The sequence below is a fragment of the Dreissena polymorpha genome, chromosome 12 (assembly GCF_020536995.1).
Source record: "Dreissena polymorpha isolate Duluth1 chromosome 12, UMN_Dpol_1.0, whole genome shotgun sequence".
Lineage (NCBI taxonomy): Eukaryota > Metazoa > Mollusca > Bivalvia > Myida > Dreissenidae > Dreissena > Dreissena polymorpha.
Window position 1 is genome coordinate 34,043,627 of NC_068366.1, and position 129,279 is coordinate 34,172,905.

General features: G+C 34.8%; 4 protein-coding genes across 5 annotated transcripts; 2 read left to right on the plus strand and 2 right to left on the minus strand.

The window, feature by feature from the left end:
• The first annotated feature begins 13,327 nt into the window (after nucleotides 1-13,327).
• LOC127853703 (small acidic protein-like) lies at nucleotides 13,328-20,003 on the plus strand. Its single transcript, XM_052388432.1, has 4 exons — nucleotides 13,328-13,426; nucleotides 16,723-16,809; nucleotides 18,470-18,533; nucleotides 19,169-20,003. The coding sequence occupies exons 1-4, from the start codon at nucleotides 13,349-13,351 to the stop codon at nucleotides 19,483-19,485; spliced, it is 546 nt and encodes a 181-aa protein (XP_052244392.1). The 5' UTR covers nucleotides 13,328-13,348; the 3' UTR covers nucleotides 19,486-20,003.
• A 6,894-nt stretch (nucleotides 20,004-26,897) lies between these two features.
• Nucleotides 26,898-91,103, minus strand: LOC127853690 (serine/threonine-protein kinase 33-like). Of its 2 annotated transcripts, XM_052388406.1 has the most exons (12): nucleotides 90,721-91,103; nucleotides 83,890-83,943; nucleotides 62,635-62,861; nucleotides 60,376-60,480; nucleotides 51,314-51,452; nucleotides 42,024-42,112; nucleotides 38,772-38,859; nucleotides 37,703-37,778; nucleotides 33,465-33,580; nucleotides 29,437-29,522; nucleotides 28,152-28,376; nucleotides 26,898-27,605 (listed from the first exon to the last, which is right to left on the minus strand). In XM_052388406.1, the coding sequence occupies exons 3-12, from the start codon at nucleotides 62,836-62,838 to the stop codon at nucleotides 27,321-27,323; spliced, it is 1,413 nt and encodes a 470-aa protein (XP_052244366.1). In that variant the 5' UTR covers nucleotides 62,839-62,861; nucleotides 83,890-83,943; nucleotides 90,721-91,103; the 3' UTR covers nucleotides 26,898-27,320. The 2 variants fall into 2 exon arrangements, with proteins under 2 accessions (XP_052244366.1, XP_052244368.1); XM_052388408.1 differs by lacking the exon at nucleotides 83,890-83,943.
• Nucleotides 91,104-96,035: 4,932 nt separating this feature from the next.
• LOC127854178 (serine-threonine kinase receptor-associated protein-like) lies at nucleotides 96,036-101,508 on the plus strand. Its single transcript, XM_052389174.1, has 7 exons — nucleotides 96,036-96,196; nucleotides 96,978-97,113; nucleotides 98,189-98,343; nucleotides 99,370-99,469; nucleotides 99,929-100,066; nucleotides 100,807-100,943; nucleotides 101,224-101,508. The coding sequence occupies exons 1-7, from the start codon at nucleotides 96,082-96,084 to the stop codon at nucleotides 101,424-101,426; spliced, it is 984 nt and encodes a 327-aa protein (XP_052245134.1). The 5' UTR covers nucleotides 96,036-96,081; the 3' UTR covers nucleotides 101,427-101,508.
• Nucleotides 101,509-105,728: 4,220 nt separating this feature from the next.
• Nucleotides 105,729-114,630, minus strand: LOC127853311 (NADH dehydrogenase [ubiquinone] 1 beta subcomplex subunit 8, mitochondrial-like). The gene is made up of 5 exons (XM_052387727.1): nucleotides 114,490-114,630; nucleotides 109,455-109,675; nucleotides 108,339-108,406; nucleotides 107,775-107,865; nucleotides 105,729-106,087 (listed from the first exon to the last, which is right to left on the minus strand). Exons 1-5 carry the CDS (start codon nucleotides 114,590-114,592, stop codon nucleotides 105,968-105,970), a joined length of 603 nt encoding a protein of 200 aa, XP_052243687.1. The 5' UTR covers nucleotides 114,593-114,630; the 3' UTR covers nucleotides 105,729-105,967.
• Between the last annotated feature and the right edge of the window lie 14,649 nt (nucleotides 114,631-129,279).

Consider the following 129,279-nt stretch of genomic DNA (forward strand, 5'->3'; position numbering starts at 1 on the left):
CCACAACACCAAATTATTTTATCTAGTCCTGTCATGTTCTAGTCAATTTTTACTTTGTTAACCTTGGTACAGATACCACTGTTTTCAATATTTTAATGTTTGCACTGTTTATTATGCTGGTTGGACGGCGGTCGTCCAACTTCATGCCACATGTTTAATACGTTATAAATCTGTATATCTTGGTTACTTATTTTAACCAATAAAACGTCTGGCAAAAGTTTGTTGCCAGACAGTATCAACCACTTACTGTGTTGTATATTCTTTAATGTGACATGAATGAACTTCAGAGGCAAATGGGCGCAAATATAAATCATTATAGTCAGACAAATATGCGATCCACTTTGATTGCAGTAGATAATGTAACTTCCAAATTTGCGCTTTTGTCAATGTGCTCAAACCTGTTATACAGTTTTACATAATAGCTCAGTTCAAAACGGTTTATTACCTCGTATACACATGTTTCGACTTAAACTAACAGATTTATACAGATATTTATTACATACCTTACACAAAATAGTAAAACAGAAGTACATTGATATTGTTCTCATATACACAAAAGATGTAAAAATTACCAGTTGGTATCTATAGCATGATCAAATCACGGGCCGTCTTAAACTAAAAATGAAGTCATTTAAAACATGTCCAGTTGATCATAACATTTGTAAATGTGATATTTGTTGCATTTTTACTATAATATGTAAGAGTCGCGATGAAGTGGACTATAATTTGTTTCATGTGTCGCTGCATAAATATTGTATAAGCCGCTGTATTGGTAAAAAAACACGTTGCAATCAAAGATTGAATAGATTATTAATAACATCACTCGGAAGCATTCGATTTGCTTCTTACACTTGGGTAAACAATTTTAAACATTATTATGGTTGATTTTTTTAACACTGGTTAATTGTTAAATAACCATGTCTATTTTAGACCTCACTCTTTTATGAACATTCAACAATAACACCATATATAGACTATTCCATGATCTTTTAAATATCTGATTACGTTTCATGTGCGCGTTCCCTAATCAATAGGTATTCCAATTATTCAATAGTGGTCAATTTAAACTGTTCAGTTGAAGTAAAACAAATATACATTTATAAATATCTTTTACTCATCATTGATTTAATTTCAGGTTCCCTTATGGAGGTTGTTTTGGTTTCAACTCGATCATAACTGTGTGAGGAACGCTCTAGCGAAAAAGGCTAATACATTTATTTAAGAAACAAATATATCTCAAAATAAAAAATATCCGTTTTATATCTACAAGAAAGCATACTGCTTCCATGCAATACATATTTTAAAACGGATTTTGTTTAAACAATAAAATAAATCGTTCCTACAGTTTTTATCCTTATTTTGGAAAGCGCATATATCAACCAATTACTTATTACAGTGTTAATATACAATGTGTTACGTGTAAAACAGCAAGGGGTAAATTGTGCAAATCTGTTTAGATCACGACGGTTCACTTTTAAGAAACAATAAAGACATAGCATGATTTAGTGTTGTATAGCTAAAGACATTAAATGCAGTAACCACCATGGATAAGTTCTTCTGCCTTTTACACTTATTTTGATTGTACGACAATACAGTGGAAACATGTTTGCATATAGTGAGCGGACGGATGCATGGACTTGACGAGAAACTTGTTTTGAGTGTAAATAAATAAATTTATTTGAGAGATCTAAATGTATCATTGTGTGTTGCAGATCTAGCTTTCAGATGGATTCCTTAGTGCTAACTTTATTTATTTCATTACAGTATAAAATTGCGACGGCCGACCGGACAAGACATGGAGTTAAATGGTTGAATCACTGTTAATTTGATATAAATCTTCATCATAGTATATATTGTCTTAATAGCCAGGTATAATTCTCTCTCTATATATAGGGAATTCAAACGTGTTACATATATTTAGTTCAAATAATAATTATCATTATAAGATCAATACTATTAAACGTATTATTCATGAATAGTTTAATATAAATGAGCATGTAATTGAAACATATTCAATTATGTCGCTTGTGTAGTATTTATGGCGCATCAGATATTTCTTCTGTTGAACATTATTTTAAGTGACAATAAGATAGCGCAGCATAATGACATTCTTAAACTCGCATACCTTCGGCATATGAAATGAATATCAATGTAAATTGAAACTACTAACAACCAATAATGTCGTCGAAACATATATCTGGTTGTATACACCATGACAATGGCGTTTAGAACCACTGAAAAGCAACGTTTCATATAAAAATAGAGGATATTTGTAAATGTCAGCGTAAGATCGATTGTTATTTCACGAGTTATCATAGAAATATGATCACGAGTGAAATAACAAACGATCTTACACTGACATGAACAAATTTTCGGTTTATTTTATGCCCCTTTTTTCAAGAAAATAATTAACAGGTGTTTTCCTTTCGCTGAAAAGTTACCCTTTCTCCCGTGGCGTGCCTCAATGCATTTCAATACACAAAATGATGTCATTATAGTAGCGGTTTTACTCTTTTACAATGTAAATAAACGATGAAAAAGCATAAAAAATGTGTTGGATTCGATGGAATATCGTTTTAATTCACTCGTAATCATAAAATATTTATACAAATATTGAAGTGAATCTTGATATGATAATCTAAAAATAGAAAAAGTAGTTCCCCAAATTTGTTATTTTCACCGATGAAAATAACAATTTGTTTTTATTTTCACTGCTGTTATTTCACTGCAGAAATGTCATATTTTAAGATTAGGTATAAAAGATACAGTGTTTTTTTGTGCAATTATTCACATTAAAGGGGCCTTTTCACAGATTTTGGCATTTTTTTAACTTATTCATTAAATGCTTTATATTGATAAATGTAAACATTGGATCGTAAAAGCTCCAGTAAAAAATCAAGAAAAAAAAATAAAAAAAAAGGAAAAGAACATTGCCCGGAGCAGGTTTCGAACCAGTGACCCCTGGAGTCCTGCCAGAGTCCTGAAGTAAAAACGCTCTAACCTACTGAGCTATTCCGCCGAGTATACATTATCGACGTATTTTATACCTTATATAAGCAATCTTCGTAGTTTCACAAAATTTAACGACAAAAACAGAACTCTCCAAATTATTCAATCGTTTCGCGTTGCAACGCTTTATAATTTTTAGGTTTTAAAATCGTAAAAAGATGCATATAATGGCTATATTAGAGCATGGTTAATGTTCAGTATTACTGTTTCCTCACAAATATCATAACTAAAACGAAAACTTACGAATCTGAAACAACTTTTTTCAATTTTGTCAATTTACCAAAGCGTGAAAAGATCCCTTTAAATGTTGTGTTCGTTCAACGACGAATAAAATATTAATATTCATAAAAGCTTGTATTTTCCTTCTGTTCATGAACAATTCTTGTTCAACATTGCAGACGTCACCTGAAAAAATTATTTTGCGGAAAAGAGTAGTTTGGTTAACGTTGATACTCTTTAAGATTTAATGGAGCATCATACATCACGGTTTGGATATGTTCAGCGATTAGTTTTAATAACATTTCACGTGATACAAAACGCAATGGTTTCTTTCAGCGAATCTGTCGAGAGATGGTTTTTTCATTGTTAACAATGACAACATATCAAGGTTTTACACCCATCTTCCGAACGATGGAGAATGCTGTTTTTTAGAGTAATGTTTAATATCCAGTCAAACTTAAAAACTTGATTTCATGAACACCTGTACGAGTATATTAATGCAGTAGATGTCGTAGCCTTTGAACTTTAAAGGGATCTTTTCACGTTTTGGTAAATTGACAAAACTGAAAAAAGTTGTTTCAGATTCGCAAATTTTCGTTTTAGTTAGGATATTAGTGAGGAAACAGTAATACTGAACATTTACCATGCTTTAAAATAGCCATTATATGCATCTTTTGACGATTTAAAAACCTGAAAATTACAACGCGAAACGATTGAATAATTTGGAGAGCTCGGTTGTTGTCGTTTAATTTTAAGAAACTACGCAGATTGCTTATATAAAGTATAAAATTCGTCTGTCTATTATACTTGGCAGGATGTACTAGATGTCACTCCAGGACTCCGGGGGGTCATTGCTTCGAGCCCTGCTGCGTGCTACTTTGTTTTCCTTTTTTAAATTTTATTCTTGATTTTTTACTGGAGTTTATTTTAGATCCAACGTTTACATTTATAAATATAAAGCATTTAATGGCAAACTTCAAAACATGCCAAAATCTGCGAAAAGGCCCCTTTAAGATGAATTTAAAGTGGATATCGATTTTGGGATCTGGATCAACGTGGTAATCGGCGTTTCTCTTTTGAATTGGCGTTTTTCTAGCAGGACTTGATCTCTCACATACCTAACGGCCCTGCATTCTGCCAATCGCATGTACAAAAAACTTCATATAATTTATGTGCATGTGAAAAACGTACTGATAAATGTGGTCAGTAGGACCATTTACGCATTCCCGGTTATGAGATTTGCGAATCAATACACACATGTACGACCTTTGAAGTTACTAAACATCACGAGAAGAAAATCAAAATTGCAAATACCAATTGGCAAAATATGTTACAATGTTCGCATTGACATTTCGGCATTCGATGACATTAATGTTAAAAGTGAGTTCGATAAAATAAAACGTACTGGGGGCACTTAGTAATGCATGAATTTTAGTACCAACATGCGCTGGTTTGTGCAAAAGAATGTTTGCTACAAGTAGACCCAATTACAGGCAAAACGTTTCGTAATCATTAAACTCTCTTATACTATTCGGTTGGCTGCCTTTGGTTCCTTGCTTCTATTATGTACCACATGTGTGATATGCAGGTGGCTTATATATTGAAATAATTAGCTGTAGAATGTAACGGTTATTGCTTTCGTTGTTACATATAAGTGTGTGAACAATTAAACACATGAATAAGTTACAGCGGAGACATTCTCTACTAGGTAAGACCCGACACCTCATATTTTCTTGTTTATCGAGCAAAACTAGACAAAATTCAAAGCAAGCCATTTCAACGACGGTTAATAATTCATCGATTTTAAGTATTATTTTTAAAAATTATAATTACTTTGGACTGAATGCAATTGTCACATTTTAATCGAAGGCCGTTCTCGACGTGCTTTGTCGATTTAGAATATACACATTAAATAATCAGTTATTACATACATCTTAAATGCTCGCTGTGAAAATTGAGTAGCTCACTAGAGTATGTCAATTATTGGATTGTCTGAAACCAGATAAAAAGTGAGAATCGAGCGCTTGGTGGCGAATATTTTATAGAAGATAAACTGCAATGTTAAACACTTCCCAGCTAGCACAAAAACGTTCTTATAACGTTATCCTAACGTTAGTCCAAACGTTCCAGAAACGTTGCACTGCAACGCTCTCCTAACGTTAAAATGTATGGTTCGCTTATTAGTGGGGTCATATGGTGAAATGATTGTTCACTTTTTGATAAAAGCAACAAACTTGGCACATTTGTAGATTTAAGTTTTTTATTCAATTTTAGCTATGGACCCATCTCCAATTTTCAAGATGGCTGCCATGTTCAAGATGGCCGCCAAGATGGCCGCCAAAATTTAGGAAATTACATTTTGCTGTCATATTTGATTAAAATATTCTGTTTTTGGCATTCAAATTACCTTTTTTATGTTATTAATTAATTAAAACATATTACTACATGAAAAAAATGAATTAAATATTGCATATAAGTCAAAATGGCTTCCAAAATGGCTTCCAAAATGGCCTCTAAAGTACAAAAAATAGGATTTTCCTACTCTTATCTATAATTTCAATACTCATTGAACGTATGTTATGTAAGCAAGTGTTTTTCTTTTTTTTTTGTATTTACAGATACCTTCATTTGTATAATATTCTCAACATATTGTGTCATTCCTAAAATAATGAAAAAACTGCATTCAACGAGTTCACACTTCCAACCTTAAAGCTGCCTTAAAATCTAACCGCGATCACATCCTCCACTAATAAGAAAAATACTAGGGATTTTTGGCAAAAAAATCACAGAATTAAAGGAAATTCATTCACCCCTTTACCGCTTCTTTAATACAAAGGCGAAATTGCCACTACCCCAAGGGACAAGGCTCAATTTTTGGTACGACATTTCCAATCTGTCTCCAGTGACTCAAACCTTCCCGTTGAAACTCTGAATTATCAAAAGCGGTTTGAGACTGAGCACCGAAATATTTTAAATGAGCCTGGGGATAACAGCACGCCTCTCAATTTACCATTCACTATTACAGAATTATTAAGTGCCATTAACAGCAGGAGCAACACCGCCACGGGGCCTGACAAAATAGCATATTTAATGTTTAAAAATATGCCAGCCATAACTCTAAAAATCTGGCTTAACCTATTCAATCAGGTGTATAGGACAGGCAGGATACCACCCGAGTGGAAGCAGGCCACAGTGATTCCAATTCCTAAACCCGGTAAAGACAAAAATGATCCAAACTCATATCGTCCAATAAGTCTAACATCACATGCAGGTAAATTACTAGAAATAATGGTCAAAAATAGATTAGAACACTTATTGGAATCAAATAATATACTAAACCCCTTCCAGTCTGGCTTTAGGAAGGGGCGATCTACTCTTGATCAGCTAGCTAGATTACAACATGATATTCTTTCTGCCTTTGATTTAACATGGACCTTCGGCATACTAAAAAAGCTAGCTGACTATGGAATCACTGGATACTGTTTCCACTACCTCAGAGCATTCCTAGAGGGCCGTAAAATCCAGGTCAGGGTCGATGGGGAGTTATCAGAGGTAGCCATAACTGACCGCGGAACCCCTCAGGGGTCCGTAATATCCCCAACTCTGTTCTCCCTCATCGTAAACGGTCTACCTGATGCCGTAAAAGACTCAGGAATGGTTATCTCCCAGTTTGCCGATGACTCAGGCACTTGGTTAAAGGGGTCTAACATGTTACGCCTGCAAAAGAGGGCTCAAGCAGGCTTAGACTCCATATGGAAATGGGCAATTGAATGGGGATTCAAAATTTCTCCAACCAAAACAGTAGGATTACTATTTGGCGAACAATTTCAGCACTCTTTGGACTTAAATTTAGGCGGCACCAAAATTATCTTTGAAAAAGTGGTGAAATTTCTAGGTATGTACCTAGATAAACAGTTAACTTTTACTCACAACTTCAAATATTTGGCAGAAAGGTGCGAAAGGGACCTAAATTTAATGAGAATGTTAAGAGGCACAGGTTTCGGATCAGATAAAAATAGCCTCTTAACACTCTACAAGTCCCTTATACGTCCAAAGCTAGATTATGGAGCCCAAATCTATGCATGTGCTAAGCCAAACGCCCTAAAAATGGTTGATGCCATTCAACACAAGGCCCTAAGGATAGCTCTGAGAGCCCTAAACTGTACACCGGGTGCACTGCTAGAGGAGGAGGCCGGTGTGTTACCTCTTGACTTGCGTAGAAAACAACAGTCCCTCAATTTCTGGGCCAGGGTTAAGTCTCGGCATGGTTCAAACCCCGTTAACAAACTTGTCGGGACTGGCACCTTCATCAAGGGCAAAATACTTAAGCGTAAGCATGTCGCCCTACCTTTTGGTGCGAGCATTAGGACCCTGGTTGAGGATGCCGGTCTCGACAAGGTACATGTAGCAGACCTGAGGCCTTCCAAGCCCCCCCCCCCCCCCCCCCCCCCCCCCCCCCCTGGACGCTTGGACCCATTGATGGTGACCTATCACTCTCTAATAAAATAACGAAAACTGACTTGCCACAACTCATCAAGTCAGAAGCTCTCTCTCTTATAGATAATATGTATGCTGAGCATCTAAAAATCTACACTGACGGCTCCAAATGCCCTAACTCTGGTTTGGTAGCCAACTCTTTTGTAATCCCTTCAAAAAATATTAGTAAAACGCACAGGCTCAGCAACAATCTCTCTATTTTTACAGCAGAACTTTTGGCAATTAAATTCTCTCTGTGCTGGATATTGGTCAATAAACCCACTAAAACTGCTATTTTATCAGACTCAATGTCATCTCTTGAGTCCATAAAAAACAGAAATAGCAGATCTAGGCCTGATATTTTAGCTAGCATTTTGGAACTTCATTAACAGTGCCTAGATAAATCTTTAAAGGTCACATTAGTATGGGCCTCTTGAGGGGGCCGTAGATGTTGGGGACCCCTGGCACCTTCTGAGATCTACTACTTGACAAAGAAATTTGTTTTAGGCGAATGGAATCTCCGGACCGACAATTTGTCTTCCCGTCGACATACTTTTACTAGACCTGCGAAAACCCTCAGGCCGCCTGACAGATACTCAGCAAGCATTGTGCTTGACAGAGCCATCACGCGCCTGAGGATGGGAACCACCCTATTACCCGTTGGCGCAGGAAAGTATGTCCTCGGTATAGACCCTGCATGTCCTAGGTGCCAGGAACCTCTCACTGCGCCCCACATGCTGCTACACTGTCCTAACCATAAGGCGCAGAGGGACCACCTCGAAGCTGCATTGCACTCCCATGGACTAGTTTTTAACCTTACCAACGTGCTAGACCCCAAGGGAGCAGCTAGGGGCCCGGTCTTCTCTGCCCTCGCCAAATACTTACTAGATTGTCAAATAACTGACAAAATCTAGGTCATTGGGGGAGGGAGAGCAGCCAACACCCACCTAATTATACAGTCTTGTGACTGTTTTCTTTTAAAATGTGTAATCTCTGCACAAACCTGGTGTAATCAAATAATTGTGTTGGATTTGTGTCGCTTTTACACAACCTTTATTTTAGCTTTTAATGGGTTTATTGTTCTACCCCGCCCTTTCTAAATCAGGCCAATGGCATTGACCTGGTCTTCTTTATTTTAATACATTTTCTATGAGAGTATGACGTTAGTCCACCATTTACCTTTTTCAGTTTTTTAATATAATCATATTTTATGGCATTTCTTACTACAAGAAAGGACGAGGCTGTCCAGTAACCTGGGATTGTTGGCTGCATTGCACCCCTCCCTTCCTTCAAAAAAGAAAAACACTTGCTTATATAACATACGTTCAATGAATATTGAAATTATAGATTAGAGTAGGAAAATCCTTTTTTTGGTACTTTAGCGGCCATTTTGGAAGCCATTTTGACTTATATGCAATATTTAATTCATGTTTTCTCATGTAGAAACATATTTTAATTAATTTATAATATAAAACAGCTATTTTCAATGCCAAAAACAGAATATTTTAATCAAATATGGCAGTAACATGTAATTTCCTAAATTTTGGCGGCCATCATGGCGGCCATCTTGAAAATGGCGGCCATCTTGAAAATTGGAGATGGGTCCATAGCTAAAATTGAATAAAATACTTTTATCTACAAACGTGCCAAGTTTGTTGCTTTTATCAAAAAGTGAACAATTCAAATGAATACAAGCACCATATGATCCCGCTATATCGTTCCCAAAACGTTGCGGAATAACGTTATCATTTAACCTAAAACGAACCTAAATCTAATTTTCATATTGAGGTTGAAAACCAACACATCTGTATTCTACACAAGTTTATTGCATGAATGTAATTTATACAAATATATATCGTCGCATTGTTGTTGGTTTTTGTCTTGAATCTGTTCGAGTGTCTTCCCAGTTGTCCTGGAAGTACAAAACATATCAGAATAACCAACTCTTCTTTTTTAAATAAAACGGAGAAACAAAAGACAAGGCGTACATGTACCACATGAATAACACCAAGAAAACACACATATCATATGCGTCATATTGAACATACACATATATGAAACCGAATTTTCTCTCATACATGGTAAAATAATCAAGCGTTACAACATCTTTAAATTAAATAATGTTTATATATATATTATATATATATATATATTATGACTGTATCAATTCATAACTAAATTTGAAATTAACCTACAAGATCAATATTTTAATCATGTCATGACCAACAAACACTTTTTATAAACTACATTTTAAAAATTATATATTTCAATTTTCGAATTCAATAAAATTTATTATTGAGGTTAAGATAAAGTTTTGATTTGAATTTCTTTTTCGATTAACGGTGTATTCGGATTATCGGTGTTCGAAATAACGGCCTTGAAGTGTACCTGTTTATTTTTCACGTAATTACATGTGTTTTCAAGAATGCTTTCAACAACAAATTGCTACCAAAAATGACTTAAAGTGAACGTTAGTATATTCAAAAGTGGTACGAAGTCTCCATGGTACGAGTTTCCCGATAATTCCGAATTTGAATTTAAAGCAAGTGCATAATGATATCAATTTAAATATTATAAATTGAAATAACAATAAAAACCTACCTCGCAAACTGTTGTTTATCGTCGATTGTAGGTTCCAACTTCTCTTATTATTGAACAAAAAGGTTTACGTTCAATAACAGCAAAGTTTGAAAATCCCATTAGCCAGTAGGTCAGTGAACAAAGGAATCGAGTGGCGCGCACGAGATCTGCTGGTTTAGATAACAAGAGAATCGCGCATGCAAACATTCGAAGATACACAAACGGGTCGTGTGTGAATGTCAGAGTTTATTCACAGGTCATCGCTGTGTCTTCACGACTACCTTATGTGCTGACCTGGAACTCACACAAACGGGTCAAAATGCAAATATACTTATAAGCGTATTTTGTAAAAAAAACAAAAACGAAAAAAAACGTCAAATTCTTTATGAAACATATTTAATGTACATGTTTATATTGTGTGATTTTTATACGTTCTTATAACGTTCTGCGAACGTTAGGAATGTAACGTTGAAATTTGGTTTCCCGATAACGTTCCGAAAAAAACGTTGTAAGAACGTTACAGGAACGTTACACTTTTAAAGTCCACCAATATATCCTAGGATCGTAAAAAAATACTGTTCAAATGTGACTTTCATAACATCTATTTCACACAACTAAAATAAGTTACAAATACTGATAGTTTTATTTTTGTTACAACGTTCTGGGAACGTTCTGTGTGATCATAACCTAAATAGAACTTAAGCGTAACGTTATTTGAACGTTACGTGCTAGCTGGGTTGTTTGTGTATAATTTAGAATCTGAGTTTTAAATAATACAAAACTGAACGGAGTATTGCATGCTCGTTTAATGAATATTGCATTGTATCAATAGTAAGCCTATATACTGGTCATCGCATTAACACATTTTTAAATAGTTTTTATGATAAGAAAGTATTTGTGTCTTTATATAAAATAGTGAACTCCCATATAGAAATTTAACTTACTGAGTCTCATACTGGATAACATTTCTTCATAATGGCCATTGTATAGGCATTAGGTATTTGCTATATCTATTCAGATAAACCAACGCATATGCGTGTTCCTATAGTGAACAGTCTACAAAAAAAGTTAAGATAAACGATAACCCTTCATTTTTTTTAAATATATGGAAATATAAAATAAAACAATGAGTGACACAAATATCTAAGTAAAAACATAAAACACACAAATATGTTTAAATTTAACACTCACTATCTTTATAAAAACATAGCTATTTATATGCTTGGGTCTTAAAAACTTTTATCCAAAGCAAGGGTCAAACATTCCTTTTATTGTTGTTTTAGGTGTTCTTGTAAGATTCATTTATAAGAGACTTGAAATAACATTAGGTTTTATTCTCAGAGTGAATAAGTTCAAACCAGGGCTTCAAATAAACCTAATAGTGTTTCGATTCTTTAGAATGCCACCCGACAGAAAAAGTCCTGACAGCATCCAGACTTTCTTTTATTAATTGTATTGATCCGATAAACAATATTCAATTTAGGCTTAAAAAAACAGCAGATTATAATAAATATGTGATTGTGTATAATCAGAATAAAATGCTATAATTATTAATTTTAAGAATGATAAACTTACTGATATTCAACAGGCATAATGAGTGTTTATAGTTGCCATAGTTGTATAAAATTGCGCTTAAATTGACATTTACATTGGTGAACAACACTTAACAACAAAAGAGCAGACAACTAGGGTATTATGTGCATTGCATAATCTTGTAAATGGAGGATATATATTTGGGTTGTTTTGTTACAAAGCTTATTGTGAATAAGTTTATATCAATCATATTACTCCGGATGTGGCCAGTTTTGTCCGTCAATAGGGTCAATAGTTGAATAATCATGCTGAAGAAAAGAATACGGGGATATACACCAACTATTTAACATTTGGGTCATGTATTTTTATCATTATTATAATTATAATGTTATCATGTATTAATAATTTTGTTCACTTAATGCGTAACTCCACCTATTTGTGTAGTTGTAGCATTTGGTAAGAATTTCGTGCTTACCGGCGACAGCAGAACAATATCATCACCAGTTAAAGGCCGCATATTGTCAGATCCCATTTCACTATTAGAGTTCATTCATTACGTCATTCACAAAACGGTATAGTACACCAGAGCTCCATTTACTTGTGAAAATTGAATGGCAGTGACAGATCACCAATTGCGAATACTCTACTTGAGCAGCCACAAAATATATTGTTATTATTCTGAGAAGCTGACTTAGGATACCACGTTTGTGCAGCTTTTATATGACTTTTAAACCCGCACCTTATGGAAGGAAGATCATCCATTTAGATAACAGCCATATAAGTCGCTGCTACGCTGCCAGCGTATGAATATCAATGTACAATGATAAAATGAAACTTAAAACAACCAAAACAGATAACTTGTTTTTTTACACCATGAAAATGGCGTTTTGATAACTATCGAAACAATGTTACATATAGAAGACAGTAATATATGCAAGCATTCACATTGAGCGTTTCATGTGCTCAAAGATAAATAAAACATCAATGTTCATTTAAGCAACTTGTATTCCACTTCTCTGTTTAAACAATGTTTTTTTTTAATTTTGAAGACGGTATAGTTGAAATGAAAATTATTTGGAGGCGGCATCAACATACTTAAACAATTTCATGGACAGAGAAAAATATTGCATTGGAATATCAACCGTGCTTTCGTTTTGACAACTGACGACAGAAATGATTCGATTTACGATGTGAATCTAAATTAAGTTTTAGTGCAGATTCGTTCATACGACACAAATACACTATTTTGTTTTACGGATCATTTCGGCTAAGAGGACTGGGTGAGTCATGTAAAATATGGAATATACATAATATGTATTTTTTTATAAACAACTGGTAGCAAGATGAGTTGCAGATACTTGGCCTGTAACCAAATTTTAACTAACTCGTTTGACCTGTTAATTCTTTTCAGCTCAATACAACAGTGTAAAATGCCCATAATCTCACTTTAATACCCGGAAATACACGCGCAAATTATTATGATCCGCACAATATACAGTGATATAAAACAACAACAACAACAACAACAGCGATGAGTGTTTCAAAAGGATCAGATTCAGAATCGAAAGACAAAGATTCTGAGACAGTTGACGACCTAAATCCCGAGAAGGTATTTATTGGATTTTAAAATTGAAGGGTATGATAGACAATTTTGTTATAATGATCAGAATATCATTGCAACTTGAAACGACATTCGTACCCTGTGCAATTCGACCTAAAAATGAATTTCCAACCACTATGTACGCGTTCGTGGTATGATAAACCACAGCAAAAATAAACAAATCATTTTTATGAACTGTGTAAACTTGGTATGCTCAGGATTACTCTATTAAAATTTAGATATGTCATCAATAGTCATCTCTTAAATAGCATTTTTGCGGGTTGTGTTGAATTGAAACAATGAAAAATTGCCAAATGATTTAGTCACAAGTTATTTATTACAGCGTCCAACAAATCCATTGCCCGGAGCCCGGGGGCTACCCAAATTTTTCATCGGGCGACTGAAATTTTCCAGATGATGCCCGCCGGGCTACTATAAATCTATAAGAGTAGTAGCCTGGTTTATTGACAGACATACGTAGAATAAACACGCTGTCCATGTGTTTGTACACTGTGTATTGTTTATAATTCAATAACAAAGTGCAATCAATTATCTAATCAGTCACCGATCACTTGTGGTAATGTCGATTGTAAACAGTAACAGTGTATTTTAATCATCCAATCAGAATCAACATTTGTTGTCTGCTAATAATATAATGAGAGCCGGTTGGATAGTTGGCGCACATGATGCAACCTCATTTCGCAATTTGGAATTCTTTGTTAACCGCAACAATGAGTAATAGCGACAACGTTTTTGATGTCGTTAAATATCCAAGGACGCCGCACATTAAAATATCAAAACAATAGCGGATTCTTCAAAAGTTCAAAACGGTAACGAAACCGAAAATGAATATTAATTCCAACGGTGTGAACGCGGTTAATACCTGCTAATAAGTTTGCATTGTCAATTAATAATTGGATTAATCGACTGTTAATCGATAATCCCATATATGCCCGATTTATATTTTTTAAACCAAATTATGGGTGGGTAATATAGACAATAAGAGTCAGAAACACAGACGTTTGAAATTTTCGAAAGTGAAAGATATGAATTATGATAAGATAAGCTCCCAATCAGGACCGTTGTATTGCAACATGCGTAAATCACCTGACACGGTTTGCACGCATCGTGTACAGCTATTTTATGTTACAAATTATACATTAAATAAATGAATTTCTTTGTCCAGATAAAAAGCGCGCGAAAATTGGCGTGGGTGTATTTATTTGTAAATAAAAATTTCGTAGCGGGTACAACATTGAGATCATTTAATTTCCATTAAAAGTTTCGTTGTGAATTTTAACTAAAGTACCGGGGTATCTCGCGAGTTATTTGGCATTGACATTTCCTCTTAAAAAAATATAATGTAAACAAGCTGTATCATTACCGTTACGCTGTATCAATTCCTTCATTATTGGAACAATTATTGTATTGTATACTGACTGCACACAAGTGTCGTAACATACGGATGCAATACGTAAATTCGGACAGTACTTAAAGTCGGACACAAGTAAATAAATGATTTAATACTCTCTTGATTTCTTTGAAACTCGGTATTTGTTGTTAAAAAGGGCAATGGCATTGATTAACACCATAAGAGTCAATAGTATTGATCATCTAAACGCTTTATTTACGTTTCCGACTTTAGGTACTGTCCGAATTTAAGTACGCATACATGTGCACATACATGTAATATCTGCATGTAGTATATGATTTTCTTTGTACATTTACATTTAAGTACGGTGCCTGTACTGTAACATTAATTTATGATATTGACTGTGTACATCAGACTACTTGCTGTATTATATATATATGCAGGGATCATAATTTTGTCGGTCCTAGACCGATTGAGGTCATGAAAGACCGATTGAAAATCTCAAACAGTCGGTCTGATTCTGTTTGCTAAAATTCCCAAATCATGAAATCGATTACACAGTGCACACCCTAATAACCTTCTTATTTCGATTAGGTGTGAAAAACCATTCGCTGCAGTCTCTAAACCGGTCAGGACCAGATTATTGCACGTCAGCCAACTAGTATCAGAGTATGGCCCCAAGCAGCGAAGATTCGCACGGCTGTGTATTAGTCACACGTGTCAATATCAAATTATCATTCGATAATTTCACTGGCTTATACCTAGCACAATCGGTCCATAAGGTGTTCTCGTCCTGGATAAAATCGTTTACAGTTACTTCGGAGATACAAAGCTCGATGTTATCCTCGTGGAAATTGTGCATTTCATGCATGATAAAGTAAACTGTCATATAAACAAAGAAGAAAATCGGATAGTCTGCAATAATTGTGAGCGGACCTTATACACTGAAAGCACGCGCTGTAATTAAACAAAATATGCCGATACATTTTCCACCAGCGTAATAATTTGGCAATAAAAAAATAAAAGTCGCGGATCTGATCGACAGAACAGCCGAAAGTTATTTTTATGGGCGGAACTTCACATAAAATAGTACACAAGAAAAATAATATACATTGTATAAATCTTCAGTAAAAATCGTGTTAGAATCGAAATAATTTGTGTTCTTTATTGTTTGTTGTTGAATAACCCACGACCGAAAGTTTAGATGCGTGGTTTCAAATCAATTAATCCCTACGCATCTTTACTATCGGCCGTGGGTTATTCGACTACAAACTATACCTTACATGAATTATTTCTTAACTATTTGGTTTTGTTATTGTCAGTAACAAACCTACGCACAGACATTTGTATGGTTCAATGCATGTTTGTAAGCTATTATCGAGCTGACAAGGATTTAAAACATCGGTATAGATTTACACAGACTTATTATATTGACAACGATGAAAAACAGTCAGATAAAACAGCACACGAAACAACCAATGTCAATGAAATAGCAAATGATAAAACAAAATGAGAAAACTCGTATGTTCCGTTTTAAAATAAGGCCTAACGGAATTTAACTTGTACATTTATTATACCATCTTCATGAATAGCAAAATCAATGGTATATATTTTAACGTAATTTGTCATGATTTCGAATATAAATTTTCGGACACTTTTTCCCCATTTAAATCCGGACCGATTGATGTTGCGGGAAAATATGATCCCTGTATATATGTATGTATACAACTATACATATTATGTATATGTAAATGAAGAAATAAAATAAAGATGAAAACTTGCCTCTAATTATTTTGTAGGTAAATTTTATAGGCTACCAAATATTTGTATTGGTAGCCCAGTGGGCTACCTGGAAAATAAGAAATTTTTCGTACACTGTTTATTATATTCATAATGAATGATGTTGTATGTTATTTAATTTATTAATTGTTAGGTTCATTCGGCAAACAAGTGGGAGGCTGTAGACCTTGGGGATGATGATCGCAAAAAGAAGTTCTTAAAGCTTATGGGAGCTGCAAAGGTGAGTCATGGAATTAGCCACAGTTATACAAACATATAAACCCTGTATAACAGTTCTTTTTTAATAATTAGTTCATTTATGCTGAAATATCAATTATCCATACACCAGTACATTTGTAATAAATTATAAATATATTTCAGCTGTGAATGTTGCAATATTTGGATGCTTTCCCTGCGTTTATTTTTGTAGAAAAATATTTTCCTGTTCAATTATTCTAATGTAGCTGCAATCATGAAAGCCCAAAGCACTGTCATATTTCAATTGATTCTTAAAATAAGATCCATGCACCCTTAACCTATTATAACAACATTTTCTGGGTAGAAGTAGTAGTGCTTGTTTCTAGTGGAGATCACTGGAAGAACTTTTGCAAATCCTTGTACGTAATTATATAATCTTAACATGCCCTCATAAGAACATGATATGATAAGAAAATTGTAAAATTACAAAATTGGTCATTTGCTTTCAAGGACATCAACTCAGAATGATTTTCATATCATTGTCATATTAATTTAAAATGTTTGTTGTCTGTAAATTTTTAACCAGGTTTTCCGAAGGAAAAAACTGGTTATTAGATTGGCGAATGCGGGCGGGCTGGCTGGCTGGCGGGCGGGCTGGCGGAATAAGCTTGTCCGGGCCATAACTATGTCGTTCATTGTCAGATTTTAAAATCATTTGGCACATTTGTTCACCATCATTGGACGGTGTGTCGCGCGAAATAATTACGTCGATATCTCCAAGGTCAAGGTCACACTTTGAGTTCAAAGGTCAAAAATGGCCATAAATGAGCTTGTCCGAGCCATAACTATGTCGTTCATCGTCAGATTTTAAAATCATTTGGCACATTTGTTCACCATCATTGGACGGTGTGTCGCGCGAAATAATTACGTCGATATCTCCAAGGTCAAGGTCACACTTTGAGTTCAAAGGTCAAAAATGGCCATAAATGAGCTTGTCCTGGCCATACATGTAACTATGTCATTCATTGTGAGATTTTAAAATCATTTGGCACATTTGTTCACCATCATGGGACGGTGTGTCCCACGAAAGAATCACGTCAATATCTCCAATGTCAAGGTCGCCACGACTAAAAATAGATTTAAAAAAAAAAAAAAAATTACAAAGGGGGTTAATTTTTTTTGTTCATTTCAAAAGTTCAGTTTGAGTTTTCTCCCTTTATCAGATTTTTTTTTCACAATGAAAACCTGGTTTTGTGACAATTTTGTCCCTTGTTCTTCATGTTGTACTGTATTAAAAGATCAAAATACCTGAACATGAAACTGCAGGCGATGATTTGGACAAATTAAGAAATTCGCAATATTCGTTAGCTTTACGATTGACTAGAACACATATTTGCATACATATTATTGTTTGAAAATGAAAAAAAAAGGGCAATGTCAAAATGACATTTTTTTACCGTCTTAAATGGCATTTTTTTACCGTCTTAAATGGCATTTCAATAATTTACTCTTAACAAATGCACTCCCATTTGCAGACTAGCAATACATGAATCAAGCTCCCTCTTCGAAATTTTTAACTGGCCATAGCAATCTGATGTGTAGAATTGTACATCCCTGGAACTGATTTACTTGGACAAGAACGGTGTTAGAAAAGTCTTCAAGTGTACACTTACACTGTCACTTTGAATTGTATTTTCTTGCAGCAAGAGCACAGAGGCAGGTTTGTGATTGGTGACAAGGAACCTGTGCATGCACATACCAGGGACAGTAAGTTTGTGTTTTTGAGGAATATATGCCACAGTCATACGAATTGGTAACATGCTGATCTAAGTATTTCATCAGCCCTTTTAACATATACCTGTATATAAAAGATTAAGTATAAGTTATACATATTTCTGTAGCAATTCAAAACCAATTAAAGTTTTTTTTAATAGGAAAATTTCATGGTATTCATTATGTTGAACACTGCTTTTTTTAACTTGTAGGGACCTGATAAGACACTTTAAACCTATACAGAGGAAGTTTAAAATAGTTATTATCTCTTTTGTGTACTAAAATTGAAAATTCTGCATGCCAGTACAACACAAGTTTTTAAGAACATACCCCGGTATATCTGTATATGAAGGGTGGAAAATGTTGAGATGTCTGTTTGCAGATAGTTTGAGGTTTTTAGGATGAATAAGTAGGCACAATTGTAGTCCTGAATAAAGATTACAGCTTGATTGCGCCTTTTGTCAAAATTTACCTTTCTTGATTAGAATTCTTCGCATTTTGAATATCTTATCTTGTTGGTTTTGAATATATTATCTGGTTTTATAGAGAAAAAAATAGCCAATTGAACGTTTATTCAACTGTATTTGCTTAGTGGCAGCCAATGACTTATTTTATACTTCTGTTGACAGATAAAGAGACTGAAGAAATCAACAAGCATCTGGAAGAACAGTTCAAGCAAACGTTTGAGCATCGGGTCACCAGGCATTCACACAAAGGGCTTGGGTTTGCTGATGGAGAGTCAAACTTGTCTTCAAGTGGCCTCGACAGTAAAACTAATAAAGATAATGATAGCTTGGAAGAAAAACAATCAGAAAAATGTGAAAAGAACACAAGTGAGGATGTTAATAAAAAGCGTCAACATGATGAGGCTGCTGAAAAGACTGAAACTCCTCCCAAAAAGCCCAAGATGATCATGAATTTTGTAAAATCTAGCGATTCAAACTAGTGTAGAATGCAGGGAAAAAAAGCAGTACTAGTATATGAATTTTATGAATTGTGCATCATATTTCATCCCATCATTTAGGATTGGATATACCATTGTTTGACTTGCATTTTATTATTAAAATGACAAAATGTAGTCTGTCTTGATATTAATTTTTCTTCTTAAATATTCTTTAAAAAAGGGATTTCTGATTTTCACAACATTGGATAGGTTAATCTAGATTAAGGAAATGATGTGTTAATTTCACTTCTGATTTGGTCAATGGAAGGTTGAATGTTATGCTTTTGAACTATTACCACTTCCTTGAGTAAGACTGTTTTAATACGTTTATACAAATGTCATTTAGCACAAAGTGGATGATGATCTTTACGGGATTTGTTGTCAGATTGTAAAAATTACATTTTAAAAGCGTCTTGTCAAACATTAAACAAATAAAACAACACTTTTATTATATAAGGGAGCGAAATGGCAATAATCACCTAGACTCGTAATGAAAATACAGTTTCGGTTATGAAAAATGATGATTTGTTGTTGATAAATCAATAAATTATACATGTGGGTTTCTGATGTAAAGAATATAACGCAAGCATCTTATGACAGTTTTGGCAGCTTTTTAATCCAAAAGACACCGTTTCAAGCCCAGATAGGGAACAACATTTCTCTTTTATTTTTGTTCTTGTTAATTTATTGGAGCTCAAGAATTGTTCAAATCTGAAAAGTCCTTTTAACTAACTTCACTTTTTGTACGACTAGAATTACTATTTTAAATTGATTTTCTACATCATAATACAAGGTATATATCACGATAGGATTGAAACATCCTAAAGCAACTTGAGAAGGGAATGTTTATGAGTAATGATTTTTGAATAATTATTTTTGCTCTTGTTTGAAGGACAGCTGCGACAGATGCAGAAAAAGTAAAGTGGTGCTTTATGAACAGTTCTAATTTTTTTCCCAAGTTGTACCTGTGTCAGGATTATCATGGATTTTACTGGAACTGTTGCAAGAAGATTAACAAAAATATCATAACTTAAAGTGAGAGATAAGCATATAGATAAGAATTTTTTTTTTGGGGGGGGGGATGTGTGGAATTTATTGACCTTGATTATTGATGACTTGTTTAGTATTTTTTGTTACTGCTTGATACCTCAGGAACTAATGATGCACCTGGACATATTTTTAAGTAATAGTGTTTTGAATTTTCCGATTTTTGTCCGATATTACATTAGAAGTAGGAAATTTACAATTGTGTACATCTCTGGAACTAATAAAGCAACTTCAATGACATTTTTAGGCAGTTACCCTACCATGGTTTGATGCACACATTACGTAATTTTGTTTCTTCCTGTCCAGACAATCAGCCGGTACATTGACAAAAGGCATTATCAAGAAGCATTGATCACATCAGTTATATGAGCGGCACTCTGGCAAAATAGAGTTAATGGAAAAGTGCAGTGTTGTCTCAGATAAGCCTGTGCAATCCGCACAGGGACAAACTTGGCTTTTATGGTACTTTCGTTTCAAGGACCTGTCTTCTAAAAAAAATTCCAGTCTAATCAGAAAGTGTCGTCCCTGATTAGCCTGTGTGGACTGCGTGGGCTAATCTGGGATGACTTAAGGTAGTGCACCTCTAATGGGCACATATCCAAATATAATCTAATTAATTATTTTCTTAATCAGCATCATTTCACTGAACTACATGCAAATTTGTAGGTAGGCTTTCCATGCTTTTTAAAAAAATATACCGATTTTTTCAAAACCACCCCCACGCTCGGCTTTTGTCCAGTTTATTTTCACCCCTGGGGTATATAAAAGTTCCATAATTCATTCAAATTTCCAAATATGGGCATGCAGTTGGTGTGTACAGATGCTGTAAAGGTGTTTAAAGTTTAAACAAGATGAAATAAGTATTCTTTTACAGACATTTATTTTTTACAAATTTTTATCTATGGAAGAGCACCATGAAATGTAAGTGATTTCAGCCAAGTAAAAATTGGGTCGGTTAAAAACAAAGTGTCATAAAATTCAAAATAGTATCATTTAAGTCATATTTTAAACTTAGTTTTTATAGAAACACTATATACAGCAAAAATACCAAGAACTAGACAGATTTACCGTTTATTTTTTGAAATAAAAATAAAAATGCAACATGCATGGTTCGTATTTTCAACAGTAAATCACCCAATTTCGCCATAATGTTGTTTTAATTTTAATAATTGAAAAATGTGCATAAAAATTGCAACATATTTAACAATAAATATAGCTTATATGCCATATTAAATCAAATTACGTTAGAAAATAAATAAAACGCGTCGCAAAAAAGTATACGTCGTCGGCCGGATTCGAACCTGCGCGGGAATATCCCAAAAGATTTCTAGTCTATCGCCTTAACCACTAGGCTACGGCACCTAATAGTAGGCTCTTCAACCTTCGAAGAAATCGCGGGAAATCATTAGAGGTGCACTACCTTAAGACTACAAACCTGCATTAAGCACTGTTTTTCCAGGGCAATACTTATATTCTTGTTACGATGTACATGTACAGCAGCATCAACAAGAAGTCACAGAAATACTGTTAGACTAGAATTGGTGAAAATTGTTCTGCATGAAAGTCTTAGCCTTCTCCAAGTCAGTCTTCCATGAGAATTAAATGCAATAACAACAAGATAATTATTGTTCGTCATTGTTGTAGATCTTTGAAGAGCTTTTCAGATGCATCATCTTGAAATATAAGGCTTCTTTCCTATATTTAGTCAATGTGTCAAAAATTGTGACCGATAGCACTAAAACAGTTGTCATATATTGAGGGCTTGCGGATTCAATTTACTCCCAATTATTGTCACATGACTTCCTAACTAGGAAACACGGAAGTTCTAGGACTTAAAAAAATACAGATAAAAAGCTAAGAAAAAAAGAAAAAGATTCCTCAATTAAATGATTAAGCATATGAACACCTTATAACAAACAACTTACTGAAGTCTGAATTTCTTGTTTAATTTCAATTTTGAAATGTTCAGGATTAGTATTGTGCAGTCCAGTCAAAACTTCAAATGTTATGAGGCTAACTTTCATAGTAAATTTATCAGAGAGTTTATTCTTTATTTTTGTTTTCAAAAGTAAATGCAACTAATTTATACTTTAATTTTGTCAGATTTCTGTCTGTCAGTCTGCAATATGTAAAATATAACAAACAAACTAGCATTTTACGCATTTAATAAACATAAGGGTATTATCAATAAAATTGGCCAAATACTGCCTATTAACAAAATAGTTCAAATTGATGAAAATGATAAAAGTTGTTGATATTATGTTCAAAACTATACACACTATAACAACCAAGATAGGCAAATCCTTTGGATCAAGTTTTGAATGATATAACAATGGCTTAAACCTTGAGGCAGATATTTCAAAAAACAATATTTGTAGCAGATTTAAAAGATTTAATGAGCTGCCAAGAATATTGATAAATTTCACACATTTATGCAATTTAACACATTTGTAGAAAAGCATTTGCCAACTTTGGTCAATGAAAAAGTGACAATTAATCAAATCAACAAAAATAAATGCAATCTTTAACAACTCTTCACAGAAAAATGACCACAGGCATTATTTTTCTGATGACCAAATTATTAATAATAATCATAAACTATACAAACAGTTGGTATACATTTTAATCACACTATTTTATGTTAAATTACAAATCCTCTAAAGATGACATACTTAAGATATAAATGACATTTTCTTTCTTCTTGTAAACTGTTTTAAGCAATAAACCGTCCATCCAAAATAGTAATGATATTTATTACACCAAACATGTCCAGGTACATGTAGATCAAATCAAAACAGAACATAATTCTCACAATGATGTTATTTCTTGAGGCTTCCACTGTAAAATACGTTTTCAAAATTCAAATTTGTTTGGTTGTGTTTTCAAAACTATCTTTTGACTCTCACTTAAATTAAAACATACCAATGAAATCAGTTGACAAGCAAATTGAGTATAATGCATCATTTGTATCAGATACATTGTACTTGAGTTAAATGATGAAGTCCTCATCCAATTAATAGCTTTACATTTGAGCCAGCCCTAAGAAAAGAGGGCTTTATACTAATGTGTAAAGTTTCATCCCGTATTAGCCTGCGCAGTCCCCACAAGCTAATCTGAGAAAACACTTTCAGCCTAGACTGTGTTTTTGGAATGGAGAGAACTGCACAGGCTAATCTGGGATGATACTTTACGCACATGCCTTAAGCTCCATTTTCCCAAAGCTTTGCTCATTTACAGTAGACTATAAATATAAATCTTGCAAAATAGTCTAATCACACATGGCTAGTAAAAATCTTTGTATAAAAATTCATGTTGGAGTCAACAGCACTTTGAATACACAATAAGGTCAATAACTACGTTCCTTTGTTAACCTTAAATAAATGACCAGAAGTAATCAAAATGATGAAAAAAAGTGAATAATTAATGGAAATACGCTTGCCGTGTGAAACTAAAATTAAATGAAACCAAACAAATATTAAAATCAAATGGCATGCATTTCTATTGATTGTTATTGTCAGATATGCTATCTACCTGGGGCTACATATTAGTATTATTACCAATACAGTTTCTATTAGTACACTCTTTTCATAGCATTTTCATAAATAAAATAAAAATGTTATTTTTAAATCTATAAGGACAAGTACATAATTTAACACTTTGCCAAAAAGCAAACGTCAGGCTATCTTGAAACTAAAACATAATTATGGTTATTCCATGGTACTAGATCCTTCATCTTGATACCAACATGTATTCATTTTGAAATTCACTGGTATTATTGATTACACTGTTAGTAACTGATGGTGCATGGGATATACACCCTCAGTAATTTCATACCATACGATAGCGAAGCTCGAGTATAGTATGAAAGTACTGAGGGTGTATATCCCATACACCATCAGTTACTAACTAACGATTATATCTCAACTGACTACTCGATTACTCAGGGTGTATGGAAATTACTCGGGGTGTATGGAAAATACACCATGGGCACGTGACCGCTCAAAGCCAATCGGATAAGGTCATTTTTGAAGGAGGTAAGATATAAGATGTCATTTTTAATCCAAGCAGGACATAAATTCACATACTTGACCATTGGAAGTGCACTTTACAGTGTTTTAATGTGGACATCATAACAAAAACTATATATGTTCACAGTATTTAAATTCCCATTGTTTTATTTGATAGGACAATTTAGTTATAATTGAAGTCTGATCAATCCAGTTCATATAGAATTAGCACACAATACCTAGGAAGCATTAAATGGTAATGTTTAATTCATGATGTTGAAATATTATAAGGTGTAATATTTTAACATTTTGAAAAACAATGTCAATGGAAGTCAATGAATTCAAAATTATAACCTATAGGAAAGTACATTCAGATTCAAAATAATAGTTCATTTGACATATGTTGTCAGTAAACTAACAAGAGGTACACAATTGGAAGAAAAGGGCATTGAAATACTGCATAAGGAATAAAGGTTTCAAGTACGCTCTGGTGGCCATGTATTGGTCACGAACATTTTTGAAAATAGTTAAATGAAGAACCAGGAACATTATTTAAGAAGAACCTTTAGAGGTATCGTTGTTTATCAGTTGATAAACATGATAAGAACTTTTCATGTGTAGGAATACAGCAACATGGGAGCCAGAATTGATTTAAAGGCCTACATCAGAATTGTTTATTGACCGACTCATGAAAAGTTATACACACAAATTTTTCATCTTAACATGAGCTATATTTTACCATTTTGTGTTCAGATTCGGTACATTGTGTAACTATTTCTTTTATGTCTATGAGTAATTTTACAACGCTCTTGCATCATGTCATTCTTTGTCTTCATGATACCAGTGTCCCACTAATTGTTTTGTAGCAGGGTCATTATAAAGACAACAGCCTTTTAAGACATGAAAGTAATTGTTATCCAACTGATACTAATATGTCACTTGTGTTTTACGTTTTGACAGTGAAGTATAAAGTGAATATTCACAATAAATAAATGCAAACATGTGCAAATACATGTATCTGCACATGGGTAACAAACAAATGAGGGTATGCTATTTTTATACAGTTCATTAGAAACAGTAAAGTATTCTCCTGAGTCACTTTAACATGATTTTTTGGTAAACAGGAACAAAATTATGAATGCCTTTATGCACGAGGTGTAATGTAAAGACTTTGGCACAAAAGTGCAAGCAATATGGACAGAAGACATGAATTGATACCAATAACTGTACAAGTAACTTTATATAACACGATATTTCCTGAAAAATTTGACACATTACGGAATAAATAATGTTATATTTCTAATTTGTAGGTTGAGATATAGATATTTGCATATGAATACTAAGTTTAAGTCTTTATAGTTAGCCAAAATTGTACGTTCTGTTTGTGATAGCGCCTTTTTTAAGTTTTAACAGACAAATTAAAACGTTGATACAGAATGCACCAACATGTTTGGTCAATAAAATGAAGAGGAAAAAAATTAATCTACTCCAAAGGAGAGACCATTATGATCAGAAGCACAATGGTCTGCAGAATAAATCCATAGATCAGACTCCCAAGATGCCAATAAAGTTGTACAAGAACAATGCATATGCACCTTGTTCAGGGAAAATGGGGCTTAATGCATGTGCCTTAAGTGTCATTCCAGATTACACAGTGCAGTCCACTGATCAAGTACCACACATTCTGTCTAAACTGGATTTTTCCTAAGAAGAGTCTTTCTTAAAACAAAATATACCATAAAAGCGGAGAATGTCATCCTTGATTAGCCTGCGGAGACTGCACAGGCTAACCTGGGACAACACTTTACACACATGCATTAAGCTTTGTTTTCCCACAGCCAGGCTCACATGGACCTTGAGCAATCATACACATTGTAATCACACAGATTACATAAATGAGCTGTGCTCTGTGAAAAGGGGGTTTAATGCATATGCGTAAAGTGCCTTCCCAGATTAGCAGGTGCAGTCCTCACAGGCTAATCAGGGACAACACTTTCCACTTTTATGGCATTTTTCGTTAAAAGAAAGTCTCTTCTTAGCAAAAATCCAGTTTAGGTGGAAAGTGTCGTCCCTGATTAGCCTGTGCGGACTGCACAGGCTAATCCAGGATGACACTTTACGCACATGCATTAAACCCCCTTTTCACAGAGCATGGCCAAAATATACTTGACACGTGAAAACGCTAATACATGTACATTCACAAACTGATTGTTATACACATTATATTTGGACAATAATCACAGCAGAAAAAAACAAGCCTATCTGGACGGGAGAGTATGAACACACTTATCTGCAACACAGCAGTCTTTTAAATAATTTTCCCATTCATTGGCTTTGCATGCCAACATGGCCATGCTTGATGATAAGCTGAGTTTAAATAATGCTGAAGCTTCAAACATATAAAACACTTTAACTTATTATTTCACTCGAGTCCTGTTTTCGTGAAAACTTTGTAGATGGGTCACAGTTCTATCTGTCAGTCAAATGCAGCATGTCAAAGTAATGATGTCGAAAAATACCCATGATTACGTGAACCTTGCATTAGACAGCTGAATATTGGTCGCCAGTTGTATATCAACTTAGTTTATGAAGCAGAATGTTTCAGTTTTATCACTAGCAACCAGTCATCAGCTCTTGAGGCTATAAAACACTTATAGGCAGCAAAACCTTTTTCTTTGATCATTTTCTTTTGAAATACACTTTAATAACAGCAGTTTGATCACATTCAGCAAACCTGAAATGATGTTCACTTTAGTTTTCAAGATGATATCTCTCTGTTTTGCATTATTTTTTCGAAGGATTTCCTTTTGTAGTGGGTCTAGACTGTGTGTTTAGTTTGTTAGGTGTGGGAGTGGCTGTGGCCCGTAAGCCCATGGGTGTGCCTGCAGTGTTCCTAAGGGGTTGGGGGGTAGCCCGGGGTTGACTGGCCCCACTGGAGGTCACCTTGCTTTGCATGGGTGACCGGGTATTGTTGGCCCGTGGGGTTGTACCCGGAATCTTCAGGGAGTTCCCTGTTGTCTTTGGAATGCTTCCTGTTGACGACCGACCAACTGAACCTCTGTTTGAGCTCTACAAAGGAATACTGGATATTTAATGTTAAATAGAAATTCATTGGCGGCTTAACATCCCAAAAAGAAGTTAAACTTTTAAATAAGTGCAAAAACGTTCCTTTTCTTGCAATATGCAAAAGAATTAAGACTGAAGGTTCAAAGTATATAATTTATTTTTAGAAATAATGATGATAATATTCATTTGTTTCTTATATATTTCATATTATTCAATACACAGTATTCCAGATAAATACATCTTATATTCAACAATTGATATAGTCATATACGGGACAACACAAGCACACAAAACTGATGAAAAGATCTAACATCCCTAGAAAAAGCAGCCCACCTGTCGCCATTAATGTTTGCTGTGGCATAATAGATATGGTGTCCATCTAGCAACAGATAGGTCATGGGTTAGATCCCCACTGCCAGAGCGTTCTTTGGAACTCCCTTATGTATCAAGCACTAGTTTTACCCAGGAAATGGACTTGAGATCATTCCAATAAGCCTTAGACTCTCAATGCAATCAAGCTGAAATAAATAGGTTTAAATCTAAGCCCACCTTTCCTTCTGAGCCAGGTTTCTTGGTTCCCCCTGACCCCGTCCTCTCTGTGGAGTGGTCTGCCTCGTTGTTATTGGCCTCGTTATGTCCCTCCTCGGACGGTCCTGAGATGACCCCGTTTATTGCACTGTTGTCGTTGTCAGCCACATCTCTCTCTTGTTTTATGTCGTCCTTCCATTCCCTCATCAGTTTCAAGACATTGGTTGACTTACTTTCGCTGTCACCCTAATTTTGACAAAAGTGGACATAATTTTCCAATGATATATTGCCACATTATAATTACCAGTACTGGGGCCTAATCCCTGCCTAAGAAACATACATGTAGATATGTTAATGACTCAGACTGATCATTTTAATTTAAAGGTCACAGAATGACATTCAATGATCTTGTTGTAAGTCCTTATCTGTTAACGTTATATTTCTTTGAAAGTCCATACACCATAACAGACAAGGGTTGTAATTTGCACATTCCCATAACTGTTTCATTGTTATTCATCAGGGCTTGTTAAGACACTGTTTCATATTGTAAGTCAACATTTTCTGTCTCTCAAGTTATAATATCAAGAATTCAGGCCTCTTCTTCCACACTGCTACTACAAGACTGCCTACAAGGGTCCATTTGAAAATACACATATATCTTTGTTAGAAGATAGTCTTTGTGTTGAGTTTTCTAAATTTTATACTGATGTACCGGTATGATATTAGAACAAAATTAGGTCTGTAAATGCACACTGCTATTATGTTGAACAAGGGACAAAATTGTCACAAAACCAGGTTTTCATTGTGAAAAAAAAATGTGATAAAGGGAGAAAACTCAAACTGAACTTTTGAAATGAACAAAAAAAATTAACCCCCTTTGTAAGTTTGTTTTAAAAAAAAATCTATTTTTAGTCGTGGCGACCTTGACATTGGAGATATTGACGTGATTCTTTCGTGCGACACACCGTCCCATGATGGTGAACAAATGTGCCAAATGATTTTAAAATCTCACAATGAATGACATAGTTATGGCCCGGACAAGCTTGTTCCGCCAGCCTGCCAGCCAGCCAGCCAGCCAGCCAGCCCGCCCGCATTCGCCAATCTAATAACCAGTTTTTTCCTTCGGAAAACCTGGTTAACAAAAAGACATTATTTTGGATTTGGTGGAGTATAAATTTTAATTCATGAGTGGTCATAGAAAATATATTTTTCTATGATCATGAGTGAAATAAAATCAATATTCCACCAAATCCAAAATAAAGTCAATATATCTACAACCTAGGAATGCAGTAATTCTGTGTTATACCGTAATCCAGTGATGGCTAAGTATTTCTCCCGCTGTAAATCGATGGGCTGGATCTACGATCAGCATACCTCGTATACAGTCTTTGGCTGCAAAGATTATTTTAATTATATATCAGCAACGTTCATGGAAAACTGAGTTTCAAGCATGTGGCTCAAGTGTCATCTTAACGTAAAAGCTAATCAGGAACGACACCTTCCACAGTTACAGACTTTTTTAATAAAAGAAGTTTCTTCCGAACTAAAAATCCAGTTGAAGCAGAAAGTATCGTCCCTGCACAGGCTAATCTGGGACGAAACTGGGCACATGCATAACGCCCAGTTATCTAAGAATTCTGCTCATAAAAGCATGTGTACAGAAATTAAGTTTGTCAGTCATGTTAATGTAACAAATGCTTGAGACTTAAACCGATTCTCTGATGAAGAATACAAAGATTTTAGCATTTTAATCAACAACCAAATTTTGCTAGGTGAACATGAACTTTGGTTTATACAAAATTTACAAGACGATTAATTTATATCTATACACAGTTTAGCAATATTTTGTAATATAATAAAGTCGAATAATTATTACTTTATTTCAAACTCATTATTTAAAAAAAATCCTGATATACAACAGACTCAAAGCATTCCTTACTGAATCTTTTTTTTGTCATTTAAAGGATTTATTATTTGTTAACCGTTTCCCACTCAAAAGCAAAGTAAAAATGGCTCTGTGAAAACAGCATAAAACCAGAACAGCTTGCCAGTAACTCGCAGCCTGTTCGGTTGTCATAATGCTGTTTGCTGCTCATCAGTATCTAAAGGTTGGAAATGAAGCCTTTAAAACTTGAATCTAGTAAGAAAGGTCTTTAATTAAATATAACTTTCTAAGGGACAAAATTGCCTGAAAATACGAATTTTAGTGGTAAAGGGTTTAATCACATCAGAAACATTCATGGAAAACTGGGCTTAATGCATGTGCCTTAAGTGTTGTACCAGAGTACAAGATAATCAGGAACGAGACGATCCGCAGTTACAGAATAAAAAAAAAGAGTATCTTCTAAACTAAAAATCTATTGTAGGCAGAAAGTGTTTTCCCTGCACAGGCTATTCTGGGACGAAACTTCAAACACGCATTAAGCCCAGTTTTCTTAGAACACTGCTCATATTAGCATAAGCACAGAAATTGAGCTTTCAGTCATGTTAATGTAACATATGCTTGAGACTTTGGACGATTCTCTAATGAAAATTACAACAATATTTTGGCATTTTATCGACAACCAAGTTTTGCTAGGTGAACATTTTATCCAATTACAGTTTGTCAATATTTTGTAATATAAAAACTTCAAATTACATTATTTCAAACTTATGTGTTAAAAAATTCCTGATACACAAAAGACTCAAAGCATTCATTAAGGAAGCGCACCTCTAATGATTTCCCGCGATTTCTTCGAAGGTTGAAGAGCCTACTATTAGGTGCCGTAGCCTAGTGGTTAAGGCGATAGACTAGAAATCTTTTGGGATATTCCCGCGCAGGTTCGAATCTTGCAGACGACGTATACTTTTTTGCGACGCGTTTTATTTATTTTCTAACGTAATTTGATTTAATATGGCATATAAGCTATATTTATTGTTAAATATGTTGCAATTTTTATGCACATTCTTCAATTATTAAAATTAAAACACATTATGGCGAAAATGGGTGATTTACTGTTGAAAATACGAACCATGCATGTTGCATTTTTATTTTTATTTCAAAAAGTAAACGGTAAATCTGTCTATTTCTTGGTATTTTTGCTGTATATAGTGTTTCTATAAAAACTAAGTTTAAAATATGACTTAAATGATAATATTTTGAATTTTATGACACTTTGTATTTTAAACGACCCAATTTTTACTTGGCTGAAATCACTTACATTTCATGGCGCTCTTCCATAGATAAAAATTTGTAAAAAATAAATGTCTGTAAAAGAATACTTATTCCATCTTGTTTAAACTTTAAACACCTTTACAGCATCTGTACACACCAACTGCATGCCCATATTTGGAAATTTGAATGAATTATGGAACTTTTATATACCCCAGGGGTGAAAATAAACTGGACAAAAGCCGAGCGTGGGGGTGGTTTTGAAAAAATCGGTATATTTTTTTAAAAAGCATGGAAAGCCTACCTACAAATTTGCATGTAGTTCAGTGAAATGATGCTGATTAAGAAAATAATTACTTAGATTATATTTGGATATGTGCCCATTAGAGGTGCGCTACCTTAATGAATCTTTTTTGTAATTAATGATTTATTAACAATTTAGTCAAAAATAATTATTTAACTCAAAGCTAACAATTTAGATTTTGTTATAGAGGTTTCCATCGTCTCTTATTACCACACTTACAATATCGCTGCATGTTAACCCTTGGCCACTCACTTTGACAATATTGCTGCATGTTAACCCTTGCCCACTCACTTTGACAATATCGCTGCATGTTAACCCTTGCCCACTCACTTTGACAATATTGCTGCATGTTAACCCTTGCCCACTCACTTTGACAATATTGCTGCATGTTAACCCTTGCCCACTCACTTTAACAATATCGCTGCATGTTAACCCTTGCCCACTCACTTTGACAATATCGCTGCATGTTAACCCTTGCCCACTCACTTTGACAATATTGCTGCATGTTAACCCTTGCCCCCTCGCTTTGACAATATCGCTGCATGTTAACCCTTGCCCCCTCGCTTTGGCAATATTGCTGCATGTTAACCCTTGCCCACTCACTTTGACAATATTGCTGCATGTTAACCCTTGCCCCCTCGCTTTGACAATATTGCTGCATGTTAACCCTTGCCCCCTCGCTTTGACAATATTGCTGCATGTTAACCCTTGCCCCCTCGCTTTGACAATATCGCTGCATGTTAACCCTTGCCCCCTCGCTTTGACAATATTGCTGCATGTTAACCCTTGCCCACTCGCTTTGACAATATCGCTGCATGTTAACCCTTGCCCACTCACTTTGACAATATTGCTGCGTGTTAACCCTTGCCCACTCACTTTGACAATATTGCTGCATGTTAACCCTTGCCCACTCACTTTGACAATATCGCTGCATGTTAACCCTTGCCCACTCACTTTGACAATATCGCTGCATGTTAACCCTTGCCCCCTCGCTTTGACAATATCGCTGCATGTTAACCCTTGCCCACTCACTTTGACAATATTGCTGCATGTTAACCCTTGCCCACTCACTTTGACAATATTGCTGCATGTTAACCCTTGCCCACTCACTTTGACAATATTGCTGCATGTTAACCCTTGCCCACTCACTTTGACAATATCGCTGCATGTTAACCCTTGCCCCCTCGCTTTGACAATATTGCTGCATGTTAACCCTTGCCCACTCACTTTGACAATATCGCTGCATGTTAACCCTTGCCCACTCACTTTGACAATGTTGCTGCATGTTAACCCTTGCCCACTCACTTTGACAATATTGCTGCATGTTAACCCTTGCCCACTCACTTTGACAATGTTGCTGCATGTTAACCCTTGCCCACTCAGAAGCGAAGTGTAAATGGCCATATTAAAACAGCATAAAACCAGAACAGCCTGAGAGTTACTTGCAGGCTTTTACGGTTTTATGCTGTTTGCTGCTTATTAGGATTGGAAATGAAGCCTTTAAAACTTTAATACATTAGGAAAGGTCTTTCATTTAATAAGATTTTCTAAGGGACTACAAAAATGACAAAATACGTAACTGAGTGGTAGAGGGTTAAAAAGTGGTAGAAAATAAAAAAACACATGAGGGGTGTCATGGAAAACTGGATTTCATTGACAATTCGAAGACGTTTCTATTCTTCTCACTACTGTATTATTGATGACAGTACCTAGCTGTGCTAAGCCTGGTTATTCAGAGATATCCCTCATTTGGTCTACTGAAGATTCTGATTTAGATTTTGAGGTTTTCGACATTTCTTATAACCAAATTTGTACAATATTCCTGGGTATTTAATTACCACCCAGAGATGCCACCTCTCCCTCAATAATTCAACGTTACCTTCGTCCGAGACCTCCTCCCACACGTCACTAGACGTGAAGTCCAAATCTCCCTTCTTGATAAGCTCATATAGGTTCTCCTCGTCTTTAGACCTGAACGGTGGAACACCACAGAATCTGCAACGCATTCAGCACAGACATCACTGATTGATTAAGAGCTAAGAATACTGACCATATCTTGTTTAAATAGTTCACAACTTTAACCATAGGACAAAAATAAACCAGTCAATTGCATGTGAATATTTTGAAAGCTGACAATACAGAAATACTAAGCAGAGATACAGTTTTACCCCATTGTATACTCACAATATATAGACTATTAAACCATTGTATACTAACAATATATATACTAGAACCCCATTGTATAATCTTAATTAATCAACTATTACCTCATTGTCTACTCACAATTGATAGACTTTAATCCTGTTGTCTACTCATCTACTCACAATAAATACACTTTTACCCAATTGCATACTCACAATGTATACACTATTATCACATTGCATACTCACAATGTATACACTATTATCACATTGCATACTCACAATGTATACACTATTATCACATTGCATACTTACAATGTATACACTATTATCACATTGCATACTCACAATGTATACACTATTATCCCATTGCATACTCACAATGTATACACTATTATCCCATTGCACACTCACAATGTATACACCATTATCACATTGCATTCTCACAAATTACTGTAAACGTATAGAAATTCGTTGGTACGAAATTTCGTGGTTTAATAAAAAACAACTAATTCATTGACACGTAATTTCGTGGATTTCAAATTTTCGGGGAAGACTGACCGTCATAATAGTTACACTTTTATTAAAACAATCAGAGTGATAACGAAGCATATTCTGCTAATCTGTCTTGACAGCAAGATGTGTGGTAAATGTGCACTGAAGCATGAAAGTATTGCTGATAATTGTCGATAAAAGTGATAAATCGGCGCACTTAACTTAAATGGTGGGTCCCCGCTAGCTAATTGCCATCAATGTTGTTTTGACAATATTTGCAATTCTAAGCGCAATCGTTCCCCTAGTAGTAACAATTGAGTAATAAGGTCCCCAAAATACACATGTGAAAACCGTTATGTCTCTTTTAACTTTAATTGGCACTAATTGACGTATGTGATAAATCTGCAAACTGTTAATTTGACGATGTCACGTAAAAAGAGAACAATGGTTGATGTACAGTTTAAATACCGTGCTTGATTTTTCAAGTATTATTACTAGGGATGTCAACAAATATCCGAATATTCGGTCCCGGACCGAATATTCGGATACTGTTTTCCAAATCGAATATTCGGAAGAAAAAATAAAAAATCGAGTAATTTCAAAGACTTTGTATTCGTAAAATTTGCTTCAAACATTGTCAAAAAAAATGTTCCTCGTCTCATAATGTTTATTCCGGTTGGCACGATAATGCGTCGCTATGGTGATGACAGTATACCGGTCATAAATCCCGCTAACAAAGCCAGACACTTTGTGTCAAAATTATGATAGGTGCAAATCGCTTCGGCAATCAAAACACCGACCTGCACTTTATCCAATGACTCGAATTACATTTAAAATTATCAAAGATTAAATTAGTAAAGGAAAAGCCAACTTTGTGTGAAAAAACAAATAAGACCGTATGGCAATTAAAACACCGACCCGTCTTGATCTAATAACTCGAATTACATTTAAAATGATCAAAGATTAAATGAGTAAAGAAAGAGCCGACTTGGTGTGAAAAACAAAACAGATCGTATGGTTATAATCATGTTGTCCAATCAAAAAAGCTTTAAGAAAATAATTTACTCAACCTCTAATGAGTATTTGCGTTTCGTATGGTCCAAACATTAATTAATTACTCAATATTCAATCAGGTATTATACTTAAAGAAATGTTTTTGGTATTGCACCCTCATTTAATTGAAAATATTATAATTGCTACACCCATAAAGTAAATATCTGTCCAAGCAAAATGCCACCTACGCCTTCCGCTGCTTGGAAGTATTTCACGACATCATCCGATGAGAAGTCGCCGATCCAAGTGTCTTTTAAACGTGGCAACTTTAAAAGACTGACTGTTTAGTCTGTTAAACAGGTTCAAAGTGTGTTGTGGCTATGTACATAATTCGTTTAAGTTCAGCTTTAATTATATATAGATCTAACTGTTTTGTCATGTAATTAGTTTGTCGTCATGTAATATTATGTTTCTCGTTCTATTGTTGATGTACGATATTTATAGTTTAAAAACAGTTTGTGTCATTCAATTTTAACAATAAAAAGTAATTAACAAAATCAGCTTCGAATTAGCGACGGTTACGCTGTGTCAATATTTAGTCACTTTCGGTGAACTTCCGGTAAAAACAAAAGTAGAATTCATGGAGTACGGTAAACAAAGTTGACTTTTTTCCAACAGATGTTGACCGAATATCCGAATATTCGTTTGGAAGGGTGACCGAATATTCGAATACCGAAATCGGTATTCATTGCCATCCCTAATTATTACCCAAACACTTTCAATCAAGAAAGCAACATATTGTATTAACTAGCATATCCCAATCAAACAATGTCTCTTTCAAAATGGTTGCAAACGGGAACAGTTCAGAAACGTTCTCCTACTAACTATTACAAAAAACAAATATCTCGGATAACCGACAACAAAAGAAAATGTCAAAAATGACATTCAGAAATGACCAATTTCAGATTAAACATGTATAAATAATCGCTGGTACTTGAATTGTGGTTCAGCGGACCATCGAAATCCACGAAAATTCGTGCCACACGAAATTTAATGGTTTTACAGTAAACACTATTACCCAATTGCATACTCACGATGTCTACACTATCACCTCATGGAATACTCACAATAATTACACTATTATCCCATTATATACTCAAAATAATTATTCCATGGTATATAAACAATGTATACACTATTACCCAATTGTATACACGATTATCCCATGGTATACTCACCATGTATACACTATCACCTTATTGCCTACTCACAATGTATATACTATGATCCTGTTGTATACTAAAATTGTATACACTATTACCCCCTTGTATACTCACAATGTATACACTATTACCCCATTGTATGCTCACAATGTATACACTATCACCATATTGCATACTCACAATGTATACATTATCACCATATTGTATACTCACAATGTATACACTATTACCCCATTTTATACTCACAATGTATGCACTATTACCCCAATTGTATACTCAGAATGTATAGACTATAACCCAATTGTATAATCAAATAGTATTTACTATAACCCAATTGTAAACTCTTCATTTATAGGCTATTAGCCAATGGTATAATCACAATGTATAGATTCTTACCAATTTTTATACTCATTGTATACACTAGTGCCCCATTGTATACTCACAATGCATAGACAATTACCCCATTGTATACTCACAATGTATACACTATGACCAGATTGTATACTCACAATGTATACACTAGTACCTCATTGTATACTCACAATGTATAGACAATTACTCTATTGTATACTCACAATGTATACACTATTACCAGATTGTATACTCACAATGTATACACTATTACCCCATTTTGTACTCACAATGTTCACACTTTTACCCCATTGTATGCTCACAATGTACACACTATTACCCCATTGTATACTCAAAATGTTAACACTTGTACCCCATTGTATGCTCACAATGTATAAACTATAACCCCATTGTATACTGATGATGTTCACACTAGTACCCCATGTATACTCACAATGTATAGACAATTACCCAATTGTATACTCACAATGTATATACTATTACCATAGCATACTCACACTGTTCACACTTTTACCCCATTGTATACTCACAATGTTCACACTTTGACCCCATTGTATGCTTACAATGTACACACTCTTACCCCATTGCATACTCACAATGTTCACACTAGTACCCCATTGTATACTCACAATGTTCACATTTTTACCCCATTGTATGCTTACAATGTACACACTATTACCCCATTGCATACTCACAATATTCACACTAGTACCCCATTGCATACTCACAATGTATACACTATTACCCCATTTTGTACTCACAATATTCACACTTTTACCACATTGTATGCTTACAATGAACACACTATTACCCCATTGCATACTCACAATGTTCCCACTAGTACCCCATTGTATACTCACAATGTATAGACTATTACCCTATTGTATACTTACAATGTATAAACTATAACCCCAAGGGCCCACACATCACACTGCTGACTGTACATCTTGTTATCGATAATCTCAGGTGCTGAAACATTCAACAACAGTGAAAACATTTCAACTGGAACCAGTGTTATAAATTTTAAGCATTGGTTGAATCAACCATGGATAACGTTTAGGGCAAACACATCTCTTTCCTTACTGGTATTATAAAGGCTAAAATGTGTAATATTTTGTGCTAATTTTGTATGAGTAAAAAAAGTTTACCTAATATTATGTGGGAACTTTGAATTCTTACAAATGTGTGAACTGTGTAAATTTGAGGTTAGTTAAAGGCCTCACATAACCATGTGTGTACTGAGTGATAAAAGTCTCACATACCCATGTGTGTACTGAGTAATTTAAGTCTCACATACCCATGTGTGCACTAAGTCCTTTAAGTCTCACATACCAATGTGTGTACTGGGTGATTTAATCTCATATACCCATGTGTGCACTGAGTGATTTAAGTCTCACATACCCTTGTGTGCACTGAGTGATTTTAGTCTCACATACCCATGTGTGTACTGAGTGATTTAAGTCTCACATACCCATGTGTGTAGTGAGTGATTTAAGTCTCACATACCCATGTGTGTACTGAGTAATTTATGTCTCACATACCCATGTGTGCACTGAGTCCTTTAAGTCTCACATACCAATGTGTGTACTGGGTGATTTAAGTCTCATATACCCATGTGTGCACTGAGTGATTTAAGTCTCACATACCCTTGTGTGCACTGAGTGATTTTAGTCTCACATACCCATGTGTGTACTGAGTGATTTAAGTCTCACATACCCATGTGTGTACTGAGTGATTTAAGTCTCACATACCCATGTGTGTACTGAGTGATTTAAGTCTCACATACCCATGTATGTACTGAGTGATTTAAGTCTCACATACCCATGTGGGTACTGAGTGATTTAAGTCTTAACATAACCATGTGTGTATTGGGTGATTTAAGTCTAACATACTCATGTATGTACTGAGTGATTTAAGTCTCACATACCCATGCGTGTACTGAGTGATTTTAGTCTCACATACCCATGTAGTTTGGAGTTCCGCAGAAGTCCTGCATCATATTATCATGACCCACTCCTGACTTCGTAATAGACAATCCAAAATCTGTAACCTGAAAATGTTTGGAATAAGTGGTAAACTCAGAAATGTACATCATTAGATATGACTATCAAATTGCTCTGTTCAACATACTTTGCTGTGACTCAATTATAAAAGTAACATCCTGAACAAAAAAGAAACAAAAGGCTTAATTGAGATGTAACAACTAGGGATTGGAATGAATATCGAATATTTGAAAATCAACAGAATATTAAAATCCCAAATTCATATTCGAATATTCATTTTTAAGCAAACTTGCAAAAATATGTATAAGTGCAGTTTTTTTTTTCAATGCAGACAACTTTTGTGTATCAATACTTGTTGAGATAAGAGCTGCCATCAATCAATGAGATGATAATTGGCACACTGCAGTTTGCAAGATGTTTATACACCAAGATATTGACATGATATGCACAGTTCAGCGTTTACAACAGAGGCAACCCGGCTTGCTTTAACTAAAAATGACCAATCATTTTAATTACGGGTTCTATATCCATGTATATAATCCATGATTATCTAATCAGGACCTACCGTAATAACTCTATGTTTTCGGACACTCTAAGTTTTTGGAACCCCCTTTTTTAGCAAAAATAATTATTTTTCGTGACTCTTTATTTTTGGACACACAAGTTTTTGTCCGTTATTTATGTCTCTAAGTTTTCAGACAGTATATTTTACAGCGCTATTTTACCAAATTTCGAACCTGTTTTCGATATCTAATGACACTTCGATCATGGGGTTTTACAACCAGATTAACATCATAAAAGATTGCGGGTGCATGCCTGAGGGCAATGGACCATTACATTTGCGTTATTGGGTAAATAACCTTGTAAACCGGTATTAAACAAATTGGTTTCGCCCTATAGCATAAACGTTATGACAATTACCAGGGGAAGTGCCGATTAACAGTTCAATTATCTACCGCAATGGTACTACCCATTTTCAGTAAAAGAACTGTGACAAATACTAAATGCAGAGCTCCAGATAAGGGTCGTATTTTCGTAATTACGAATTATTTTCAAGTCCGTTACGTATTTATTTTAAAATCTTGTCGTACAAGAATTACAAAATCAAGTTACGAATATTATTTTTACATCGGTTCGTATCGATTTTTATTGAGTTCTTTTCGTTTATTAAAGATCTTTGCGGTCCTTATATAGAATGGTTTTCGGGTTTGTTTAATAAAGCGCATTTTTTTCCAATAAAAGCGGCGTATACAGTCTATCTGTCAAAAAACACGTTCAGGTTAAGAGAGGCCCAGAGAGCGTCCTAAAAAACTGCAAAGCGTCCAAAAACACGCTTTTAACAAATTGTACGCAAAGTGAGCCGAAGTTAAATGTTTAGAAAGACATTATAGAAAAGATCTTATACGATGTTGTATGTTCAGTTGCCGACACAGTCGGAAAAGCTAAACAAAAACGCGACACGACGAGTCCAAACTTAAACACACAAAAAAACATAGAACGAGTGGAAGGGACAAGTCCCGTGGCTAATCGTTGAAAAGATTGAAGGGGAGACCCGTTTTTAATGTGAAATATGTAAAAATTCATCTAAGGCATGCAATCTAAACACAGTTTGGGCATATGAAAGTATTGGAAAAATAAAATTGTATAATACTGAAAAGACACTGTTGAACTCGTATAAATATAGTTGCTTGTATGTTTATTTTGATTTTTTTGCATGAAAATAACCATTATTATTTATTTTTAGGTCATTTAGAAAAAATAAGAATTATTTTAAAAACTTAGTAGTAACGTTAAGAATAAAATTTCAGAGTTAAGAATTCTTTTTGAAAATCTGGTAGTAATTTAAGAATTTCACAAAACCTTATCTGGAGCTCTGAAATGTTTCAAATTGTGATGCACCCTATTACAAGTTTTACGAACAATGGAAGGTGTCACACAACAACTATCGGAAATGAACAAACACGGAATTTATAGTTTGCTTTTTTATTGCGTTAATTACAGGTTTATACAAGCGTGTATCGGTACATCACATGCTCATTTTTGAACTCGTTGGTCAAAGTACAACCTTGAAGTAACTTTCTGTCAAATAAATTGAGCATTTACAATTATTTAAAATGCAGTGCAAACATGTATAACTGTAATTTATACTATACGGCATGGTATTTTACAAGCGCGTGCTATTACCGGTAGTCGTTGATACAATTGACGCTATTTTCGGACACTTCCATTTTCGACTCTAAGTTAACGGACACCTGTATTTTGTTAATATTTTTCGTATCTAAGTTTTCGGACACGAAAAAAATTAATTATTTTTAAGTGTCCGAAAACATAGAGTTATTACGGTAGTTACTCAAATGTGAACCAATTAATTTTGTTTGGAATGCTCATGTGTTTCTATTATTTTACAAGCTCAAGTGATACGACGAAATGCATGAGAACTACATAAATATGTATACCAGAAATATCTTATATCTTTTGAAAATTTAAAATTTTAAGTGAATATAAAGAATATAACAAGAGCACCGCATATCGGGTGCCAACTCACAGCTGCAGTTTTGAATAAATGGAAGCTTGTCAGAAGAATAATTTTTTTTAGAGGTCACAGTGACCTTGACCTTTGACCTAGTGACCGAAAAATGGGTGTGACATGTAGAACTCATCAAGGTGCAGCTACATATGAAGTTTCAAAGTTGTAGTTGGAAGCATTTTGATTTTAGAGCAATTGTGATAAAACCTTAGCATTTTGTTAAGGTTTAAGCACACTGTGGACGGCGGACGACAAGCTGGCTATGACAATACCTCGGGTTTTCTCCGAGCTAATAATCAATTATCATTTTCAAAATGATTACTCTATCCTTTTTATAAAAGCTGCATATAAGGTTATAGTGGCATTTGTGCCAAATAGGAACAGTACTTATAAACTTTGGACATTCGTAAATGCGGATATTTAAATCTAATATTCAAAAATAAAATATTCAAATATATTTGAATAATGAAGAACTAATATTCAAATAACATTTTCAGTAATCACTCCCATCCTTAACAACAATCAAATTTGCTAACATTAAGTTTCTTTCATGACCCACTGATGTTAGAATTGTAACATGATTTTACTAAATATATCACATAATAGTCAGTTATTCCCAATAATTAATTAGGCAATTATCAGATATGGAAAAATCCTTATTTATTTCTATACACAGTTACTTACCTTGATTTGTAGGCTGTCTTCTGGATTTGATGGTGACGCAGATTTACTGACAAGAATATTTTCTAATTTAAGATCCCGGTGCACTATATCTGGAAATATAAAAGTACATTAAATATAGCTATGAACAAGATGAGGTGTTAATACTCAGTGAGAGAAATTAACGACACTATATTTAGACGATTCTGTCAGACAATCTTAACAGAAAGACATTATCAATTTACAATAAATCAATCATTGCCTCAGTTTACATATATGAAAAATACTGGCCAATAAGATTTCGCTTTCTTGTAATTTAAAGAGAAAAAAACAGAAACAACACTTTTTTGCCTCTGAAAACCCCCAAAAATCAAGGATATGTATTAAATAGGACTTAAAAAATCTAGTGCATTTAAATAAAAACAAAATCAAATAAATGTCATAACAAAAGTTGATATTGTTTCTACCCTAGTTGATGACAACTTTTGCAATTGAAAAATTCTTTTTGTAAGCTAAGTCCATTTCTGCTATAACAATTAAATGGGTTGAGAATGTGCTAATAAATAATCCAAGTAAAATCAATGGTGAAACTATAAACAATCTTTTTTAAAAAACTATTATGAATAATTCACAAAATTCCAGAACATCAAGGCACCATATTTCAAAGGCTACGTATTCTGGGTAACATGCCAATGGAGGTTGCATGAAATATGAGCATAGCTAATTCAGGTCGAATCCCATATTTATGAGGCAATAAGTCCTCAAGAGCTCAAAATAAAACATGTAAGATATTTCGAGATGATTGCCTAAGAAATGTGTTACTTCCACCATCATTGCTTCATAAACGATTAAATTCCAGTGACATGTCATATTTATTGCTCAGCAAAAAAACATAAATAGTAACAAAGTAACAGTTATGACAATAAACTGTAGGCTGTGATAAGGCCATACTTTTAAATTGTTAAAAATGGTGAGCAGTTTACATCATATAATTTATTCTCAATAATGTGCATTATTGCAATTGAGCTGTGTAATGCAAAAATGAGTTTAAAGCCATTATGTGGCCGGCCTAACTCCAGACCAGCCTATCCATTAGGGCAGTCCGGTCAGGAGCTTCCTCGTCTGCAGTAAGTCACACAAAGTTTTAAGTAGTCTCATTCATGGACAGAGTAGCTCCATACCAGACTGCACAAATGTGTAGTCTGGTTTGGAGCTACGCTGGCTGCATATGGCATGAGACCCCTTTCCACATTATGCCACTTAATATAAGTCACTGAGATCTTTACCGAAGGTCAAAATGGTCTCTTATCAAGTAAGTCTTCAAATGGGTGGTGCTCTAAAAAAGGGGTTTAATGCATGTGGGTAAAGAGTTGTCCCAGATCAGCCTGTGTGGACTGTCAGCTTAAACTGGATTTTTTATAAGAAGAGGCTTCTTTAAATGAAAAATATCATTAGCGCATACAGTGTCCTCCCTGATTAGCCTGTGCGGACTGCAGAGGCTAATCTGGGAGGACACTTCACACAAATGCATTAAACTCCCTTTTCACAAAGCACGGCTCAAATGTATTGCCTATCCAGCCCCTCTTGTCGGTCTTTTCTACCGTACACCTACTTGAATATTTATTAAGTTACCATCCATACAAAGCTGACTTCAATGTGACACTCAATGCCACTTAAAATTAATGGTCCAAGATGTATTTTGACAAATAGACGTTGGCTCATTAAACTATTTGAAGTTCGGTAAGACGACAAATCAAATAAAGTGTCTACTGCATTATATTTGCATTATAATTGAGAACAACTTTGAGACTTTAATTAGCAGATTGTGAGGTAATCTGGGTTTAAACAGATACTTGAAGGAAACTGTATGAATATGTACTTTGCTCGTAATGCTGGGTAACACTGAGCATATCTCTCATGATCAAACATTCATTTAATAGCTTGTTATCTGCAGTTTAGAGATTTGACTGTAAAAAAGTCCATTTTTGTTTATTCCTGTCATTAATTTACACCTTGCATTCAGTATGCATGTTGCTATATAAGTGTACATGAGCTTAAAAAGCTAACACTGAAGACTACTAGTCAAAGCAATAATTGCTGTGAACACAATACTTGCTGTGAACACAATACTTGCTGTGAACACAATTCTTGCTGTGATCACCATTATTGCTGTGAACTGACAGAACACAATACTTGCTGTGAACACCATTATTTCTGTGAACACAATAATGGCTGTGAACACAATAATGGCTGCAAACACAATAATGGCTTTGAACACATTATTATTCTTGAATATTTGCAGTAATAGGTACAATAAAGAAGGTTACTTAATACTATTATTCATTATTTACACAGTTACCAAGTCAAATCACTTCATACTGTGTTTTTTTTAAAGGACCTCGAATAGAAAATATTAAATATGCCCAAACTTGAAACATGCTGTAAAATATTGAAATGTTGCAAGCTTGGAGAATATATAATAATAAATCTATTGTCATTTAAGTTCAAGCAACGTTTTCATATGCATGGCAAGGAAATCAGACGTACAGCAGACATTTTCAATAAGTGCCTTGACATGCTTATCTGCTCCGCAGGATTATGACAAGGGATCAGTTAATTGATCCAGCAGTATACTTTGGTTACATCAATAACCGCAATAACAGACACAATCCATTGAGCCATGCTTCAATTTATTTCTTAGCTGTAAAATATTGAGCGATTATCCTGATGTATAGAAGTCTCTGATTTCCTATTAAATAAGACAGCAAAAAGGTTCTGCTGTCTAACTCATAAGCCTTGACCTCGTCAAATAGGTAAATTGTAAGGCCATAAAGTCTTGATAACAACATGGTTTGACATTTGATGGAAAATGACATGATATGAAATCTTACTCAATTTTCAAATCATCACTAATGATACTAATATTAGAAATAGTTTCATTTCAACAACAAGTTAATCTCTATGAAACCTTGTACCAATTAAATGCCACATTTCTGTGTAAAGTAATATCAACTATGCTTTTGTAAAATTGTAACCAAAACAATTGAACAATGGATTTATAACATATTGCTTATCAAATATTGACCACAGTTAACTGTTGACCCCATTTAATTATCATCTGAAAAGAGTGCTACATATCATGCACTTAAGATCAGTTTTAATAAATTAAGTGCTCAACTTTTCTCACCAACACTTTAATGTGAGAAGGTAAAACTGTCAAAGAATATGATCAATACAGGTGTTCAAATATCAATTATCTAAATTTAGTGGAAAAAGTACTGATAAATGAAGTATCATGTCAAGTCCAGCATGAGGTCATGAAGTCTAGCATAAGGTCATACAATTTGGTACTACAAAATTTATTAACACTTTATCCCTTAGATACGTATTTTGACGCATTTAAAGTCCCTTAGAAAGTTAAATTTAATTAAAGACCTTTTTTACTACATTCAAGTTTAAAAGGCTTCATTTCTAACCCTTAGATACTGATGAGCAGCAAACAGCATAAAACCTGAACATTCTGCAAATTCATCGCAGGCTGTTCTGGTTTTATGCTGTTTGCACATAGCCATTTTCACTTTGCTTCTGAGAAAAGGGTTAAGTACAGATCAAGCAAATCACACCACAAGTAACTTGTTGGGGAGGGCATATGTGAGCTGCATAAAATTGCACCAAAGCATAAATCTACATTAGCTATCACATCTTCTATAAGTAGCATGGGTACTGTATCACCCTGTTATGATACGAAATCAATCCTCATAAGCTAATCATGGGCACTGCTTTATTTAACATTGGATTGAGCCCCGTGTAGATTACACCAAATGATTCTCTTTTTTTTTCAACAAAACATAGATTTTGACCAAAACCAAACAATAAAATATTTGTTTTGTATAAACTGTACAGTAATGGATAAGACACAATTGTGAATAGCTGCACATGTCACTTATAATGACCATTTGTTCAGTGAAAGCCAAATGTTTTCTTTGAACATAGATTGAGAAGGTTTTCTGGCTTCCACACGACATCCCTTCTCAAAATAAAATACACTTTTTAACAAAATACGCTTTAAAAAGTGTATTTTTTCTGCATTTTTACCGAAAAGTGTATTTTTTCTGCATTTTTTTCATAATTAAGTGCACTAAAGTGCATTTTTTCTGTATTTTCATTATCTTTAAGTGTATTTTACTGTACTTAAGTGTACTTAAGTGTATTTTAAGTGTATCTTCTGTAGACAAAGTGCATCTTTTTATGCAATAAGTGCATTTTTTCAATAAAGTGCTTTTTTTGTGCATATTAGTGTATCTTCTGATTTGCAAAAAAAATATTCTTTCTGTACAAGTGTAGTTTTAGTGCATCTTCATAAAAAAGAGCAACACTATAGCAAATAACTGAAGTTAAAGGACAGAGATATAGTGTTTAATAGGAGGATTGTACTGAATTCTTTTTTATCTTCACATAATGTTTATGGTCTTATTATTACAATTTGTCTGCTCATAAAATATGTGATTCAGTAGAGCAGCTTTTAAAGGGAAAAGTACAACTAAATCAGGCTGTGGGTAAATAATTAAAAATATTGAAAGTGTCAAAAAAATTATGTGGTCTTGCCAGAATCAATTATATCTTCACAACATAAAAAACAAGTATTTGAACTTTCTTACACTGATATTTAACCCCAATTCAATTAATGTCTACCACATTGACTATTAACATACATTTTAAAAGACAATTTAAATAATATTTATAATATTATATTTATTTCATAACACCATTCAGTATGTTATATTGAAATATTCACAATTAAATATAATATGCTAAGTGTGCTGTGTATTATTCAATAAATATCAGATAAGATCAGGATCAGATAAGAGATCAATTAGCATCATAAACACTAATCCCTATCAGTGCTCCATCTAGCCAAAACAAAGGGGTGTTTATAGAATTTTGATTGGTTCTGGGACCATCTATTTGAAAACAAACCACTTTTGATTGGTTGGAGCACAGCAAGTTATTTGGAGCACAGGAAGTTATTTTTGTAAACAATTTGGTTTCAGCAACTTAAATTGAGCTAAATTTTTAGGTATAATTCAGCAACATTAATTCTAGTGTCAAATGTCTTGAAATTCTTTCAGCACATGAACTATTGTGTGATGAAAACAATGTGTATTTACTACAATGTGTAAATCAACAATAAGTTTGTTGCAAAGAAGATTCAAAGTGGGTGGTTAAAGTGATCAACAACTGCCGTTTTTAGCATAGGTGCAACGCACCTATGCTTAAGGTATATACGACATTTTGAAAACACACATCGAATGGTTGTCCATTTTGAAGCCTTACCTGATCAAAAATCAGACGAAATATCTTTTTAATTTAGTTTATGGTAATTCTTACTCTTTTTTTTTGAAACGTTTTTCTTACGTTTTCTTCCAAGAATATTGCTGACACCGTTTTTAGTGAATTTTTCTAAGACCGTTTTACGTGAAAAAACCTTCTAAGAAACTAAAACAAATTTCGTTCGTAAAACAATTCTGTTCTTGTTGATAGTGACCTCGCACCTAATTTCTATTTCCTTTGTTTACTGTTCTGTGAGAGGTCAAATGTTTTCTGATTTATGACATGGATTCTGACCTGCCTTTCTATGGATTTGATGAAGTAGAGTTTGAAAATAATAGAGATGTGTTAATTGAAGTTAAAATGACTTACTTTTAGCCAGAAATTAACGTTACGAGTAGAGCTAACGGTTTAAATGTGGCATCGGATTTAATGGATTCGCGCGAATTCTGGACGAGTGTTGTGTCTGTAAAATATTAAATGGAAATCTGTAAATGTATCAAGTCGGAAAAGAAAACGGATGGTTGCATAATGGTATGCGTGAAATAATGTAATTCTACGTATTTATTTTCATAGTTATGTCATTTTGTAACCATTCACATTCGTCACTATTTGGAATTCCCGTTTCTAAAAATAGAACATATTGGTAACAAGGGGGGCGACTCTTGATGTCAGCAATCGTTAAGGTTACAATATACTCAATAATCGAGTCATGAAGGCTGTACTCTCTAAACAAATCATCATATTTTCCTCGAAGGCATGTTATACACTTTATACTGTTGTTCTGGTTTTATCGTTTGGAGATATTGAGAAGGTAAGCATAGGTGTTCACTACTAAATCCCTGAAATAGGATAAAGTTGGAGATTAAAGTAAAAAATGGCACTGCAAAAGGTTACAATCCACTAGATTTTTTTTTATTTGAGTCGAATTCTTTTTTGGTTTGAACATGAAATATCTGTTTTATTGCTTAAATCGATTAAGCTAAGAATGCCCGTCAAGAAAAAGTATGGTTATGGGGGTCTCTATGTGCAAAATGTTGTATTTATTTTTGCTCGAAGTTGTCGCTTTTATATCGAAACATATAAGGAAACTATTTAGTATATTTTGACCTTAACATTTACTTCAGCAGCATCTTCCCTGTATCTTGCAACTATGCTTTCAGCGCCATCGGCGCTCTCGTTGTTTTTTTGGAATGCTGAAGAACAGCTGTAACAGGTTTGTATTTTCATTTCTGCATCTCTTTTTAATTAAATTAATTATGATCATTATCATATTTATGTATTGTCACTGGGAAATGTAACTGGATGAGTAAATGTAATGCAATTTTAAGGAAAAAAACACCATTTGAATTATTATGGCTGTATTTTATGGTTATTGTCATCTTAAAATTTATTTATACCTATTTCTTGTCATTAATGAACAGATTTCTTTCCCCCATATTTAATCAGAACTTTAATATTTTATATTTGAAGGTTAAACCCCAAGGTGAAATTTACATTGATCGGAAGATCCATTGGACAGAATGTGCATCATCGCCTGCCAAAAAAGGGAGCAAAAAAGGGACTACCTGATGTATGGACATGTATACCAGGCCAACTTGAGGGGAACAGGAGTGGGAAACCGTGCCCTGTAGCTTGTCCTTGACCAAGAAAAGATGGATTTGTTGAGAGGTAAAACTATATAATAAAGGTTATTGCAATTCAAAGAAGTCACACTTCCGACCAGTCCACACAGCCAAAGGAGACCACATATATTAGTACATTTATTAACAGTATTTTCTATCAAACGTAATTTCTTTAAATTATTTATGAAAAGCGTTAAGTCACATGTGATCACGAGATTAAAATTGCAAAAATAAACAAACAAAAACAACAAGCCAACAAACTTGTTTTGATTTAAATTTATGATATTTATAGCAACTGTTGAACAAGATTACCATAACAGCAATATTTAACACTTACATTATAAAATATCTTTCAGGACCTGAACCTGATCTCAAATGAGATCATGCACGAGAAGCGCCTCGCAGACCATGACAGTAGTATTCAGACCTGATCAGCTGGTGAAGTGCTCTATAAAGGGTTGTTTATGAATGCATTCTTTGTAAGGAACAGTGTATAACAACAAATATAGTGACAGGGGCTAAGCTGCTAAATATTGTCAGCATGTATGCAGTGATTTTCTTTGGAAATTCAAAACAACCTGTACGTACTGGCTCTCAGAAGGGCATGTTTTAGCGCAATAATGAACAAAAAAAGGAAGATCTTAAAAATAAGGTATAGATTTATATAAATTTCACGAATACTGTTCATTTATCATATATTAGGATCCAGAATATGATTGAATTAAATGTACTGCTTTTGTCCATATTAAAAAGGAATTAATGTAATATATAAAAATCTAGTAAATGATAGGGAAAACATTTCAGCTTAAGGAGGGGAAATCTTTAATATTTTTGAAGTGGAAACCACCTGTATTTGGCTGTTAATCAGTTACCGATAATCAGGGGGGAGAAAAATCACTGGTATGAGCTTGATATTTTCAATTGTTAATTCCAGATAGGTAATAGCCCGTTTGAATCCTCTCTTTTATGTAGATATGTAACATTTGTTTTTGTTTTTTAAGGTTTAACATTCTAATAAAAGTGTGTATTTATCTATTGAATTGTACTTTTTGTTTTTTATGTATGTGTTTACACTAACCTTTCATTTAAAGAATGAATGCTGACTTCAAAATGCTGGGATTTTTTTTAAATTTGGTTAATTTTTAAGCATATTAATTTGAAGTGATGAAAAGTACACTTGAGCGTATAATGCGCTTAAAAAATTCACTTCCAACACTTCAAAAAGTGTATCATTTGTATGACTGAAAATGCACTCAAGTGTATTAATGCGCTTAAAAATTCACTTTTAATATTGTAAGGTGTATTATTTGTATGACCGGGAATGCACTCAAGTGTATTAATGCGCTTAAAAAAATTCACTTTCAATTTTGTAAGGTGTATTATTTGTATCAGTGGAAATGCACTCAAGTGTATTAATGCGCTTACAAAAATTCACTTTGAATACTCAATGAAGTGTATTATTTGAATGACTGGAAATGCACTCAAGTGCATTAATGCGCTTAAATAATTTGCTTTTAATTCTGTAATGTGTATTATTTGAATGACTGGAAATGCACTCAAGTGTATTAATGCGCTTTAAAAAATTTACTTTGACCATGAAGTGTATTATTTGTATGTCTTAAAATACACTCAAGTGTATAAATGCACTTAAAAATAAACTTAAGCGCACTTATTATCATAATAAAGGCACTTAAGTGTATTATTTCGTGGAAAAAAAATACACTTAAATGTATAAACACACTAGTAAAAAGTGTTTTTTTTAACAGATTAAAATGCACTTGTTAAGCAAAAAATATGGTGCCAATAACATGCGCATTAAATGCGCATTTAATGTGCATTTAATGCGCATTAAATGCGCATTTAGTGCACTTTTTCGAGAAGGGATATATCCACTTATATATTATTGCTGACAGCAATTCAAAAAGTTCATTGTAAAGAATAATATGATAGGGCATAACATGATATTAATGCATGATTGCTGGTGAAAGTGAAGTACCTGAATATAACAGCTGTAAGAAAACTCCAGGAAAAAAAGCAATCATAACACAAAGAAAACAAGAGCATCGCATAGCGGGTGCCAACGTTCGGCTGTGAGTGACCTTGACACAGTGACCTTGACCTTTGACCTAGTGACCCAAAACTGGGTGTGGCGTGTAGAACTCATCAAGGTGCAGCTACATATGAAGTTTCAAAGTTGTAGGTGGAAGCACTTTGATTTTAGAGCCAATGTTCAGGTTTTAGCACGACACTGACGGCGGACAAGCTGGCTATGACAATACCTCGGGTTTTCTCCGAAAACAGCCGAGCATAAAATCACTTTTCGCCATGAACACATTAATTCTGCCAGGTATTGATACCTACCGTTTTTATGCAGGTAGGCTATTGCACTTGCTAGTTCTTTAGTGATGAGTCTAACTTGGCTCTCCACGAAGAATTTTCGTTCCTTGAGCGTATCGGCCAGCTCGCCCTCTGTACACAGTTCCATTACAAGGCACATTCTCTGAAATAAACAAATTCAAATAAACTATATTCCTTCTATACTAAATACCATTCTAAAGCCACATTCTTTCATACTTTCAAATCATACTGTTGTTTTTTTACTAAATTTCATTTTACCCATGAATTTTTATTTCCCCCTGCATATTTGTTGCAATTTAAATGCTAAGGAAAAAGCTATTTTCGTAAAAGGTGCTAAAATAAAGCCATTTTTAATCAAAATGACAAAAATAAAGCCATTTTTAATCAAAATGACGAAAATAGAGCTATTTTTCCCCAAAATGAGATGGCATTCCTAATGCCAAAAATAGGTACAGAAGGTTTAGAAACTTGCTTCAGGATTGTTCAAAGTCATGCAAGAAAGCATTGCACAAAAATAGTTGAAGATATAAAGGTCTGATAGCATTCATACCACAAGATAAAAACAAATATTGTAGCAAGGTTCACACATTTCTTCACAAGATGCCATAACCAAAAAAATCTGACGAAAAATTTCACTAGATGTGATAACTCAAAATAAAAAAAATTCAGAGGGAAGTTTCTCTTCATACTTAAAAACATTTAGACATATTTCTGCACGATTCAGCTTACAATCCCATCATTAGGTGCAATCACTGACATATTGCAGAAATTGAAAATATTCTGAATAAGATAGTTAATGGTTTTGCAAGGTTTTGGACAGGATGTCTTCAATCGTGTTTGAATGAATAACCTAGAAACAACCCTTGTCCATACTGCAGAACACAAATATTTTAAGAAACGACAAAGTCATATGCAGATTGATAATGAAACTGTTGTGTTGTCTTAACCCTCTCCCAAAAAGAAGCAAAGTGAAAATGACTATGTGTAAACAGCATAAAACCAGAACAGCCTGCTAGAAACTCGGAGTCTATTAACAGTTTATGCTGTTTGCTGCTCATCAGTATCTATTAAAGGGTTAGAAATGATGCCTTCAAAACTTTTATTCGCAGTCTGTTCTGGTTGTATGCCGTTTGCTGCTCATCAGTATCTAAGGGTTAGAAATGAAGCCTTTAAAACTTGAATCTAGTAAGAAAGGTCTGAAATAAAATTAATCTTTCTAAGGGACTACAAATGTGTCAAAATATGTATGTACATGTACGTGGTAAAGGGTTAACTGAACTATATAATTGAACTACCAAATCTAAGAGGCTGAGATAACATTCAATTCAGGTAAAACATATCTATCGTAGTACTTAACTGTGATTGAAAGGCTCAAGTTTGATTGTATTTTATCTTCAAGCTGAACATCTGTTTGTAATGTTTCTTGACCCTAAATTCTTAAAAAAATACTTGAACACTTCACATCCCCTGTATCGCAATCTATTATATTAAATTTATCAATGATTGCTGGGGGATTTTGAATTTTTTACAGTCAACTTCACAATAATTTTTTGTATCACCCAACTCCACCACCCCCCCCCCCCCCCCCCCAAAAAAAAAATCTAGTTTGTTTTGGATACTTGCACCTACATTCCTGTTATGTGTATGTACATGTTCATACATGTACATAGAGCATGCCATCCATAATAACGTCTTCTGATTAAAGAATGTTTAAATAATTCTAAGCATATCTCAATGTATTATGCACTCAATTTTTTTCATTGTCAATCCAAATGACCATACTCTTGAGGGTGAAGTTGCAGAATAGATGCAAATATGAGTCGCATTCTGAAACAAGAGATGTGTTTGTCAGAAACACAATGCTCCTTAATGCGCCACTTTTTTTTACCTTTGACCTTGAAGGATGACCTTGACCTTGACCTTTCACCACTCAAAATTTGCAGCTCCATGAGATACACATGCATGCCAAATATCAAGTTGCTATGTTCAATATTTCAAAAGTTATTACAAAACTTTACTGTAAGGTTAAAGCTTTGGGACAGAAAGACAGACAGAAAGAAAGAAAGACAGACAGGCCAAAAACAATATACCCCCGATCTATCGATCCGGGGGCATAAAAACTGGGCATAATGCATCTGCGTAAAGTGTCGTCCCAGATTAGCCTGTGCTTTAGCCTGTCCGCACAGGCTAATCAGGGACGACACTTTCCGCTGTTATGACATTTTTTAATTTAAATGAAGTCTCTTCTTAGCAAAAATCCAATTTAGGCGGAAAGTGTCGTCCCTGATAAGCCTGTGCGGACTGCACAACATAATCTGGGACGACACTTTACGCACATGCATTATGCCCAGTTTTCTCCTAACGCGATTCATATATCAAATATGTTGCAGGGTTTTCTCCTTGATAAAAAGATGTTCAAGCCTTGATATATAACTATATTTATACAAATGGTTTGCATACAAATCATATACATGATATTTTTATTTATTCAAGCAAATGCCACATTAATTGTTATCCTTCAATTGAAGATCCTTCTCAATAAAAACATTCAAAAGCTTAGAAACTTAAATACTTCCAAGAAAGATTTACTTTATTAATTAATTTACTCTTTTTGCAGGGCTCGAAATTAACACTCGCACACTCGCAAAATGCGAGTGAAAAATACCGATTGCGAGTTAAGTTTTAAGCCACTAGTAATTTTTTGCGAGTAAAGAAATAGTGGAAAAAAACAAGTATTATTGCTAAATGCGTTTGACGTCCTGAACGCTAAACCATAGGTCATAGAACGTCCAAATACCCGTATGCGGAAGCGCGCACCTTGTATATAGACTGGTATACTTATAGTACAGATACAAGGATGGTATTGGTACAAAGAACGTTAAACAGTCGACTAATTCACACGTGTTCATTGAACTTGAACATACATGGCGTCGAAGCGAAAAATAACTACATGTAGTTTCTTTTTGCCCACAGATGGAAATAACAATACGAAAGATAAAGCAAAGTTAACTGTTGAATAAAAAAAACGATATTAAATTATGTGTCCAGCAAAATTTGCAAGAATGTTTTTGATTTTGCGAGTTGGTATTAAAGCTGCTCGCAATGTTTTGTAAGTAGAAAAAAAAATTAAATTCGAGCCCTGCTTTTTGGATCAACACATTGCTTTCATGTGTTTTCAACCGGAATGGAACATGTAGCAGTATTGATTAACACTTGTCCTGTTTATAGTACAAATCAAAAGCTCAAAAAGAAACAAACTTTTAAATCACTTTCCACTCTTCTAGTTTTATCTAGCACTTGATAGTTGCATTCAAATTTGCATTTTTATCTCACTTGTTAACAAGTCATTAGATGGCCATAATGTATGCATTCTTGACAGTGAATGTAACAAACACAGAATTTGGTTGGTTCTCAATTTAATATTCAAGCTTAAACCAGAATATGCTTGATATAATTTCAAGGTTATTGAATCGGACGATAAACAAACATGTTAATTAACAGAAATTTTCATGTATGAAATAATGTAAACCAAAGGTAATATTCATTTAACATACCAGTAACTTAATGGTTCCCATTGAATAGAATTTTTTTTGGAAAAAGCACATTATTCTATATACCAATTAATCATTGTGTTTATACATGTAAACTCTTATTCATCAATCTGAATGTCAATACTTTGTCCAAATATTATTCAAAATGAGAGTTTACTAGTGGTCATTACACATTTCGTACAAACACAAAAATATGTTTCATACATTATTTATACAAGTTCAAAATTACATTATCAATTTTGAGTATTTTTATGTATTGCATTTTTGAAACTAAATACAGGTGAGGGAACATACATTTTGGAGAGCAGGTATTTTTGCTGACAAAAATATAATAGAGCGAAGCAAATTGTTGCAAATTGGTAATTTCATTCCTTTACAGTACTTTTCGCATAAAGGATTGGTCAGCTGAGCAAGTGTAAGCAAAATTCCCCAAACATTAAGCATTTCCCACTCAGAAGCAAAGTGAAAATGGCTATATGCTAACAGCATAAAACGAGAGCGCCGATGGCGTTAAAAGCATAGGTGCAAGATACAGGGAAGAATGGCGTCACGTGGTATAATGTAGTTCGATATCGCCATCCGCGAATTTCTCAAATCAATAATTTCAAACAATTACCGACTATTTAAATAGATAATCTTTCCATTTTCATCAGTGTTTGAAACGCTTATGAAAAATAATTACCCAAGCCTTTCAAAATTTAAGCACGTACAGATCTGTATCGAACTATTCTTTTCACAATGAAAAAGACGCTACCCTATTTGTCTGCGTCAAGAATTTGTCGTAAAACTTGTGGTAAGCGTTAGATGCAGACGTGCACAACAGATTGAGTTCTGAATACATATGTCTGAATGCAGATTTTTATAGAAACTCCTCACAGAAGTTACTTCCCTTGCTTCGCCCGGTCAGTAACTTCTAGTATAAGGGAGGCCACTGCGTAGGAGATTGAGATTTATAGTGCAGATAGAATTGTTTTACGAACGAAATTTGTTTTAGGTTTTAAGAAGATTTTTTAACATAAAACGGTCTTAGAAAAATTCACTAAAAACGGTGTCAGCAATATTCTTGGAAGAAAACGTTAGAAAAACGTTTCCAAAAAAAAATTGTAAGAATGACCATATACTAAATTAAATAGATATTTCGTCTGATTTTTAATCAGGTAAGGCTTCATAAAGGGCAACCGATCGATGTGGATTTTCGAAATGTGGTATATACCATAAGCATAGGTGCGTAAACGCACCTATGCTAACCAGAACAGCTTGTGAGTAACTCGCAGTCTGTTCAGGTTTTATGCTGTTGGCTCCTCATCAGATTCTAAGGGTTGAAAATGATGCCTTTAAAATTGTCATCTAGTAAAAAGGTATTTAATTGAATTTAACTTTCTTAGGGACTACAAATGCTTCAAAATACATATCTAAGTGGTGAAGGGTTAATGAGATGTAGAGTCTACAAACATGGACCAAAACCCAGCATACTTGTGGCGAATAAAATTTAAATGTGGTATTTACATACACTGAACAACAAGCCAATGTTATTTTAATCTCCAGTGATATTTAACACTACACAAAAATAAATGATTTTGCCCACACAATCATTATTAAATATACAAGATCATTAAATCAGTAAATATTTGCTATTGTTTTGTGCCTGCATGTCCCATCTCCAGACTGTCGGAGAGACAATGGAAGGAATGTCACCAAATAAGATACAATATCAATATGTTTAGATTTATAAATATTATGAAAAATCCTGTCCTTTTGCCAATCAAATTCATTTTTTTAAGCCAAAAAGGCTACACATGTCCTTAACAATTAAGCCATGTTATCTCCCTTGATTGTAAAGTTCTGTTTGGACCAATGATTAAATTGTTGCTTTTTTGGGTGATCCTAAAAATAGTCCAGGACAATTTTTGTTTAGGTGTAATAAAGTCCCATTTACTTTCTACTAATTTCTTGCCTAATTAATAATAAAATCCCATAATAAATGGCCTTTAAACAAACAACTTATGTTAAATGACATGGAAATCCAAAGCAATGCTATCTTCTAATCATCTTATTCGTCCCACTTTGTCTTATGTTTAAAAAAACTGGGTCAAACTTTAACTGAATTATCAGATTTCTTAATGGCTTAATTAAATAATAGCCAATTTAAACCTTCAGGTTGATGGAATGTATTGCAAAACTAACCAGCGATAATTTAGACTAATTAAACATGAACACTGCCATCATTATGTTACTGTTGTATTAGTTTCTGCTTTGAACTGAATGGGACAGTAGAGGGCAGTATAGGATATGGCAATAATGTATCTGCTTCTGATGTAATGATTCATACACATTGCTTCATACATGAATTGTGCCTCAGTCACTGTTCACAAACATTTTGACTTTGAACTTTAATTTTGAAGTTGTTATTCTTTTCTGTTGTTTTTTGTGAAGCAAGTTTTTATAGCTTAAACACTATTGTGCACTCAATGATAATAAAACTGACACTGTTGCCTAGATTGGCTTAAAAATGAAATATTCAAACACATATAACACTTGTACATATGTATTCATTGTAAATACACAAGATCCACAGACCAGACACAGTGGTGATTAATTTATTACAGAACTCTACATCAAAATTATACCCACAAACGCTATTTTCAAACAGGCATAAGGCAATTTGAGTGCACTTAACTTGAAAGTGGTTTTGACAGTAAACAAAAAAAACGTTGTTTTTTTTATTATAAAATACAACAAAGCAACTGCCTAAAAAACTCCTTTTAAGTCATCTGAAGATTGCGATTCAGTGCATTTGCTAACATTTTTTGATAATTTAAACCTCATTAGAAAGCAGTTTACAATTGTTATCAGTCAAAACATGATTGCAATGACACGAATAATCTGTAGATCGATGACTAATTCAATGTTTTATCTAAAGACAACATGGGCGTGTAATAGAAGTGAATTTGCGGAGCTTTGGCCAACAGGCGTCTGATCAGGATCCAAACTGTTTGCAAAGGCCTTTAAAATTCGGTTCCAGAACTGAAAGAGTTAAAACTGTAAACTAAGAAGCTTTTGTAACTAACTAATAAGCTGCCTGTCTGCAACATTTTGCACCGATTGTAATAATGCTTGCAATGATTTGACAAGCTGAACCATGCCCTTGTTTGACCTTTGGCCTTTAGTGTTACCTTGACCTTTGCACAAAGGGTGTCATGCCTTATCCACATGGTGTACATTTGTGGTAAAATATTTTAAAACTGCACGCTAAATGATGAATTTAAGTCTGGACAAGCTGTTTCATGGCACGTTTAGAGCTTTGACCTTTAAGTTTGACCATTACCTATGAGTTAGTGGGATGGATATTACACTGGGCATATTAACAAGGCATGATCAATGATGATTGGAAAAAGTCCAGACAAAATGTTTTATGGCCAAATTTGATCTTTGACTTCTAATAGTGACACTCATGAGGTAGGGAGACAGGTGTTGGGTGCCACATGCTCTCTCATTTTGGTGGTCAATTGTGTTGAGTTATTTTAAAATTGAATGTTGAATTACCACAGACAGGACAAGCTGTGTTATGACCAACTTGACCTTTGAGCATGTAAAGGTGGGCTTTAAATTTATGGTAGAGAGACAGTTGTTACAATCAACTTAATATCTTAATAGCATTTGTGGCAAATTATTTGGAAATTGTGTGTGAATATGACAACTGTAGTTCCAACAAGCTCGGACACATACAAAGCTTGATGCACACACGCACATATACACTGGTCTGGTACCACTAATTTGAGTGTTAACTGGGATGCCGGTAAATTGTATTTTTTTTATTTTCCTGCATATAGGATGTAACACTACACAAACAAGAAACCACATTTCATCGCGATATCTTTAAGACAAAAATCTGTCACTGCGGGTAATTGAACAAGAGCATCACAAAACGGGTGCCAAGCTCGGCTGCGGGTGCAGTTTTGAAAAAATGAAAGCTTGTCAGTTTTATTTTTATTTTTTTAGAGGTCACAGTGAATTTGGCCTTTGACCTAGTGACCCCAAAATGGGTGTGGCATGTAGAACTCATCAAGGTGCAGCTACATATGAAGTTTCAAAGTTGTAGGTTGAAGCACTTTGATTTTAGAGCCAATGTTCAAAACCTTGACAAAATGTTAAGGTTTTAGCACGACGCGGACGACGACGGACACGACACGACACGACAAGCTGGCTATGACAATACCTCGGGTTTTCTCCGAAAACAGCCAAGCTAAAAATTGTTGTTTTAGCAAATGTTAAGTGGGCAAAAGAAGTATTGGACAAGACAATATTTATAGTATTTTCACATTTGTGGCAAAAATGAGAAAACAATTTAAGATCCAAGGTATGTACCCACTATAACAAATTGACAAAATTTAATGTCAACAAAAAATCAAACTATAGTAATTGAATAAGACTTTTCACAGAGGAACACCCAAATGTATGGGACATGCAGTAACGTTTGTTATTCATCACATATTCAGTCATTGGTTAAAGTTTGTCTGAGTACATTTGTTGCCTTTCAATAAAAAGGCAATATGACTTTGATCAAGACATAGGCATTTTCTAAATGATATCTATTGAAAGACAAGTGCCTTAAACAAATAATAGCATGAAAACAGTCTTGAAAGCATTTTCATTAACTTCAGGATTTTGATATATTGATACTCAAACGCTAACATGAATAGGTTTAAAATGAGTTACTTTGATCCTCTCATTCTTACTTTGGCAATATTAAAGTCGTAATATATTTATGACAGTGGATACATTTTTTGTGAAAATGTGTTGATCAACATTAAAAAAAAACTAAATTGTTTATCTATGCCTTGTTTTTTTAAAGTATGTAAATCCAAAGGGATTATTTAGATTATGTCTTGCCTTGTTGCTGCAACATACAATCAATATCTTATAATAAATTGCTAGAAGCCCATTTTTAATCGGTAAAGATTAACTCTTTTCAATCCTTGCAAATCGTTTCAAAACAATAAATCAAAACCAACTCTGACATGATTTAAGCAAGTCAACAAGAACATATTGGACTAATCTCATGTGCCATGGTGAAAATCTAAATTGATTTGATACAATTACAGTGCATGGGGCAGGGATAGAGACAGCAAAGCAAATAATTCTATCCTTTATTCTCTTAGTTACTGGATAGCTAGCTGCAGACCATTTATGTAAAAAAAAACTGTGACTGTTTCTGGTTATCTGGACAAGGTTATAAATAAGCGGTTAAAACAAACATTTTAGCACATGAAATAACTTTTCCAAAACAAAAAGGTTCAAACTACTTATTTTTGGTGTCTAAACACTACAAAAGCCACCAATTTTTTTCTCTTACAATTAAAGGGGACACTATGATAATTTCCTGCACAATATTACGCACAAAACAATTATAAACATACATGTGACATGTTTAAAGACTAAAAAATACTCATACATCCATTTAACATCTTCACATTTAACATTTTAACCATATGCAATCATGTCAGTCATATGTACCTTTGATGTTTCAAAGACTTCGTTGAGCTGTATGATGTTGGGGTGTGACACCCGCTTCAAGATGGCCACCTCCCTCTCCAACAGTTTGATTCCTGACCCTCCAGCCTGCAATATTCATGGAAGGTTAAATCACAATATTTCACCACACAAATAATCCATTACATTAAAACAAGAGCACCGCCTTGAGGGTGCACTGACCGCTCATCTATTTTCTTTTTAAAGGTGAAGGGACTCTCATTTTCAATCACAAAGGAGAGAGGGGTGGAGTGAAGAGGGGTGTATAGTGTGGGGGGTGCGATAGTTGTACGGTATTTCAAACATAAAATAATAAAAATAAATATTTGTGTTTTTTAACCGTTTCAAAAAAAAAAAAATGGGGAGGTGGGGTGGGGGAGGGGTATAGTATAGTGTGAGGGTGTGGTGGTCATTTGTGAGATGATCTTAAAAAAAAATTAGGGGGGGGGATTCAGGGGGGGGATTCGGGGGGAGGGTGGGGGGGTCTAGTATAGTGTGAGGGTGTGGTGGTCATTTGTGAGATGATCTTAAAAAAAAAAAAAAAAAAAAAATTAAGGGGGGGGGGGGGGGGAGGGCACGGGGGATGGTTTGGGTGGAGTCTATTGTGGTATGTCAGGTAAGAGTAGTTTTGTCAAAGTATCAATCAAATCTAATCATAAATAAAGAAGTTATGGCATTTTTAGCAAAATTTAATAATTTGACCTTGAGAGTCAAGGTCATTCAAAGGTCAAGGTAAAATTCAACTTGCCAGGTACAGTAACCTCATGATAGCATGAAAGTATTAGAAGTTTGAAAGCAATAGCCTTGATACTTTAGAAGTAAAGTGGATCGAAACACAAAATTTAACCATATATTCAAAGTTACTAAGTCAAAAAAGGGCCATAATTCCGTAAAAATGACAACCAGAGTTATGCAACTTGTCCTTTTACTGTACCCTTATGATAGTTTGCGAGTGTTCCAAGTATGAAAGCAATATCTATGATACTTTAGGGGTAAAGTGTACCAAAACACAAAACTTAACAAAATTTTCAATTTTCTAAGTATAAAGGGCCCATAATTCCGTCCAAATGCCAGTCAGAGTTACATAACTTTGCCTGCACAGTCCCCTTATGATAGTTAATAAGTGTTGCAAGTACACTTTGTATGAAAGCAATAGCTTTGATACTGTAGGAATAAAGTGGACCTAAACACAAAACTTAACCAAATTTTCAATTTTCTAAGAATAAAAAGGGCACATAATTCTGTCAAAATGCCAGTCAGAGTTACATTACTTTGCCTGCACAGTCCCCTTATGATAGTTAGTAAGTGTTGCAAGTATGAAAGCAATAGCTTTGATACTTAAGGAATACAATGGACCTAAACACAAAACTTAACCAAAATTTTCAATTTTCTAAGTATAAAAAGGGCACATAATTCTGTCAAAATGCATGCCAGAGTTATCTAACTTGGCCTGCCCAGTCCCCTCATGATAGTAAGTAAGTGTACCAAGTTTGAATGCAATAGCATTGATACTTTCTGAGAAAAGTGGACCTAAACGCAAAACGCCGACGCCAAGGTGATGACAATAGCTCATAATTTTTTTTCAAAAAATAGATGAGCTAATGAAACAAAAAACATGTGCTTCTTTTGCCAGTGTTTGTACAAAAATCATACAGGAACACCTATTTAAACTTTGGTTCCAAGGATGTTTACAGACGACAAGGAATGGAAAACAGGTGAAAGACAGAAACAAGGGCACAATAAGGGCAATTTTACTTGCAATAAATTGTCTTATGCAAAAGACTAGGTGTGAACAAAATAATAGATTTGTCCAGTGCATGTGTATTTTGAAGTTTACGAGAAGCGTGTCCAAACACTCCTAACTAATGAACTATTTGACTCACAAAAGTTGGGCGAATTTTGAATTTTAGCTGCCATTTCCAGCCATTTTTTTTAACGACCAATGTTTTATGATTGTTAGTGTTGTCTTGTGTTGTGTGGGGGAAACCCCACTTGTCCAGTAAGGTGACCACCAACCAAACAAAAATGCTTCCTGAGGAACGGAGAAGGAACCAGAGACGCCGTGGTGGGATGCACATGTTCTAACCACTTTGCTCATCGGACAGCTAGATAATCAATTTTTCATTAACAAAATGTGATGAGAAATAAATTTTGATTATCTTTTTTCATATTTTAGAGCAAATTGGAAGCAAGCATTACACATTTTTCAAAGTCCTCTATAAATATATCACACCAAACACTCACCTTGTCCTTATTGACAAACTTCATGGCCCACATGACGTTGGTGGACTTGTGGCGCACCTGATAGACCTTTCCAAACGAGCCCTGACCCAGTTTTCTGACGTTCTCGTACATCTCCCAGATCATGGTCTCGTCCTCGAGGCGGGTGTGCGGGATCGTCTTGTCCGCACTGCCCTTTCGCTGCAGCTGACCTGTGGTGGATGTCATCCTTTTTCGTGTGGAAATCTCATCTGCAATTAGAAACACAGGAAATTAGAGAAACAAATAAATTGATGCATTTTTGAGATGAGAACCTTCTGGGTGTGACCAGACAAGAAATTACTGTCACGGTTACATAAGATGACAGACAGTTTGATAAAAGAAGACAAACATAAATGTGATTCCATAATAGTCATTACAACAGAAATTAGGATTTTCAGAGAATAATCAATTCAACAACAATCTCTTCAGAAGTCCTTAATCCATAGTTTGCCACAAGGGCTGGTAAGCTGGTTACTTTTAATGATATATGAATTCCAATTTAATTTTCAGTAAACAAACAAGAAAACCGCATAACGGTGCCACGCTCGGCTGCGGGTGCAGTTTTTAGTAAATGAAAGCTTGTCAGATTATTTTTTTTAGAGGTCACAGTGACCTTGACCTTTGACCTAGTGACCAAAAAATGGGTGTGGCATGTAGAACTCATCAAGGTGCAGCTACATGTGAAGTTTCAAAGTTGTACGTTGAAATACTTTAATTTAAGAGCCAATGTTCAAAACCTTAACAAAATGTAAAGGTTTTAGCACAACGCGGACAGCGGACGACGAGCTGGCTATGACAATACCTTGGGTTTATCTCCGAAAACAGCCGAGCTAAAAATTGGAACTAATTTTTTTTTACTACAAGCGCCAGTATTCTGGATATGTTTTCGGGACCTCATACAGTTTCACATACTTTTGCATGGGCTGAAGACTTTCTACCAGATTGCCACGTCAAAAAATACTATTTGAGCACACAAGAAAAAGATTCCACAAGAGAAATAATGATTCCATAAAAGTTGTTAAGATAATACAAATTAACACAAATTATGCTTTTTCTGCAAGAAAAATCTTCAACAACAAAATACACTCTGACATTACAAAAACAAGAGGCCCATGAGGGCCTGAATCGCTCTACTGGCTGGAATCAATAGGGCTCAAGCCCTTGATAGTATGAACAATCTGAGTAAGTTTTAAACAAACAGACCCAAAATGGGAAATTCATCGCATAAACAAGAAGAAACCTAAAATTTAAACTTAAAATGGCTCCTTTTCAACAATAAGTTGTACAAATTTTCTTCACTCTCAATGGGGTTCTGGCCCTTGATGATATATAACATCCGTTGGAGTTTCAAAAGGATTATGAGAACTTTATATGTAAACAAACAAGAAATGTGTTTGTCGGAAACACTATGTCCCCTTCTGCGACGCTTTGATTTTTTATTTATTTTTTACCTTTGACCTTGAAGGATAACCTTGACCTTTCACCACTCAAAATGTGCAGCTCCATGAGATACACATGCATGCCAAATATGAAGTTGCTATCTTCCATATTGCATAAGTTATGGCAAAATGTTAAAGATTTTCATTTTTTTCTCAAATTCAAGAGGAGATAATTCTGGACTTACAACTCCGATATTGCTCATTTCCAAAAGGGTTTGACTCATCATTCAGATAAAGACACTGTGCAAGTTGGGAAATGATTGGATGAAAACTGTGGACTTTATTGCGTAAACAAGCCTTATTTCACAATTTTCTCAAATTCAAGGGAATATAATTCTGGACTTTTTATTCTGATGTCACCCATTTTCAATAGGGTTTGAGTCCTCATTAATATCAACACACTGAACAAGTTTGAAGAGAATCAGATGAAAAATGTGGACTCAATCGGATAAACAAGAGAAAGTCTAACGCACAGACAGACAGACAGACAGACAGACAGACAGACAGACAGACAGACAGACAGACAGAGAGACACCATGCCATCCCATAAGCTCTTCTGGCCTTTAGCCAGTAGAGCTAATGACATGTTTGTCTTTTCTTTGAACGCAAAATGTTGTAAAAATTTCAAATTTCATACACTCTCTACAACAACTAAATAAATGCAATTAATGTACACATCTGATTGCGCTCCTTCATGTGTGTTTAAGTGCCTCTCCAAATGAGAAATAAACAAACTGTGGGAAATTTAAAACCTATGAATGGATAAAACTATACCTATTTTAACATTCCCATAAATGTACTGTACCTTTCCGCACCCAGAACTGTCTTTAGCATGAAACTGATATCAGGACTAAATTTTTTTCTACTAATTGTTCAATTGGAAGTTTGTTATTGGTACATTTTTGTTCACCAGTTACATCCTGTTTCATTTCTTTTTATGATTATTAAATCCTGTATAAGGCAATACACATCTTTTTCTTAACATAAACTACAGCGATATTTTTTGCCCAATTGAGAAAAGTACAGGAACATCATGTACCAGTACAATTGGCAAAATTGTGTGAGGAAATCCCGGAAAATGGGAAAATTCGCGTCGTGAAGTCTTCATATTGGGAAATTGGTGGAATTGATTTTTTGCTCCCAAAAACTTTAAAATAGGTATCTAAATGGTAACAATTAAAATCTTATAGCCTTTATGGAATATCTCATAGCCATGACCCAATATATCATAGCCACATCTCAATATCTCAAAGCCATGACTATATCTCATAGCCATGACTTAGTATATCATCACTATAGCTTACTCGAAGCCACAACACAATATTTCGTAGCCAAGTCATAATGCAGGGTAACTCTCAATAAATTTTTAGCTAACAGGCCCTAATGTAAAACCAACAGGCCTTCTAGGGGTGTCCGGGAGCATGCTCCCACTGAAAATTGTGCACTTGATTTCCTGCATTTTGGGCCATTTTATGGCTATTTTAGTGGTCAACCAGGCTCTTAAATTTGAGCATTTTTGTGTGCATTTTATGAATTTTAGCTTTTTTAACTAACAAAAGATAAATGGAAAAGCTTTTTATTACTTTTGTAAAATTTTAACTCAACATGTGATGAACAGAACGTCCAAATATTTTACTGCTCTTTGACCGATTCCAATATGCGCCTTTTCATTGTTGTTGTTGTAATGTGTTAAGGGAGATAATGAAGCAGCGTCTTTATTTAATAGCAAATAGGAGGAAAATTACAGAAAAGACACGCAAATTTCGAAGTCAATTGCCGATTTTCCAAATCTGAGCGATTTTCAACCGGCCCAAATCTGATTTCAAACGCCCGATTTTGCCAGCGGCCGGCTCTTATTGAGAACCCTGCATAATGTCACATAGAAAAGACATAATATCTCATAGGTAAACATAATATTTTATAACCTAGTCTATAAATCACATAGCCAAGACATATTATATCATAGCAAAGATGTACACTATCAGAGCCAAGAAATCATATTTCACAGCCATATTAACCAAGACATTAGTAATCAAGTATTACTTTACTGAATGCCTCATTCTATTTAATCTAACACATGCAACCAACTGTCATCCACTGCACAAACAGCCTACTGCACATTAAGTCAACTGCCATCCATCGCACCATCGCAGGCAATTATTTTTTAACATTAGTGATATATGAGCTGATGAATTCAGTTAAATGAACAACATCAAGACTCAGCGTTTTTTTTCCCCAAAGGGGAAAGGTACCTGTACCCCTACAATTGGGAATTTTTCGAGTCGTGAAATCTTCAAATTGGGAAAAAAAAACGAGTCGCGAAATCAATGAATTGGGAAAAATTCGAGTCGCAAAATTGATGAAATGGGAACCTTTAAAATGCATGTAATCTATCATTAGGGGCTATATTCTGCATCACAAAGCATTTTAAACTCTAGGTTTTGACAGAAAAACTACAGTACGGTTATGATATTTCGACTATCGTATCATGTCATGTGAAAATTGTGTTATTGCCACTTCAGTTAGAATGTGCCCGTCAATTGGAAAAAATATCTTCCAGTGATAGGCATAAGCACTGAGGTTGCATAAAAAATAATATTAATAATTTTTTTTAGCCCTTAAAAGTCTTACAAGCCCTGCAATGTTTCATGTGAGTTAAATTAAAAACTTAAAAACTAAACAAAAACAACAACAATGGATCTTGTACTGGTTTGACATCTTTTAACAATAGACAGTGAGAATAGTCACACGTAACCAAAATGAGTTTTTAGAGTGGAATGCTTTAACAATAATTTTTAAAGGTAAGTCTTATATTTTGTTTAGATTTTTTTTCAAATCATCAAATAAGATATAAAGATCATGTGACATTTAATGCTTATGTATATGTTGTAAATAACTATAGGATTTTACACCCATGTCTCATTATTTTTAATTTTATGTTAAACTTTTATTTGTTTATATCCGTATCCGAATAGTTACTGTCCGGATTTGACACTTAAAAAACTATACATAGAAGTAATATGCGCATTTAACTCAATACGGTTACGTTTTTTTAATGTCAACGAAAAATTAGTGTTGAGAAAGTTTATTGATGTAAGGAAGACTGGTCTTAGCGATGGAATTCTTTCACGGGAAATATCGATCACTCGTCGCGGTTATGTAATCCATTCACATTTTACACAGCGGTTAGAGTTGCGCCCCATTTGAAAAGTTTTGTTTACTTTCTACGCAACAATGTCCGGCGAAAATAAATGGCCGAAAATGAAAGGCTCGACAATATCAAAAGATATTTCCAGCGAAAATAAAAGGCACTGGCTATTGGGAACGGCACCTAAAATGGTTCGGAACGGTAGATATCGAGATTGGGAAAGGTCCGGTGCTAAAATTGGGAAGCCTCCGGTAGGCTTTGGGAAAGGTACCGTTCCCCGGTACTAGTTAAAGAAGGAAAAAAAACGCTGAGACTAACTCAAGACAGACAAGAACAATAACAAGGGTAGTAACACTGAAAACACTTGAGGGATCTTTAAGCTGAATCACAAACAGCAAAACACTTATAACATTTTTTTTATAGCATTTATCTGTTCAAACTTTACAAAAACTCCCCAATTTTATCCTGTAGAAAAAACCTGTCTTATCTATTGACATAGCATGTAATTATGAAATCCTATTCAAAATAAGAGCAAACAATTTGACATTTAGAGTTGATCAAATTACTGTGTCAAAAAATAATGAACAAGGTTTTATGAAACTGTATCACAACTGAGAAATGTCAAGTTGTTCGATAAAATACTTAATGAAGTTATTTTCTTATTGACTCATTGAAATAGTATCTTTTTTTCGAAGTCAATAACAGTAAATAATTTAAGTAGGTTATTATCAGTTACTTAAAATGTATCAACGTCTTCATAAATCTGATGCCTTTTTAGTTATGGATAATAGCCTACTTAGGTTTAAAAATAGTAAAAACTGAATTGAAGCTTTAGAGATTAGTTTAATGGAATGGATTTACAACAATAATAATTATCTAGCCATTATGCAATGCATTGATATTATAACCAGAAATAGAATAAGAAACAATGATTAATCAAAAGCACAACCAAAGGTATTTAAGCCATGAATTAAAACTGTTTTAAGGCTTATTTGCTACCAATAATTAAGGGTCCATTTCTAAAGCTGTAGAAAAGGATTTTTCACCAACAAATCATAAAAAAGATTTTTTAGAGAGGTTGCATCAATGTATGCAAGTGGTTGTGTGGTCCGATATGATCAGGCTCATGATCTTATGTGAATTGTGTAGCATGATCATGGATATGATCCGATTTCAGTGGCTGTGTTATTTAACCCTTTCCCACTCGGAGGCAAAATGAAAATGGCTATGTACAAACAGCATAAAACCAGAACAGCCTGTGAGTAACTCCCAGTCTGTTCAGGTTTTATGCTGTTTTCTGCTCATCAGTATCTAAGGGTTGGAAATAAAGCCTTTAAAACTTGCTTCATGTAAGAAAGGTCTTTAATTATATTTAACTTTATAAGGGAATAAAAAACACGACAAAATATTTATCTAAGTGGTAAAGACTGAGGGTTCAACAAAATCTTGTAGTTTATTTTAGATGCCCTTTTAAAGTCCCCGTTTGTGGAAAAGATTGTTGTATTGCATATAAATCGAATATCGAGAAATAAACTTTACAAAAATTCATTGAAATATATTTTTTATCGAGGTTGGTATAATAAATTTGGTCCAAATCGGTGTTGATTCGATTAAAATATATATAAATGATCATACATACATGCAATAGGCGAAAATCATTGCAGTGTCGCGAAGTATGCAAATTATATCTATATTTAGCTTTCGCTAAACATTTATTAGCATATGGAAGATAAATACATAGATTTAGCAAAAACGTAGCGTTGCAACCCAGTTTCCGTCTGTAACAGATGTGTTTGCATTTGTTCTTTACTTCTCTCCGCTAAATTTGCCCGTATCCGCAATTTTGTTTGCTTAGGTTTGAATAAACGTGCCAAATCATAAATATTAATTAGGTCGTTTTCGTACTTTACCGTACTCGACCCCAAAATAAAAATTGCTATATTGTTTGTTTTCGACCAATTTTAATTGGATTTTCAGTGATATCCTCAATAAAAACATGTTTTCTTACGATTCTGTCCATATATATCTCCGCAAATCGGGACTTTAAAAATAAACATCACTTAAGGCTATATTGATGTGTTTTGATATATCAATTGATTATATTACTGGTGTTAATTCAATATTGCAGACCACAGACAGCTAGCTAGTATCATAATATTATCATGTCAATATATACATATAACAAAACTCACAGAAAAAAAGGATATTTCTACAGTTTAATAGATTTTAATTCATATATAATACTCCAATTTCAATATAATTATGGTTTCCTGTTCATTACCCACTTTCCTCCTTTCTTTTGGCTTTGTTTTCTTTGGGTTAAATAGGTAACACAGTGCTCACTCAGATGACCTTGTCAGGCATAAAATACGTAGAAAATGAACACTAAAAAATCTTCAGTAATTCTTTAACCATTCAGCTCTAATGAGTATTTATCTGTTGATCTATTACCAAACCTTGTAACATTATTTGGCCCACATTCCGTCCTTGTGAAATTTATTTGGCAGCAGAATTTGTGAGTTGTCCAATAATCATGTGTATTTAAATAGAGCAAATTGTAGAAAATTGGGTTAACATATTAAACATAAGTGTATAGCAAAACTGGCATTACTTATTTCCCTATGATCACTAGGGCTTGTTCTTTTCAGTTGACAATGTCAAAAGTACACAAAACAATGGTTCTGAACTTAAAAATCATAACAAGACAGTTTTCAAACCATAACAAAATGTTAACTATTGATTATAAATACATACAATTGCACAATCATTGCATGTTAAGTTTCTTACCTATAAATTAGTTAATGTGGTATTCACTGTCATAACAAAACTTATTTAAGAACATCAAAACCTTTGTGCAGTGGAACTTTTATATGCAGCATTTATAAGTACAATTTATAAACATAACATGCAGTAAACTTCGGAAGAACACACATGTAAATACTTTAAATATGTATTGATGATTTATTTTTGGCAAGTTACCCTTGATGTTTTCATTTTATTTTTCACATAGTATTCTGTGTTTTATCTATAGATACATTATCATAAGTATCTAAATATTAGAAGTTAGTCAGCAAAACTGGCCTTCAATCAGTAATACCTGCAGGTGTGATGCTGCTAAGCTCTGGGCAAAAAGCAACACCTGCAATCTTTGATCTCAATGATTATTTGTTATACATTGTAAAAGGAAAACCAATATTAATGATTTAATGGTCAACATTACTTGACCGATCAAAATATAACCCCCGCTCACCATGACTACTTCCTACAATACTATGAATAGTATCAGGATCAGACAGGGAATCAGATGAACATGGCTGGGAACAGAATAGACATAGACCCAAGAAAATCACTGATTTCACTTTGATAATGTAATTTTACAGTACAGCTAACGCGGCACAAACATAATCCGCAGCTACGCCACAGCCAGATTATAAGTACGCGGCGGCCGAATCGTGTGTTCACGCCGTGTATCGCCGTGGCACTCGGCATCAATACGCGCAACGACGCCGAGTCTGTATTAACCTCGCGTACTTTCGCGGAGTAAATCCGCCGCATACGTACGCGGCGGATCGAGTTTTAAGATATCCACCTACATGTACATACATGTATGTGTAGCGTAGAATACATTACGCGCAACTGTTAATGTTTCGTTCGATTATCATTATTAAATTTGTAATCCGAAACACACTTCCAACACTTTTAATGCTAACGCGACCTTTGGCAAATTCAAATAAACAGTGCTAAAATATCCTTTGTTTCATAAAAAGCGCGAGAAAATTATGCAGACATGTAGAACGTCGTTTGGAAAGTTTGGGTGTATTTTGTGTTGTATAAATACATGAACATCACGTCAGGCATAAATCGCGTGTTCAGTGGAAAAAAAAACGCCCCAATTAGACGTTATTTCATCATCTCTATAACAAGTAACAAATGCCAAAATGTATTTGATACTTAAGGAAATATCGAGAATGTTTGTGTATTGTAAATATTTACCAGCATTTGCTTTAAAACTGGAATATACGGGATTATCGGGTAATTAGTAGCGATATTAACTGTATAATATGAACAAAATAAAACGTGTTTATATACGCATATTCAAACAATAGTTATAATAAGCTAATAATTAACAAAACAACAAATACGTCGTCACCGTCTTGATTATTGATGTGGCTTCAAACAGCTAATTTTCTCAGCTTAAATATTATAGCAAAATCAACATGCATTTAATTTATAAATCCACCATATGCTGGAGCCTTGACCACTTGTATGTGCGAAAACATAATTACGTGACCTTGTTTATGTGTGAAATACATACACTACGGGCGGGAAAAAAACTTAATTGGCCAGACACATTAACTATGCTTACATGTATATGCTAATACAATCCGCGCACAATAAATTAATTATGATTTTAATTATTATTATAATTGTTCTTTCAAAATTTGTTAACTACATGTAACTAATAATTTTAAAAAGATTGTTTATTTCATGATGCGCATCGACTCGGCATCATGTCGCGGATTGCGGCATGCCTCGGCAGACAGATGCGAAGTTTCGCGGCAAAATGCGACTTGCCGCCGCATACTGACGCGGCTTCAACGACTGACGCGGCATCGACTCGTTTCGCCTTGCCGCCTCGGATCGCGAAATACGTTTGTTCCGCTTTGGCTGTACTGTAAATCAGCAATGAAATGTCCTAAATTATAAAATGTGTAATTACATATGGTAATAATCCAAGTTTGTCTTAAAATTAAAGCAAATATTGAATTTAAATCAATTTAAAGAACATTTCTTATTTTTCTTAATCTTACGTCTAAGAATTGTTTGGTGAATATAGGCTATATGTTCATAAAAGAATAATGATCTCATAATTTATAAGGTTAGGGAGAAATATGTTGACATCCAGTCTGAAAGAACACTAGTTGAAATTGCATTCTCAATCATAAAAAACACATCTCTTATATAATGACACCTATCATAAAGTTTTATGTTCAAGTTGACATTGTTTTAAAGAAGTAATTTAAATGAGTATTTAAAGATAAAAAACTAAAAATAGTTGCTGTAAATATTGTAGAGACTGTAATTACCACATAAAGAACTGCACATAGCTAAATAAGCCTCCGTTAGAATTGATTGATAAATTTTGTCGTGATAATTGTTAAAATTTGGAGTTTGAAACTTTAACATCTTAAAGACTAGCCATTCAGAAAGCATCAATTGTTTGACTGCAATGCCTTGCACAAACTTCTGTATATTGCAAATGTGGTGTGTCTGATGTCTGCCCCTGCGAAATGTTGTTCTGCAGTTCACGAATAATTCGTGAACTGTTCATGAACTGAGTTCATGAATTGTTCACGAATAGTCAGTGAACAGAAAATGAGCCACGTCTGTGAAATGTTCTTGAAATTTTAGTTCATGAACTGTTCATGAACACTAATGGCATGAAGTGTTCATGAAATATTCTTGAAACTTAATGGCATGAAGTGTTCATGAACTATTCTTGAACCCTTATGGCATGAAATGTTCATGAACTATTCTTGAGCCATTATGGCATGAAATGTTCATGAACTATTCATGAACATCAATGGCATGAAGTGTTCTTGAACAGTTCATGAACAACACAATTCTTGAAAAATTCTTCAGGGTTTTGCTGTTCATGAACAGTTCATGAACATTTTTTTTCTATTTTTCAATGGCTCATTTTCTGTTCACGGACTGTCAGTGAATAGTCCATGAACCATAGTTCTTCAAGAGTTCATGAACTGAGGTGGCATGAAGTGTTCATGAACTATTCATGAACAAGAATTTGTCAATTTATGCAAAGGTTACTCAACAAACAGGTCAGGGTAAGAAGAAACAAGTCTTGTATTAGCACTTAACATATTGATAGCAACATATAACAATAATTTAAATATAACACTAATAACTGAGATACAAGTGGTTTGATAATACTCTTTAAATTTCATAATACAACTTTGCACTATATGTTCATGAATAATTCATGTATTGAAAAGATTATGAATTGTCTCATTTTCAGTTCAAGAATCATTTACTAATCAATGGTTTCTCTGAAATGGTTACACTTACAGTGCCAAAGAACTTGAAATGGAACCAATGGCTGATCAGTTCAGCCGGTAATTTATTAAAGACTTACATTTTCAAATATAACATAAACCATGTGCCTTCCATTTCAACTTCCTGTGCACACAATATTCTTCCTTTGTAAAAACAGCAATGCAATGTACATGTTTTAGTTCTTGATATCATCTTAAACCGTTCTTGAAATAAGATGTCCTTAAAACGTTCTTAAACTTGTCTTTTAAGTCTTCCAAGAACAATGACAGATCCTTTTAAGAACATATTGGATTCTTAAAAAGTCCATCATATGTTCAAAAACATTGTGTAGACCTGTTTAAGAACATCAGAAGGAAACACGTTGTTCAAAAAAGTTCTTAAAGTGTTCAAGAATAGTTTAAGAATAATTCAAGAACAGGAAAGGTCCTTAAAAAGTTATTGAGCTGTTCCTGAAGGCAGTTCTTGAACAGTTCTTGTACAAATGTTCTTAAAATTCTCTAGAACAGGTCAAGAACTCTTACTTACAGTGGTGAAAATACTATGCATATTCATACTAACTTCACAGGTTTCACAAATCTACAAGATTAGTATGCTAGACATTTCAATATTACTTTCAAAAATATTTATGAAACATCTAGCACAAAGGAATTCATGAATTATTCATGATGGATCCTCAAAGTCTGTCTCAGAAAAGTCATCGGAAATAATTGTTCATGAAATGTTCATTACTAAGTATTTATGGTTAGATGAAGAACTGTTCATGAACTTTGAAGTGTTCAACAAAAATTCATAAACTGTTCATGAACGTGTCTTAAGAACAGTTCATGTCCAAAAGTTCATGAACCAAGATCAGGAACTTTTTGAGAACGGTTCATGAACAATTCCTGATTGGCTTGAAGTGTTCATGAAATCATTAACAACATTTCGCCAAGGTGAGATTGATCAGAGCAAATATTCTTTTTAAACCAATTGTATCTGTCCATGTTTTATACAGAATCCTTTTAACAAGTGCCGTATGACAAGGTTCAATTGACAATGTGCTTATATCCATGGATAAAGCTAGACATCAATTACATTTAGGACTTGCCTTGGAGAAGTTCATTTGTATACTTTCAGAAGGCACTGAAGGACTTAAGTAAGTCCAGGTTTTCTAAAGTGACCTTGACCCTTTGCTTCATTTTAGTCCAGAAATTCAACAAACAAAAAACTACTGTGAGTTTATTTTGTTCAAAACTTCAATGTATTTCTGTTTGTATTAATCCTGTATGTCGCAACCCATGTTTGTTCACTGCTTTTATCAGTCAGTTTTCCTTTTGATATTGCTTCAAAAAAAAGATCTGACAATAAATACAGCCATCAGCATAAAGAATCTACAAAGACTATTTAATCTGTACATTTTAACATTCAGCAGAGAGTTGATGGTTGTTATGAGTAAATTCTATTCAATGTGTATTTATTATGTGTAAATCAACATTGATTTAGGGTACACAATTTACTTTCAATGAATTAAGTACAATAGTTGGGCTGTTTCCTGTCAGTCAGAAACAAGAGCTGTCACCATAGGATGACTTATGCCCCCTATAAACGCTTGATAGAAGTTATGAGCTTTTTTCGAAACCTAAACACAGATTTCGAAACCTAAATGCGGACTCTAAGTTCAAGTTCAAGGTCACAGGGGTCAAAATTTGTGAAGGTCTTGTCCATATACACATGCATGCCAAATATGAAATTGCTATCTGAAGTGACATAAAAGTAATGAGCTTTTTTCGAAACCTAAACGCAGATTTCTAAACCTAAACACAGACCCTAAGTTCAAGGTCAAGGTCATAGGGGTCAAATTTTGTGTGCGTATGGAAAGGCCTTGTTCATAGACAAATGCATGCCAAATATGAAATTGCTATCTGAAGCGACATAGAAGTTATCAGCATTTTTCGAAACCTAAACGCAAATGTGTGACGGACAGACAGACGGACAGTCCGATCACTATATGCCCTCCTTCAGGGGAACATTTTGGTATCTGTTGCAGTTGTTGTTTGTTTCCGTTCACTGATATGTATTAAACAGTATGGACAAAAATGTTCACTCCTCAGAATATAGCTCTCTTACCCACTCAAATCAGCAGCTGCTCTATTTTAACAAAATACCACCATTATTTTGGAACATGTAAATAAACTCTTACTTAAACACATTTTGGAATATACCTACAGAATAACAAAACATATTCAAAACATATTTATCTGGCCAGCCAAAGACATCATCAAACATGCATGGTTTTCAGCGTTTTGCCCAAAACAGTACACAAATCGATAACGTAAAACAAATTCATCTAAAGTACCACCTTATATTGCTCAATTTATCACAAAATGACTTACATATCCCACTTAACACTTCTAATTTCTAATCCAAATAGTCTGTAGACTTGGGACCATATTATAGCTCCCATTTTTCTCTATTTACTTCCATATTTAACAAAACACAAAATTTTGATTTCAAGTATTTCACTTCAAATCTTCACTATAAAGCATGCATACAAATTCAGTATGTGTGTATGATCTTTTCAATGCTTAGCAGAAACGATTAAAAACAGATTACTGACATAATAATTGTCAAACACTTCTGAACTTTAACCCAATGGGTTTGTCTCACTACAAGAGTAATTGTTTTAATTGTTGTAACAATATAGCGATCAGAGTCGCAATCATGTAAGCATTATTGATTTTGTTGCAACTATAGGACTGAAGAACCTTTTGTTTAAGCAAAGAACAACTATCACACAGTTCTATGCTTTTGAAAGATAATATTTTAATAAGTTAATTACGAGTAAGATATTAACCAATATTTACCAATGTTGCCGTTTGTTTTCTATTAAGAGTACACTGCAAAAAAATAAGAAATATACAAATCTAATAAATTAAAAAAAATGCTGGAATATTTTAGGCACAACACATTTTTTATTCAACAGGATGTTGTAAAATCAAGTATATTATTTGAACTCTGCCAGCATGTGAATTATATGACTTATACTATGAACTATAAACAAGGTAGCTGCTACTACTGACAAAAAATATTGTCTCACGATCTTCAAAGCATTATTATTAAAAATTGAATTTGCTTCCATCAAACAAGTCATTGTAAATTCTGCGAAGCAACGCTTTATGAAACCTATAAATATGAAATACTTGTTTGTGGGTTTATAAAAAAAAAAATTCCAAATGATTTCATGATAACATCATTTAAGTATATTATATCTTACATCAACAAAAAATATGCAGAAGTTTGATAATTTTGAGCTTTTACTGTAGACTGATATGACATCGTACAAGTGGAGGTTCTTGCAGGAAAGGAATATGGAACAAATCAAATTCCTCCCAATATTTACATACAACAAAAAACTGAACATTATATCTTTAAGGACTACACAAGATTAGATCTCTCAAAGATTGCAATGCTCTACATTTTAAATATGCAACAAATCAATAACAGGTGAAAAATTGAGCAGGATAAACAAACGTCGTCACTGAAGAGCGGACAAAGCATTGGTTTAGCACACAGGCATTGTATTTTCATATGCTTCTCTATCAGACAGAGTAGCTATATCACTCAACCTTACAAATCTGGATCCCCTAGCCCCTTATCTGGCAGTTAGCCCCTTACTACTCTGAGCCCTCAAAATATCGATACCTCATTCCCTTATCTGGCAGTAAACCCCTTACAAGTAAAGGACCACAAGCAAGGTCATAATATAAACATTAACTCTTTCAGTGCTGGAACCGAATTTTGAAGGCCTTTGCAAACAGTTTGGAGAATGTGGCGTCTCATCAAGATCAAAACAGTTTGCTATTCTGATAGTATTCTTTGAAAAAAATTGAAGAAAATTTTAGAAATTCAGCAGACAACATTTTAGCAGACGACAAATTTCCCAGCATGCAAAGGGTTAAATGCTTAAATTCAGTGTATGAGGCAAAATGACAATCGGTAAATAATTATTAAACTGTATAGAATTATTATAAAATCAAAAGTTTGAAAACCAGCAACAACTGTATAAAGTTGTATTTTTAGAATTATTTGCATTTATTTGCAAACAGTGTAATGCAATCTGTGTGACAAAATGACGGTTCATGAGTATATTTAATTCATTTTAACTAATAGGTTTTTTTTACATAGTATTTATTTCATTTTGGACAGTTTCATTTTAATAAAATTGTGATGATTCATTTAAATATTGCAATAAAAAACAAGCAGATTGTGAAAAATTCAGTAACTAATTTAGGTGAGATGGCGACAATACCATAATACGATGACGACTGAACGACAATGCGAAAGTACGATGGCGACAATGCGATAGTACGATGGCGATAATGTGATGATACGATGGCGACAGTACGATATGACTGTCTGATTGTCGCCATCGTACTATAGCGTTGTCGCATTGTCGCCATTGTACTATCGCATTGTTGCCATTGTACTATCGCACTATCTCATTGTCGCCCTCTGATTTAGCGTTGTCGCCATCGTACTATCGCATTGTCGCCATTGTGCTATCGCACTATCGCATTGTCACCCTCTGGATTTAAATGTGTAACCATAATGGCCCTAACGGTATTCTGTAATATTGCTTGATTTACCATCAAAGATCAACCTAATACATCTACAACGAGACAATTTATTAATGAATGTCATGTATAGTAATAAAGTCATGTACAATACGATAGCATAATTGATCTCAAGTCCTTTTCATTTATGTTCACTTTACTAGTTTTCTAACATAATTAAGTCAAGTAAAGAGGCCAACAATGACTTTAGTGTATTGATGTCCCTTTCAACAGAAACCATAAACCATAGTCAATTTTAATGTCCTGTATATTCATTTTAATCATATACAAATAATTTTACAAGCCATAAAGCCTTAACTATTGCTGTAGTGATATAATTTCATAACATATGAAGCGGACACTGGTCTTGGTTCAATGAAGGATTATCGCCATTATAATCTTTCATGAATACAATGGGGCAGGGGAATAAAATTAAGTTGGAATGAAAACATGATAAGCACTACTGTATTACAGTTCAAAGGCCCGCTATTTTGACCATTTTTGCTAGCTTGAGCTGATAAAACATTTTACAAACAAGAACAGTGTGAATATTAAAATATTAAAATACCAAAGAAAGGCATGGAAGCAAAATAGAAGTGTTTAATTAGTTACAAAGTTGAAATTATTTCACTGTTATTTCCAATTAATTAAAATTTCAAACTTTTTTCTGGTCCGAATATTTTGTCTAATTTAACTATAAACTACATTAATTAACTAATTGATATAATTGAGAAGAAGAGGTTTGCGATGGCCTTAAGCCCTGACCTAGGTTCAAGGTGTGCAGATCGTTGAAGGCTTGACCTGGTCACCACGTTTTTGACCTTAATTAAACCAGATCCATACTTGACCTTAATTAATTAATATTGTTATGATTACCGGTAATATTCTGACCTGAGGTTCCACCAAGATTCTTCGTCAAAAATGTTACTTTTAAAGTGATAATTTTCTTTTTTTAAAGATTGGACCCAGTGACTTTTTTGTGACCTTACTTGACCCAGATTTAATCTTTGCCTAGATATTGTCAAGATAACCATTCTCAATGATTTTCATTAAAATTGAACCCTGTTAGTGAGGCTGTTTCTGTATAAGTTATACTTTCTCCCTGGGTTTAAAGCAATCTTTAAAATTGTTTGAAACTGCTGACCTGACTGAGACCAAAAACTGCTAATGATAGCCATTGTTATATAAATCAAGGGCCTTAATTATACACCTCCTATGACAATTTGATAAAATATGCAACTGGTATAAGAAATAACAACTCCAAATTTCAACATGAAATTTAATTGCCTATATGAAAACTGATGAAAATTATGATTTCAAATAGTGCAAAGGCCTTAAAGGGATCTTTTCACGCTTTGGTAAATTGACAAAATTGAAAAAAGTTGTTTCAGATTCGCAAATTTTCGTTTTAGTTATGATATTTGTGAGGAAACAGTAATACTGAACATTTACCATGGTCTAATATAGCCATTATATGCATCTTTTGACGATTTTAAAACCTAAAAATTATAAAGCGTTGCAACGCGAAAAGATTGAATAATTTGGAGAGTTCTGTTTTTGTCGTTAAATTTTGTGAAACTACGAAGATTGCTTATATAAGGTATAAAATACGTCAAATATGTGTACTCGGCGGAATAGCTCAGTAGGCTAAAGCATTTTTACTTTAGGACTCTGGCAGGACTCCAGGGGTCACTGGTTCGAAACCTGGTCCAGGCAATGTTCTTTTCCTTTTTTTAATTTTATTCTTGATTTTTTACTGGAGCTTTTACGATCCAATGTTTACATTTATCGATATAAAGCATTTAATGAATAAGTTAAAAAATGCCAAAATCTGTGAAAAGGCCCCTTTAACTATATAGTCCAAGGTGGATTTGGTTTATTAACGCTTTTCAACCATTTATGATAAATTTCTGCCCTCATTTTTGAAAAGATCCTATAATAAGGTAAGACTTACTTGTAAAAGGTAGTTACACATAAAAAGACTAATATTTGATCATTCAAGGGCTGTCACAACACAACTCAATGCGCCATTTAACCATTTATCAATTTGTGTAAGATATTAGTTATACAAACATTTGCATTAAGTTTTATAAAGCTTGGATAAAAAATGTTGAAATGAGAGATTAGCAACAGATGTCAAAGAATAACCTACATTTAACTAATGACAGTAACCAAATAATAAAATCTGCCATGTTTAATAGAGGGCACAACATATCTAAATGCCACTGTTTTGAAATGAAATATTTAATAGACTAATTCGAGAATGACCTAGACGACGTTGAAACACAGGAACACTTATCTTTGGCACCTCCAAAATAGCACATTTAAAATCCTAGACCCTTTCCCATTCGGAAGCAAATAAAACGAGAGCGCCGATGGCGCTGAAAGCATAGTTGCAAGATACAGGGAAGATGCTGCTGAAGTAAATGTTTAGGTCAAAATATACTAAATAGTTTCCTTATATGTTTCGATGTAAAAGCGACAACTTTGAGCGAAAATAAATACAACATTTTGCACAAAGAGACCCCCATAACCATACCTTTTCTTGACGGGCATTCTTAGCTGAATCGATTTAAGCAATAAAAAAGATTTGTCATGTTCAAACCAAAAACAAATTCGACTCAAATCAAAATCGACTGTTTTTGCGCCTTTTTCGGCCGTTTTCTAGTGGATTGTAACCTTTTGCAGTGCCATTTTTTACTTTAATCTCCAACTTTATCCTATTTAAGGGATTAAGTAGTGAACACCTATGCTTCCCCTATCAATATCTCCAAACGATAAAACCAGAACAAAGTGTACAACATGCCTTCGAGGAAAATATGATGATTTGTTTAGAAAGTACAGCCCTTCATGACTCGATTATTTAGTATATTGTAGCCTTAACGATTGCTGACATCACGAGTCGCCCCCCTTGTTAACAAAATGCTCTATTTTTAGAAACGGGAATTCCAAATAGTGACGAATGTGAATGGTTACAAAATGACATAACTATGAAAATAAATACGTAGAATTACATTATTTCACGCATACCATTATGCAACCATCCGTTTTCTTTTCCGACTTGATACATTTACAGCTTTCCATTTAATATTTTACAGACACAGCACTCGTCCAGAATTCACGCGAATCCATTAAATCCGATGCCACATTTAAACCGTTAACTCTACTCGTAACGTAAATTTCTGGCTCAAAGTAAAACATTTTAACTTCAATTAACACATCTCTTACTTTTAAACTCTACTTCATCAAATCCATAGAAAGGCACGTCAGAATCCATGTCATAAATCAGAAAACATTCATCGTACTCCGCCATTTTTTACACATTTTCAAAGAATAAAAGTGCTTTATGCCCCACTTCCTGCTGAGAATATGTTTTAATTTCTATTTATAATTAACCGATGAAATGTTCCATATACTTTAACCAGGGCCTTATTAATTCAGTTATGTAAACATTTGACCTCTCACAGAACAGTAAACGAAGGAAATAGAAATTGGGATCCCATATAGATCTAAATTAGGTGTGAGGTCACTATCAACAAGAACAGAATTGTTTTACGAACGAAATTTGTTCTAGGTTATAAGAAGATTTTTTGACATAAAACGGTCTTAGAAAAATTCACTTAAAACGGTGTCAGTAATATTCTTGGAAGAAAACGTTAGAAAAACGTTTCCCCCAAAAAAATTGTAAGAATTACCATATGCTAAATTAAATAGATATTTCGTCTGATTTTTGATCAGGTAAGGCTTCAGAACGGTTAACCGACCGATGTGGATTTTCAAAATGTGGTATATACCTTAAGCATAGGTGCAAGCACCTATGCTAAAAACAGCTATGTGCAAACAGCTATGTGCAAACAGCATAAAACCAGAACAGCTTGCAAGTAACTTGCAGTCCGTTCAGGTTTTATGCTGTTTGCTGCTCATCAGTATCTAAGGTTGGAAATATAGCCTTATAAACTTGAATTTAGTAAGAAAGGTCTATAATTAAATTTAACTTTCTAAGGAACTACAAATGCGTCAAAATACGTCTCTAAGTGGGAACGGGTTAAAAATCACATGTTGTATCAACCATTATTACCTCAATGAGACTCACCTCCTTTACAAACACTTTGATATAATGTGGCCCATAGCATGGTATGTGTGTAGGTAGGTTACGTTTAATCAATTTTTTTTTATTTTTTTTTGTAATGTAGATGATTGATGATCAATGATGAATACACTTAAAGACTGTCCAATAAAAACAGTTCATATAACATCCACCCTTATCATTTGTGAAGCCATAACAAAGAGGATGAATTGAAACTTAAGTTGTTTAAAGCTGATTGAAGAGCAACTTTAGGGTGTTGCCAAAAAGATGCAGCATGGGAGTTAACACTCGAATGTCTTTCCAGTGAACTTGGGAACAAAAAATCATCAACAACTCAAAAATATTTGGGGTAGGGGCAGTTTGGTCGGGTTATACAAAACAAACAATATTTTAAGGATGGCCTGGATGAAAAGGCATAGTTTGTACCTGCAGAATGGATGGATTTTAGCAAAGTTGTAGAGATCCAGATACGACTTTGGTCCTATTTGATGGTTATTTTAAGTGCCTGTTTATGAAACTTTCGCACGGCATTAAAGCAAAATTTCACTCACTTTTAAAGCAGAAAGATATCAGCCAAGACCACAATAATTCCACCAATTGTTTATAAGGTATGCAAAGAGTATATAACTCATAAAGACAATAATATAAAAATGGTTCAAATTCAAAAACTTGTTCTACATCCAACAGTTCATGTCTTCTAACAGTTAGTTTGTACAATATTTGCATATGATAATAAGTTTTGTTTTGGGTTGAAAATCAATTTTTACTAACACTTGTAAGCATTATGTTATCAAAAATTATTAATAATCAATTTCTTAACTTGTTTTACATTTACTGTTGTGAAAAAACTTATAATCAGCCAAAAGTTTTATTTGGAACGATTTTAAGAATTATTTTTCTGACTGGCTATTTAAGTGAATTAAAAAATAAACACACTCATGAACTTAACACTAATTTTAATAGTATAGACATCAATCTTTCATTGCTGAACAAGCAAACAAAACTTTTCAAAACAACAGCAATCATAATATGAATGTATTTTTACCTGAGAAAACAAAGTTTAGATGCCAATATATCCAACCCCATTAAATACTTAACATCTGAAAAGTTCCCCATTCAGAGTATTGCCCTTTTCAATTCTTAAATGAATGGAAAATAAAATAAACACTGTGCCATTGTAATCTATAATCTTCAATACCTTTGCGTTAATTAAGCAAATATTGAAATCGCCTGAGTAGTTAATATTCACAATTTCGTTTCAAAATGCATTAGTTACCAAATATTTAGTTAATGTGACTGATTAAGTTAAATATTGATGAAGTTGGTTTTAGTTTTGAATTTCACTTGAGTTCATGTGTGTCATTAAATGCTTTATATAATGATAAATGCAAACATTCAGGATCTACAAAGCTCCAGTAAAAAAAACAAGAATAAAATTAAAGAAAGAAAAAAAGTAACCCTCAACTGGGCTCAAACCACTGACCCCTGGAGTAAAAGTCTATCGCTTAGACCACTTGGCCATCCGTGCTCATACAATTAGTTATGTATTTTATACTTTATATAAGCAATCCTCGTAGTATCACAAAATATAACGACAACAATAGAACTCTCCAAATTATTAAATCGTTTTGCGTTGCAACGCTTTATAATTTTCAGGTATTTAAACCGTCAAAAGATGCATATAATGGATATTTTAGAGAATGGTCAATGTTCAGTATTACTGTTTCCTCACAAATATCATAACTACAACCAAAATTTTGCGAATCTGAAACAATTTGTTTAATTTTGTTATAAATTTACCAAAACGTGAAAAGGCCTGGCCCCTTTAACTGCTTCTTGAAATGAATGTGAATGACTACAAACCCAGTCTATTTTGTTTAAAGAAATGTACATTACCAGTACTCTTCGTAGGCAGATCCAAGGGGGGGGCTGACGCAGCGTACTGGCCCCCTAAAATTGCCAAAAATAAAGTCAATTCATTTGATGTTTAACACTTAACTTGATATAAATCACCTATTTAAACTCATTTTTCTTGTTTTTCGTACAAAACATTTCCAAATAATAACACTAAATGTTTTAACTTAAGACTCTCTGTCGCCCAGTTTTTCAAGTCGAGCTTTGCCATTCTGATGTATCCCTCTTTTTGCACATTGATTCTCTTTTTGCTGCATTTTATGTCAACAAAGCTCGAGAAGTGGTTGTCAAAGCCTTCAAAATCACTAAAATCGTGGAGCTTCCAGGGGGCTTCGCGCCCCTGGACCGACTAGGAAGGCTTTGCCCTGCACCCATCGGGGGCCCTATCGGCCCCCTACACCCCAGCAAATATCCCGCCCCCCCCTAACCAGAAATCCTGGATCCGTCCCTGCTCTTTTATAAATATGAAGAACAGGTTCTGTCACTATCTGATTACATATAACCAAACAATCTTCCTGTGCCATTGAAAAAGATCTTTGTAAACGAAATGTGAATAAAAATGGTGTGATACTTCAGTCAAAGATTATTTAATGGCTGCTGTGGAAAAATTCTTGAATCAAACACACTTTATACATTTCGAAAAAGGGTGTCAGTCTTTACAAATACACAATTATCAGAGTTATGGGAATAACAGATGGAACCTTTCCTTAAAACAAACAAACAAAACATTAACAACAACAAAAAAAGAGTAACAACTGTTAAAATATGAAAGCATGACTTATGTCTCTTGCTCATTGCACTTCCTCAATCAAGTTTGAAGTTGATACCCAGGCCTTTTCCTAACGTATCTACGTGTCCGATAAACAGACCCATTCCCAAAATAAAATTGTAAAAAAAACCTCCCAAAATAAAATTGTAAAAAAAAAAATTTTTTTGCCTGCAAATTTCCAAAAAAAGCAATACAAAAATTAGAAACAAAATAAGTCCATTATGATAATTATACCTAAATGGTATGTCAATTACATCTAACAAAGTATGAAATTATATTACTATAATTTATATGATTTTGTTCTTATCATTTTAATTATTTTTAAGAGTAATATGGATTTATTTTTGTTCCAAATCAGCAGACTTTTCAAGCAAAAAATGCCCAATCCCAAATGGGCACTTTTTCCCAAAACGGCAAAATAAAGGCCTGATACCTCTTCCAGTTTTCAAGTTACCATATTCGTTCCATTTTACATGCATGCCCTATTAAACGTTCATTCCTAAATACATGTCTACCATTCAAGGGAAAAATAAGAAGGAACCCTAACAGTTCATTTGCCTCTATTGTTTACTCACACCGAAACAAAAGAGAATCACTTACTGCCGACACAAAAAATTTTGGTAAATGGTATTGAGAAACATGATAAATTTAAATTCATTTAAAAGCACTAAGTATTCCTATGGTTTGAGGACTTTAGATCAATGTACATCTTTATCAACTTTTATGCATTTTTTATTTAATAACAATGACTATTAAATAAAATGGTTAGTAAACAAGCGATTGTCATTAGTATTTTCAAATGCAAAATAATTAAATTTGCAGTTAAAAACACATTGCCAAATGTTCTCACTCAAGAAAAGTTTAAATAATTCTAGCTACAAATAAACACTTCTAATGTATTTTGGATAAACCCATTGTCCTGATTAAAAGCAGTACATGTAATAAATTATGCTTCTTCATTTTAGAGTGTTATGTCATCCTCATGGAAAGCCTAGTCCTTAATATTCAATTGCAGAGTAAAAACTATGTAGTTCAGAGAACATTAAGATCTTTAGTTTAGGTAAAAAAATGGAAGTGTGTTTTTACAAAATATGGAACACTTTTTCTCCTAATTAAAAAAATGAAAAGTTTATGCTTTATATACAGTGCAACAGTTTTTGAGATGGATCAGTATTGATGTGCGACATGTATCAATAAAAAGTTTCCTGATTATGAGTCACGTCATGCGAAAATGGGTCTTATGCCATATGTACCAAGCATAGGAGCCAGACCAGAGAGCAATTTAAATGTTTGCTGTTTGTCATCCAGTCTAGAAATATTGCAATATACAATAAAGGTGCAAAAGTCTGGACCAAACTGGATTTTTTAATGAAAGTTGTCAGATAACAATAATGTATTGTGATATTTTGGATCTGCAGTGAATAATATTTTTTCTTATTTTTAAGCACAAAAAAATATGCTATTTATAATGCAAGCATCACTTTGTAATTTTTTGCTAATTATTGTTTTCGGTGATTTTCAAACAAACCTAAAACAAGCCGTGGGGCATATGCCTGTTGTTTACAAAAAAATGGTTATTACTCCATGATATCCTTTAGGAATGGTACTGTTACAAAGTTAAACAAGAGCACCGCATAACGGGTGCCAACGCTCGGCTGCGGGTGCAGTTTTGAATAAATGAAAGCTTGTCATATTATTTAAATATTAGAGGTCACAGTGACCTTGACCTTTGACCTAGTCACCCAAAAATGGGTGTGGAGTGTAGAACTCATGAAGGTGCATTTTCATATGAAATTTCAAAGTTGTGCATTGCCACGGTATAAATAACAAAGTTTTTGACAATTTAAGCTGATTTATGTTTATATTTTTTTGTAAAAAGAAATATCTTTGAGTGAATACAAATGAACAGTACATATACATTTTTATATAATGTTTAAAGGTTGGCAACTATTTCAAGTCAAATGATCATAGCCACCAATGAAAAACCCTTGTTCTATTTCACTTCACAGGTAGTCAATACAAGGGCTGTTTGTAAAACATGCATGCCCCCCATATGGGCTGTGCGTTGTACTGGCAGCCATTGTGTGAATACGTTTTTTGTCACTGTGACCTTGACCTTTGACCTAGTGACCTGAAAATCAATAGGGGTCATCTGCGAGTCACGATCAATGTACCTATGAAGTGTCATGATCCTAGGCAAAATCGTTCTTGAATTATCATCCGAAAATCATTTTACTATTTCGGGTCACCGTGACCTTGACCTTTGACCTAGTGACCTCAAAATCAATAGGAGTCATCTGCGAGTCATGATCAATCTACCCATGAAGTTTCATGATCCTAGGCGTATGCGTTCTTGAGTTATCATCCGGAAACCATTTTACTATTTCTGGTCACCGTGACCTTGACCTTTGACCTAGTGATCTCAAAATTAATAGGGGTCATCTGCGAGTTATTATCAATGTACCCATGAAGTTTCATGATCCTAGGCGTATGCGTTCTTGAGTTATCATCCGAAAACCATTTTACTATTTCGGGTCACCGTAACCTTGACCTTTGACCTAGTGACCTCAAAATCAATAGGGGTCATCTGCAAGTCATGATCAATGCACCTATGAAGTTTCATGATCCTAGGCCCAAGCGTTCTTGAGTTATCGTCTGACAACCACCTGGTGGACGGACCGACCGACAGACAGACCCATTTTACTATTTCGGGTCACCGTGACCTTGACCTTTGACCTAGTGACCTCAAAATCAATAGGGGTCATCTGCGAGTCATGATCAATCTACCCATGAAGTTTCATGATCCTAGGCGTATGCGTTCTTGAGTTATCATCCGGAAACCATTTTACTATTTCTGGTCACCGTGACCTTGACCTTTGACCTAGTGACCTCAAAATCAATAGGGGTCATCTGCAAGTCATGATCAATGTACCTATGAAGTTTCATGATCCTAGGCCCAAGCGTTCTTGAGTTATCGTCTGACAACCACCTGGTGGACGGACCGACATGAGCAAAGCAATATACCCCCTCTTCTTCGAAGGGGGGCATAATAAACGGACTCCCAGACCCTTTGATAATTTTTGCTATGACGACTCTGGGAGTCCATATGCACTTTTTCCCAAAATTTGCTAAAAAATTCCCAATTGGGAAAAAAAACGCTAATGACATTGGCTATTTTGCTTTTTAACAAAGCGTAGCCTGATCCAGTCTCTTACAGGCTTTATACTATACCTCGATTTGGATGCGCTACATTTGTATATTCTCCGTGTTGTTCCTGGCGCTTATTATATTTGCGATGAAATTCAAGTGTTTTGTGATTCTGCTGAATGGAGAACAAAGGAGTCGCGCAATTACAAATATTACGTGATAAAGATTCCTAAGCAAAAACCTGGCAGCAAAAGGAAAACTGTTTATTTTTTTAAGCAAACGTCATTAAATAAACAAACATCGTCAGAAGAACAAGTCTTCCCATTGAAACTCCTTCCATTGTTAATGATAGTAATTTAATAACAAGTGACTCTTTTGTGCATGGCATCGTTGATTTCCGAAAGCAAAGTGCTGACTGATATTCAACATGTTGAAAGCAGTAGTTCTCCAGAAAAAGATGAAGCGCGTCCTAATAAAATGGTGCCTGATGTGAGTGAAGACTTTGTGAGAGCTTATTATGTGGAAAACTGTTAATCATGATGGTGTTTGTGATTAAAGATGCTGAACTCATTCATGTAGTTTTAAATCCCAATTTATTTTCCCAATTTCTTGAAAATGCCAATAAAATTCCCAATTTCAAAGCCATGGGCTATCTTCCCAAAAAGCTGAAAAAAAAGCCCTGGTACGAAAGAATAACAACGAAAATAAAAGCAATTATTTCTTGCTTTAATGGTACCATTTGCATGAGTTTGTGCGTTAGACAGGTAAGCCATGATAAGTTTTTGCAGTAACAGTGTTCCTCAGCCCTTGCAGTGGTGATCAAATTTTGCACCAGGGCTATAGATAACTTTTGGGGTATATTGGGTAATCAACCCCCTGTTTTTTGAAAACATTAGGGTTTTGTAAATTCAATAGAGTTTTAGCAAAAATTTTCACCCCCTACTTTTGAGCTTAAAGGGATCTTTTCACATTTTGGTAAAGTGACAAAATTGAAAAAAGTTGTTTCAGATTCGCAAATTTTCGTTTTAGTTATGATATTTGTGAGAAAACAGTAATACTGAACATTTACCATGGTCTAATAAAGCCATTATATGCATCATTTGACGATTTAAAAACCTGAAAATTATAAAGCGTTGCAACGCGAAAACAAGTAATTTGGAGAGTTGTGTTGTTGTCGTTTAATTTTGTGAAACTACGAAGATTGCTTATATAAAGTATAAAATACGTCATTCATATACACTTGGCAGGATGGCCGAGGGGTCTAATTGGACTCCAGGACTCCAGGGGTCACTGGTTCGAAACCTGCTGCGGGCTACTTTTTTCCTTTTTTTATATTTTATTCTTGATTTTTTACTGGAGCTTTTTAGATCCAATTTTTACATTTATCAATATAAAGCATTTAATGACAAACTTCAAAACATGCCAAAATCTGTGCAAAGGTCCCTTTAATTGGGTTTTTCACTCCCGGTTTTTTAACTCAACTGGGTAATTTAGGGAATGACATATATAATAAAAATTTACTAAGGTTACTATAATTTTTATACAAATGGAATTCAAAAAGGTATCTGTACATAACTACATGTACAAACAATTACTGAATTTCTGATCAAAGTTCATTCATTTCTACATTGAATAAGACCGAGCTCTTGAAAATCGCTGCACAATTGATGAAGTTATGGCTGTTTAAAGCGATGCACCCCGTTTTCCATTTTGAGTTGAATACCTTGAAAATGAAAGAAGAAATCAGACAGGTCAACGAATAATTACAATAATACCCCAACCATTGAAAGCCGCTGGAAACACTGCCTTCTTTTCTTCATAGGTAGGCATAATTATAAACTATCTGGTACATTTTTGTACAGAAAATAACCAGTCTAAAAAATACGCCCGGTGTTTGTAAGAATTGCGTTTCATGACGCAATGTTTTTTACGGGAATTACGTTATTAAATTTGTATTTGTGTTTTTGTACGCTTTATTTTTAATTTAATTACGTTTTTGGTTATTTTAATTGCATCGTAACGCAAATATGCTTGTTATCTATAGCCCTGTTTCACATAAAGAAAATAGACAGCGCGTTGCTACTGTCAGCAACCGTTTGGGTTGTAAAGCTGAGAGTTGAATTAATGCACCTAACTTCACATGTAGATAGCAATTATGCTGGTCTGGTTAGTTATAAACCATAATATTTTGTGTAGAAGAATATCAGACACTATCGTACAAAAAATGCAACAAAATATCGTTAAAGTACCTCTTCTCGAACCTCACCTCTTTTTGAACCCTTGATTTTTTTACATTTCATACGCATGCTCGCACACGCACTTCGTCACTGTTTTTTGTGTATAAGTAATTTGTTTACAGCAACTGGCACGTAGCGGCAAATCAACAAAAATGCGTCAAAAACCTGTAGAATAAGTAGATTAATCATAAAACATGTAAAAATCATAGTATTCCTTAATGCTTTTTACATACCTAATGATTTTTATTAAAAAACTTATAAAAACATGGTCTTATTTTCGTTCTCAACTTTGCTTGACAATTTACACAAATCGGCTTCTGTAATAAGTCACGTTACCATGGTCAAATCATGGGGCGAATTAATTTTTAATGGTGTACACTGAAGGGTTCGAAAGCAGGTAATCATTGTTTGGGCTGCATTGAGAGTTTTACATGATATGGTTGTGCTGGAAACTTGCAAAAAATCTGTTATCAAAAGAGGATTAACATAACAATTAAACTTAAAAGTTGCCAGCCATGTGGAAACAAGTTATTTTTCACTCTTAATTGTCACTATATTTGATGTGTCAAAAATTAAGAGGTTAGAAAGATGGTTCGTCCATGAATATATCAACTTGAAGAACTTCATATGTAAAATGGTTGTTAAGAGCTTAAAACTGACCTGTTTCTCACAAGTTTCTGTTCCACTATCCGCTGTGAACTGATTTTTTTATTTTTATCACATTAAATGCCATTTTCTTGTTCAAAAGTGTATGCACAGTCACAACTTAATACTTTACACAACTTAATAATATGAACAACTTTTGACAGTTTCCAATAGCACAAGCGGTTAGAAAGTTGATGAATAACAATATACACTTTAAGGTCTTCTGATGATTTTTGCCTGTCTAACAAGTAGCCCAATACATCCGATGTAGGCTTCAAATTGAAATAGCAATTTAAAGTAATGTCTTTACTGTTTAAGCACCAATATTTTCATTCGTGACATTCATGTCTCCATAGGCGCTATCGGCTTCCATGCAAGGTGCGCAGTGTTATGCGCATGGCGGGTTATCAATTTTACACTTAATAATTATACATGCAAATACAATAATGTAAACCCGACAATGGAGTAGTAAACACAACACATCAAAATAAATCACACAATATAATTTTAATTTAAAGTTAAGATTTTGGGTTTAAAGTAGTTTCATATTGATGGCTTATATGCAGCCGACTGTTTAATTTACTCTCCCTGATCATCAGTTGTTTATATACCGGTGATTGTTATTGTTAACAATCGGGCTTTTCCGCTCAGTCATACTGACTGGTTGGCAAAAACAATGGGTATTGCATCGTTAAACATATGCATACTGGCATGTATTAAATCAATAAATGTATATAAAATTACGAATTAAAACATTGAAACGCCTTAATTATAATTAAAATATATCATTTTAGTACAAACATTTTCTACATTAATGAATATGTATTTTCATTTTATTAAAATACGAGTCAGTAATTAGCATCACGTATAAGGGTTCTCAATAATAAACATCGTCAATTTAACGAATTAATACAAAGCCATACATTTACCGTGCATTTTCTTGTAAAAGAAATAATTCAAGTAGTTCAAAAACAACAAAAACATAGTTTAAATCCTGAAAGTCTGTGTGCCAGAAATAATTATCCGTGTACTGGTTGTGCTAGTGGGAGTAATTTCTCCTGATCAATTGAACGTGTAAAAGGTTTTTTAGTCTAATAATAAGTTATGCCCTATAAAAGCAAAACTTATAATCATAATAAAGTAAATTTTTAAAACGTCTTACGCCACCTTCTCATGTCTAGCACCTCAAATCTTGGATGTACATATAACGAGGTATTAAGTGAGGAAAGCTTTGACGATGTATAAATATTTGTGAATAGTAGTACCATATTTAAGCGATTTTCCAAAATGACTTTTGCTAAACTGTTTCAATGAGTCTTCTGTATGAAATGCCGAGTAAAGGTTATAACACAGATTGGTTAATGGTGACAACAATAATATTAATATATAGGACATATCATATCCTATCTACTGTATATAGCGGACGGTTATCTTCAGCATCCCGTAAAAAGATGCTATGCCTTAAATGATTTAATTTAGAACTTAGAGTTTCCAATTTCCAAAAGAGACTTGGTAAAAAACTTTTGTATAAACAGGAAATAAATACATGTACACTTTTTGTATACGTATTTGCATACATACGGAATTATTCGTACGTACGGTCGTTCTTACACTTACACGCACGAATGGATACTCGCAAGCAAGCACATATACAAACGCATGCACGCACACACAAACAGTTTTCATAGTTTTACTTAATCTACGTGTAATTTTTGATCCCGTTAATTATTGACATAATAACGCTCAATGGGTCATTGTTGACCTGAAATGTTAAACCAAATGTTCTTATTAAACTTTTCAATTTGATAAACTTGTTTTTATCTAAAGGATACGATGCTTATGTACTTAAAAACACGTGTTTGATGGTTTTCGATTCACTATATCTTTCTTCTCTTAAAATTTGGAATCATTAGTGATATTATGGGCATTTTTCACTATTGAACAAAATTGTGTCTTTGTGTCGTATGCACAAATCTGCATGAAAACTACATTTGGACTCGCATCGTACATCAAGTCATTTCTGTCGTCGGTTGTCAAAACACCTATATACTGTTTGATTCCAATAGTGTCGCTTTAATGGAATTACCATTTTATACATTTGATACATTTTAATATTTAATCAACTAGGCTTGTTTTATTGGTGGTTCAATTTTGCAGTAGCCCCCCATTAATAGTTTTATTGTTACTTTACAGTACTGCCCCTGGATTTTGTTCACGTCATTGTGTCTTTGCTTGTCAATTACGTCATTACGTCATAACTCTTTCTCTGTTCCTGGGTACATGGATTTACATGCATAGGTCATTGGGTTTATAACGTTCAATTTTATTTATATTTTCTCTCTGATAGGCGTTTCTTGTTTGATTTAATTATTATTATTTTATTTTTTAGCAGTCACATAAACAACCAAGCAATGTAATATGGACTTTTTACACCCATTATTGCTGCTTCTTCCTGTATTTGCGCGATGATTATCTGAAATATTAACTTAATGACGCTATATTCTTAAATCTTTTTCTATAAAGGAGGAATGTAGTTGACACTTGTTTGTAGTTTCATTTGATCGTTCGTCAAAAAGTTGTAACTCTGTTGCTCTGGTATCTTCAATACCATTGAGTAATTAAATTGTAATTAAATTGAATGCGTTTTAATTCCCTTTTATTATTGTTTAATTTGAGTTACAATGCTATGACGTTAAATTTTATTTACACTTAAATGAATTATGAATATTGCTTGGCCAAGTGTGAGGGTGAGCGCTCTATATCCGGTTTAAACCCATAATGCTTTGCATTGACCGTTCCAAGGCGGTGACCCCAGCTTTATTCATATTTTGTGTTTATGTTGGTTTGTATTGTGCTGTATTGTGCTGTTTTGTACTGTTTAGGCAATCGGTCACTTGACTTAAATAAAGGACCAACTAATTGTTTATAATGAGAATTCAATACTGCTCCAGCAGCTGGAGTTTCACTTCTTTATACTGATATGGCCCACAAGTCATCCGGGGATAATTTGAAGATGATTGATTCTTGTCACCCTAGGGTGACTTCAAGCCGATGCTAGTCACCCCCGGGTGACATGAAACCGATTGTAGTCACCCAGGGGTGACATGAAGCCGATTCTTGTCACCCGGGGTGACTTCAGGCCGATTCTAGTCACCCTCGAAATCAGCATAAAGTCATCATCGGCAACAATTTTACTTTTCCAAAAAAAACAACATGATTTGGTCATTCATATGCGACGTAATTTGTGTAAAAGTACTACAAAAACGAAAGTAGAGCTAAATGTCTAAAAAAATATATGTCTATATTAGATACCTTGATGCGGTGCCGTTTGATAAAAAATGAAACATGAATCGGCTTCTAGTCAACCCCGGGTGACTTGTGGGCCATTTCAGGTCGACAATGACCCAATGAGCCATAATAACATGACCCATACGTAAATAATTTAAATATTATATTTATTATAAACTGGCAAAAAAATTATCAATAATACAATTTGTTTATAGTTTGTTTAAAACAATTTTACACGACTTTTAAAAATGTAACATGTTCTCATAGATGTCATGCACACGGTGGCAAAGAGAACCCGTTTATTCCTACAAATCAAAGGTATTCCCTTCCAAATTACCAAAGCGGCGGGGACAATGGACTACAATGCGTCACATATCTGGAATGACGTTTGAAGAGAACGTCATTTCCTAGAAATGATATTATGTCTGTATTAGGATTCGTTATAAGGAGAACTTATACTGCCTTGCTATATGAGCTAGCTTTTATAGCGACGCGGTAGAGTGTCTGCCTGATTTGGAACCGGGAGGTCCCGGGTTCGATCCTCATGGTGATCGGGGATTTTTCTGGCTGGGTTACATGTCATACGCTACATTGGATGAACACACGTGTTCACGTTTATAACATGTTGCATAGAGTAAAGATTATAAAGTTGATATATTTACATACTTTATATACTGCAACCATAGGAGGTGTTGGGGATTCCGGTAGAAGCATCACTACTAGATTAGGATGAGACAAAGGCATACTCATATTGCTCTGGTTTACATGCGACCATTGAGTGGTACAATAGTAACTACACTGGAACATATATACTCTTTTATTTCTGTTTGATATTGTTATAATACACATCTATTGTTTTCAATAATGTTATGCAAAATGCACGTTTTGGGCCTTATTACCGTTAAAATGACAAATGCTATACTTTTCAAGACGGTGACCTCATTTGTATTCCTTTGTGTTTGTAGTTGTTTTTTTTGCTTTTGCGCCATTCATAATTATTGATCAAATAATCACTTTAATAAATACTGGATCTCGTTATGATAATGAGATTTATATCTTAGTAACGAGATTTATCTATTGCAAATACATCATGAGATTTACTATGTTTAATTGTGTCGATCTGATGTATATGGTGTTGGTTTCTTCGACATATGTAAATATTTTTATCACGGCGCAGAGATTATACTGAAACCAACATAGCTATTTCAAATCCCTGCCGTTTTAAACAACCCCGTGATGATAGCCGAGCCACGTGTTACAATAATTTTGCCGATGTTGTGTTTTCCAAAGATCTTTTAATAACCATTTTTATTGACAGATCTTTACTTTTAGTTTTTTAATATAGGAAATTTTTCATTATGAACATAAGCTAATACACTATTTTCAAAATATAAAAGAAAATGATACTACTTTTCATATTAAAAGGGCCTTTTCACAGATTTTGGCATATTTTGAAGTTTGTCATTAAATGCTTTATATTGATAAATGTAAACATTGGATCTTAAAAGCTCCAGTAAAAAATCAAGAATAAAATTAAAACAAGGAAAAAAGTAGCCGGTACCCGGGCTCGAACCAGTGACCCCCGAAGTCCTGGAGTTAGTCTGAAGTAAAAACGCATTAGCCCTATCGGCTATTCCGCCGAGTATACACAGAATAAGTATTTTATACCTTATATAAGCAATCTTCGTAGTTTCGTAAAATTAAACGACAACAACATCACTCTCCAAGTTATTCAATCGTTTCGCGTTGCAACGCTTTATAATTTTTAGGTTTTCAAATCGTCAAAAGATACATATAATGGCTATATTGGACTATGGTAAATGTTCAGTAATACTGTTTCCTCACAAATATCATAACTAAAACGAAAATTGGCGAATCTGAAACAACTTTTTTCAATTCTGTCAATTTACCAAAACGTGAAAAGATCCCTTTAAATTCCAGATCTGGGAAGATTTTCTTGTGATGGCAAAGATTGTGTGTGAGAGCATGGAACGACAACTCTAATAGAGAGTACAATCCTTTGTTGAATTCAATCTCATTGATGTGTCTAGTGTGATATATGCATTTCCGGTAAAAAAAGAAGTAAGAATGTCAAGCTTGAAACAGACTCCGCTCACGTGCAGCGGACACACACGACCTGTTGTCTTTTTATCGTTCAGTGACGTAACCCCTTTTGGATATTTCCTAATTAGCGCGTGTAAAGGTAAATTGACTGCATTACAAATGCTTTCCGATTACTTACTAGTAAGATTATAGTATTCTGGATAGACTCATTCGGATATGGAGTCCATATAAACGGACTCCCAGAGCATTTGATAATTTTACTTTGTTGGCTCTGTGAATCCATATGCACACCTTCATAAGCATAACAGTAGTTCTCCACAGATGATCAGTGCGCATCCCTAATCAGATGTTTTTTTTAAAACAAATTAAGGAAAGCAATGAATAAACCTCAAAAACACATTAAATTTACCTGAATAAAACCCTATTGACATTATCCTAATACATGCAATTGAAAAAAACAATAATCTTTCAACACACTATTTTTGTTTACATCATTATATTGAAATTATCAACTTGGGCTACATCATACATAACGATGAGTAAAAGCTTGTATACTGCAACCCAGCCCATAGAGACACTTTAAGTCTGCAATATTGCAACAGTTTTCTAATATGGTGGATATAGCATATACAAAAGAAAAAACAAAGTAAATAAAAAGCAATTAGTTTGTGCTTTAATGGTACTACCGCACGCATGGGTTTGTAGTTCAGACAAGTAAATGTTGATACGTTTTTGCAGCTTCAGTGTTCCTTAGCCCTTGCATCATTGATCAAATTTTGCACACAAGGACAATAGACGGCGCATAGCAACTCTCAGCAACCCTTTGTTTATAAAGCAGATAATTGAATTATTGCAACTATTGGATATTATCCTGCATTTAAATTAATTCAAATTGATAAAATAGGCTCAATACACTTCAGATGGAAAGCCAATGTTACGACAAGGTGATACAGGAGACTGGATTGGGACGTTTGAAGGTCACAAGGGCGCAGTTTGGGGGGCAGCTCTGAACAGAGACGCAACCAAGGCTGCCACTGGGGCTGCAGATTTCACAGCGTAAAGGATATTGACTGTTTATTCCTTACACATAATCTTGCCATAAAGAAAAGCTATTATAATTAAAAAACAAAAATACACACAATTGAATATTGTTCCAGTTAAAATCAACAACAACAATTAATTAATAAATTAAGGACTCTTATTTAAATTTATGGTATTATACCCCCACCCCCATTCTAGGACTCGTTGGAGGGCCATATACTGTATTCACTTAGGACACCAGTCTACTAGGCATCACCTTTTGATAGCTGCTAAGCACTCCTGCCTTTTTTGCCATACATTTGAATTTGCTGCATTCAACAGTCTGTAAACCTGTCATGGCACTCATGTACTTTTAGACATACATTTTAGATAGAATGCATTCACCATTCACATCAGTCTGTAAACACAACATAGACAAAGTACTCATTTGAAATACATGCACTTAAAAAATAAAAAAAAGTCTGTTATTAGGTGACATTATCTACAATAATAATTATTTTTTTACCCCATACAGTTTAGGCCAAACATGGCCGGCCAAACGGACATGTCCTATAAATTTTTGTAACATCAGACCTGTTGGTCTAATTAACAAGACTTATTGTCCGGTAAAAAAAATGAGAACAAATTTGTTGGTTTGTCTATGTTTGTTTCCGGCTCTGAAAGTTTTCCACAGTGTAAAAATAGTGAAAGCATCTTCATACACGTTCTTTTTCATTAAAACGCTCATTGCTGGCAGAATTTTCAGAGGGCATATGGATGTTCCATTTTTGTGCATCGTTATTATCTGACAAAATTAATGCTGATCAGGACGGTCCAATCCTTGACTGCCCAGTTGTTTAACAAGATAATCATCAATCTGATAATTAAATGACACAAATATCAATTAGTGTGGTTGATATTGAAATAGTAATTTATAATTATGATCATCATCATTTGCACCATCATGATCTTGGCTGTCAATGTCCATGCATTCAAAAGGCTGGTTGTCAATTATCTAGGCCGTCATCGGTTTAGAAATTCAGAAAAAATTAAATTAATGAAGTATCACTTGTACATGTAGCATTTGTTGTTCACCATTTTCTATGTTTAGTAAAGTGTGGTGCGCTGTGAATGGAGAAGAGTTGAAGACATTTCAGCACAAGCACATCGTGAAATGTGTGGACTTCTCCCATGATGGGGACTACCTGCTCACCGGAAGCCAGGAGAAGATTCTTAGAATATTTGACTTGGAGAAAACGGATGCAGGTACATTGTACTTCTGTCTGCCATGATTCAATCTTCCGATACATTTATACTATCATACTTATCAGGGAAAATTGCCTCTACTTAGACTACTATACCTTACTATATTTTTACTAACCGAATTATTATACTCGAGCTTTAAGCTCTCTGAGTAGCGTTTGTGAGTATTTTTTTCTTCAAATATATTTAAAAATCATTTGGCACATTTGTTCACCATCATTGGACGGTGTGTCGCGCGAAAGAATTACGTCAATATCTCCAAGTTCAAGGTCACACTTTGAGTTCAAAGGTCAAAGGTCAAAAATGATCATAAATGAGCTTGTCCGGGCCATAACTATTACTTTCATTGTGAGATTTTAAAATCATTTGGCACATTTGATCACCATCATTGGACAGCGTGTCGAGCAAAAGAATTACGTGATATATCCAAGGTCAAGGTCACACTTTGAGTTCAAAGGTCAAAAATGGCCATAAATGAGCTTGTCCAGGCTATAACTATGTCGTTAATTGTGAGATTTTTAAATCATTTGGCTCTTTTGTTCACCATCATTAGACGGTGTGTCGCGCAAAAGAATTAGTTAGATATCTCCAAGGTCAAGGTCACACTTTTAGTTCAAAGGTCAAAAATGGCAATAAATGATCTTGTTTGGACCATAATTATTTCATTCATTGTGAGATTTTAAAATGACTCTGTACATTAATTTTGTTCAGTCATTGGACGGCGTGTCATGGGAAAAAATTCAAGAGTTCAAAGGTCAAAATGGCTGTAAATAATAATAGCATAACAATCTTAAAAATTGCCATAAATTACATTCTCTTCTTTTGTGAAGACAGCATGCAAAATAGTCTGTGTCAATGCGGCACGTGGGGGTATACGTCACGTCTGTGACAAAGCTCTAGTTCATGTTTGTCAACTAAAAATTGTGAAATGTATGTCCTGTTACATTTATGACGAAGACTACCTATTGCTTACTCACATATTTACCATTAAGGTTATCATAACGTTGATCTAAAGACTAAATGTTTCAGAACCAAGAATGTTTTCTGGTCATACCGCGTTCATTAAGAATGCCCTGTTCACCCACGATGGCAGGCAGATTGTGAGTGCAGCAGATGACAAGACTGTGCGGTAGGCAAAGGGTTACAGTTACTGTGTATAAAACAATAAATTGTATATAACAACATGTTTGCCTTCTTGGAGTGGGTCTTTGAAGCCGGACCATTTATTACATAGACAGCAAAACATGTATGAGTCTTATGTAAAAATTAACTTTGAAAGTTTTTGTTATACAAATCTAAAATGAAACAGATATATTAAAAATGTTTAAGAAATTGTTAGTCATTGAATTATTTGCATTATTTTGTAAAAAACAACAACACAAGAATTATTACAGTGTGTTTCTTTTAAAAAATGAACATGTACAACGCCATTAATTTAATAGCATATGTAAATAAAAAATGATACACTGCTTTTGTAAATTTAACATACACATATATACATTTTTTGTTTTAATAGATATATTTCAAGCTTCAAGTTTACATACACTATATTACTACCAAAGACTTTTCTGATTTGTTTCACATGCAGAATCTGGGATGTTAATTCCTGTTCGGAAGTGAGAAAGCTGGAGTTCCCATCAGTGCCCACTAGTCTGGACCTGTCGCAGGATGGCAAGATCATAATTGTCACCCACGGCAACACTACTGCCTTCTGGGATGCAGAGAAGTGAGCAGATCTTTACTTCTATGTCGCTTCAGATAGCAATTTCATATTTGGCATGCATGTGTATATGGACAAGGCCTTTCCATATGCACACAAATTTTGATCCCGGTGACCTTGACCTTGAACTTAGGGTCCGCGTTTAGGTTTCAAAAAAAGCTCATAACTTCTATCAAGCGTTTATAGGGGGCATAAGTCATCCTATTGTGACATCTCTTGTTATGTATAAATGTAATCAAAACACCTTATGGGGAGTGTAAGTGAAAAAACTTTAAAACAGTGGTGAAACAAACACCCGTGGCTGGTGATGGATATGGAAAGTGGAGTTATGAAATGTACATTATGCACAAACATGAAACGTAAATTAAAACTAACTAATGTTGCTACAAATGTTGATTTATTTTTCACATGCACATAATAATATAGTTATCTTAGTAGATTTTTATTATATTATAAATGCCATTCCCTAAATTACCCAATTGAGTTAAAAAACCGGGGGTGAAAAACCCAATTAAGCTCAAAAGTAGGGGGTAAAACATTTTGCTAAAACTCTATTGAATTTACAAAAACCCTATTGTTGTCAAAACAGGGGGTGAAAACCCAATTACCCAAAAAATTATCTATAGCCCTGATAGTTGAAAGCAGAAGAGTTCGTTGGGCTTTATATTTGTTTATGTAATCACATACAATTGTTCACTTTCTGTTCTGCTAACTGGGTTCCAACCAGTTGAAGTATCTTCTTGCAGGTTTGAGAAGATAAAGGAATATGAATCTCCGTCACCTATCAACACTGCCTGTCTCCACCCTGATAAGTCTATCTTCATTACTGGAGGAGAGAACTTCATCATGTACAAGTTCAACTACGAGACCGGTGAAGAACTGGGTACGCTGTTTTGTTAAATGATAACATAATAATGCTGTTCTGCTTATGTAACGGGGCTCTTCTTACATAATTAAATCAATCATGATAAAAGTACTGTACTTAATCATGTATTACGCGCAGATTTATAATCCAAAATTTAAGTACCTGTAATAATGTAGTGTTTAATTGATTTACTAAAAAAGAACAAACAAGTGGGGGAAGGTGTGGTAGGGTATTTTCCTTCCTTTATGTGTAATCAAAACTTCAACACTAACGACTATGAACAAATATTTTACAACAGAGGCATTTAAAGGACATTTCGGACCAATCCACTGTGTGCGATTCTCGCCAGACGGGGAAGTGTACGCAAGCGGTAGTGAGGACGGAACGCTGCGACTGTGGCAAACAACTGTGGGGAAGACCTATGGACTCTGGAAGTGTGTGCTACCAGACGAGATCCTCAACAATAACGCCGATTCAACACCGCTAAAGCCTGAAGCTTGATGCATTTTTTGTTATTTTTGTTTGGAAGAGGAAACACAGCATCTGATTATGAATCAGATTTGAAAATATTGAATTGCAGTTGAAATCAATGACTACCTTTTTTTTGCAGGTAGTGCAAGATATAACTGGCTACAGTGCCAATTATTTATATATGCTGCTTACTTAAGGGAATATTAAAATCTATGTTAAATACATCAGTCTGTAGAGGAAATATTTACAAGAATTGCAGTTTCTTATGTGACACAAATGTAAGTGGCATCTACTGGTGTAGGATTAATATGAGAATATTCTACCTGTTGGTTGCAGCATGTCATTTTCGTTGTAATACAAGATGTATTTGGCAGTCTGGATACATTTGTTAAAGGGCTGCATGAGAAGTGATCTATAAATCATATCTTCAAAGCTATTCAATATGTATGTTTGTTTTTTTCTGCTGTAAGAGCTAGTATAATTGGGGTATTGTGTAATAGTAAGGGATGTATTGATATTACCAAAACTGTTATGCCTGGGATTTAAGTGTTAAATATGTGCTCTTTATTGTTGTACAAATAATATTTATTTGTTGTGAATCAAAACATTCAGTGAATTGTAGCATTGAACAAGGCGAAATATCACAAACTCTTTACCTTAAACCACTAATTATGCTTTTTTTCTTCAATTTAAGTAAGCATATCCATTGAATGGTAAGAACAATAGGGAAAATACTGCTTTTGATATTGTTCATGATTGCAGTATTTGGAAGTAGAAATACTGAATGTGAGGCCAGAGACTTTTATCTCGTTTAATGGGAGCGCCGTATTGAATGTTCCAAAAAGTGAAATCAGTCAGAAAAAGTGGATGCTTATTATGGTGAGCCTCTGTGATCACCCTTTGTCCATGGTGCGTCAACATTTGCCTTGTGAACACTATAGAGGCCACATATATTTCCATTTTTTCATGAAACTTGGTCTGAACATATCTCAAATGTATCTAGGCCAAGTATGAAACTGGGGTTTGGGTGGCAAGAACAAATACAAGAAAAAAGCTTTCAAACAATCCAAGGCCACATTTATTGCCTAATCCTCCTGAAACTTGAAAGTTAAAACATTTGTCCCACAGATACATTCAAAACTCGGTCATGTATGTCAAAAAATAGGTCACTTGGTAAATTAAAAAACAAGAGTGCCTGAAAGGCCCAAAGTCGCTCACCTGAGATAACAAGATATTATTGGGACAAATCTGACCTAGTTTCATGATGATCGGAAAATAAATGTGGCCTCTAGAGTGTCAACAAGGTTTTACTATAGCCATATAAGGAAAACTGCCCCGACCCCTGGCAGCCATGTTTTTCAACCAACCGGCATCATTTTTTAACTCGTCCAAGATATTATCAGGATGAATCTTCTGACCAAGTGTCAGAAGATCGGACAGTAAATGTGGCCTCTAGAGTGCTAACAAGATTTTACTATAGCCATATAAGGAAAATGCCCCGCCCCTTGGAAGCCATGTTTTTCAAGCAAACATAATTATTTTCGAACTCATCCAAGATATCATCGAGACCTATCTTCTGACCAAATTTCATGAAGATTGGACAATAATAAATGTGGCCTCTAGAGTGTTAACAAGGTTTTACTATAGCCATATATAGCCATATAAGGAAAAATGCCCTGCCCCTGGTGGCCATGTTTTTTAAGCAACCAAAACCATTTTCGGACTCATCCAAGATATCAATGGGACAAATCTTCTGACCAAGTTTCATGATGATCGGAAAATAAATATGACCTCTAGAGTGTTAACAAGGTTTTACCATAGCCATATAAGGAAAAATACCCCGCCCCCTGGCGGCCATGTTTTTCAACCAAAGGGCATCATTTTTTAACTTGTCCAAGATATTGGGATGAATCTTCTGACCAAGTTTCATGAAGATTGGACAATAAATGTGGCCTCTAGAGTGTTAACAAGATTTTACTAAAGCCATATTTACGAACCGGCATCATTTTTGAACACGTCCAAGATATAATTGGGATGAATCTTCTGTCTGAGTTTCATGAAGATCGGACTATAAATGGGGCCTCTAGAGTGTTAAAAATATTTTACTATAGCCATATAAGGAAAAATGCCCCGCCCCTTGGCAGCCTTGTTTTTACAAGCAAACGTAACCATTTTCGAAGTCATCCAAGATATCAATAATAAAAATCTTCTGACCATATTTCATTAAGATTGGACAATAAATGTGGCCTCTAGAGTGTTAACAAGGTTTTACAAAAGCCATATATAGCCTTATAAGGAAAAATGCCCCCCCCCTCCCGGTGGCCATGTTTTTAAAGAAACCAAAACCATTTTTGAACTCATCCAAGATATCATTGGGACAAATGTCTAACCAAGTTTCATGAAGATCGGAAAATAAATGTGGCCTGTAGAGTGTTAACAAGGTTTTACTATAGCCATATAAGAAAAAATACCCCGCCCCCTGGCGGCCATGTTTTTCAACCAAAGGGCATCATTTTTTAACTTGTCCAAGATATTGGGATGAATCTTCTGACCAAGTTTCATGAAGATTGGACAAAAAATGTGGCCTCTAGAGTGTTAACAAGATTTTACTATAGCCATATAAGAAAAAATGCCCCGCCCCTTGGCAGCCATGTTTTGCAAGCAAAGATTACCATTTTCAAACTCATCAAAGATATCATTGGGACAAATCTTCTGACCAAGTTCCATGAAGATCGGAAAAAAAGGGGCCTCTAGAGTGTTAACAAGGTTTTACTATAGCCATATAAGGAAAAATGCCCCGCCCCTTGGCGGCCATGTTTTTCAACCAACAGGCATCATTTTCGAACTCGTCCAAGATATTATTAGGATGAATCTTCTGACCAAGTTTCATGAAGATTTGACAATAAATGTGGCCTCTAGAGTGTTAACAAGACTTTACTATAGCCATATAAGGAAAAATGCCCCGCCCCTTGGCAGCCATGTTTTTCAAGCAAAGGTTACCATTTTTGAACTCATCCAAGATATCATTGGGACAATTCATCTGAGCAAGTTTCATGAAGATCGGAAAATAAATGTGGCCTCTAGAGTGTTAACAAGGTTTTACTATATCCATATAAGGAAAAATGCCCCACCCCCTGGCGGCCATGCTTTTCAACCAACCGGCATCATTTTCCAACTTGTCCAAGATATTGGGATGAATCTTATTACCAAGTCACATTAAGATCGGGCAATAAATGTGGCCTCTAGAGTGTTAACAAGATTTTACTACAGCCATATATAGCCATGTAAGGAAAAATGCCCCGCTCCTTGGCAGCCAATTTTTTTCAAGCCAACGTAACCATTTTTCAAACTCGTCCAAGATATCATTGAGACCAATCTTCTGACCAAATTTCATGAAGATTGGACAATAAATGTGGCCTCTAGAGAGTTAACAAGGCAAATGTTGACGCTGCACAACGGACGACGGACAAAAGGCGATCACAAAAGCTCACCATGAGCACGTTGTGCTCATGTGAGCTAAAAAGCTTGTGAACACTATAAATCTTGTTTGTTTGCGAAATCTTATTGAAACTTTTATGATTCCTCTGATGAGTGAGATATGGTTATTGTCCTTTGAAAAACATGGCTACCATGAGAACATATTACTTGCAATTTTGTTTTTTAATGCTATAAACAAGCCCACATCCCCTGACCTCATTTTTACCTTGACATTGACTGATTCAGAAGGCTCAAATGTTTGGTTGACCCAAAAAAGACACGTTTTGTCTGTCTTACATAGGTAATTCTTCCTCCAAAGCTTTATCATATTTCAAATTTGTCTATGTCCACTTAAACCATCAACCATATCATTCAGTAACATTTCATGTCAAAATGTGTCTGGTTCCATGAAAACAATCAACCATATTCTTCAGTATCATTACTATATAATTCAGAAAAATTGCACATTGAAGTTCTGAATTATTTTCACACCATTGTATTGCTTGTACACAAGTTGTGGCCACAATTAATCTTCATACCCCTCCCCCAAAATAGCCCAAATAACACAATATTTGCCAAAGCAAAATTAGGCTGAAGATTTTGTTTAGCAAGGAAAATTCCGGCTCTGCATCTGTCTATTCATCACTTCTGATAAGGGCCCAAAGCCCAAAACTGTAACCAACCAAGGGTCCTTTACATAAGGACAGAATACACAGGATTTGATGAGAGGGGAGGGGGCACAGTAGGGAGTGACTGAGGAATAGTTAGCATATTTTCCTCAATGTAAATAAACAAACAAAATTACAAATCTTTCGCATTGACCCGACAATTTTCATTTCAAGACAATTACCCATGTACAATTAATATTTTATTTCAACTTCTTCTCACACTAAACTCGTGAGTCAAAGGTAAACAACCATCTGTCAAATAAAAACCTTTTTTTTAAACGGTACTTCAGCTTTAATAACCTATTCAAACTTTCCAGATACTTTCACAAATATTTTTTATACAGTTTTCATATCAGTGTCTTTGTCCATGTGCACAAAAATTCCTTACAGACGCACTGCACAATAAACCAGGCAGCTTATGGCTGTCTAGTCAAGGGGCTCGAAGGTGTAATGTTTAAGCCGCTTGTTTGTGGGAGGAATAATGACACCCCCCTCTGCCCATGCTGTCCTCACTTTGTACTCTTCATAGGGGTACACCTTGTCCATCTGCAATTTACATGATCAAGGCTAATGGCGCTTAATGGATGTGTATAAAATGTCATCCAAGATTAGCCTGTGCAGTCCACAAGGCTAATCTGGGAAGACACTTTCTGCCTTAACTGGATTTTCGTTTAGCAGAGACCTTTAAACGTAAAGTGTAGTCCCTGATTAGCCAATGGGGACTGCACAGGCTAATCTGAGATGACACTTTACACACATGCATTAAGTCCAGTTTTCCCACGAGGCTCATAAATCAGGAGATTTTACACAAAACTGAAAAATATAAAGAATATTTCTTCACCAGACTATTGTACGCTCACAATGGCAATTAAATTTTTATTTTTTAACGTTTGATTTTTTGCCATTTTCAACAGTCTTTCAAACATATCACTGATGCCAGTTTGCCAAATCACACTTTTAAAAGCTGGTTTACAAGAACTAAGTGCACACATGTATCATCAGGGGTGTGATTGAGGCAAATTCAGAGGGGAGGAAAATTCTGTCGACTGATTTCGACTACGCGAACGGCGCGCATAAGGCAATGACAAACATTAAAACCTACATTAAAATAAACAATTTTTTGAACTTCATAACAATATTTCTTTATAAAAACCTGTTAAACTTCACATTTAACATACTGAGGATGCAAAGTAAACAGTATTTATTGTGATCAATAGCAGCAGTTTTTCAATGTATTGAATTACAGTAAATGGACTAAATATAAACAAGCACACTTGAGTGTTCTACTTGTGTTAATGATGTATTAAACTGAGTTAAATTAATATATTGAATTTGTTTACCTTTCAATATCTTGCATTGCACATCTTCAGTTCAATGCTATTTCAGTTAACTGAACAGCGTGAAAAACATAATAAAGCAGAATATGCATATGAATCTGATAATACACAAATCCACAGACATATTAATCAAATCATGTTTGTCTATTTCCATGTTGGAACGATACTCTTCTTAATTGTTTTACTTCTTGAGTAGACTGAACTCCAATTTGCAAACACTGGTTTCCGTGACACAAATTCACTGCGCACATTTCTAAACAAAAAATGTTTTGCTTGTATCTAAAACGTTGTCTTTTTCGTTGGCAAACACATTTCATTATTCCTATCAAACTATATGATGTCAGTCGTTAATTCGATTGTTACTTGTCATTACAATAATCTTAATTTTCGCTTCACAACGGCGCCTTTTGCAAAAGAATCAGCCTTAGAAATACCAAACACATTTTAAGAAACCGATTTTAATTGGAAGATTGGGAAACGACAGCCAATTATATCGCTCGTTTTAAAAATGCTTAGGCAGAATCTACCAGTGTAAAATGCGGAGCGATTTCGCGGGCCGCCGATATTTCGGGCTGCTTATGATAAACGTCCGCGGAATCTGTGATACCCCCTCTCCCCCACATTTTTTTAAACGAATCTTCGCGAATCTCAGAAGTGACCCCCGGTAAAACCCGATCCGCGGAAATCCGCAGAAAAATCACACCCCTGATCATGTAATTGATAGCTTTATACTATCTATTAATTCAAATAAACTGGAGTTAAAATAATCATAAATCATTTCTTTAAAAATACAGATTTTTGTCAATTGGGATTTTTTTTTTACCATTTACTTGGAAATGGGTCTTTTAAACAGACCAGTAGATATGGCTGAAAAAAGCCTGTTTCCATGTACTCACCATGGGCATGACTTTTGGGTATCTCATCGAAAGGAGCCACGTGAAGAAGAACATGGAGTACACAAACAGGAACATCGCGTACATGGACCACCTGGAAAGGGAAAGCATTAAAGGTTGCCGAGGTGTAGTAGCTATAGTGTCTGTCTAGCAAGTGGGAGGTCATGGGGTTGATCCCCAATGTGGGAGCGTTCTTAAGATATCCCTTAAAGACACCAAGTACTGGTTCTACCCTGGAAACACTCAAAGCTTTTAATAAGCCCTAAGATTTTGAACGCCTTTCACATAAAATAAATAGGTTTTTCACAAAAAAGCATTTGAGCTTTCATATCAAGGACAGGAATTTGATGACAAATAGGGCAATAAGTTGTATGTTATTGAGATATTTAAGTTAATTATGCAAGTTAAACAAAGCCAAAAATGCCTACCATCATGTCTGTTTCTTGCATTATTGCAAAAGCATGGGAAGTCATGCTTTACAAATAAGACTTTCTTATCTATAAAAAAACCCATCATGCTAAACTGCAAAACAAGTCCATTTATAAAATCTCAAAAATGTTTACATACAGAGGATATCGGTATCGTTTTGCTGGGTCTGCTCGGTCAGGTACAAGGATATCGAAGTCAATGTGGACCTGAATAAAACAAATAGATACACTTACTTATACTGAGTCAAGAAGAATAACAGCAGTTCAACATACTGATTATATGACTACATTTAACTTTTTTTTACATATTGGTAATTGTATCTGAGTCCCTCTGTAGGAAAAAGAGGTTCAATGCATGTGGGAAAAGTGTGGGCCAGGCTAATCAGGGGGCCACACTTTTCACTGTTATAGAATTCTTTCTTTTAAGGTCTTTAAAAAAAAGAAAATTTCCATAAAAGCAGAAAGTGTCATCCCTGATTAGACTGTAGGGACTGCACAAGCTTATCTGGGACGACAATTTACCCACATGCATTAAATCCCCTTTCCTAGTGCAGGACTCAGATACACTTACCATTATGTCGAAACGTACTCATTACATCGTAAAGTTGTTTGAACAGAGAAAGTCTGCTTTTTTTCTACATAAGTGACCATCACCATGATTGTATATTCAATCCAAATGAAAAAAAGGAATGTGGACTCTGATCTAAACTTTCTTGACAAAACCTGAAATATTTGCTGAGTTTTTTCTGCCTTATAGTTTTGTAAACCACCTTCATACAATAAAATTATGAGATAATCAAGAGTGAATATAGAGACTAAACAAGGATCGCCATTAAAATTTATATCAAATTGAACCACAGACAACTGAGTATCAACTCAATTTGAGGGGTCCTGGAAAAAGTGGTCTTCAATTAATATACATGTATGTGCTTATAGTGACTTTCAGGAGCAGCCTTTAAAGTTTGGTTAAGCTTATCAAAAAATGACTGTTTCTGCTTACAAATCCTGATTGCTGATTACAGAGCTTCCCCCGCGCTCAATTTTGTTGGCAAAATTTGCCTTCCTCATCTGATTCCTGGCTATTTTGAGGGTTTTTATGAACAGAAAAAATGTAGATAAATAGAACTGCTTTCAGCCTAATGGCTTTATTTAAAGGCATTTACTTATCTGGCACATGGCAAAGTAAGCCCTGGATGATTGTTAGAATATTTTTGTTAAGTTTAGAAATTAAAATTAAAGTGCAGATCTTCCTTACAGGATCCCCCCAGTTTCTTCTCATTCTCGGGTCGTCCCAGTCGGTCCAAGGACTCTTCTGTTCCTCTCCGATGTTTGGAAGGGCAGGATAGTCACCTGCTCCATAACCATCGTCTGGCAAGGGACGATAGTCTTCCGGCAACAGGTTGTATTTTTTAGCAGCTTCTTCATATTCTTTTTGGGTTTGGGGGTAATCTCCTGGCTTCCAGTCAGGATGATAGGCTGCAAAAACACAATCATACAAATTTACATCTGCTGTGCATTTTGTTCGGATTCAAGCATGTTTAAAATTAATACTTTGTTTAAGTTTTAAATACCTTTACATGTATAGTAAGTCAATCTCTTTATAATGTTCTATAAATAGTTTAGAAATAACACTCCCATTTTGAATGCATCAACCATAAAACACTGGTTAGCAACACCTGATCTATGCATTTAAAGTTGATTCTTTATGGACATATTGAAACCTTTTTTGAAAAACTTCCTCACAAGGTGCATTTACAGAGGAAGTGTTTCACTTCAGTTGGTCAGAATGATTATATTAAAAGACTCATTCATCACCCGATTGATTTATGCATTCAACCTCAGGTGTAAACAAGGAGAAATAAAAGTGATCTTTAAGTAAATGTACATGCATTAGACAATACAGAAGTGTAAATTCGGGTTGAAATAAAATAGGTCGATATACAGTAAAACTCCGATAGCTCGAGATAGCACGGGACTGACCTCGATGCTCGAGTAATTGCAGGTTTCGAGTAATCCACGTTGTTTTTTTTCACTGCTTTATAGTTCTGCAGCATGCTTTGTAGCTTCTATTGGCATTCTTCTAGAGACTTTTCCTTCTCATGGACACTTTTTGCCTCCCCACATAATATCTTCCCAAAGTGGATGCCATGACGTTGCTTGAACCGGTCTAGTCACCATGTACATGTAGTTGCGTTAAAGTATGCGAGACCTAGCTCCTTTGTGTATTCAGATGCCTTTGTCTTCAGCATGCAGGCTGTTACCACCGCGGACTGCTCACATGCTTCGGTGAACCACTTCACAAGAGCTGTTTGAAGACTGTCCCATTTGCCTTGCTTCGTCGATTTGCGTTTCTGGCCAAGGTTTTGGTAGCAATCCTTTATGGCTTCTGCATTCTTTAGCCAGGTGGACAGGGTGCTGCTACTGATACTGAGATCTCGAGCTATTTCAGCCTTCAACTTGATGCCTTTCTCTACTTCCAAGATGGCCTTGAACTTAGCCTCTATTGTTCTTGTTTCCAGCTTGCGTTTTGTGGCCTTTTTCCAGTGAACGATGTCAAAAGGCGGCCACTACTTCCGTTACCCGAAACAGAAGCTTTCCTGATATAGCTATCCCGCTACAAGTTGGTCCTTCATTAGATTGCTCAGGAGTTTGATAATTTGTAAGACTATTTTCTTTCTGTGTTGCCATGATGCAGTGCAAATTACAAGAAGGAATTCAGTTAAGAGATTCCGATGTATTATCTGCTACACTCTCTTTTATACCATACATTTTATCATAACTAACGTTTGCAGGTAATTATTTTATTATCATTGAAACTGTGTAGCTTTTATCTGCATCTCAAAGGATGACAATTTGCAGTGTTTCTCAAACTGCGACTAACTTATCACCTAATCAAGCGTTTTTTGTCTGCTTGATTGCGCCGTTTTCATAACTCAAATATTTTCAGCACCGACCAGACGAGAAAGTTTCTTCAAATAATTGCCAGTTAATAAGGTGTGAAATGCCTTTCAGGGACCAGCACACATCCTCCAGTTATCGAAAATCGCATGTTTGAGTTATTGCTGGTATTTATATAAAGACATTAAAGGAAAATGTTAGGGACTTTCTTTAATGCTCCAGTAATTGCCAATTTTCAAGAATTCGCCGACTCGAGTTATTGCAATTTCACTGCATATGCCAAGTTATCCAAAAGAACAACAAGAGCACCGCATAACGGGTGCCACGCTCGGCTGCGGGTGCAGTTTTGAATAAATGAAAGCTTGACAGAATTTTTTTATTTTATTTTCTTTTTACAGGTCACAGTGACTTTGAACTTTGACCTAGTGACCCCAAAATGGGTGTGGCATGTAGAACTCATCAAGGTGCATCTACATATGAAGTTTCAAAGTTGTAGGTTGAAGCACTTTGATTTTAGAGCCAATGTTCAAAACCTTAACAAACCTTGACACGGACGGCGGACAGGACGAGCTGGCTATGACAATACCTCAGGTTTTCTCCCTAAACAGCCGAGCTAAAAATTTATGAAAATGTGAACATACTGGATTCCACCACATACATCAGTCTAACAAATTTAGAAAAATATCTGTTAGAACAAGAGATGTTTTCGTCAGAAACACAATGCCCCCGACTGCGCCGCTTTGATTTATTTAATTTTTACAAGGGAAGTTATATTTTTTAAAGGGATATAATAAAAATATTACTTCCCTTGTAAAAATGATCTGTACCTGCCGAATGATTAATAGAAATTATCTCCCTTTAAAGCTTGTTACTTACCTTGGATTTGTTTTTTTAACCTTCGACCTTGAAGGATGACCTTGACCTTTCACCACTCAAAATGTACAGCTCCATGAGATACACATGCATGCCAAATATGAAGTTGCTATCTTCAATATTGCAAAAGTTATGGCCAATGTTAAAGTTTTCGGACGGACGGACTGACTGACAGACAGTTCAACTGCTATATGCCATCCTACCAGTGGCATAAAAGTATTCAAAGTATTGCTAAATTTGAGTCAAACGTCTCATTTATTACACAAGACAAAGCTTGAATCTAGATTTAATCACTTGAAATGCTGTTGCATCTGAAAGAAGGGTGTTACTCTACAAATGTAAGTATGTTCACTTACGGCGTGTTAGGCAACGCCCATTTTCGTATTTTACCCTATTGAACATCAGGATCAAACACTTCAGAATGCTTAAAGATGGCGGCCCACATAGAATTAAAATTCATTATGACTTATAAATTGTGAAATAACATATATTTATGCATTTTGATGCAAATACTGAAGTGGTTAATGATAACAACCAGGGCTTTTTTTCACATTTTTTCAAATTTTCACATTTTCAAGACGTTCGCGTCTCTAATTTTCATCATTTTAGAAAGTTCACGAATAATTTTTTAACAATTTTGAACAGTTTGCGACTCATTTTTTCACAAAATGGAAGGGGGGAGCCAAGGCCGCTTCACAAAAACAGGAAAAAAAGCCCTGACAACAATGGCAAAGAAGTTTACTTAGGACTAAAGTTATATGTTCTCAGTGAATTTACTGTTCAATTAAGAAACAAGTGCATATTAAATGCTGAATAAATACTGTTGAATGAGTATATGACAGAAAAACATTTTAAAGACTAATCCTTGGACATTTTCTTTATAAGGCATTTAAGATTTTATATTGTTGGTCTTGAATGCTTTGAGCTTAAATGAGTATATACAAACAGCTAAAAGTTCTTCCTGATAAGACCTTATTCCATGTAAAAAAAGTCTCAGGTTTTTCTTTAAAGGGGCCGTCCAACAGATAAAGCATCGTATCGACGCGATTCGATATTTTGAGAAACTACGAGGATTGCTTATATAGCTAAACAATACATCCGCTCTGAATATGAGCGTGGATGGTCGAGTGGTCAAGGCGGGAGGCTTTTTACTACAGGACCCTAGGAATCCAGGGGTCAGTGGTTCTAGCCCTGTTGAGGGTTACTTTTTTTTTCCTTTTTTTAAAATTGTATTCTTGGTTTTTTACTGGAGATTTATAGTTCAAATGTTTAAATTTATCAATATAAAGCATTTAAAGCATTTAATGACAAGCTTCAATACATGCCAAAATCTGTTGGACGGCCCCTTTAAAATCAACCTAAAATATCGTAAGAAACTCATCACCTGTTACCAGTGACATCAATTTGCTTGTTGTTTGTGGATAATTCTTTTTATAAACAATCATAATCAAACCAAAAGCCAAAGCAGGGCCCTCAATCCATTTTTAGGGGAAGCGGGTCGCTACCCATAGCAGGGGGAATTTTCGCGGCGTTTTCCCTTTTTGGGGTATTTTTTTCTTACTATCTAATTATTACATTTGTACATGTTTGCACTATATTCATTGCTTATTTCATAATTTAGTATTTTTGACAAGATTAAATTAAAATAGAATTGAGATATAATAATCATGAGACATCTATCTATATAATTTCCCCAAAAGGGGAAAAAGTATACTTTTCAGGGGGGAATGCGGCTGAATTTCGGCCGTGGATTTGACAGATTGAGGGCCCTGCAAAGTTTTGAAATGACGATTCATTCTTCTTTATGGAGGTTCTGGGAGAAGTAGGTGTAGCATGATCGGTTGATTAGACACAAGATCTATCTTGCCAAGGATTCCAAAGTAAGTCGATGTACTATAAATTAGCATATTTTCAAATTGGAAAGTCAGCATTTTCATTGCAAAAATTAACACATTTTAATGAATCAATGAATCATTGACATGTTTGAATCTTGGATTAATATCATAATTCTGCGAGCACACAATAAAAATAAAAAAAATCATTTTGCGTGTTATGGATATATGTATAATCTGTTTTTGGTTATTTATGCCAGAAAATAGTTTATGTTGCTCATTTTACCTATTAAAGAGCTGCCTGGGTTCAAGGTGGCAAACTTTAAATGAAAAATGCTGTTACCAGTTGTAACTCCCAGCAGCCCGGAGGGGGATTTGTATTATTGCAACTAAGATTTTATGAACCAAAAATTTACTATCAAACTTTTTGATATACAGGAACATTTTCTACATCCTGCATGGTTTTCCTTAGTCCGGGCTCATTAAACACTTTTGTCTAAATCAACAGTATTTCAAAATCGGCAACTAAATTTTTACATTACTCTCTGAATGAACAGCCAGCATGTAAGTTGACTAAATCCGAAATATGTTATCCGAAAAGATAAACTCGGGAAGGTCATTCATATCTACACAATGAATTAAATAACATTTCGGGGAAATAAACGATTAAACAAGATTCTATCTTACCGCCTGCTAAAAGAGATTGCGTGCTAGATATTTCCCGGAGGTGCAGCGCATGTTTGTTTTTAAGTGCATTAACCAAAAGCCAAGACCGACGGAGAGCGGCCATAATGCCTTACGGTCATTACAACTACCGGATTCTTAACGAATCCAACAGAATATACAGAAATGTACCGGATCTACAAACATATACCAATATTATATCAATATATGCACTAAAAAGTTAGGTGTTATATGTGTAATGCTAATTTATGATAAAATACACCACACAATAAGGTCTTTTGTTTTAATATTCACCAATTTTAATGAAAATATATAATAATATAGCATTACTTAGATTTATTTCGGCAAGGAATGCATACATGGGCATTAACAACATGTACAAAATATAAAAATATCACATACATGAAGATAAATATACCATGACATACACACCACACCAAGGATAACACAAAAATGAATAAAACCATATTTCCATTGTGGTCCTTTGTGCTGGTGGCAGGACATAGTGTGGCACTTATAAAAATGGAAAATGCATAACATTTATGGAAGATAGGATCAATGTTGATAAAAGTTGATGACTAGAAATGATTCCATAATCCATAAAAACAACAACAACAAACAATACACATAAAAAGTTACAGATTTTCTAAAAAATGAGTTTTTAAAGACGACTAAAAAACAAACAATTTATCAATCTGTGTTATACTGGAGGGTAAATTGTTCCATAATGAGCATCCCGTGTAACAAAATGACTTTGACCCGAAACCTTTGACTTTGGGGACAGCAAATGCACCTTTTTGAGTTGACCTTGTCCTGTATGAATGAACAGAGGCCTGCGGAATAAAATGTTCTCCCATATAGTCAGGGGCCAAACCATTTTTAATCTTAAACACATGGCCAAGAACAATCTGGTCTACACGTTTATTGAAGGTAGCCAGTTGAGCGATCGAAAGTGTTCTGGCCCAATATGTGCCCTTGCATCGAGACCAAGGACAAACCGCAATAACTTATTCTGGGTGGTTTGGGGCTTATTTTGTAACACTTTGGTGAGACTATGGTACCAAATAGAGCAATCATAATCAAAATGACATTGGATCAAAGACATGACAAGAAGTTTCTTAGTTTGCTGGGTGAGATATTGTTTCTTTCTATATAGATATTTTAACCTGGAGTTGGCCTTCTGAACGACTGAACGAGCCATGGTTTCAAAGGACAAAGTTTGATCCAATTTAGCCCCTATAGTTATTTGACTGAAGAAGTAGATTCAATAATGGTACCATTACAAAAAATATCGAGAGAAGGGTTTGACCTGATTCTATGCCTAGAACCAAAAAGAATAGACTCCGTCTTACCTAAATGCAGAGACAACTTATTATCAACCAACGACTGACTAACCAGATGTAAATCCTCTTTCAATAACCTTTCAATATCAGTTTGACACTTACCAGACACGAGAATACCTGAGTCATCTGCATATAGGAGGAGCTTATTTTTGACCACAGCAGACATATCATTAACATAGATTAGGAAGAGCAGGGGACCTAGAATTGACCCTTGTGGAACCCCACATGATATTGGGGCTGTACCGGAATGAGTGCCTGAAACATCAACAAGTTGCTGTCTATCTGAAAGGTATGATTTGAACCACTTTAAGATATCATCACCAAGACCCGCTGCACTTAATTTAATGAGAAGTATAGAGTGATTAACAGTGTCGAAGGCCTTTTGGAGGTCTAGTAAAAATCATTCCTACGAGATTACCTTTATCAATTTCCAACCTGATATAATCAGTCAGATGTATGAGACAGGTGTCCGTTGAAAAACCACTTCTGAAACCAGACTGAAATTTATACAATTTGTTAACCTTGAAGTATGACTCAACCTGGTTAAATACTAGGAACAACCCTAGCATACTTGAGATCCTCTTGAACAACACCCTGTATAAGAGATAGATTAATAACATGAGTGAGAGGTTGAGAAATAATCGAAGCCAAATCTTTCAAAAAACGTGAGGGCATACCGTCTAAACCTGTTGCTTTATTAGAACTAAGCTGGTTTAAATATTTGAGCACTTGGTTCTCAGAAACTAAAGAAAAAGAAAAACTGTTAACAGCTTTTACACCAAGGCTAGTATAAAAATTAATGACAAATGATTTTCCAAACTTAAGAACACTAGTTGGTAGTTATCAACAAGCTTTGAGGCAACTGAAGTGTAAAAATGGTTAAAAGAATCTGCAATAATTTCCTTATCAGAGCATATATTTCCATCAATGTTAAGACAAATATTAGAAGAGGAAGATAATCCTTTCTTAGATGGTAAACCAAGATTCTTAATGATAGACCAGAGTGGCTTAGAGTCATTTTTGTTAGCTTCAAGAGACTCTGTAAAGAAGTTTTCTTTCGCTGTATCAATTAAACATTTACACTTCTTAATAACTTAAAAAGTTCAAAATTTTCAGCACTTTTTTTGTAATTTCTAAAAGCCTTGTCTTTTTGGTTGATGGCCTCCAAAATGTCAGAATCTATCCATGGTTACTTGTTTGTTTTTTTAATAAATGTTCATTATTTTATTTAAATGAACGTGAAACAAATTTATTACTCATTATTTGTTGTTCAATAATGTGTTTAGTTCCAAATAAATTTTTAATTGTGGTGTTTGTAAACTGAATTAAAAAATTTACGTGGATTTGAACAAACTTAATATTTATGTAAACTTGAAATTAATACAGTTCACCTGAAACATATTTTTTCCATAGATAGTTTTCTAGACACCATGCAGAAGCCAACACATTTTCCAATCATGTTATTCATAAAAAGTGTTTAAGTTTTTTATTTATCATATTGTACAATTATATATAACTTAATTCAGAGAATCATATAGTATTTGTCAAAAAAGTTTTCAGATTTTGATACTATGGGTCAATGCCAATGTTCTCGTAAAACAAACACAACTAGTGTTTTTATTGAATATTGATGATATTATAGGGTAACATACAGTAATACTTGATATTGGCATCACATTTTTTATCAAAATGGATTATACCTCATAGGATATACACTAAATTGATAAATGAATATAAGTATATGTATTTAAGTTGGAAAAGCAAAATAAAGTCACTGAAAAATAGTTAACCTTTCGATAATTTTGCGCGAAAGATGTCATAGCATCTTTACAGTCGCCTCCAGTCTGGCTAAATCTATATCTTGCTAATGTAACAAAACAGGTTTCAGAAAAAGTTTTAGGTATGTTAAGTATGTAAACACATCAACAAAGACTTTGTTTATCTGCATTCACAATCTTGTGAACATTTTGTTGTGTTTTTATAGTCAAACAACATCGCATTTTTATCTGATAATAATCTTTATCAATTTGGAGCAAAATTATTATTTTCATGCTCGTTAGACACATTCTTAAACATAAAGTAATTTATATATTATGAAAGAACGTTTTCACTGGTAAATTCCATTACTGAATGCATTTCATAAGATTTTAAACAGTTTAGTACAATCATTAATTCATAACAGTCTTGTTTTAGGTTTAATTTTGGTATCGTTTAAAAAGGCCAAATTGTCATGGCAAATTACCACGATATTCCTGTTCACAGAGACAGTGTATGCATCAAACTGATAAATGTCAAAGAAAACTGTAAACTAAAATTAAATTCAGATTTATTATGTGAGCACATTCTTATATGATTCTAATACATACGGATACTATATCAAAATTAACCAAACGTTAAACGATATACATGTATACTGAAATAATTGTGTATTACTCTCAAGAATATATTTTAAATTGGAGTGTTAAATAAACTCTAAAGTTAAAGGTTTTATTTGTATTCTTTAAAGAATGTACAAATCTAAATTGGGCTTCAATGTTCCTCCTATTCGTGCATTGCAGTTTAAAAATATCAGTATACCCATTTTTTTATTTGTACACTTTTTCGTTAAAATAAAAGAAAAACAGAGTAAAAACACAACTTAAATATAAAAACATTTATAATTGTTCTATTGTTTTTTTTTGTTAGCTAGGACAATTTTTTGTCTAAACATTTGTGCCGGTAAAACAGCGGGGAGCTGTGTTAAAATACATAAACAGCATTGAACTAGAACGAATTGTGTTGCTATGCAGCAAGTTAAATATTACAACAACAGGTTTTAATGGACAGCTTTAAAAACCTATGCAATTTTAGATTTATTGTGAAGTAAAAAAACCCTGTACATATTCATATATGTATATATTTCTGGTTCAAGTCTGCTTCGGTATTACTCGAGTCAACGCGAAACAATTTCCAGTTCATTACTCGGTTTATATCGATTTAATGGGCTACCGCACTCGGTTTTCACTGAACATGCGACATACCTTTTTAGAAAAACGAGTGGACCAATGGTGACATTTCGAAGAGCCGTGAATGTGAACAATATCCCGACCAGGCTCTTTAATAGATGCAAACGACTGACATTGAGACCTTACTCAATCTGTAGTTATTCGTCATGGCTCAAACTGTATTCAGACGGTTTTGCACTGGAACTGAACACGTATTTTAACCATAAGTGGCAACCACTAGTACTAGGATCTGTGGGCTTTCCGGTTAGTTCAGTTGTTGGTTAACGCATTTCTGACCGAGATGAACCGGATGCGAATGTGAGTTTGGTTTGTGGTCAGTTTGGGTTTGCTACGGGTACTCTGGCTCCCCCCCCCTCTGAAAACGAACACACGCAAAATGAATGCGTTTCAATAAAAAACAATATTAGACATTAACATCTCCGCAATTTTATCAGATTGTTTTAGCTTTATGTAGGATATACACGCTTAAAGATAGAGGATGCTAATTTCTGTATAATACAATAAATACATTTGTACAAAAAATTCGAAACAAATTAATGCAAAAAACGGGTCGGCAGTCTCTTAGATCCGGTCGTCTGTCCATGAGATCCGGTCTCCTGTCCATAAGATCCAGTCGCCTGTCCATGAAATCCGGTCGCATGTCCATGAGAAACGGTAGCCTGTACATAAGATCCGGTCGCATGTCCATGAGATCCGGTCGCCGGTCCATTAGATCCGGTGGCATGCCCATGAGATTCGGTCGACAGTCCATGAGAAACGGTCGGCAGTCCATGAGGTCCGGTCGGCAATCCATGACATCCGGTCGACAGTCCATGACATCCGGTTGCCTGTCCATGATATCCGGTCGCCTGTCCATGAGACCCGGTCGACAGTCAATGACATCCGGTCGGCAGTCCGTGAAATCCGGTCGGCAGTCCATGACTTCCGGTCGACAGTCCATGAAATAAAGTCGCCAGTCCATGAGGTCCGGTAGGCAGTCCATGAGATACGCCCGACAGTCCATGAGATTCGGTCGCCTGACAATGAGATCCGGTCGCCTTTCCATGAGATCCGGTCGCCTGTTCATGAGATCCGGTCGCATTTCAATGAGATCCGGTCGCCTGTACATAAGATTCGGTCGCCTGTCCATGACATCCGGTCGCCTGTCCATGAGATCCGATTCGACAGTCCATGACATCCGGTCAGCAGTCCATGAGGTCCGGTCGGCAGTCCATGACATCCGGTCGACAGTCCATGAGATACGGTCGCCTGTCCATGAGGTCCGGTCGGAAGTCCATGAGAATCGATCGAAAATCCATTACATCCGGTCGCATGTTCATGAGATCCGGTCGTCTGTCCATGAGATCCGGTCGCCTGTCCATGAGATCCGGTCGCCTGTCCATGAGATCCGGTCGCCTGTCCATGAGGTCCGGTCGGCAGTCGATGAGATCCGGTCGACAATCCATGACATCCGGTCGCCTGTCCATGAGATCCGATCACTTTTCCATGAGAACCGGTGGCCTGTCCATGAGATCCGGTGGCCTGTCCATGAGATCCGGTCGCCTGTCCATGAGATTCGGTCGCCTTTCCATGAGATCCGGTCGGCAGACCATGTTATCTGGTCGGCAGTCCATGAAATCCAGTCTCCTGTCCATGAGATCCGGTCGCCTGTCCATGAGATTCGGTCGCCTGTCCATGCGACCCGGTAGCCTGTCCATGAGATCCGGTCGCCTGGCCATGAGACCCGGTCGCCTGTCCATGAGATCATGTCGCCTGCCCATGAGATTCGGTCGTCTGTCCATGAGATCCGGTCGGCAGACCATGAGATCTGGTCGGCAGTCTATGAGCTCCAGTCTTCTGTCCATGAGATCCGGTCGCATGTCCATGAGATCTGGTCGGCAGTCCATGAGATCCGGTTCGCAGTCCATGAGATCCGGCCGCTTGTCCATGAGATCCGTTCGGCAGTCCCTGAAAAGTCGCTGATTAGAAGTGTTTTTATCAAGAATAAAAAAATGACATTTTTGTGATTTCTTTTTTAATCCGATAAACAAATATATGCTTATCATTATAAAATTCATCGCAGCAATATAGATTAGATAAACATTTAAGGAAAAAAATCTGTGAAATGAGTTTTGAAGTCGATCGTCGTTTCTGCGAATATTTTAATAAGCGGTACATCCATGTAACGAATTCTGCCACTGCCCCTGGGCGGTAATGTTTTTTTTTAAATAAATACAAAAATCAGGATTTGGTGATGTCTTTCAAGGAACATTTTGACACTCAACAACAACTTGATGTCATCTCAATACGGTAATGCATATTAAGAACAGTTTGTCATGAAGTTGTATTGTATTTTTAAACGTGTGAGTTCACCATTTCAGTTTTATTCTGTACAAAATCTACGCGCTATCACAAGGGACTCGTTTGCCACTTCAGCTCACCTTGTGTGATACGCCGTGCAAATTCGACGCTTCGAAAGTAAAACAACGGTTTAGTAAGATCACGATAGGTGAGTTTTAAACGGACCCCATCAGTAACGTTTGTGCGCGCTTTTATCTCTTTGTCGACCTCCCCGTGTATGCACGTTATGCGGACATAAAATTGCACGCGAACATATCATGTTGTACATTCGGCACATATATTAAGTTTGATGCCGATGTCTTAAGCAATCATCCAATATAGAATGCGTTTTGTGGAACAACCCACAGTTTGGTATAACTTTATCATCATCACCACTTAACTATAATTAACAGATTGATACATGCAGCCACATGGCACAGAGTCTTAAACGTTCGTGTGTAACATCGTATTTTTGTCATCTACATGACTTGTTTTTAACTAATAACCTTCTTGCCCAAAGTGGCAAATCCCGGGAGTCACATGATCATACAAGCTTATATATTAATTAGTTCTTCTTGAATGCTCTGAGCTTTTATAAGTAGATACGTACAGCTCACAGTTCTTCTTGTTAACCCATTTTTTCATGTCAAAAATTATGTCTTATATGTATGTCTATAAAATCGAGTTCAAACAACCTAATACATCGTTACAAACACAATACCTGTTATTACCGATATCAATTTGTGAGTGAATTGTGGAGAAATACTCAAAACAAAAACTGTATCCAAAAAACCGTTATCAAACCAAAAGCCGAAGTTTTGAAATGCCGATTCTATCTAGCTTACGGATGTTCCGGAGCTAGTCGGTATATTACGATTGGTAGATTAGACACGAGATCTTTCTTGCCGAGGATTCCGGAGATCGTCTATAGCGTATCTTCAAAGTCGGAATTACTCGGAATACTCGGCTTTGTCCATTGCAAAAACATATACATTTAAAAGAACCGTTGACGTGTTTGAAACTTTGGATTAATATCAACATTATGCGAGCTTAACATATCATGTAAGTTGTTTTTATTTGCGCATTATGGATATATTTCCGATCTATTTGTGTTTATTTATGCCAGAAAATAGTTTATGTGGCTAATATTTCCGATAAAACTGCCGCCCGGATTCTAGGCGGCGAGTTTCTATGGAAAATCGGGTTGTCAGTTGCAACTCCCAGCGACCCGGAGGGTCAATTGCTGGGAGTTGTATTATTGCAACTAATATATTAATATAACTACCGGTAATGTAGTTAAAAAGTTTGTTTAAACATTGCTCACTGCACACAATAGACCAGTTTCACAATACTACCGCTGTTGCTATTTTAAGATATCATGTGACGCGTCGAATTTCCGAACGAGGCTGAAGAAGATCTTTGGCGGAGTATGGCAAGCGGTTCGGCGCATAATCCCAAGAAACTAGGTTTCTCATGAGAACCTAGGTTCTCAGAATGAGAACCTAGGTTCTCGCTTGAAGATTGCACATGACTTCAAGAACCCAAGTTTTCAAATGAGAACCTAGGTTTTCATGAGAACCTAGGTTCTCATTTGAAAACCTAGGTTTTCATGAGAACCTAGGTTCTCAGAATGAGAACCTAGGTTCTCATGAAAAACCTAGTTTCTTCGGATTATGCGTCGAACTGCTTGCCATATCCGTGGTTTTCATTTGGGAACCATAGGTTCTCTGAGAACCTAGGTTCTCTGAGAACCTAGGTTTTCAGAGAACCTAGGTTCTCATGAGAACCTAGGTTCTCATTATGAGAACCAAGGTTCTCATAGAACCTAGGTTCTCTGAAAACCTAGGTTCTCTGAAAACCTAGGTTCTCATAGAACCTAGGTTCTCATAGAACCTAGGTTCCATGAAAACCTAGGTTCTCTGAGAACCTAGGTTTTCAGAGAACCTAGGTTTTCAGAATTACGCGTCGGACGGCGTAAACTTGATCGTTTGGAATACGGGACACATATTATTCAGGGCGCAGGATCAATAGTGTTCACATATGATTACACACGGGCTGGACAGAATGAAAACACGCCGTTAAGAACATTATTTTTGCAGATATCTCAAGTTATTGAAATATGTTTGCAAAGTCTTTAGCGCATAAGTTTTTTTGCAGTGTTGCCGATATCTTACGATTGAATAATACATTATTACACATAATCAATAGAGATAAAACTTGTATTTTATACCATAATGATTGCTTCCTACATGTAGGTCACAGACATACTTAAAATAGAAAACTGTACCGTACAGTCGTTTGAGGCCCGAGCAAGGGAACTGAATATTTGAAACTTATTTAATGCTGTAACAATGTATTATGTAACGATTGATCTGAATTTTTAGTCTCAAAATAATATTTACAATAAAAGATGAATTTCATAAACAGTTCAATTTTTTATTAACGTGTTCAGACCAATGTCGACCGATTACTTTACTAATTTCATTCCTCAAGAACACCCATGCACGGAAACATGAACAAGAGGCGGTCACCGACGGCTAATGCCTGTTGTCACAAATATTCAACAGATAAGTTTCGTAGAATATTACTGAGCATTGTCTGAACATTGTTCAGAAAATGCTCTTGGGGAGAAACATTCACGGTTTCACGCCTATTTCTATTCATTTTACACATATGCCGCCAGCGTGTACCAAGCAATGGGAGACAACTGGAGGTTAATTATGGCAAGGGGTTCGACGCATAATCCCAAGAAACTAGGTTTCTCATGAGAACCTAGAACCTAGGTTTATGAAATCCCAAGAAACCAGGTTTCTCACGAGAACCTAGGTTCTCATTTGAAAACCTTGGTTTACGCTTGAGAACCTGGGTTCTCATGAGAAACTAGGCTTTTCATGAGAACCTAGGTTCTCATAGACAAATAGAACTTAGGTTCTCATGAGAACCTAGGTTCTCATTCTGAGAACTTAAGTTCTCGTTTGGTATCCAAGGTTTTCACAAGAACCTAGGTTCTCATTTGAAAGCCTAGGTTCTCATGAGAACCTAGGTTCTCATTTGAAAACCTAGGTTCTCATGAGAACCTAGGTTCTCATTCTGAGAACCTAGGTTCTCATGAGAAACCTAGTTTCTTGGGATTATGCGTCGAACCGCTTGCCATACATGGCGTCAAGAACCCAAGTTTTAAAATGAGAACCTAGGTTTTCATGAGAACCTAGGTTCTCATGAAAAACCTAGTTTCTTGGGATGAGTCGAACTGCTTGCAATATCCGTGGTTTTTATTTGGGAACCATAGGTTCTCTGAGAACCTAGGTTCTCTGAGAACCTAGGTTTTCAGAGAACCTAGTTTCTCATGAGAACCTAGGTTCTCATTATGAGAACCAAGGTTCTCATAGAACCTAGGTTCTCATGAGAACCTAGGTTCTTTGAAAACATAGGTTCTCTGAGAACCTAGGTTCTCTGAAAACATAGGTTCTCTGAGAACTTAGGTTTTCAGAGAACCTAGGTTTTCAGAATTACGCGTCGGACGGCGTAAACTTGCTCGTTTGGAATACGGGACACATATTATTCAGGGCGCAGGATCAATGGGGTTCACATATGATTACACACGGGCTGGACAGAATATAAACACGCCGTTAAGAACTTTATTTTTGCAGATATCTCAAGTTATTGAAATACGTTTGCAAAGTCTTTAGCGCATAAGTTTTTCTTGCAGTGTTGCCGATATCTTACGATTGAATAATACATTATTACACATAATCAATAGAGATAAAACTTGTATTTTATACCATAATGATTGCTTCCTACATGTAGGTCACAGGCATACTTAAAATAGAAAACTGTACCGTACAGTCGTTTGAGGCCCGAACAAGGGAACTGAATATTTGAAACTCATTTAATGCTGTAACAATGTATTATGTAACGATTGATCTGAATTTTTAGTCTTAAAATAATATTAACAATTAAAGATGTATTTCATAAACAGTTCAATTTTTTATTAACGTGTTCAGACCAATGTCGACCGATTACTTTACTAATTTCATTCCTCAAGAACACCCATGCACGGAAACATGAACAAGAGGCGGTCACCGACGGCTAATGCCTGTTGTCACAAATATTAAACAGATAAGTTTTGTAGAATATTACTGAGCATTGTCTGAACATTGTTCAGAAAATGCTCTTGTGCAGAAACATTCACGGTTTCACGCCTATTTCTATTCATTTTTCACATATTCCGCCAGCGTGTACCAAACAATGGGAGACAACTGGAGGTTAATTATGGCAAGGGGTTCGACGCATAATCCCAAGAAACTAGGTCTCTCATGAGAACCTAGGTTCTCATGAGAACCTAGGTTTATGAAATCCCAAGAAACCAGGTTTCTCACGAGAACCTAGGTTCTCATGAGAACCAAGGTTTATGAAATCCCAAGAAACCAGGTTTCCCATGAGAACCTAGGTTCTCATGAGAACCTAGGTTCTCATTTGAAAACCTTGGTTTACGCTTGAGAACCTAGGTTCTCATGAGAAACTAGGCTTTTCATGAGAACCTAGGTTCTCATAGACACATAGAACTTAGGTTCTCATGAGAACCTAGGTTCTCATGAGAACCTAGGTTCTCATTCTGAGAACTTTAGTTCTCGTTTGGTATCCTAGGTTTTCACAAGAACCTAGGTTCTCATTTGAAAACCTAGGTTCTCATGAGAACCTAGGTTCTCATTCTGAGAACCTAGGTTCTCATGAGAAACCTAGTTTCTTGGGATTAGGCGTCGAACCGCTTGCCATAGCGGAGAATATCGATGATTATAAATCAGTTAATTTTTATTTATTAGATTCGGGATTTTCATGAGCAATTACGGCAAATATATGCATACATGCATTTGTGGTTTAGTCAATAAATTTATGAGGGGTTACAAACTAAACATTCTTACACCTAAGTCATATTTCAAAGCCATAGTATGTAGTACCACTAGATCTAGTGCATACGTGTATATACATTTTTATTTAATCTTTACTTAAAGATACCGATGATCATCAGAGCAAATGTGATTTGAAGAATAAACATTGATAATTGCACAAAACAAAGATATACATAAGTCGTATACTACAAAACTAATTATATAACTTAAATTCTCAAAGGTATGTTTGTTAGTCTGTAATATTTTTCATGAACGATCGAAAGTGTACAATGTGTTTTAGCTCAATCATAAGAAAAAAACGCAATAGAAAATGCAAAGCACATGACACTATTTAAATGTTCTGTCATTTTCCCTTTTACTTGAATTATTGCTCTTTTACAGTGAAAGACAATATTGAAGAATTATTTTTGTAAAAACAACGAACTTGGAGCAACCTGAACAGTCTATGCATGCACCTTGATTTCTCTTTAAACGTGATTATGAGTGATGAAATATTTCACTTTATGTCATAAATCTCTTTTGTCTGTATTTTCTGAAAAAATATTTAACCCCGTTGTGCTCAACGAAAATGCTTGTTTTAATTTTGTTCTTCCATACACTAACGAACACACTTTGTAAGACTACGCTATAACGGAGTTTTATTTTAGCGGTGTCCGCTTAATATATTTCGTGTTAAGAATAAAATTTTATAAATACTTCAAATGTATAGGTATTAAGCACTTAATTATGTATTCGAACATTCTTTCACAAGGACAATCGTTCCTACGCTAATTTTAACAAGGCGGATATTCGTTCATACGTTGTTTTAACTACCCGGACATTCATTCCCACGCTTTTTTGACATCCCGGATAATCGTTCCTACATTATTTTGACAGACCGGATATACGCTACTACATAATTTTCACGCCCCTATTTCTGCAAAGTTTCGCAAGTACAGATCTCAGTGTAAGTCGATATATTCGAATAGTTTTAACGTTATGACTCTCATGATCACGATAAAGTCTTAAAGCAGTATAAAGTATAACACAAAATATAAGAAAAAAATATAACAAACTATTTTAATAACGACACATTAAAATACCGGATAAAATGCCCTGAGTGTCATATTATTTTGATAACATGTGATAATAATGGCCGGGATAGCAATTATTCAGGAACCAATATCCGGGCTGGCAAAATAGCGAATGAACGAATGTCCGGGCAGTCAAAATTATGTAGGAACCATTATCCGCATTGTCAAAAATAACGAAGGCACGAATATTCAGGTTGTCAAAAAAAACAACAACATAGGAACGAATGTCCGCCTGTGTGGAACATAGGCTAAGACGAATGCACTTATTATGATTACACTGGCTAATATCTATACAGTATTTAGTTTGAGTATTTGGCCTTACATTAGTCATGAAGATTACAAATGGCTACGTAATACTAAACTACCACGATAAGACATTGGGTATCATAAATGATGTTCAATGATCAGGCATCTACCACGGGTGGTTTATGCTGGTATTTAGTATTGTCTGCACAGTATCTGCTCATAACGAGATAACGGGTTTGTGCTGAACACAGGGGCTATTAAACCACAGATGTATCAATAAACAAGATATATCTTAATTCAAACAGCGCGATTAAAAAAGCTCTAACAAAGCGTGTCAAATGTGTGCAAAAAATGAAGAAAAACAAGTACGTAAATCAAGAAAATGTATTTAATGTATTGACACTTACAATGTGAAGTACGTATTTATTACTTATTCTGACAATGTCATATTGTGTTTTCTTAATCATTACTAGCGCAAGATAGTTGTATCAACGTTCTACATATTGCGACAAGCGTCGCTAAGGTCACTATTGTGTCAACATTCATATATATATATATGTAGTAAATAATATGGTCCGATAAATCACATTCCCACTGCGTCCTATTTAGAACACAATTAAAATATTAAGGTTGTGTGAAGTAGAATTTTATTTTAATGCAATGGGAAACTCCTAAACTTGACTGGAACACAACAGTATTGGTCTTTTGTGAAGTTCATTAATTTAGCCGCAGGTTATCATATCCAACGGACTTTGATGCCTGCTAAAGAGCTGATTTAAAAAACTGGACCTTTCATTGGCATGATCAGACCTACGAAAGACAGCTATACTTGCGTTTGATTTCAATGAGTTATTTGTCACTCAAAATGTGTATTTCTTCCCTGGTGCAATGTTTCATACTCCATGTGAACATCATCATCTAGGAATTTCCTTGCTGATATTCCATTAACTTAAAAACGAAATAATTTATTCATTATAAATGCTTTTTGTTTCAGTCTTTATGTATAACTTACCACATAATTATACGACAAACAAACAATACTTTTAAACTTGGACACACACGTCAATGTATTCTATATAAACTGTGTGCAATGTCTCTAACCTGTATGTACCGTTTCAACTGCATGCACTCTTTCTGAGAGGCTGTTTTCCACACGGAATACTTGCAGAATAGTGTAACGCAATAGCATATTTGTAACACAAGATCTTATTCCGTAAATCATTCGCATCTTCCCTTCCGAAATTCAAGTTGCTTTCTTCAATATCTGTGTTGTTTTCATCTACAGGTGGTATCAGGTGTTTCTATTGACACACAATGGTACAAGTATATATGTTTTCTCTCATATTGTGCGAATTATAATCAAACAAATATTTTGATAGTTACGATGCTACACTTGGTAGTTCTTCAGATAGGTTTTGTAACTAAATATGGAGCATTGAATCATACCCTGTCATTTGAAATGGTTTTAGATGACTATCGCGTATGCTTAATATAAAACATTGGGCTGGCAAGGGTGGTGTGATATAATCATCTTGTAAAAAGTATAAGCAAGTAATTTATTTAACCTAAAAAAGCCTGAATTAATTAGAACACCGAACAACACAATTTTGAAACCATAAATACTTTATCCAAACAGGATTGCAACAAAACAATCAAATGATTTATACCTCATTCACAAGTAAGCAATAAATAATCCGTTTACTAGTTTGGCATTATTTAAAACTCAGATCCTGAATAATACGCATCAACATAACGATATTCGCCAACAAGCGCTCGTTTCTCACTTTTTGGACTGGTTACTGACGACCAAATAGTTAACATAATCAAGTGATAAGCTCGATTTCCATATTAAAGATTTTATATCTAATTACTGATCTTTTTAATGTTAAGCTAAATG

Excerpts from the sequence above, each read along its gene's own strand:
- LOC127853703 (XM_052388432.1), top strand. The coding sequence starts at position 13,349 with ATGAGTGTTTCAAAAGGATCAGATTCAGAATCGAAAGACAAAGATTCT. Across the intron at positions 16,810-18,469 it reads AGCTTATGGGAGCTGCAAAG|CAAGAGCACAGAGGCAGGTT; the intron begins GTGAGTCATGGA and ends ATTTTCTTGCAG. Across the intron at positions 18,534-19,168 it reads GCATGCACATACCAGGGACA|ATAAAGAGACTGAAGAAATC; the intron begins GTAAGTTTGTGT and ends TTCTGTTGACAG.
- LOC127853690 (XM_052388408.1), bottom strand. The coding sequence starts at position 62,838 with ATGACATCCACCACAGGTCAGCTGCAGCGAAAGGGCAGTGCGGACAAG. Across the intron at positions 51,453-60,375 it reads AAGTCTTTGAAACATCAAAG|AGAATGTGCCTTGTAATGGA; the intron begins GTACATATGACT and ends TGTTTATTTCAG. Across the intron at positions 38,860-42,023 it reads AAGACAGCCTACAAATCAAG|GTTACAGATTTTGGATTGTC; the intron begins GTAAGTAACTGT and ends AAACATTTTCAG.
- LOC127854178 (XM_052389174.1), top strand. The coding sequence starts at position 96,082 with ATGTCAAGCTTGAAACAGACTCCGCTCACGTGCAGCGGACACACACGA. Across the intron at positions 98,344-99,369 it reads CTTGGAGAAAACGGATGCAG|AACCAAGAATGTTTTCTGGT; the intron begins GTACATTGTACT and ends TAAATGTTTCAG. Across the intron at positions 100,067-100,806 it reads GCCTTCTGGGATGCAGAGAA|GTTTGAGAAGATAAAGGAAT; the intron begins GTGAGCAGATCT and ends ATCTTCTTGCAG.
- LOC127853311 (XM_052387727.1), bottom strand. The coding sequence starts at position 114,592 with ATGGCCGCTCTCCGTCGGTCTTGGCTTTTGGTTAATGCACTTAAAAAC. Across the intron at positions 108,407-109,454 it reads GAAGAAACTGGGGGGATCCT|GTCCACATTGACTTCGATAT; the intron begins GTAAGGAAGATC and ends TGTTTTATTCAG. Across the intron at positions 107,866-108,338 it reads AAACGATACCGATATCCTCT|GTGGTCCATGTACGCGATGT; the intron begins GTATGTAAACAT and ends TTCCCTTTCCAG.